The sequence below is a fragment of the Perna viridis genome, chromosome 4 (genome assembly GCF_037379345.1).
Source record: "Perna viridis isolate PV_CMFRI_1.1 ecotype Kerala chromosome 4, ASM3737934v1, whole genome shotgun sequence".
Classification (NCBI taxonomy): domain Eukaryota; kingdom Metazoa; phylum Mollusca; class Bivalvia; order Mytilida; family Mytilidae; genus Perna; species Perna viridis.
In genome coordinates this window covers 2,058,836-2,174,079 of record NC_142448.1, presented here as the reverse complement: position 1 = coordinate 2,174,079, position 115,244 = coordinate 2,058,836, and the positions used below count along the sequence as shown (strand labels likewise).

At 32.8% G+C, this 115,244-nt stretch overlaps 4 protein-coding genes and 1 pseudogene across 15 annotated transcripts in view; 2 read left to right on the top strand and 3 right to left on the bottom strand.

Annotated features, from left to right (window-relative positions):
* Window positions 1-10,150: 10,150 nt before the first annotated feature.
* Window positions 10,151-14,832, bottom strand: LOC148618425 (protein chibby homolog 1-like). Its single transcript, XM_088577339.1, has 4 exons — window positions 14,732-14,832; window positions 11,962-12,151; window positions 11,485-11,606; window positions 10,151-11,170 (listed from the first exon to the last, which is right to left on the bottom strand). The coding sequence occupies exons 2-4, from the start codon at window positions 12,146-12,148 to the stop codon at window positions 11,090-11,092; spliced, it is 390 nt and encodes a 129-aa protein (XP_088433465.1). The 5' UTR covers window positions 12,149-12,151; window positions 14,732-14,832; the 3' UTR covers window positions 10,151-11,089.
* An 891-nt stretch (window positions 14,833-15,723) lies between these two features.
* On the top strand, window positions 15,724-49,367 carry LOC148618423 (transmembrane channel-like protein 5). 5 transcript variants are annotated; one of them, XM_088577337.1, is made up of 20 exons: window positions 15,724-15,864; window positions 26,147-26,251; window positions 26,509-26,706; window positions 28,125-28,350; window positions 33,923-34,022; window positions 35,667-35,942; window positions 36,656-36,810; window positions 37,269-37,419; window positions 38,183-38,341; window positions 39,103-39,245; window positions 39,991-40,072; window positions 40,612-40,709; window positions 41,441-41,539; window positions 41,770-41,845; window positions 42,981-43,111; window positions 43,634-43,798; window positions 44,161-44,239; window positions 44,571-44,706; window positions 45,021-45,047; window positions 49,110-49,367. In XM_088577337.1, the coding sequence occupies exons 2-19, from the start codon at window positions 26,185-26,187 to the stop codon at window positions 45,023-45,025; spliced, it is 2,346 nt and encodes a 781-aa protein (XP_088433463.1). In that variant the 5' UTR covers window positions 15,724-15,864; window positions 26,147-26,184; the 3' UTR covers window positions 45,026-45,047; window positions 49,110-49,367. The 5 variants fall into 5 exon arrangements, with proteins under 5 accessions (XP_088433463.1, XP_088433462.1, XP_088433459.1 ...); XM_088577336.1 differs by lacking the exon at window positions 45,021-45,047 and adding an exon at window positions 46,552-46,581 and having other exon boundaries at window positions 49,110-49,247; XM_088577333.1 differs by lacking the exon at window positions 45,021-45,047 and having other exon boundaries at window positions 49,110-49,350.
* On the bottom strand, window positions 18,231-20,675 carry LOC148618424 (zinc finger protein 862-like; annotated as a pseudogene).
* Window positions 49,368-53,645: 4,278 nt separating the features above from the next.
* On the bottom strand, window positions 53,646-87,314 carry LOC148618422 (uncharacterized). Of its 8 annotated transcripts, XR_015921371.1 has the most exons (24): window positions 87,161-87,314; window positions 85,237-85,327; window positions 80,064-80,159; window positions 77,294-77,365; window positions 74,680-74,736; window positions 72,951-73,057; window positions 69,529-69,637; window positions 69,121-69,189; window positions 68,272-68,319; window positions 66,096-66,164; window positions 64,750-64,823; window positions 64,206-64,443; window positions 63,339-63,521; window positions 62,961-63,039; window positions 62,477-62,629; window positions 61,505-61,947; window positions 60,978-61,138; window positions 60,491-60,659; window positions 60,050-60,126; window positions 59,485-59,679; window positions 58,474-58,528; window positions 57,214-57,282; window positions 55,576-55,863; window positions 53,646-55,537 (listed from the first exon to the last, which is right to left on the bottom strand). XR_015921371.1 is itself a non-coding variant. In XM_088577324.1 (23 exons), the coding sequence occupies exons 1-23, from the start codon at window positions 87,196-87,198 to the stop codon at window positions 55,765-55,767; spliced, it is 2,718 nt and encodes a 905-aa protein (XP_088433450.1). In that variant the 5' UTR covers window positions 87,199-87,314; the 3' UTR covers window positions 53,646-55,764. The 8 variants fall into 8 exon arrangements, 7 of the variants coding, with proteins under 7 accessions (XP_088433450.1, XP_088433449.1, XP_088433454.1 ...); XM_088577324.1 differs by lacking the exon at window positions 58,474-58,528 and adding an exon at window positions 59,310-59,331 and having other exon boundaries at window positions 53,646-55,863; XM_088577323.1 differs by having other exon boundaries at window positions 53,646-55,863.
* Window positions 87,315-112,240: 24,926 nt separating this feature from the next.
* Window positions 112,241-115,244, top strand: part of LOC148618421 (ubiquitin-conjugating enzyme E2-17 kDa-like) — a 6,659-nt gene continuing 3,655 nt past the window's right edge. The window contains exons 1-3 of the mRNA XM_088577322.1: window positions 112,241-112,340; window positions 113,713-113,776; window positions 115,080-115,111. Of these exons, the coding sequence (XP_088433448.1) occupies window positions 112,317-112,340; window positions 113,713-113,776; window positions 115,080-115,111 (120 nt within the window). The 5' untranslated portion in view covers window positions 112,241-112,316. The remainder of the gene's footprint in view (window positions 112,341-113,712; window positions 113,777-115,079; window positions 115,112-115,244) is intronic.

Below are 115,244 nucleotides of genomic sequence, written 5' to 3'. Positions count from 1 at the left end.
GCTCCCTCTTACCAAATATATGCAGCCCGGTTAATATATAAACACTTAGTGTTTGCATACTAGCAGAGCCGTCAATCCGTGCGAGATCCGACAGGGTAGTCAAGGACGTAAAAAACCCTTGAAGTAGCATACTAGCAGTCGGGCTGCATATTTGAAAGCGGGATCAAGCCCCGAGGGTCAGGTGAACTAAAAAGGGAAATTCTCAGAATTTTATATTCTCCTATTTCTCACGTTATTTTTTTTTAAATAAAATGAGTGCTACGTTCATACGTATTTTCAGTGCGCATATATGCTCATTTAAATTTGCTTAATGCGTTCCCACGCACATTTTAACTTTAAAAAAAAACTTTAAATTCGCAATTGGATTGGTTTTTAGTTTAAACATATTTTACTTTCAAATAAACAATTTTGGATTAGACACGAGTTATTCCAACTCACATGGTCTTCTCCATACATAGAATATAACACACAATAAATAGCCGGCTTCAATTCGATATTGATTTTTCGTACGTTTTGGTCAATTGAAATGATCAGATTACATCCTGATATGGTAAATAGTTCGGCTTCAACCATTTAAAAATGATTTGAAGGAAATTTGATCCAATGAGAACAATGTTAGGAATTGTGAAAACACATTTCGTGATGCGCTAAAAAAATGTAAAACACCCTCACTAAAACAGAAAGCTTACAAACCTACAACCCCCCCCCCCCGAAATCATATTGTGAAAGCGTATAAAGTGAATCTTTCCTATTTGGTTTTATATCTCTAATGTATATGTATGTTGATATTTCCGACTACATGTATGTTGATATTTCCGACTACATGTACTCGTTTCGTGATTCTATAAGGTCTGTTGTTAAACGTTTAGAGAAAACAAAAACCTTGACAAATCTCCCTCTGAGAAAATTGGAGTGTGAAATCTCCCGTTTTTATTATACGACGAAAAAAAAGCTTGCGGTCGTATAATGTTACGTCCGCGTCGTCGTTGTGGTTGACGAATTGTTCTGAAATGTTGATATGATATTACCAACAACTAAGAAGATTCCTATTTAATTTTGCTGCCCTGCCGCTTTAATAAAAGCGACCAAAAAGGGTAAAAATACGTATTTTATTAAAACCCATCTACATTGTTTTTTTTTCAATTTTAAATATTCTATTTTTAATGTGTTCTTTATTTAGTTCGGCTAAGTAAATGTACAGCAGCTTTTATGTGTTTTGGACCTTTTCAAGTTATAGGGGGACAAAGTTGGACAACGCCTAAAACATTTCCATAACTTTTTTTTTTGGTCCGATTTTGAATTTTTTTTTATATTTCATTGGATTCTTCATTGGATTCCTCATTAATAATCCTGCCTGCATTTTTCAATCAGATTTCGGATATCTCTTATTGTTTTCGAGTTATTACGGGTCAAAAAGGCCACACCAGAATAAATCATTTTTTGCTTTGTTTTTTCGTCCGATTTAAAAAAAAAATAAAAAAAAAATAGTTTTGGAATATTTGTACAGCTTATTATATCTTAAGACGAAAATAATTGTCAAGAGGTAACTAAACGATCACGAATATGTTGATTTTACAATATTTCACTAGCGAATGTGCAAGCGTGTATCTACATATTTCAACTTTGATGCAGGCATGCTGATCCCGATTTCACCAAGACATCATTGCATATGAACAGACAGGTGTGCGCGCAAAAGGGGTGGGGGTGGGGTGGGGCTTTCTTTTCCTGTTTTCTTTTCAACATTTCTTTCATTATTTTATCAGATTAGCTAAAATCGTAATTTTTTTATTCATTACGTCCACAGTCGTAAAAAATTAATGTAGTATCGTAAATTTTCAATACTTTTTATTGTTTTTAAAATTGACATTAAAAGAGTTTTTACGTCGCAAAACATAACGTTACTTCGGAAACGTCAAAAATGCGCTTTGTGACATTTTTGTTAGACACAGTTTTACATATATATGTAACCTATTTGTTAAGCCAAAGAAAAAAATTGAAATCATAAAACCATAGAGGAGGATGAATACATTTTTAAGTATATGAAGAAATCGACTCAACACCATTTGCCTTTTTGAACAATTCGTTCGAATTCCGCATGGTGTACGCGTGAATAAATAAAATATACAAATTTTAAATATTGTGACATTTTGGTTAGACACAGACAAAATGCTACGCTTAGATACTTGTTCAAACAAGTACCATTATTTTTAGAATATACTATATGCAGCATATATACATGTAAAATTCAAAATTTCAGTTATTGGTTCACTCAAAGCTAACGAAAACGCTTTTGATAAAGACTGGGTAGAACGCAACGTGAAGAAAACGTCGGAAAAAAAAAGACAACGTGACATCACAACATACTTGCGTATTTTTCAACTATTAGACAATAAAACTCATTATTTTTTGGGGGGAATAAAAATGATATTCTGTATATTTATACAATCCTTTATGTGCGAATAAACGTTGGTAAAAATATTATTTGTTATTATATTTTACAACGGTAAGCAAGAAAGTAGCCAATGGCCAACGTAGAAAAAATTAAGATTTGTGACATAATTGAAATACGGACAAAAAGGCTTTTAACGAAAAGACTGATTGAACATTTTATACATATTTTCATTGGGGTTTTGTAATAAATTGTCAATATAGTTAATAAAAGTCCCGATTAAAAAAAACCTGTCCGCATAACTTAAAAAAAGTCTAAAATTTTGTCTTCAAATCGGTTTCAAAATTAACGGGATCTTTCAAAGATTTATGATTGTAATTCTAAAACAGCAAACATTTTCGCACATTTTAATATCTATATTGCCTTTGATAACTCCACATTATAATAGTAATATTTCGGTTTTCGTAACCAGCCCCGGTTCAATCGAATGTGACACTAACAACGTACGCAACGTCTGGTGTACCGGGCGTACGCCCCCTCTAATTCGTAAGAAAAAAAAATTTCACCGCGAGTTTCACCCAATATTATGTTTTGCCTTGCTATGCACGGCATTTAATCCAATCAACGCCCCCCTTCCCCTAAACTCAAATCCTGGATCCGTCCCCTGTATAGTGTACAGAAATTGATAATTTAACTTTTTACAACAGTAGGTCCAAGTCACAAAAGGGTGAAATATTGGATTGGTAATGCATTTGCTTTAATTATTTGCTTTCGACAAAATCGCCCGTTCATGCGGCATTTTGATGTGAATTCTTGAATCCGCGTTATCTGAAACGTATCCAGAAGCTAATTCAATAATGCGCATTATTTCAATTCGCAATAATACGAATTGGAAATTCGTTGTACGTGAAAACGTGAGATTGGATTAGAATTCACATTGAGTGTGAATTGAATGCGCATTACCTGACCATGTGAACGTATCATTATTCAAACAAACTTATTTATGAAATGATATAGCTACATTGCATAGTACAAGCTTTTAAAGGAGCCCAAGTATAACAAATATTTGATTTATTTCATTTTATGTGAAATATTGCCCTCTTCCCCGCAAAAGTTTTACTTAATATGAACGAAAATGCTAATTTCTAGGATATTGATACTAAAGATAAACATTTAGACATTTTAAATAAATAATGATGTTTCCAACATATTATCTCTTATTCAAGTGCATAGTTCTCAGAGTCGTACTGGCAGTTATGACCTTCTAAAAGGAGAAATTTTCAGAATTTCAGCTTTTCTTCCATTTCACCCGAACCTAGCATTTTAATAACCACCTAATAATAAATATTTGAATTATTTCAAATTATGTGAAATATTACCACCGTTTTATTTGAATATGAACGAAAATGTTAATTTGTTGTATACTGACACTATATTCCTACAATGTCAGCGGTTGGAATTCCATTCCTCCATGATGGCCCTAAGTTAGACAATAGCTTGCAAGACAACCTGTGGTGCTGCTGGATTAATTGGCACTATAGAGTGTTGAATATATAACGATGTTTTTAACATATTATCTCGAATTCGGGTGCATGATTTTCAGAATGTGCTAAAAAAATCTTCTCCTAAAAGATAAGGGAAATTTTTAAGAATTTAAGATTTTCTTCCATTTCACCTGATCTTTTATCTCGAAATGCTCATACATGATCCATAGCTCTTCCAGAAAATATATAGCCTTCAATAAAATCTCCATTTTAATGCACATCTACATAGGATATGCAAAATTCCTATAACAATTTCATCAAATCTCGTGAGCGGTTCATGAGGGGTTGCGCTTTCATTCCGTATTATCAACTTTCCTTTCATTTGTGGCAACATCTCTTCAGCACCTGTATATGGAGTTTTCATATCACAATTCATACGTTATGCCAGAGCTTGTCGTAACTACGCAGACTTTTTGTATCGCGCTAGACTTCTTACAATTAGGCTTCTGGAATAGGGTTATATTGCTACAAGATTGAAGTCATCATGCATTATAGAAGTTTTATGGTCGTCATCATGAACCCGTGGATCGTTACAGTGTATCAATTTGCACAGTGAAAACTGATTTTTTTCAACGTGTCACAGTTTCCTTTCCTCTTTCGTCTACCCTGGACTTGATTTTTATGAGCAACTCGATGAGTATTTCTAGAAAAGCTGAGGACGCTTACCCTACCGGTGCAACTGGTCCATGCTCCCAGTTTTAGTGGAGTCCAAGTTGCTCATTTACTTTTGTTACTTTGTACTTCTTATTTTGGTTACTTTGTGTTCTTTGTTTTGTATGTCTGTTTTCCATGTCTGGCCTTAGTCCCTGGATTACATTCGTTTGATTTCCGCTAGAATCTTGGTTCCCTTGATTACTTTTTGACATGATTTCGTGTGCTATTATTGATTTTGATAGTCTATATATTTTAAGCCAGCGAGCTACTCAGTAGCTTACATAGATATGTATTGAAATTGGAACAAGTCATTTTCAACTTGCTGTAAACAATCACAACGTTGCCTAAAAGAAATTTTATTTTGAGCTTTTTCATAGTTTTTGTTTTATTTACTCAAAAGCAATCAAAAGTATAATATAAATTGTGAATGAAAAACAAAACCAAACAAAAATAAAAAAGCAATATCTACATCATGAACCTTTCAGAATCAAATGATATTGCCCAAGTGTGCAGAACCGCTTTGACCAATTTATGATCCGATGGCAGCGTGTCGGAAAGCTGTATTATTGTAGCTAGGGTCTCTTCGGTCGATGGCAGCGTGTCGGTGAGCTGTAGTATTGTAGCTAGGGTCTCGTCGGTCGATGGCAGCGTGTCGGGGAGCCCTTTAACCAGGTACAATAAAATCCTTACAATAAGGAATGATCCGTATGAACTTGTAACCAAAGCGAGAACAAATGTTTGTGAATGAAGTCATGATTTTGTCGTTTTGATTAAATTTGACAAATTTACTTTGAACACTTGACTAATTTTCGTGGGGATAGTTATGAGTTCTTGGGTATAAATCTAGCTCATATTTAAATTTGAAGTTTTCTTTTGTTATTTCAATAAACAAGATGCTTCTTCGTTTTGCACTTGGTAGACTGAATAAAACTAATAAAACTAGAGTATAAGTGAATGGACTTGTACGAATTTGTATTGTGATGCATTTTATCACAGAGGACAAGGTCTAATGAATTATAAAGATTCTGCTATTCAGAGGGCATATGGATTGGCAAATTGAAGTCTTGTAAAGATAAGATTGCAGGTATTAAATGGACTGACGAACCGGTGAGAGTATTAGAAATATATTTTGGTCGTATAAATCCGAATGTGAAAAACTTAATTAGGAGGCAAAACTTGAAAAAAAAGTAGAAAAAAATAACACACTCTTGGAAAAAGAGAAAACTTACAATGTAAGGTAAAATATTGATTGTCAAAACGTTAGTTCTACCAACTTTACATTTGTTGGTACCTGTTGTGTATTCCGCCCAGAAAAATATCGCGGAGAACTTGAAAAATCAAAGTGCTGTCCGCACTGGAGGTTTATGATTCTTGTGGAAACTGTACAATGAACAAAATTTCGAAAATTAAATGATGAAAAATAAAATTGTGATCACACATAAATTTGCATCTTTGATATTTAATATCAAGAACTGTTATTTTTCCTAATACAAAAATGTGCGTATAAACTGAATGTCAAACCATACTTTTGATCCAAGAGTAATCAAGGGAACCAAGGTTATAGTGGTAATCAAAAGAATGTAATCCAGGGACAAAGACCAGACATGGAAAACAGACATACACAACAAAGAACATAAAGTAACTAAAATCATACATACAAAGTAACAAAAGCAAATGAGCAACTCGGACTCCACTAAAAACTGGAAGCATGGACCAGGTGCACCAGTAGGGTAAGCGTCCTCTGCTTTTCTAGAAACACCCGCCGAGTTGCTCATAAAAAGTCAAGTCCGGGGTAGACAAACGAGGAAAGGAAAACTATGACCCGTTGAATAAATCAGTTTTCACTGTGCAGATGGATACACCATAACGATCCACGAGTTCAAGATGACGACCATAAAACTTCTGTAGTGATGACTTCAATCTTGTATCAACATAACCCTGTTCCAGCAGCCTATTTGTTTGAGTTCTAGCGCGATACAAAAAGTCTGCGTAGTTTCGGCAAGCTCTGGCATAACGTACGAGTTGTGATATGAACACTCCATACGCAGGAGCCGAAGGGATGTTGCCACAGATGAAAGGAAAGTTGACAATTCTGAATGAAAAGTCATCACGTTTGTCGTAAAGTTTGGTCAATAGTTTTCCTTTACCATCGATTTCTAAGTGTAGGTCAAGATATGAGGCTGACTTCCCAGTGTCTGTAGTATCCCTTATCTCAAGTTTTGTTGGGTAGATGCGATGTATCAAATCCCCGAAATTAGGATTGTTTAAAGATAATAAGTCATCTATATAGCGGAAACTTTGATTGAAAAATCTAGCCATACGATATTCTTTCTTTCAAACTTCACACACAAATATACATTTCACCTTTTTCCTATTTTTTTTAAACTGCCCAAAAGTAAGTTTGCGTGAACATTAAAAAACTATAGCAACAGATAATTTATAATACTCAAATAAAATCAATTTCAGCTTAAGAAAATAATTTTTCTAAGATTGCTAAAAACTTGACACTTCTTTCAATTTGAATTTTCCCGCCAATTTTACTTGGTTACAATCACTGCTCTTCACTCCCTGTTTATCAAAGGTTAACTTTTAATGAAAGGATGGAGAATATGACTAATGAGTATGTTAAATTGAACATGCTTAACACATTTGATGCTTCTTGACACATTACTGCAAGAACTAAATTTCCTAAATGCAAATGTATTACTAAATATCCTTCAAGGCCAAAAAGGAGTCCCTCAAATCAAGGCGTTAAATCCAGCCTCAAATCTTCGGTTGATATGAAGTCTACATCTCAATTCTATTAGTAGAAATAATAGAATATTATTGACCTGAATAATTGCAAGAAACATATCTAATGGTTATAAAAGAGGTATTGAATGATATAAAAGGAATTACATTTGGACTATATTTTTGTGTAGTGTTTTGAAATAGAAGTTCCAGTGATAGATCGGCGACATAAGGTATTTTGATCTTAAAGGATCAAAACCCCCAAAATGTTTAAATTTCATATGAGATGGAAAACGAAATCTTATTATCGGAAACTGTTAACAAGGGGATTAGAAATGATGGACGTCAAAGGTTACTTTGATGCTCTCAAAGCTAGTTGTGTGATTAGATTAAAAAATGACTCGGACGCCAACTGGAAACTGATTCCCAGAGAACATTTTAATGCATTAGGTAAAAATTGCTTGATATTTGAAACAGTGAAGAAAACAAAATTAACAATCAATTAAGTAATATACCGGAATTTTGCAATGAAATCGTAAAATGTTGAAACTTAATCGGCGGGGGACAATGTAAAAGACCAGCAACTTTTAGAGAAGTTCGAAAACAAATAATTTGGAACAATAAGTTCATACAATATAACGCGAAAATTTTAATATTTAACAACTGGTTTGAAAGTGGGCTTGTTTACATTAATGACATTATCGATGAGAATGGTATTTTTTTACAATATAGAATTATAGATAAATTAAAAACCAAAAGAAATTGGATGTGTGAATGTACGATTTTGAAAAAAAAAAGCGATATCCAAAGAATGGTTAAAATTGCTTCGTTCTGAAGAGTCAAAGAAAAGTGTGGTAAATGTTTGTAAATGATTGAAGTTCCTGTACTGTCAAACAAAAAGCTATACAATATATAAACACAAAATAAGTTTAAATAATCCATTGGAATAATGAAATGGATGAGATTGTTGACATGTCATAATTAGACAAAAATAACTTTTTTGAATTCATATTTTACTTTTTTAAAGAGATTAAATTAAAATCTTTTAGGTGGAAGTTACTGCAATATATTCTTCCAAGAAAACCTCTCAATCAATGGCGAATGGTCGAACTTTTGTGGACAAGAAGAAGACTATTTGCATTATTTCATTGTCCATATTTACACTGGTTTTTGTGATATCTAAAATACTCTAACTTGTCAAATTTGATATTCAAATTAGCCTTACTCATTTAGTTTTTGGGTAGAAAATTTTCGATAAAAACTTAACTGTTTCACTACTTCGGTTGGATACTCCATTTATAAAGCATATTGTATATCTGAACACAAAACAGAAGAAGTTAATGCAGTATTTAATATCTTCAAAAACAGTTTACGACTACCAAAATAATAATAGATCAGCATAAAATAGAGAACTCATTACTAGTATCCTATGATACTATAAAACTTGAAAGTGTTATCCACATATCAGATTGTAAAACTAAAGTCTTTGTAAAATTAACATAAAGATACATGTTTAATGCTTTTAAGTTTCCCTATAACTTAAAGGCACTAGTAACTATAAGGCTTATAGAGAGAATACTGTATCTCCAAGAAGATCGTTAACATCACTAATAACTATAGGGCTCACAGAGAGAATGCTGTACCTCTATGGTTATTGCTAACATCACTGATAACTATAGGGCTCATAGAGAGAATGCCGTACTTCTATGAAGATCGGTAACAGCACTAATAACTATAGGGCTCACAGAAAGAATGCTGTACCTCTATGATGATTGCTAACATCACTGATAACTATAGGGCTCACAGACAGAATGCTGTATCTCTGTGGTTATTGTTAACATCACTGATAACTATAGGGCTCATAGAGAGAATGCTGTATCTCTGTGGTTATTGTTAACATCACTGATAACTATAGGGCTCATAGAGAGAATGCTGTACCTCTATGGTTATTGTTAACATCACTGATAACTATAGGGCTCACAGACAGAATGCTGTATCTCTGTGGTTATTGTTAACATCACTGATAACTATAGGGCTCATAGAGAGAATGCTGTACCTCTATGGTTATTGTTAACATCACTGATAACTATAGGGCTCATAGAGAGAATGCTGTACCTCTATGATTGCTAACATCACTGATAACTATAGGGCTCACAGACAGAATGCTGTATCTCTATGGTTATTGTTAACATCACTGATAACTATAAGGACTCATAGAGAATGCTGTACCTCTATGGTTATTGTTAACAGCAAACTTTGAATGAAGTTTTATGTTGACTTGTTAAAAAAATCTATTATTTATCATTTAACAATCATGAATGGTCAACATCAGTTTTTTTTTTTTATTTTTATGATTGTTACTCCAAGGATTATAGATAAGGGACCAAAAGGGAAAAAAGTTTTTTATGGTATAACAAGAATAGGTATTGTGTAAATGTGAGTGACAACAACCCCACAGGAATGAAAATGTCAGCCCAAGGCCATTGTTTATTTCTTGGCCAATGTACATAGGGTTCCTTTTAATACTGGTTAATATGTTTCCTGTATTTATCCTGGAATATGCCACGAAAGGAACAGAAAATCCAATTATCTTTACTAAAGTTAAACATGATTTTTAGCAGCATTCTTCAATAATATACATTTTTGTGGAGATTTATACATACAATAACACCTGCAGTATCAACCTCCAGTAATAATAACACCTGCAGTATCAACCTCCAGTAACAATAACACCTGCAGTATCAACCTCCAGTAACAATTACACCACCAGTATCAACCTCCAGTAACAATAACACCTCCCGTATCAACCTCCAGTAACAATAATACCTCCAGCTTGATGTCTTCATTTTTTTAATTAAATAAGCACTACATTTATTTTATACAAAATTTACAGCTGTCAACTTCGTACATTACTAAATTACTACAACTACTTAACAATACTAACAAACAGAACAGGACGGATCAAAAATAATTACAAGTAAAAATAAATACTATGTATCAGTAAATGTTTGCAATTTATGGTATGAAAATTTCTTTATAGAGTGGTTAATTTCAAACGAAGTCAAACCACTTACACACCCTAAAACCTCACTAGAATGAAAATTATATTTACATAGACTGGGCTATCTTTAGGGTCAACTTAAGAAAGTAGAATTTAAGGTAAGGGATACAACTCTTACAAATCATTGGAACATTTTGTATTCAGCATTTTACATAAATCTCATGTAAGTACCAAAGTAACTAGGATTGATTTCAAATGAAATGAAAGCTTGAAAGGTGCTGGTGAAATTGAATATGATACAAACATCACTGATTTCACGAGTTATGTCCCTTACACTAGGTCTATCTCCTTAAACAAACAACTAAATAGTTAAGAAAAGAACATAGGCAAGTCTATCATTCCAGTTCAGGTGGTTACTGTCAGGAAACAATCCATGAAATATGATAGATTTTAAAAATTCACATGATGTTATCAAATATTTTTACATGAACAAAATATATTTAATACTTGCAACATAAGTGTTAATCACTTAAATAATGTGAATGAGGTACTAAGTATTAAAAATTATTTGTAACACTCTACCAATAAGTAACTCTCAGAAACATTTTTCTGTTAAAAAAGTTGGTACAATATCCCATACAAACTTAGAATCATACCAAACATACTGGTATTATAGCTGTTCTATAATTCAACTAAAACTGAAGTTAAATTATATTGTAATGTCATCAATAAATAGTTACATTATAATTAAGTAATCATGTTATCCTATCATCACCTCTTCTTTCCAACTTGCGCTCTCAGTTGTTTTAATTCTGTTTCATGATAATGTGATACTGCTGAAGCTTCTGCAAGCTAAAAAAATGATATTTAGTTCACTCTTCATGGTATTAAATATTTACTTTCCACTGTTAAATAATTTTTTTCTGTTTGCAGTCATTAATATTGTCAAATTCAATCTATATTGAATTCCATGTCGATAACCTAAACTGCATACAATAATCCCTTTCAACAACCTGAAAAAGGTTTTTTAACATCACAGAACAGCCACTTGAGTGTTTAATTTTATTTTTCCCAATAAGTGGCTTCAGAAAGTGTGAAAATTCACTGAATTAATCACTGAACAAAGTAATTAGTCCTTCAGACCTTACAGCATTTAGGATACATACCATATCTAAAAGGATGTCAACTTTCAGTTTGAGTAGGTTGTTTTCCTCTGTAATCAGCTGATTTTCTTTCCTTAGTTTCATTACTTCTTTATGACTTGCTCCACCACCTCCACCACCACTCTCTAAAATGGAGGTGAAAAAAGCTTATTAAATGACTACAGTTTATAAACTAGTTTTACCTTTACACTAGTTTTATCTCATGGTTTGATACCTGTAATAAAAAGCTCCAAAAATGCAGCTTGGTAAGAGAGTGTGTCATTTGGAATGAAATGAATTAAATAAAAAGAATTAAGATAATTATCAAAAATATAGGAGGTTAGTTCCTCCCCTTTTGTAAATCAGCTTTGGTAAATTGTTCCATCAACAACTAATTGAAGTACATGTAGCATTCTACTTTGAAATTCAAAACTTCATTTTGATCCATACATCAACAGAATTTATTCTTATCTTAAACTCAGATCTTTGGGTAAGGCTTACCTTGTACCCACATTCCATTCTCAAAGTGTACTTCACTTCCACCTAGTCTTAATTTGACTGGTCCAACATTTGGTCCAAACTCTTCCCTAGCTTGATCTGCATCTAAACTGATGTTTGAAAGAGACTGTGCTCTTCTTGGTGGAGTTTTCTTGGGGGAAAACTTGTTCCCAAACAAATTCAGAGGCATTTTCTGAAGAGGTGAAGAAAAAAATAGAGAAAGATCTGGTTAAATTTAAAATTACCATACAAATTATATCACTACAATGTTAATTATATTGAAAAATTCAACAAAGTATACATTCCAGTGGTATAATTTGTGTTCAAATAGCTTTAAAATAATTTCCCCTTCAATTCAATTAATTTAATACACAAAGAATACTAGTATGCTTAAATACAAGTTTGTGTGTTAGTGTGTCAGTTTTAGGTAAAAGGCATGATTATATTTTGTCTGATTTCTATAATAAAAGATGGAGTTCTCATAATAGCTGTCTTTACTAATTTTAGTATGTCTGAAAAACACCAAAACTACATGTAATATATATTTGAAACAAATCTTGCAACTTTTTTTAACCAAAATTTATACTTGACAATTTTTATTTGGACACCACCATGAAATGTACAGGTACATGTACTAGCCATAAAAAGTTTTTTTATTATTATTAATATTTCTAATTCCTAATTTTATGGGTAAGAAGGTCAAACAAGAAGAGGCTCCCAGGAGCCTGAATTGCTCACCTGGTTATTTTTGCCTTTCAAGGGCAATTAATTTAACAAGTTGTCCAAAAGTTTTGACTTAAGAAGACATTGGTAGAACTCATCATAAGGATCATTTCAGCATTAAAAGTTTCTTCTATATAATATAATTTTCAAGATATTGGCTGAAAACTAAAAAATAAACCTATCATTTTTCATCTTTCACCAGTGAATTTAAACATTAACGATATGAGTGAACTAAAAAAAAAAAGATAAACAATAAGAGTGAGTTTAAAACTATACACATTGGTGGATGTTTAATGACTGTAGGTGTAAGTTGAAATGGCTGTTTTGAATGACTCGACTGAGCCACTCATAACAATGTTCATTGGTATGCTGTTCGATAATTTGATGGTTCTTGGGAAGAAAGATTGTTGTCTGATTTGTAACTGACACTGAGGAATTTGGAAGGATAATGGGGAGTGTATGTTTTGAGAATGTCTGAGAGGTGGAATTAACCGGTCTGTCTTTGTGATGGCAACTAGGGAATAATTGATTTTGTATAACATTATTAATCTAGTGTCTGATCTTCTATGAGCTAGACTTCTCCAATTTAAATGTTGTATCATGTTGGAGACACTAGATTTATTGTGATACCTGTTTGTCAAAAACCTAGCTGCACGCCTTTGAATCATTTCTATGTTATTTATGTCATGTTATTATCCCAAATAGAGCAGGCATATTCCAGTGATGGTCTGACGCGATTTCTATGCCTGCTCCTTTACCTTGGTGGAACTGATGTTTAGATTTCTTTTTAGGAAGCTTAATGTATTGGTGGCTTTATTGCATATGTTCTTTAAGTGACTGTGCCATTTAAGGTCAGATTGGATTGTGATACCAAGGTATTTAGCTTTATCAACATGTTCTAGTGTATGGCCATGTAATGTGTAGGTATATTTTACAGCGTTTTTGTTACTGGAGATCAAGAGAACATTATATTTGTCGGGGTGGAATACCATGAGCCATTTTTGTTCACATTCTCCTAGTTTTCCTACATCATTTTGTAATGATTTACAATCACCGTTAGATTTAACTGCTAGATAGGCTATGGTGTCATCATTGTATAGACGTATTGTGGAATTTAGGCCTACTGGCACATAATTGATATAAAATTAAAACAGACTGGGTCCCAGTACTGAACATCAACATAGCCAGATGTTACACCTTCAAGGACGACTGCTTGAGTACGATTTGATAGGAAGCTATGTATCCATTTATTAATTTTGCCTTGTATACCAGTTTTTAAGTTTGAGAGTGAGTAAATTGTGACTGACTTTATCAAAACGCCTTACTGAAATCCATGATTAATACATCTGTCTGGAAAGAGTTTTAAAATTTTTAGTTACATCATCAATAAATTCTAAAAGTTGTGTTTCACAAGATCTTTGTCAGCGAAAGCCATGTTGAAGTAGATATAAAATATTGTTTTCATCTGCATGGTTCATGATGACACTAACTGCAAAATGCTCTAAAATTTTGCAGCAAATGCATGTCAAGTATATTGGTCTATAATTTTCAGGATTATATTTAGACCCTTTCTAGTAAATTGGAGAGACATAAGCTGTTTTCCAGTCAGAGGGTACTTCACCTGTATTTAATGATTTTTGATATACAAGACAGAGAATTGGTGATATATCAATGGCTAGTTCTTTGAGAACACGAGGTTTGATTTGATCAGGTCCGCAGGCTTTTGATGGGTTTAGATTCTGTAATAGCTTAGTTATGCCTGGGACTGTAATTTTAATATCATTCATAACAGGATATGTTTTTCCATCAATCATGTAATTTTGATTGCTGAATTCAGATTCTGAAATATTACTAGTTTGTTCATATCTACATGTATGGTACTTCATTTTACACGGAAAATGTGAAAATCCGATTAATTGACCAAAAAAATATTTTATATCTCCCCAACCTCTTCGTTGCTTTTTCAAGTTATATATACTTTCATATTGATTGCAAAAACATCTACAGTGAATACTTTTGACCAAAAATCTGATCTATATTTGAACCTTACCGTTGCTTTTCCTATAATACTTGTCTATTTTCTGCTGTCGATACACTGGTTATGACATGTTTTGAATGAATGCCTCACTTGCGGTCTCACTAATTATCGACAAGAGGCGTCAAGGAGCGACAAGAAATTGATTTAGCGACAAGAATCGACAAGAAGTTTGAATTAGCGACAAGAAACTAAAAATACCGACAAGAGGAGAGAGATTATATTTATTTGCTGTTTGAATTATAAATACATGATATTAATTACCTAAAAGAAGCCACTCACCCTTTGATCTCACAATCAATAGTTTTGGTAGCTAGAATTGTTGTAACCTTCAGAAGCAAACACACTGATTCTTTTGATGTAAAAATTAAAAATAATACTGGCCGTAATAAGTTTTTTAGCATCATAGTTTATGAAGCCATAGACCAGAAAACTAAGTGAAGTAAAAACACTGTTGATGATTCTAAGCGTGGTTGTTTTGTTAGTCATTACCATTCAAAGGGTTATTAGTACAGAACTTGTTTTTCTACCAAGCTGACTGAAGCCAAAACATAACTCATCTTATACATGCATTCAATACACCCAAGCTGAAGAAGCCACACTTTTTACTCATCTTTAACATAAATACCGGACCCAAAGCAGTCACTCTGGTTCTTGCAAAAGTACTACTCTGTGCGTTTATAAGAATCGTTGCTACGTATGTATTTGCATACGGTTTCGCTTTGTTACGCTGACATTAATACCACCGGTGTTAATAAATAGATACCCTCAGGAGCAGGTCTGTACGAACTGTTGTCCCACAAATGGCACCTTTAATTACGACCTCTCTCTAACGCGCAAGCGATGTGCTGTGGCGGAAAGGGTGTTAAGACATCAAGCAATTATATAACATCTACAGCAAATAAATATAGTCTATCTCCTCTTGTCGGTATTTTTTTTTAGTTTCTCGTCGCTAATTCAAGCTTCTTGTCGCTAAATAAATTTCTTGTCACTTCTTGACACCTCTTGTCGGCAATTAGTGAGACCCCCTCACTTGGGTTTATCCCCTTTTGCCCTGAATAACCGGAAGTTAGTTTGTTGACATTTTTCAACATTTTAGCATCCTGCTTACCTGAAAATCAAACGGCCACTGAAAAAGTCTATCTGAGGTGATTTTTTTTCTGATTTATATGATGGAGAGCAGAAAAAATAACATTTTCTATTTGTTAAGTTAAATATGTAACGGGAGAGGATGATTTGACTCACAAAATTATACTCCGCCACCAAGCCAAGGATCAAACCCTAGACCGCTCGATGACAAGCCAGCGACAAACCGATTCGGCTAAAGAATTAATCCTTTAGCCAAGTCAATTTAATAGGCTATTGAAATCTCACTACCTACTATTACGCAAGAAGGCCATCCTGCCACATTTCCCCTACCTTAAGTCAAGAGTCTTTGTAGCACAAACGACAATAACATTAGCATGTAACTTGTAAGCTAATCAAAACTGTGAGTTTTTAAGTTTGGTGCCAAATGTAACGGGAGCATGATTTGATTCACAAAATTATACTCCGCCACCAAGGATAGAACCCTAGACTGCTTGGGGACAAGCCAGGGACAAACTGATTCGACTAAAGAATTAATCATTTTGCCAAGTCAATAAACTGGCTATTCAAAATCTCACTACCTACTATAATGCAGGTAGGCTGTCCTGCCACAGTACAAACTAAGGACTACTAGCGGTCCTACTTAAATACACCTGTCGGTTAAAAATATGCCTGTAAAAGAAATGTATATGCTTGTCAGTTTGAATAGTTGAATTTAGAAATAAAATCAATAAATAGGAATAAATACATGTGGAATAAATACATTTATTTTCTTTTTGTGTAGTTACAGCTTTTCAGGGGATCAGAAATGTACTGGGGTCCTGGGTTGGAGTCTCTGTTCTATCTACCGAAACATTGGTTAATTAAAATATGGTTGAATCTGTCAAATTGGAAATTATTTTCTTGAGGTTTTTGCCACCAAATTCCAGTCTCCCAATAGTTTTAGATACACCCCCTTCCGTAATTGATAGTGTTGCAGCCTCGAGTTTGGGTAACAATTCAGATTTTTGGCCTGTCGAGACAACAGCAGATAGTTATTGCCTTCTTAATGCCACATCCCTGGGAATTTCAAATTCAGAAAAATTTGCATCAGAAATTGGGTATAGAACATGCATTGAAATGAATTTGAATAGGTCTTTTTATTTGGACGACCACAGACATGACAGTTTGACACTTGTTAGTTCTAAGTTTGATAAGTTAGTTCAGGCCAGTTCCATTCACATCCTCATCTGTTTTTGTAATTCATGCTTTAGCTACAGTCATTGGCAAACCTATTTGATCACTTTGCCCTGCAATTAATAGTATCTTTGATAATTCTATTAGAATTCTAAACCGTACGTGGAAATTCAAAGATGGTTTCAGCCATTGCCAGTAATGACCATAAGCCACCCACTACCATTTACTATATGGGCAAACAAATTTGGGACATGCGAAGTTGCATGACAAGCGACAGTGTATTGGAATGGTCGTTATCCCACTTATTGTGAATTTTTGGCTTAGATTCCTTCAGCTATTGGGTTTAAAGTTCCCGTCGATAAATTTGTTTTTGGCATTGATGAGAAATTTGCTTTGGTTAATCCAAGAAAAACAGTCTTTCCAAACTCCCAACTCATTTTATGCACTTGGCATTTAAAAGAAAACTGTCCGCAAAATCTTTTAGAACAGAATGTCCCAGAGGAAATTAGATAGCAAATCATTTCTTCAATATTTGGAAAAACCAGGCTTCTAACTTCTGAGATTGCATTTCTTATTTAGAGCGGGAATAAGAAATTATGAAAAAAAATTGGGATTGTTGTGGCCAATATCTTGCAGATAAAATGCGTTTATTTTCATCTTTCTTACTTCGGTAATGATGGTTCTCTCATGTTCAAATATGCATGCACAATCACGATTGTGGAACACCTGCCAGGTCGTTATCTACATCAGCTAGTTTTACTTCCCATCAACAGATAACTTCCTGAAAGTATTATTTATTTGTACAAAATACTTTTTACTAAGGTAATATAATATTATTTTCACAGAAAACACAATATTCTTGCAACAGGCGTATTTTAACCTGGCTTGGGTGTGCAGGCATATTTAAGTATGACCCACTACAAGCAGTTCAATGACATGTCAGCTCAAGACCCAGGGTTCTCACTCCTCCTAAAAAAAAGCAAGTCCCAGGACTCCCTTGCCACAAAAATGACGTCCTGTAAGGAATTCAGAGGGTACCAAGAAAGGTGAAGGGTCCTATGTTTTATGTGCATATGTTTTTGTTTTGATTGTTTGTGACACATGCACATGTGCAATAGTTTATTTGTAACATGGTTTATTGGAACAAATGTATCTAATTATTATAACTAAAAGCAATTATAAATATATTTAATACCAGCAATTAAATTTTCACAACCAAAATACAAAGTACACATTTTATATATTAACAATTTTATTTCAGCCTAGGCTTGGCCTGAATAAACTTGCACACTGCAGGAACAGGGTCAAAATCTGCACATGATGGGCCTTCTTCCATCATGCGGATAAACTTATTTACTGTCTCATGTTTCAAGTTACTCCTATTTTTGTACTTCAGCCGGTTTTGGGATGAAAATCCCCTTTCATAAGAAAAAGAACTAATTGGAGATGTCAGCATAATTTCAGAAATGACTCTGAAATCAGGAAAGACATCAGCATATTCCCTGACTATAGCTGTACAAACATACTGAAGTGTTTTACCCTTTAGTGTCTTCAACACTATTTTAAATTGGTCATAATCATCTTTCATACGTGAGCTGTCAATAATAGGATCAAACTTTTTTTCACCAACAAATGTCTCTGATCCATATAGTACAACTCATTTAAAGGTTCCTCTCCATAAAAAAGCATAGAGGATTTGTCTTCTGGAAGCAGTTAGGATTCAAGATTTCATTGATTTATCTTCAAAATGATCTTGAAGGTTGTCAACTAACTTTTCCAAATACTCAACTGCATTGTTCTGAAATTGCATGCGTAATGTTTACTTATCAAGCAATTTTACCTGCCAAAAAGTTCCACTTTCTGATATCAAATTGTACATCGATTCAAGTTCTATGCCATTCTTACACTTCAGTTGATTCAGTTTTTCTGTAGTAGATGTAACCATGGCATTGACAACAGATACATCTGTTGTGTCACGTTGAAAAACTTCAGACAGTTTTGTTACAACTGCTAACACATCCCTTAAAAAGGCTGATGTTAATAAGAATGACACAGACTTAACCCTGTTAAAAAGTCCCTTGGCCTCTGTGTTATTCTTGTTTGTAGCATCATGTTCTAAAGCTTTAACTAAAGCTGGATAAACATCCAACACTGCAGTGACTGCTGCATCAAGAGATAACCATCTAAAGCTAGCAGGCTCTTTCAAAGTCAGGTTTCTCATATTGTCATCCTCCATAATCATCTCAATTGATCTTAGTTCATTATATCTCACAGCAGAGTTGTTGTAAAATCGGTACAACAATTTACAATATCACAATATCACTGCACGCTTGTCCTGCAGCTAAGGCAATTCTTTGAGCTACACAATGAATTTGCATTAGTCTTGGGTTGCACTCTCGTCACAATATTGCACAAACTCCATTATTTCTTCCTACCATAACTGCAGCTCCGTCACTGGCCAAGCTTGTACATTTGGCTAGGTCACTGTCAAGGTCTGACCAGTTTAAACATACAAAAAGTTATGTCCCAAATCTCAATCCTATGTAAAATCAATCCCAATTCTTCCCATGCTGAGTTGAGAATCACAGTACATCATAAGTCTTACAATAAGGCCACAAACCATGTCCAGGGCTCGAACTACTTGACATGATTTCATGCCAAAAATGGCTTTAAAATATAGCATTTTAATTTATATGTAAAGACCCATTGGGCGAAGCAATGTAAATACCAGAAAACAACCATACAAATCGCATGGTTTAGATGGTAAATTACATGTATGGATACAAATCGCCTGATTTAGATGTTAAATTACATGTATGGATACTAATCTCCTGATTTAGATGGTGAATTACATGTATACAAACAAATCACATGGTTTAGATGGTAAATTACATGTATGGATACAAATCGCCTGATTTAGATGGTAAATTACATGTATGGATACTAATCTCCTGATTTAGATGGTAAATTACATGTATGCATACAAATCGCCTGATTTAGATGGTGAATTACATGTATACATACAAATCGCATGGTTTAGATGGTAAATTACATGTATGCATACAAATCACCTGATTTAGATGGTGAATTACATGTATACATACAAATCGCATGGTTTAGATGTTAATTGTTTTGAAGGTTTCTGGATGAAATTTTCTAATTTTTTGCTAATCATTACAATTGGTCACCAAATGATATGTATTACTTCACTTAGGGGTTAAGCTTCAGAGTATGTTTGAATATATTTTTTCTACATTCTACATTTTCTATATTTGAAAAAAGGAAAGGGAGACTATGTTAGAAATGCTTGCACAATTAAAGGAACATCATGATCGCTTGCTTTATAAAGAATTACAATGTACAAATGGCGCTTGTGAATTATATTATTCTTATTCTAATACTAAACTTACGTTTTAATTACTATGTGTATTTTAAGTGTCTTTTACTCAAAACCCAAGTTTCTATGATGAGTGCAGTTAGGCCAAAAAAATGATATGTCTGTTTCCTGCTACCCTATCTACCCTATTTTTGCGCCTACTTTAAGCATTTTAGAGCCATTTTGGCTCAAGCACTGTTAAAGTCTAGATTGTTCCCCTATTAACTCAATGTAAAATGTTTTTGAAAAATTACATAATTTCCCAACCACCTACCCTATTATTAGTTCACCTGGCCAAAAGGCCATGTCAGCTATTGCCATCTCTATGTGTCCGTCGTCCGTCGTCGTCCTTAATACATCTTCTCCTGTAAAACTACTCAATAGATTGTAACAAAACTTTGCATGAATGTTCCTTAGGGTATTTTTAACAATCCTTGTGTGGATATTTTTGATCTGGGGAAAAATATGGCAGCTGTTACTAAAAAAATAGACCATAGGGATCAAATTGTAGAATTATGCAAATACATGTGTAACTCAAAAACAGGTGGGTTTAGCTAAAATATGGAAGGGGTAAAATTGTTCAGTATGATGGGCTGGACCTATGCCAAAATTTTCAGAAAGATCCGTTGACAAATGATTGAGTTATGGGTCCTGAAATGGATTTTTTTTCTTGAATTTTACATTTCCAACTTTGAAAATCTTCTCCTCTAAAACTACTGGATGGATTGAAACAAAACTTTGCATGAATGTTATGTAGAACATGTTTAACAATCTACATGTGGGGATTTCTGGTTTTGCAAAAAATATGGCCACCGTTCATAAAAATAGACCATAGGGGTCAAATTTCAGAATTATGCAAATAATCCAAAAACAGTTTGGTTTAGCTGAAATCTGGTAGTGGATAAAATTGTTAAGATTGATGGGATGGACCTATGCCGAAATTTTCAGAATGATCCATTGACAAATGAATTTGTCACGGGTCCTGAAATGGATTTTTTTTTAAAATCTCCTCTTAGACAACTTGTAGGATGGATTGTAACCAAACATTGGATGAATGTTTGTTAGGATATCCTTTACAATTTTTTATCTGTTGAAAACATGGCCACCACTAATAAAAATTGATGACTTGTTGAAATAACTTAAAAACCAAAGGGTTTAGTCTAATTTTCTAGGGGGAAATTGATCAATATGGTGAGACTGACCTATGCTGAAATTTTCATAAAGATCTGTTGCTCAGTGTTGGAGTTATTGCCCTTGAAGAAAAAAATGACAATTAGAGATTTATTTTATAATATGAAAATCGGGTGGATAACTAAGATGCTCTGTATTGATTAAATTATTCTTGTGACAATAGTATGGTAAGGCCAAGAATCCAGCTTTAGAAGGCTATATAGACTATTTTTTTATTAGGTGAGTGATTCAGGCTCTCTAGAGCCTCTAGTTTTCTTGCTTGTAGCAGGAAACAAGACTATTTTTTTTGCCATAGTTACATCTCTTTAAAGTAAGTAGCTTTTTAAAAATATCTATTTACTTTTGACAATTTCTGTTTTCTTCAATGTTTTGTTTTTTGTTAATGTTTAATTTTATCAAGGATTTTTTTTGAACTGTTGATCTTGTACAATTTTGTTAATTATGTAATTGCTGCATCCTGTACATGTTTGTTTTAGTATACGATGTATATAGGCCTCACCTGAAGTACAATCGTTTTGATTTACAATAAAATGCTTGAAATGAAATAGTACCATAAATATACTGGTTTTAAAATGCTTATTTTCATAGTTTTGTAATTATATGCACCTCTGAGAAATAATTTGTCCTTAACAGTGAAAATTTTAAAATACTTATTTTGACATGTAGAGTAGCTTGCTTGAATGATTTCTAATTCAGCACAATGTTTGCTCCAACAGTGTAGTATATTTCATTTTTCTTCAAAATTAGAATACATTATTCACTAGTTTACTTCTGTTAGGCAGTTATCACAAAAAAATTTGTGACTGCTAGTGGAGAGCAATTTTATGTAGATATGAGGGTCTTTTATACTTTTATATAGAAATTTTTATCATAATTGATTTAATTCATGACATGTAGCTGTGGACCATGGTCTTCCCAAAAATGATCTTAAGAGCTACTGTTTGGCAGTTACATCACATGCTGGTGTTTTCTAACTTGAATTAAATCAAGGATTTTTATCATGTTTTGTAGGTTTACACTTATAGTGCATTCTTATCATTAAATAGATAATAAAAGATTAACTGCAATAAAGTCATGATAATTATCTGGAAGTTTAAAAAAAAATAGGTGGCTGAATTGTGTCATGCTTTTAATCATTTCAGTCACTGAGTGATAAAATTATGCACAAATTACCCAAGATAGATATACGTGTACTTACAAAAAGTGGCATCTTCAATTACAGTTATGATACTCTTATTTCAATATGCTGTGTTACTGTCTGTTTTGTGCATTACCAAAAAGGCAAAATAATATCAGAAAAAGCACTCCAATCTTTTCATGCTTTTAGCAAGTACACTTTTACACAGGAAATGGAAGTATTTTTATTTCACCCACCTTTTAGTTGATCTGGCTACAACTAATCAGATCTGAACTTGTTGACATGATTGATTACAAACAAATGGTCATGATTAAATCATATAATTAAATCTGAACTTTGATTTGATTAAATTTGATTGGTTTTAATTGTATGTGTGAATATTATTTCATATAATTAACCATACATGTATTTTATAGCATATGTTTTCCCAGTTTTGTGAACTTTTAAAGACCAGATTCTCAAATTGATTTAGGTGTGATTTTCTGGCTTTTCCCTAAACTTTAAAAACTGTATGAAAAATAGACAAAGTATTCTTATATACATGTTAAACTACTGAAAGTGATTAGCTGTTAAATACTTTTGCTACTAAGACTTACACAAGTCCACAAGGATCCATGATAAACCCAATGAAAGATTATACTGAGATTTATTTTTGACATGGGTGATGAAGGTCTTATAAATGACTATATAATATGTTTTATTCTGTTAAACCAAAGAAGAAGCAATGGAATACAGACAGTACAATAAAACAATTACATACAATAAGTTTGGTAAATCAGTTGTGTGCTGACAAAATAAAAAAAAAAAACAAAGAAAAATTTTAAAGTCCTGATAAATATACTATTTTTTTTTCATTCAGACTTATTTTTAATACATGTACATTCATAAGAGCATTGAAATTTAATGTGTTACAATTAATAATGTACTGGTATTTACTATCAATACACTCTCTCCTATCTATTTTGAAACTTTTACATTTGAGTAAGTAATAATACTCATCACCAATTATATTTTTACTGCAGTATTGTTAAAACATTGTTCTCCAAAACTGTAAGGAAGAAGCTTGCAGTGAAGTATTAGTTTTGTGAACTGTAAGGAAGAGGCTTGCTGTGTAGTATTAGTTTTGTGAACTGTAAGAGAGAGGCTTGCTGTGTAGTATTAGTTTTGTGAACTGTAAGGGAGAGGCTTGCTGTGTAGTATTAGTTTTGTGAACTGTAAGGGAGAGGCTTGCTGTGTAGTATTAGCTTTGTGAACTGTAAGAGAGAGGCTTGCTGTGTAATATTAGCTTTGTGAACTGTAAGAGAGAGGCTTGCTGTGTAGTATTAGTTTTGTGAACTGTAAGAGAGAGGCTTGCTGTGTAGTATTAGTTTTGTGAACTGTAAGGGAGAGGCTTGCTGTGTAGTATTAGTTTTGTGAACTGTAAGGGAGAGGCTTGCTGTGTAGTATTAGTTTTGTGAACTGTAAGGGAGAGGCTTGCTGTGTAATATTAGTTTTGTGAACTGTAAGAGAGAGGCTTGCTGTGTAGTATTAGCTTTGTGAACTGTAAGGGAGAGGCTTGCTGTGTAGTATTAGTTTTGTGAACTGTAAGAGAGAGGCTTGCTGTGTAGTATTAGTTTTGTGAACTGTAAGAGAGAGGCTTGCTGTGTAGTATTAGTTTTGTGAACTGTAAGAGAGAGGCTTGCTGTGTAGTATTAGTTTTGTGAACTGTAAGAGAGAGGCTTGCTGTGTAGTATTAGCTTTGTGAACTGTAAGAGAGAGGCTTGCTGTGTAGTATTAGCTTTGTGAACTGTAAGAGAGAGGCTTGCTGTGTAGTATAAGTTTTGTGAACTGTAAGGGAGAGGCTTGTTATACCCCTACTCAAAGAGTGGCATATTGGAATAAACTTTTACAACCACCCATCATTCTGTCTGTCATTCCATCCAAATTTCTTTGCAATTATCTCAATAGTGGATGGATTTATATTTTATATGGGCCATATATTGTACATTTTGTAACTAATTTTGGTGAATGTCTGATATCAAATTTGTTTTGTGGGACTTTGCAATTTTTCACTGTGTGAATGTTAAGGAAAAATCTCAGCTTCCATTGGACGGATTGATTTTAAATTTTGATATTGATGGGGCAAATTTTGTATTCAATTTGATGGCTATCCAATATCTTTATGGGTTGGATTGCCATACTAGTGGGGTATACCTAGCATGGCAATATATGCTACTTTATGTTTAGTATTATACAAACCCTGTGGAAAGTTATATAATTTCATGGTATTTATAGCATCTGAATTTAAGTACACCAACATTTTCCCCAATTTTTTTCTTCAGTTCACTTTTTACATGTGTATTGATTAGGAGATAATTTTTTTTTAAATTTTGTAAAATAATTTTGTTTAATATTACAAAGACCAATAGTTGGTATAAAGTTATCCTTTTAACCTGTCATTATGGTTTCCAATAACAGTATGTACTAAGATTTATTGATATTTATCAAATAAAAACCGGTGTTCTATTAAGGAAGTAAAGGCCTACATTCTAATGTATGATGTCTTTAACCAGTCCATTTAAACTATTTACAATGATTTGGGATATTTTCCCTGGTACAGGTAAGAATAGGGTGTGTAACAGAATCGTGATGTACTGGTCAATCCAACATTTAAATTCTTAGAGTATTTATAGAACTGTATGTAAACATTATACTTGTTGAGAAAAGGTTTCTATATGAGGACATATTTTACTGAGAGTGTAAGTACAGGAAATCTGTTTTACTGAGAATACAAGTACAGGGAATCTGTTTTACTGAGAGTGTTAGTGCAGAGGATCAGTTTTACCGAGAGTGTTAGTGCAGGGAATCTGTTTTACTGAGAGTGTTAGTACAGGGAATCAGTTTTACTGAGAGTGTTAGTACAGGGAATCTGTTTTACCGAGAGTGTTAGTACAGGGAATCAGTTTTACTGAGAGTGTTAGTACAGGGAATCTGTTTTACCGAGAGTGTTAGTACAGGGAATCAGTTTTACTGAGAGTGTTAGTGCAGGGAATCTGTTTTACTGAGAGTGTTAGTACAGGGAATCAGTTTTACCGAGAGTGTTAGTGCAGGGAATCTGTTTTACTGAGAGTGTTAGTACAGGGAATCAGTTTTACCGAGAATACAAGTACAGGGAATCTATTTTACTGAGTGTGTAAGTACAGGAAATCAGTTTTACTGAGAGTGTAAGTGCAGGGAATTTGTTTTACTGAGAGTGTTAGTAGAGGGAGAGAGGGATGTCAAGAATATTCTGTAGGGAAAGCCGGTGGTTATCAAGTTTTAATTAGTTCTTCTGCTAATAAAGTAGGCTGGCTAAAAACTACAGGCATTTTACATTATGTATTGGTTATTGCCATTTCAAAACTAACGTCATTCAAATTATGAAATCTATTTATTCGACTTTTGTAAGATAACTGTGATCAAATAGTTCTTTATTTCATTATAGGTTAGCCATGTGACTATGATACAATATAATATAATATAATGTCAAGGAATCCTCAACGTGGTCGTTCCTGGGATGATGGGAATGAAGTTGTAGAGCTCTCTCAGGGTAAATTGTTGTTTCACACACATTATATATGTTTTTACAATAGGAGGTGACACTGTTTTAGAAGGAATTGTAAAGAAAAACAATTCTTTTATTAGACATAAGAATCCTACAGTAAAATTGAATATAAATTTTCTTCCATTGTTAGTGAACATACATGTACTTCCATTATGTGCTATAATTGTAGAAACCAAAGTTACTGTCTTTATTGTATAACATGACATTAAGGGAACATTTTAACAGTGATATCTACATTGTAGTTAATCCAGGATATTTGGATGAGAGTATTGGTAGAGATGGAAGTCATCCCTTTGTTGTTGACATGGGGCACAGAATTCCAATGGAGAGGCGACATTCTGCAGACGAAGCTGCCACTGGCAGTTCACATAGCTGGGCAAGATATGGATCAGGAAGGGATGCTGCAGAATTAATCAGTGAATTACCCAGCAGGCAACTTGGTACTAAATTTTTAGTTTAGCTCACCTGGCCTAAAGGCTGTATGAGCTATTGTCATCACTTTGCATCCATCATTGTCTGTCGTCGTTAGCTTTTTTCAAACATCCTCTTTTCAGAAACTGCTTGACCAGTTGGAATGAAACTTGACATGGTTGTTCCTTAGGGTATCCATAACAAACTGATTGTATAAAATTTTAGAAACTTAAAAAGATATGGCTGCTGTTCCTAAAAATAGAACGTAGGGGTCAAAATACAGTTTTTTGCAAATAACTTCAAAACCGTTGAAGTTTGGTGGATGTGAAATTGTTCATCATCAGGAGATGGACCTATGCCAAGATTTTCAAAATGATTCATTTCTTGTTGTAGGAGTTATTTCCCTTGAAACAGATTTTTTTTGTAGTTTTTCACCCTCATAACTTTGAAAATCTTCTTTGAATCCGTGTGACGAAATTTAATGAAAAATGGCATAATTGCTCCTTAGGGTATCCTGCACAAACTGATTGTAAACATGGCTGTTTTAGTTTTTTGCAAATTACTCGAAAGCCCTTGATTTAAGCAAAATTCTGACAGAGGTTATTATTGTTCACTATCCCATGCCGAAATATTCAAAATGATTCATCACCCTATGTAGGAGTTAGGCCCTTGAAACAGATTTTTTTTCTTGTTTTTCATGTGTACAACTTTGAATATCTTCTTAGAAACAGTGCAACAAAATTTAATGAAAGTTGACATAATTGTTCCATAGAATATCCTGCACAAACTGATTGTTTAAAATTTTTCATCAGTTGACAAACATGGTCCTCATTACTAAAAATAGAACATAGGGGTTTAAATGCCTTTTTTGCTAATTTTTTCTCAACTATTGAAGTATAATGAAGATGAAAGTTTCTCGTAAGATAAACATGATATTCTGAGTTGACTGGCTGCATGAAAATTTTTAAGGTGGCTATTTTCACCAGTTGCTTGGATTTCAATGATTTCTAATTTCTCTAGGAAACATGGGATTCTAAGTTGTATGGTGATGAGGAAAATTTGTTCTCAACGGCCATATTCAAGCATTTCTAAAGACACTTTGAAGGCATTTCCAACATTTTTCAGTGCCTTAGGTACCAAGTTGAACTTACAGCATTAATTGGTATATGCTCTTTTTCAGCAATTTTCTGGTCAAACATGGTAACAAAGCATGGTACCTTTATTTACCGAGTAAATATGGCATGGTTTGCCTGGTTCAGGATCTTTGAGAGCCTTTTGAAATAGATACAGTTATACAAATGATTACAGTTATTGCTTTACAGTACTTCACTGTAGTACCTGTTAATATGGTTATTGTGGCTTTCTCATAAAAAAAAGATGGAACATTTATTTATTACTAAAGCATTAAAAGTATTGTAGGTTTATTGTTTTTTTTTATTCATTTCAGATCGTTTGGTAAGTGATACTGGTAAATCCATTAGACATAGAAAGAAAAGTCAAAGGAAAACATTACATGGGTCTTTACGAGGTAATCATCACAGAATGCCAGATGAGCTCACAGCAACCATGACCCGAAACGAAGATTTAATGGATGAATTAGACGGAGAAGAGAGAACAAATGAAGTTCTCCGTGGGATGTCTTCCCATCATCTAACTGACAAAAAGCATATTAAGTAAGTCTATCTGCACTAATTGACCCACATGACTCTGACCTTCCAGTAGTTCATTTTTTGCATAACTCAAATAGAAAAGAAATTTCAATAATACAATAAAAATCTTTATAAAAGGTCCATACAATCGTTTCTGATATGTCTGTCTTCATAGACTGGACATATTATTTGTTTAGCCTTGCTGTTCCTCCATTCATACAATCGTTTCTGATATTCCTGTCTTTAAAGACTGGACATATTATTTGTTTAGCCTTGCCTGTTCCTCCATTCATACAATCGTTTCTGATATGTCTGTCTTTAATGACTGGACGTATTATTTGTTTAGCCTCGCTGTTCCTCCATTCATACAATATTTTCTGATATCTCTGTCTTCATAGACTGGACATATTATTTGTTTAGCCTCGCTGTTCCTCCATTCATACAATCGTTTCTGATATGTCTGTCTTCATAGACTGGACATATTATTTGTTTAGCCTTGCTGTTCCTCCATTCATACAATATTTTCTGATATCTCTGTCTTCATAGACTGGACATATTATTTGTTTAGCCTTGCTGTTCCTCCATTCATACAATCGTTTCTGATATGTCTGTCTTTAAAGACTGGACATATTATTTGTTTAGCCTTGCTGTTCCTCCATTCATACAATATTTTCTGATATCTCTGTCTTCATAGACTGGACATATTATTTGTTTAGCCTTGCTGTTCCTCCATTCATACAGTAGTTTCTGATATCTCTGTCTTTAAAGACTGGACATATTATTTGTTTAGCCTTGCTGTTCCTCCATTCATACAATATTTTCTGATATGTCTGTCTTCATAGACTGGACATATTATTTGTTTAGCCTTGCCTGTTCCTCCATTCATACAATCATTTCTGATATGCCTGTCTTTAAAGACTGGACATATTATTTGTTTAGCCTTGCTGTTCCTCCATTCATACAATATTTTCTGATATGTCTGTCTTCATAGACTGGACATATTATTTGTTTAGCCTTGCTGTTCCTCCATTCATACAATCATTTCTGATATGCCTGTCTTTAAAGACTGGACATATTATTTGTTTAGCCTCGCTGTTCCTCCATTCATACAGTAGTTTCTTATATGTCTGTCTTCATAGACTGGACATATTATTTGTTTAGCCTTGCCTGTTCCTCCATTCATACAATCATTTCTGATATGCCTGTCTTTAAAAGGTCCATACAATCGTTTCTGATATGTCTGTCTTCATAGACTGGACATATTATTTGTTTAGCCTTGCTGTTCCTCCATTCATACAATCGTTTCTGATATTCCTGTCTTTAAAGACTGGACATATTATTTGTTTAGCCTTGCCTGTTCCTCCATTCATACAATCGTTTCTGATATGTCTGTCTTTAATGACTGGACGTATTATTTGTTTAGCCTTGCTGTTCCTCCATTCATACAATATTTTCTGATATCTCTGTCTTCATAGACTGGACATATTATTTGTTTAGCCTCGCTGTTCCTCCATTCATACAATCGTTTCTGATATGTCTGTCTTCATAGACTGGACGTATTATTTGTTTAGCCTTGCTGTTCCTCCATTCATACAATATTTTCTGATATCTCTGTCTTCATAGACTGGACATATTATTTGTTTAGCCTTGCTGTTCCTCCATTCATACAATCGTTTCTGATATGTCTGTCTTTAAAGACTGGACATATTATTTGTTTAGCCTTGCTGTTCCTCCATTCATACAATATTTTCTGATATCTCTGTCTTCATAGACTGGACATATTATTTGTTTAGCCTTGCTGTTCCTCCATTCATACAGTAGTTTCTGATATCTCTGTCTTTAAAGACTGGACATATTATTTGTTTAGCCTTGCTGTTCCTCCATTCATACAATATTTTCTGATATGTCTGTCTTCATAGACTGGACATATTATTTGTTTAGCCTTGCCTGTTCCTCCATTCATACAATCATTTCTGATATGCCTGTCTTTAAAGACTGGACATATTATTTGTTTAGCCTTGCTGTTCCTCCATTCATACAATATTTTCTGATATCTCTGTCTTTAAAGACTGGACATATTATTTGTTTAGCCTTGCTGTTCCTCCATTCATACAGTAGTTTCTGATTGTCTGTCTTCATAGACTGGACATATTATTTGTTTAGCCTTGCTGTTCCTCCATTCATACACTAGTTTCTGATATCTCTGTCTTTAAAGACTGGACATATTATTTGTTTAGCCTTGCCTGTTCCTCCATTCATACAATATTTTCTTATATGTCTGTCTTCATAGACTGGACATATTATTTGTTTAGCCTTGCCTGTTCCTCCATTCATACAATCATTTCTGATATGCCTGTCTTTAAAGACTGGACGTATTATTTGTTTAGCCTTGCTGTTCCTCCATTCATACAATCGTTTCTGATATGTCTGTCTTCATAGACTGGACATATTATTTGTTTAGCCTTGCTGTTCCTCCATTCATACAGTAGTTTCTGATGTGTCTGTCTTTAAAGACTGGACATATTATTTGTTTAGCCTTGCTGTTCCTCCATTCATACAATCGTTTCTGATATGTCTGTCTTTAAAGACTGGACATATTATTTGTTTAGCCTTGCTGTTCCTCCATTCATACAATCGTTTCTGATATGCCTGTCTTTAAAGACTGGACATATTATTTGTTTAGCCTTGCTGTTCCTCCATTCATACAATAGTTTCTGATATGCCTGTCTTTAAAGACTGGACATATTATTTGTTTAGCCTTGCTGTTCCTCCATTCATACAATCATTTCTGATATGTCTGTCTTCATAGACTGGACATATTATTTGTTTAGCCTTGCCTGTTCCTCCATTCATACAATCGTTTCTGATATGTCTGTCTTTAAAGACTGGACATATTATTTGTTTAGCCTTGCTGTTCCTCCATTCATACAATATTTTCTGATATCTCTGTCTTCATAGACTGGACATATTATTTGTTTAGCCTTGCTGTTCCTCCATTCATACAATCGTTTCTGATGTGTCTGTCTTTAAAGACTGGACATATTATTTGTTTAGCCTTGCTGTTCCTCCATTCATACAATCATTTCTGATATGTCTGTCTTCATAGACTGGACATATTATTTGTTTAGCCTTGCTGTTCCTCCATTCATACAATATTTTCTGATATCTCTGTCTTTAAAGACTGGACATATTATTTGTTTAGCCTTGCTGTTCCTCCATTCATACAATCGTTTCTGATATGCCTGTCTTTAAAGACTTGACATATTATTTGTTTAGCCTCGCTGTTCCTCCATTCATACAATCGTTTCTGATATGCCTGTTTTCATAGACTGGACATATTATTTGTTTAGCCTTGCTGTTCCTCCATTCATACAGTAGTTTCTGATGTGTCTGTCTTTAAAGACTGGACATATTATTTGTTTAGCCTTGCTGTTCCTCCATTCATACAATCATTTCTGATATGTCTGTCTTCATAGACTGGACATATTATTTGTTTAGCCTCGCTGTTCCTCCATTCATACAGTAGTTTCTGATGTGTCTGTCTTTAAAGACTGGACATATTATTTGTTTAGCCTTGCTGTTCCTCCATTCATACAATCATTTCTGATATGTCTGTCTTCATAGACTGGACATATTATTTGTTTAGCCTCGCTGTTCCTCCATTCATACAGTAGTTTCTGATGTGTCTGTCTTTAAAGACTGGACATATTATTTGTTTAGCCTCGCTGTTCCTCCATTCATACAATCGTTTCTGATATGTCTGTCTTTAAAGACTGGACATATTATTTGTTTAGCCTTGCTGTTCCTCCATTCATACAATCATTTCTGATATGTCTGTCTTCATAGACTGGACATATTATTTGTTTAGCCTCGCTGTTCCTCCATTCATACAGTAGTTTCTGATGTGTCTGTCTTTAAAGACTGGACATATTATTTGTTTAGCCTCGCTGTTCCTCCATTCATACAGTAGTTTCTGATGTGTCTGTCTTTAAAGACTGGACATATTATTTGTTTAGCCTTGCCTGTTCCTCCATTCATACAATCGTTTCTGATATGTCTGTCTTTAAAGACTGGACATATTATTTGTTTAGCCTCGCTGTTCCTCCATTCATACAATCATTTCTGATATGTCTGTCTTCATAGACTGGACATATTATTTGTTTAGCCTTGCTTTCCTCCATTCATACAATCGTTTCTGATATGTCTGTCTTCATAGACTGGACATATTATTTGTTTAGCCTTGTCTGTTCCTCCATTCATACAATCATTTCTGATATGCCTGTCTTCATAGACTGGACATATTATTTGTTTAGCCTTGTCTGTTCCTCCATTCACACATCCATCCATCACACTTCACACAATATCTCAAAAAGACTTTATGTCTTTGTACTTTTATTCATGGGGATGGTCTGATTGAGCTGTTCTCTCTGTGGTCATAAATATTTATTTAAGTTTTAGGTGTTTTAGGATAACCATGCACTGACTGCTCTTTATTTGATATTTAGTTCTCACTATTGGTCAGTTGAATCAATATCTCAATTCGTTACCACTTTTGATTATTTTTCACTTATTGAAAATACATCTTCTTTATAAATTATATACAGTGAAAACTGTGTAAACTGAACCCTGAGAAAACCAAATTTCACTCTAAACAGAACTAATTTTAAAGTCCTGTAGGTTTTTCTCTTCAAATGGTAGTAATGTTACCTGTCTAAACCGAATCCTGTCAATTCTGAATTCCAAACCCTTACTGTATTTCTTCAGTCAATTGATAAGTATTTTTGTACCTGTATAAACAGACCCCTGTCAAAAGTTAATGAATTTGTTAAATGATCCTTGACATCTCTGAAGCCAAATTATAACTTGGGGTGATTGATCACTGGCCTGTAATTAATGAACTGCTAACTGGTAAGTATATTGTGGGTGAATGAATTGATTAAAACATTGATTTAAATTTAAATCCTTTGTAAAATTAATTTTGATTCATGTAAACTGTCTTAAAGAGTATCATGTTTTTTTTTCAATCTTGGACATGTGCGGTTGATTGATTACACTTGAGTAGTTCAGTTGTATCTCTCTACCTTATAATATGGTTAAAATATCATTTCAATCTTTTCATTTCGTCTTCTTAAATGTCTTCTCTGTCATGTATAGCCAATTCAGTTTACAATCATAACAAAGTGACTGGAAAATCTATTTACTTTTCTACCGTAATACCTGTCCATCGTGATATTGTATTAAAATCTTTTGTAAATTTCCGGTTAAAGTACGGACCAATTTTCATCACAAATTGTCATTAAAATCATTATAAAGACATCTTCAAGTGAACAGTCTGACTTTGTCATAACATTATAAACAAAACAGATGAATCTTGGTCTGTTTGCAATATGAAATTTCTGCTTGTTAACAGTTTGAGACCTTTAAGAAAACCAAAATTGTCTGGTTGTAAAAGAAACTGAGAAAACCAAACACCTGTCTAAACCAAACAAAACCTGAAGTACCCTTGCTGATTGACAGGTTTCACTGTATATATGATGACATTGTTTATATTATATATGTCTGTTGATTCTTATTCCTTGTAATATTTTATAACTAGGCAGAAAGTGTCAGAAACAAGGAAACAGAGAACTTTAAGTAGAAAAAAAAGTCATACAAAGATAAGCACATGGAAACGTATGAAGTACAGTGTTGGAATAGTAAGTTTATTTACACATATGAAATAAGGTGTTGGATGGTAAATTTATGAAATTATGGAATTATGGTATAATTAGCTACTCCTTTTGATAAACCATTCAAGGGCATATATATATGGCATGATGGCACATTACATTAACATATAAGCATTGGCAGCTTTTGTTATATTCCCCACGTGTAAAGTGTAATGTATATAGTGATAGGGGTACCTATCTTTTGTCCTGTCCATCAATTTGGTAACTTGGTATCCATCTTCTATCCATAACTCCTCCTTGAATGGAATTTAATGAAACTTTCATAGAATCTTTATTACATATTCCCATTGTGCATCTCTTATTTTTTAGATTTATCCAAATCAACTAGGGGGTTCCACATAAGCAAAACATGGACTTACTGGGTAGTCATTTATGAATATTGGGATCAATCTTTTCTGTAACTACATCTAATTAAATGAAACTTTCACAGAACTTTTATTCCCATGGGTTGTCTCCCATTTAAGATTTTGATCCAAATCAATTTGGAGGTGGAAACATGTATGTTATGGAGTGGGGGAATGGGGGGAAACCTGCATGTTATGGAGTGGGGGAATGGGGGAAACATGCATGTTATGGAGTGGGGGAATGGGGGAAACCTGCATGTTATGGAGTGGGGGAATGGGAGAAACATGCATGTTATGGAGTGAGGGAATGGGGGAAACATGCATGTTATGGAGTGGGGGAATGGGGGAAACATGCATGTTATGGAGTAGGGGAGTGGGGGAAACATGTATGTTATGGAGTGGGGGAGCAGGGGTTATCCATTTAGTGAGCATTGCTTGCAGTTTTTATACAACCACAAAAAAATTTCCAGTTGTATATTGGTATGGCCCGGTTGTCACCCATTTCGTTTCCCCCTGTAGACACTTGGTTTTCCTGAGTTATGGTTGACCAGTTGTTATGAAATTTTGATATGATTTTTACTAACCACTAAAGGAAGGAGTTTGTGTCCCCCACTTTTTTAGAATAAGGGGCCAAAAAGGTTAAAATAGGTGTTTTATTAAAATCCTTGTAGAATGTTTGTTTTTCTTCCTATTTTGATAATTCCTTTTTTATTTGTTCATTATTTAATTCTGGTTAACAAATGTATCAGCAAATTTGATCTGTTTTGCACTGTTTTCAATTTATAAGGGGTCAAAGCGGCCACACCTAAAAAAATTCCACTTTTTTATTTTTGGTCCAATTAAAAAAAAAAATTTCTTGTGTTCTTTATAAAAATCCCTGCCTGCATTTTCAATCAGATTTCAGATATGTCTTATGGTTTTTCATGTTATAAAGGGTCAAAGGGGCTACCTCCCAAAAAAAATTGACGTTTTTGAAAATTTTTATTTGAATTTCAAATTTTGTGCAATAAGGTGTCCTAACCAGTTGTTGTCTCCATGATGAATTGTATTTCCTATGTTTTTAGTGTGTCAAAAACTTAAATTGTGTCCACACCTTTCCCCAACTGTTCAGGATTTGATCATTGTGGTCATATGCTGCGCTCTGCAAATATTTTTATTCTTGTTAAGTAGGTAAAAATTCAGACATTCAAAATATTTAGTAAATAGATATATTTTGTGATACTTTTGTTTCTTTCTTATTTGACTTATTTAAAATTTGCTCTTGTAGACTTGGATGCATTTTAAGAACAACATTAAAGAGTTTGCATATTCACTGGAATTATGGAGAAGTTTAATGAAGAAGGTTGAGGGACATTTTGGAACTGGAGTCACTTCATACTTCTTGTTTTTAAAGTGGATTTTCTTACTGAACATTCCTGTGTTCATATTAACTTTTGGGTTTGTGGTGTTTCCACAGATCTTATTTACATACAATCTGCCAAATGGTACTTCACCAACAGCGAATAGAACATCTTTCTCTGGAGCTGAACTACTCACTGGAGCTGTAAGTACTCAGATACTTGACAATGGGAATATCAGAATGAAGTTTGGCCAGTATGATAATCGTGTTTTATTCATGCTTGTAGAAAAAATGTGTAAATTTGATTTAGATTGAACTAATATAACATAAAACTGAGATCTAGGTTTTCTCATGCTTTCTTTTCATCATAACAAATCTTTGTCAATTATGACAGTTCCATCTGAATTTAGTTCAGATTTTAAATTTGTTCACTACATTCTTTTCCAGGATTTCAATATATCATAGGTATGTTAAGAATACAGATGTGTTTTAAGTGTAAGTGTTTGTTAGAATCAGGCAAAATAGGAAAAATCAGAAACATGCATGTCAATACCCCAACAATCTGACAATAAAGTATTACTCAATGATGCTTTCTCCATTTGAAACGACCATTATTTGATCTCTGCATCATTGGATTTACTCATACATTTTTCAATAGAATCTTAGAAAAATGAGGTTTTTGAGGGAGTTATCTGCCCTTGAAATGTTCATTTTCAGTGCATTTCAATGAAATTATAACTCAATGGTCCAGCATGATATGGAAAATCCTGTCTATTTTCCTTGATTCTGATGGAGCAAATAGTCAAATTACACTATCAAAGTGATAGTTTTTTTTTATACCATGTTTCACATACTACCTGATTCTTACAGGTATTGACACTTAATGACAGTGTCATCTTTGTGTTTTGTTATTTCAGGGATACTTTGATAAAACAGTATTGTATTATGGATTCTACACAAACCAGACAATAGCATTGCCATATTCCAACAATGTTAAATATGATATGAAGTATGCTTACCTCTTTACATGTGGAGGTTACTATATACTGTGTCTGTTTATACTGGCATTCAGGTAAAAAAATCATCAACATAAAGAAATAATTGCTTCATTATATTCTACAGAGTTGTGTCAGATTATTTTCTGTGTTTTTACCTGTGAGTCAGTTGTGAATCTTCTAAATTTTTTGAAAGTTGTTTCTCTTCATATTTCAAAAACAAACTATGTAAGATGATGATGTGTCAATAATTACTAGATTCCAAAAAAACAAACTAATTATTTATGTGACCACACAACAAGGTGGTGATATATGCCAGTAGTTCTGCCTATCTTTCTGTCGCACTGTTGTTTTTTCTGAGTAATGTTTTCAAAATGAGCAATGAAAATGTTCAAAACAATTTGCTTGCTATAAAATATGTATATAAGACTTTATAGTACATATGTACTTTCAAACTTAATGATGACCAGGCAAGGAGTGGTGATCTCAGTTATTATACATCCAATCAACAGAATAATTTTTTTTCTTTTTCCAGTATATCTAAGTCCTATAAGAAGAATTATGTGGAGGGTAGTAGTACAACAGGGTTCTATAATGTCAGTCGGGTATTCTGTGGTTGGGATTACAATATTACTTCACAAGAGGCCTGTCAACTAAAACATAAGAGCTTTTTCAATGAAATGAAGGTAGGATTTGTGCTATGTTGTGTCCATAATGAACTGTAGTTCCCTATATTTAAGTGTGTCAAAAATTAATAATGTGTCCATACTTTCCCCAACTTTTGTTGGTGAACAAATTCAAAATGCTACAGCTGTATCGTGCTGCACTTTGCAAAGCTCTTTACTTGCTAATATTAGCATTTTTAACTAAAGTTTTCAATTTTTAAAGTGTTTTTTCCTGACATAAGGCAAAGAAATGAGATCCAGGTGATGATTTATAGCCTCTTGGGCCTTTAATTTCATGTATGTTAAAAATATATTAACCAGTAACAAAGTTTTAGAGTGTCACTGCATATATTGTTCCTGAAAAAGTTTTGACTTGTTAAACCACTGCTTTGAAAAGTGGTGACCATTTAAGCATTAAAGAGCAAGAAAATTCATGAAAAATAGGGAAACAACTGTAGTTTTGATACTAGGTTAAAATTAGGTATCCACGTGGGCTTTCAGTAGGCCATATTAAAAAATGAAAAATGGGAGTAATTCCAAGATTGCTGCCAGACGAAAACTTTATGAATTATAAATAAAAATTTGAAAAAAATACAGCCGTAGAACACTGACTTTGGGAGTCTTTGTGACAATGGAAAACATTGGGAACATCTGTGTTGGTGTCTAACACAATTAATATTAGATCATATTGGTATTCATGTACAAAAGACAGGAGATATCATTAAAGAAGCTTTCCTTGTAGTATTTTTGGTTGTTAATGAATTAGTGCATTTTACTTGATTAGGAATATTTAGCTGGTACAAAGAAGAAGGTGAAAGAGAAGGAATTGTCAGATCATTGTAAATGGTTCTTCATCAGAACTCTCACAAATCTTATTGTGTTAGGAATGATAGGTGGATCTGGATATCTCATCTACTACATGATGAAAATGAATCTCTCAAGGGTAGGTATTAAATAAATAAATAAAATTAATAAATAAATAGGAAACAATTTAAAGAACTCTCATAGGTAGGTATTAAAGAAACGGGTGTTAAAGGGACTCTCACAGGTAACAGGGACAATTTCACAGGTAGGTGTTAAACTGACTCACTTTGTCTAATATCCTCAAGTTCTGTTACAATGACTTCCTTCTCCTTTAATTCCACATTTAATGCTGAATTTACTCAGAATACTGGCTTTCCAATATGGTATCTGAGAAGGGGTATCACCAAGTCAGCTTTGCTCCCAGATTTTCTAGTTTAAAGTCTGTATTTTTAACTAGTTTACAGGCTTTCTTATTATTCCAGAAAATCGTACGCTGCTTTGGCAATACAGTGCACAATATAATGAGAATAGATATGGCGAATATGTCAGAGACAACAACCCACAGTGATGAAGTATACAAGCATACTTTGCCATCTTCATTTTTTGTTCACTTTCTTAGTGATTACAGTCAACTCTTTTATGTTTCCTGCTTGATGAGACCATTTCTTTGTCAACATATTCATTTCATACAATCATTTCTACCTTTCTGGTGATGTGCTTACTGTGGATCATTTTAAAAGGCTGTTTTGGAGGATTATACTTTTCTTATGTTAAAGCCACAGAGTAAAAAGATTAATAAGATATATCGTCCGTCTTTTTATCTAAAATACTAAACAAGGGAAGATATTCAAATAATAAGTATGTCTACCTAAACTGTTCTGTTTTTTTTTTCCATTTTAGACTGATGTACCTATTTTAGGAGAATTAGCTATGCCATTGGTAATATCTGCAATACATCTTGTCTTCCCATTCATATTCACTAGGATAGGTTCCCTGGAGAAATATGAGAAACCCAGGACTGAGTTGTACTTTGGTATGTTCAGGTAAGTTTCTTAGTTATCTTTGATCATTGTTGAAAAAATAAGATTACTACAACAACACTACACAAGACAAAATTGTAACAGTAGTGGGTTAATGACAATACTGAGGTTGGCCATGTCTGCTAGAGTTCATCAGATAAAGGAATATTTCCATCATTTTACTTAAAACTTATCACTTACTGAAACATACAAGAAGTCCTTGCTGATTTACCCTAATGAAGCATGTATTGATGAATTATGACGTTTACCCTTACGAGAGGTGTTGACTAACTATGACATTTACCCTTATGAGGGTTGTGTTGACTAATTATGACATGTTTACCCTTATGAAGCATGTATTGACTAATTATCACATGTTTACCCTTATGAGGCGTGTGTTGACTAATTAGGACTTATTTACCCTTATGAGGTGTGTGTTGACTAATTAGGACTTGTTTACCCCTATGAGGTGTGTGTTGACTAATTAGGACATGTTTACTCTTATGAGAGGTGTTTGACTAATTGGGACATGTTTACCCCTATTATGCGTGTGTTGACTAAGTAAGACATGTAGAATGTATAAATTCTCCATTCTTCCATTTTGGAATAACATATACGTATGATTATGACAACTCTCTTTATTATTTTTGCCACAATATAATTTAATGACCTTGAATTGCACAATACTGGTAGAGAATTTTTTGGCAGGTTTTTTTTTCAAAATGTCTTGGAATAAATAATTGAATTTTGATTATCTCATTCCTTTCAGGACAATGCTGTTGAAGGGAGCATTACTTGGTATACTTGTATCCTTCTGGTTCAGACAACTTCCTAATGAACAAACAGTAGATGTAAGTTTTGTGTTGTTGGTTGTTAATCAGTTGTTTGGAAATTAAATCAACAATGTCATACAAGTATGACTGCTTGTACTTGTTTGACAATGTTATATGTAACTAATAAATATTAAAAGTTAATTTGCTAATGGTTTTTATAAGGATAAAGCTTGCAGGTTATGGTGGCACATTCTATGCTGTAAACCAACAAATCCTTATTTTTGTGATTGCCTGATGTTTATGGTGTTATGCAATTTAATGCAATTACTTTTGGAATTGACAGCTAGGAAAAATTTGTATGAATACATAAAGAAAACCATGCAATATCATAACCATAAAAAATGATTTTTTGAATTTCAATCTGCCAAATTTCAGGATATTGATTAGTGGTGCTCATAACCATGGACATGTTTTCTCTTACCATTGACAGTTTCTTTACATGTATTTGCAACATACAAAGAAGGTTGAGCTTCAGTGTATATTGCCAGATTGTGTCTTTATAGCATATTTTCTTCTCCATATAAGATATCATACACATTCTACCTGTATGTTTTCAGTGTTGGGAGACCAGAGTTGGTAATGAGCTTTACAGACTGGTTCTTGTTGATTTCTTCTTTATACTTGGTGCTACATTTTTCCTGGAATTTATTCACAGGTATTTAGTGTTTTAATTTAAATTACCATATTCTTCTGTGTAATTCCCACTCTTTTTTCAACTTTTCTTTGTACCAACAAGGGGTTTTCAGTGTGCAGTGTACAACAAAACAGTAAGTTTCTAGATTTTTTTTCTGGAGACATTTCCTTTTTCAGGAACCAGAACCTAAGTTGTCAACAAAAGACAACAAAATGATATGCATTTCAGGGAATTTCCTGGGATCCTTTCATCTACATGTGGTCTTCTGCTGATTTTTCCTCACTTCCCAATGCATGTTTAGTACACAAACTAACTTTTTTCGTAGATCTTCCAGGAAGGGGGTACATTACATATAGAGATTTCATCTGAATTTGTTGATCTGGGCCTTTAAAGAAAATAATGTACCAAGAATTATTGGATGCTTTCATAATTGTGATTTGTATTATTATACCATATTTAAATTGTCAAGATTTGTTTGCAATATTCAGGCGAACTCTGCTACATTCTTGTTAGGAAAAAAACAACAAATTTTTAATTTTTGCTTTTATATTTTTCACAAGAAAATAAATATTGCCACTTCCAAATCCATAGTATGATATTTACTCATTCAGGAAAAGGGTCTTGTAGAGAAGTGACCGTTTTGTTTAGAAACTGTTGTAAAATACAAGAATTCAAATGCCTTTCTGTTACTTTTCTTAGCATTTCTATAAGATATAAGTATATCATACTTAAACATTAATGGTTCTTTGTAGAATCATGGCTAAGTACTGCTGTTCTGAGAAGTTAAAGGAACCAGAATTTGACATTGGAAGAAACACCTTAGATCTTATATACTCTCAGGCATTATGTTGGTAAGTGTTCACTGGTGTTATCTTCAATAATTATGCAAGTTTGAAAACTATTTTAACTTTTTGATAATTTTGAATGATTATGAAAATCATTAACAGTTTTGAATCTAAGTAAATTTAATATTTACATATTGTTTCTTGTTATTCAACTTATTTTTTATGTTTATTTATTTTTTTGTTTAGTTTTATACCACTACTTTGTAATCTGTGGATAATCTGTCTTTATTTTTCAGGATGGGTACATTTTATTCTCCACTTCTCTCAGTAATGATGATTGTTAAATTATTTATACTGTTTTATGTCAAAGTGGTAAGTAATGAAAGGTTGCTATAGTAACTGTATACTATTAATATTGTGTTATAATAAATATAAGATATGAGACCGTGCCAACCTGTGAGACTCATTGATTTGAATTTTTTTTTTCATAAAATTCAACTTAACTGGTACTCTGTGAAACCTCTTATAACTGGTACTCTGTGAAACCTCTTATAACTGGTACTCTGTCAAACCTCTTATAACTGGTACTCTGTGAAACCTCTTATAACTGGTACTCTGTGAAACCTCTTATAACTGGTACTCTGTGAAACCTCTTATAACTGGTACTCTGTCAAACCTCTTATAACTGGTACTCTGTCAAACCTCTTATAACTGGTACTCTGTCAAACCTCTTATTTTCATTGTATTTCTTCACATGAAGAATCAATGATACATTTCCTGCTGTGGATTTTTTCAATCAATGATACATTTCCTGCTGTGGATTTTTTCGTATGTTTTATTCAAGTGGTTTTCTTTTTCTGTCAATGTCAAAAAAAAAGCATGATTTTCTTCATACTTTTATTTTAAACTTCAAATCCCCCAATATTTTTTGTCCAAATGATTAATTTCCTATATTATAGTGGTATTCCATTTTTTACTCATCCAATACCTTCTTTCTGTTTGAAGATATGTTGTCAAATTTTAATATAAGATGGGTAATATGTGAGGCACTCTTGTCTGACTTGTGTCAAGCTGCCTTGTGGTGTTATTTGAAATAAAAGGATGCAACATCCAATGCTAGTATACCATTTAAACTTTGCACTATGTTTATAAACATATTGAAGAAGTTTACTTCCTATTATGGAGAAATTTGATTAAGTTTTCCTATATTTTTAGCAAGTTGAGGTTAGCAATTTTTTTTCAGCAGTATATTATCTGGACATAATTTAGGAAATATGTAACCCACAATGTTGTTTTTTTCAAATCCAAATTAAAGGTTTTACATTTGAGTCTGTTTGAAGCTGGGTATTCTCTGTGTTAGTTTGTTCACATTATTTCTAATTTTTACTTGCTCAGTGTTTATATAAATATTGAAGATACTTATTTGCAGACAAATATATGATGGTGACACAGGTCCATACATGTATGGGTCTTGTTCTTTAGTAAAAATTGTTATATTGATTTTCAGCTCAGTGTCCTACAGAACTGTCGACCATCATCTAAGGCATGGAGGGCTACCAGAACACATACAATCTTCCTTGGTTTCTTATTTTTCTTTTTTTTGTTGACAACTGTTGCTGTTGCAGTGGGTATAATAACGTGAGTAAAACTGATATCTCTAGACAACTAAATACTAGTAATACCATGTTCATATATACCCAACTCAGTCACTTGGCTTCCCGTCACATATTTGTGTGTCAGATTTCTCAGCTTCAGTTTGAGGCATTGCTTAGATTTTTGATATATTGCTCTTTTATGAATTATTTAAGTTTGCTATACTTAGTAAAAGTAATAAAGGGAACCAAGATTTGAGCAGAAATCAAAAGAAAATAATCCAAGGTTTAAAACTAGACAGTGAAAACACATACACAACAAAGAACTTGAAAGAAACAAAATGAAAAGTTAAAATAAAAAAAAACAAAAGCAAATGAGCAACTCAAACTCTACCAAAAACTAGGTGCTTGGACCAGGTCCACCGGTAGGGAAAGGGTCCTTTGCTTTTCTAGAAACATACGCTGAGTTGCTTATAAAATGTCAAGTTTGGTTAGACAGGAGATGAGGTATATTTGTTTTATATGTATTAGTTCTAGAATTTGATACATAATTACCCTATATTTTCAGAATCAAACCAAGTTCACATTGTGGGCCATTTAGTAGCCAGGACAAAGCCTATGGTATAGTGACTGATCTTGTTGATAGTTGGAAGGCGGAGTATTACGGTCTACATCAATTTATAAGAATTATATCATCACCAGGGGTAATATTTGGAGTCCTTGTATTCTTGTGGTAAGATTGTACCTTAGTCTTCTGGTTTTGGATTTTTTTCCCCAAATTAATGGTTGCACTAGGATACCATGGGTTTGAAATTTTGTGGTCCCTGTAATTTTTGTCCCATTAATTTATCATTTGGTATCTTTCTTTTGTTAGAAAAATATTTCTTAATTTTGCTGTAACTAGATTTCTTCCAAGGAAAATAATCAACAATTTTAACAAATGAATGGTTTTTATTACACTCTAATTCGTTAACTGTGTGCACAATTCACTGAAGAAATTTGATGTCTCTGCTTTACTTGATTTATTATTGACTTCTCAAATTTTCTTTATATTCACTTTATAAAACTGATATAAGATGTTATTTATATTTCCAGTGTTGGTACTTATTACATGAGAATAGTTATGATAGGACATAAAGAAATGGTTAAACTACTCCGACACCAGCTGACAATGGTTTGTATATATTGTATCATTTGATTGTTAAAGATAATCTATCACTATCAAAGCTTTGGTTATACTGTTGTGTTTAATGAAAAGGTTTGGTTTGTTTAATTCATTAAGACACAGGTCATTTGGAAGATTTTGAATTGGTTTCTTTTTTTTGAATTTTTATTCATCAAAGCTTCCTTTGAAGTTCTATGCAAATTATATTTTTTAATAAATGTTTTATGAAAGTGACTGAAAGAGTCATAAAAGTATATAAATTATTGGCCATTACCTGAAAAAAAAATCAATCAATTTAATATTTCATTAAAAAATAAGAATACTTATCTCATATTTGTAGGAAGGAAAAGATAAAGCATACTTGTTAAAGAAATTACAGAAAGTCAGACAAAAAAAGAAAGAAAAGCAAACAGCCATGTCCCAAGCTGATAATCGTCTTAATACAAGAAGTGGAGCAAATGTTACTCCTAAAGAAGGTAATCTCTCTAGTAATCACTCTTCAATTATAAAGATGTGTTATTATAAGAAGTATAAGTGTGTTTAGATGCAAATTTATGGAACAAATTGATTTTACAGCTTGCAAACTCTCTCAATAATCCTGTCAGAAAACTTAACCTTTATAGTTCTATGTCACAGTTCTGATAATAGTAGAACATAAATCTGATCAGAAATTTAAAAGTAGAATATATTGTTATTAACAATTTTTATAACAACTCATGAAATTCATATCATTTATTACTAATTTATAAATAAATTTTAAGATAGAATTACATTATTTTACTTTATTAAGATTAAGACAAAGGAGAATTATCACAAGGTATTGTAATACTGTGGCAAGCTATTTCTGGCTTTAGATGAACAAAGTGTTGTTTAGCATGTTGGTTGTAGCACATTGTAGCAGGCAAAAATTAAGAAATAAGAACTCTATAAGTCAGTTGGGTGTCTGATTTCTGTCAGACTGGGTACACAGTCTCAGAAATCTGAACATTACTGTCAGGCTGGGCACACAGTCTCAGAAGTCTGAAGATTACTGTCAGGCTGGGTACACAGTCTCAGAAATCTGAACATTACTGTCAGGCTGGGCACACAGTCTCAGAAGTCTGAAGATTACTGTCAGGCTGGGTACACAGTCTCAGAAATCTGAACATTACTGTCAGGCTGGGCACACAGTCTCAGAAATCTGAACATTACTGTCAGGCTGGGCACATAGTCTCATAAGTCTGAAGATTACTGTCAGGCTGGGTACACAGTCTCAGAAATCTGAAGGTGACAGTATTTTGCTTTTTGAAGTTAAGTTATGTATTGGTCCATCAATTAAAAGTCTTATTCAAGGTTTTGATTGATTGTTATCATCATTCCAGAAAATTATACAGTGATTTAATATTAGATAATTTATAAGATATTTTGATTAAATTTACTTAGTAAGAAGTTAGTTATAGGCCAAATTTTGTGTAGAATGATTATGAATTCTGACTTTTGTAAAGGGAGGAAACCTTTTCCAAAAGGAATTAATTATAGCAGATAAAAACTTGCATGATGTAGAAGTGTACTACTAGGTCATGAATTAAGGAGGATTATATTTACACATTGAAGCCATTTCAGTCTTTTTTAAGATGGCTACTGGAAGATAAATTATTCATATTTACCGCATACTTTCATTCTCAAATGTCTTTTCAAAAGTTTTGAACTTTCTAAATTACCAGCAGAATTCTATCTTTAACCATTGCCCTCCATAAAACTTATTTTAAATCCGCCATGAACCATACAATGTTTATGTATTATAAGATTTATGATACATTGAGTGCTATAAATCTTCCATCAGACAGTGAGCCAGCAATGTCTGGAGATTATAATAAAATTATAACAAAAACATAGACAAATGTTCTTTCTGCTGTACTAGTCATGCTTTCCTGTTGTATGGCTAAATAAATCAAAATTCCTAACTGACAAAAAGAGAACTAAATCATTCCAGACAAGTTATTAGTAAATGCTCGCTGAGCTCTAGTGTATGTGTAGTTAAATGCTTGCTAGCTGTGAAGGATTTATTGCTTTTGGTTTTATAAACAGCATGTATGGACTATAAATGTAATATGTATGCATAGACCACATCCTTATAGAAGGATTTATAAAAATCAAGTTTAACATAGTGACTGTTTGATGATATAGATGGAATGATCTCTGGTCAAATTTAACATCTTTAAGTTTGTTAGTATAGAATATTTTATTTCCTATCTCTTTAACTTTAGTTATTTTACTTACTCTTTATGATAAGTTTTTATTTTACTTACCATTTATGATAAGTTTATAAAAATAAATTTCAGTTATTGTAGAAGAAGACTAATTTTTCAGTGGTATGTTCACTAGCTTTGTTCAGCATGTTGTTATAAATGTTATTCCTGTCTTATTGACATTGTGTGTTATCTATATTGACATTATTGTCTTCTAAAGTGACTCAGTTAAACATTTTTTTATCTATTGGTATCCCTGCAGTATGGTAGTGTGTCTCATCTGAGATCTCCACAGTCTGACATTCTGTCTTCTGAACTTTCCGTTGTATGATATTATTTCTTCTCTGGGACCTCCACAGTATGACATTCTGTCTTGTATGAAATTGTTTCTGAGCTGAAATCTCTACAGTATGACATTTTTCTCATCTGAGTTTTCCACATTCCTCAGTATGACATTGTATCTCTTCTGAGATCTCTACAGTATGACATTTTCTCATCTGAGCAGTATGATATTGTATTTCTTTGGTGATATCTGAAATGTGACATTATGTCTCCTCTGAGATCTCAACAGTATGACATTGTATTTCTTCTAAAATCTCCACAGAATAGCATTGTACATCCTCATAGTTCTCCACAGTATGATATTGTATCTTTCTTAGATATCCTTATTGTGACATAGTATCTCACCTAAGACCTCCACAGTATGATATTTTATCTCATCTGAGATCTCCAGAGTAGGACATTGTATCTCTACTAAGATATCCACAGTATGACATTGTATTTATACTAAGATATCCATATTTGATGTTGTTTCTTTTATAAAATCTCTACAGTAAGACATTGTATCTCACCTGAGATCTCCACAGTATGACATTGTATCTCTTCTATGATATCCAAGGTATGACATTGTTTCTCTTCTAAGATCTCTACAGTAAGACATTGTATCTCACCTGAGATCTCCACAATATGACATTGTATCTCTTCTTAGATATCCACAGTATGACATTGTTTCTCTTCTAAGATCTCTACAGTAAGACTTTGTATCTCACCTGAGATCTCCACAGTATGACATTGTATCTCTTCTAAGGTTTTCATTAAGACTTTGTATCTCACCTGAGACCTCCACAGTATGACATTGTATCTCTTATAAGATATTCACAGTATGACATCATATCTTTTGTTAGGGCTAAACAAGGACAATATCTTCTGACAGGTTGAATGTACTTTTCTGAACCTCTTAACTGTATATGACTTTTTTTATCTTCAGATTTCCACAAGCTGGAAATGCATTTCTTTTTATGTCTCTATTGTATGAGTTCTCCAAAGTGTGACATTGTATCTTAGTTCTCTACACTCTGACATCATATCTATTTAGGTCTAAACAATGACAATATCTTGTGAGTTCTGTATAAAATAACATCATTTTTTTTTTTCAGAATGAATTACTGTTTATGACATTGTTACTGTATTGAGATTTCCTCAACTTGGAAACATATTTCTTTAGATGTACTGTATCTACAGTATGACATTGTAACTCTAATTGTGTATTGGTATTCAGACCTCACATTTCAATACAAAATTGTGTATTTGTATTCTGACCTCACATTTTAATACTCTGAGTGTCAAAAGAATAGGCCTGCAGCAGCGCTGAGCTTGTTGTAAAAGGCGACTAAATAGTGCTCAGAACCCTAGCCATGGGCTAGGGCGCTCTGCCCACAGAACAACTGGGATGTGTGCCCCAGGTGGTGGAATGGGGTACCCCAGGCATGTTACATGCTGGAGTTGTCAGGCTATAATACGGAAAACCTGACAGCAAACCATAGTGGTGCACCGTGTTGGGAAAGATGCCACGTTCCTCGCACTTTAAAGAACCCTACTGTGGTATTCTCCCGGAGTAGGAACCATAGGGCTCCGCCACAGGAGGCTAAATTGCCCGACCCTACCCACCTCTCCCTATTTCCAGTGGCAATCAAAATTTGTCGACCCCATTGTCCTTGTGTCCCATTCCATTTTTCATTTCATTATCATTGTATGTTCATTTTATCATCCATTTCATGTTCATCGTCTGAATATAGCTAAAATATTGCTGCTCGGACGTTAAACCCCAACAATCAATCAATCAATCAATCACATTTTAATACAAAATTGTACCTGACTGGTTTAAGGGTATTAAGATTGTATAGAATAGTAAGCAATTGTCTACTGTCTATAATTAACACTATTGTTTATTCTTTGTTTTTATTCATTAGTTACTACTCTATGTTTATTGCATTGGTTTATTTTTCATCCTCACAGGAGGAACTTTTGATAAACATTTTATTTCAAGCAATTGTAGTCTATTTATAAATCAAATGTTTTTTAATGACTTCTAAACTGCTTAACTAATTTGTAATTTGCAGCAGATCTTTTTCCACACATTCACTTTCTCAGAGTTCTCAAAGTTTATTCTGCATACATTAAGTACAGAAATTATTCTGATGTCTTTTATTGCAAAAATTACAAATGCATTGTTATTGCAGTGGTTAAAATTCACATAATGGAATATTTTTTTCAATATTGCAAACTTTGAATAACATTTTTGCCAAAAGTGTCAAAACTGCAATTATTTGTGAACAAACAGTTATTTTGAATTATCTTTTTACTATTTACAGGTAAAAAAATTTTTACCAGGGCACTTGCTGAATCAGCATCCGTAGAAAACTTGACACAAAACACAAGGAATAGACGTCATCAAAAGAAATAGAACAATTTTATTTAGGAACTACTATTTTTATCTTCTTCTTGTTTAGGAACTACTATTTTTTCTTCTTCCTGTATGTTTTTTTTATGATAGTTCACTGACTCTTAAAAAAAATCATTGTTTGGCTGTTACTGTGTGTCTAAATTATTGTACAATCGTAAATTTAAAATGAAATCAACTTTGGAGAAATAAATAGGTTCCCTGTAACTGTAGTTGCATTTTATATATTTGATAATTTTTACATTAAAGAGAAATACCCCGTAAGCTAATTTGAGATAAATACTGTAATCTGATTGGTTAAAATAATTTTGTTATATCTCAATGGATAAAAAAAAATATTGACAAATTCAATTAAATTCAGAGCTACTTTTCTGATGTTTAAAGATAAAAATATGGTTTAAAATTAATTTATAAGAATTGGCTATGATAATAATTTTGACTATTGAAAAATTTCATAAATTTTCCATGTGCATATTGTTTATTGCATGAAGTTTATTGCACGATTTTTCAATAGACAAAATATTTATTTTTGCCAATTCTTAAGTGAAAGAAAATTATAAATGAATCATGTTACATAAATAGCTGGGCAGTTTCTTGTAAAATTATGTTGTTTTTTTTATCAGCTTGTCTATTGTAAACCTGAGGAGAGTACAAAAAATGTAAGCAGTTCGACTGTTAGTTGTCTGTACTACAATAAATAACTAAGTCCCATCTGTGAAGTGTCTCCACTATTGTTCAGGTTTATTTAGTTTCTACATTCCATTTTATATATTTATTTTTGTTTTTATGTTCATTCTTGGAATATTTTTGATCTCTGTATGAATGTTATCTATTGGAAGTGGTTTCAGACAATGGTTATCACTGAACTGAAATACAAGGAATGAAGAGATCAAAACGTCTGGATGGAATCATTGTATTAGTTATATTAGGCTACAGATTTTGAAATTCAATAGTAATTAACATTGGAAGTTAATTTTTTTATTATTATTAATGCATATCTTTATGTTTTCAGTCATTTTTATTTAGTATTAACAACAGTATATAATTATGTATATATAGTCACTTAATTTTTTGCCTTGTCTGCATTTTTAAAATCATGGGCAGTGGAACAAACATGTCCAGGAAAATGTAACAATTACATTGGGTTGACATTCCTTCACCATACTTCATGTTCCCTCACCATACTGTGACTAGCTCATGTTTAATATCAAATTACTGAAAATAGAATCTGAAGTTTTTAATTAAGATACTACAACATTTACTGAAGTGAAGATTGGATTTTCATAATGTTTTGGATTTGATGACATTCTATATTCAAGATTTTAATGAAAATAATCAATATATTTTATCAAAGTACCTGGAGTATAAAAATCAAATTTCTGTTTTAAATCAAATGAATAGCTTTCAAGGTCGTTATGAATATTTTTATGGCCATAGAAAGTAAAATTTATAGTTCTCATCCAAATTTATCAACTATAATAGGAATAGACAGGAGACTATTCTTTTAAGGTAGATCATACGTATAATTATTTTAGACCTTGCCTATGAGCCTCATGTTAACATGTTAAACCAGTTAACTCAAGTAGAAATACATGTACATAGATTTTGCAAACATTGCTGTCAAAAACACATTTCATTTTACTTGTTGTAATATTTAAAGAAATAATTTATGAAAGCTAAACTTGATTGGTTTTTCACTACACAAACAAAACTGTTGATGATACATTGTAATTGTGGTTGATGTCTCAACCAGTGGGGACGTGTGAGACTTCTGCTTTGTGTCTGCAGATCAAATAATTACTTTAGAATTACTATCTTTCAATGGAGCATTTTTTTAGTACCTTGCTTTGTACCAACATATGTATTTTTAATGGAGTTGTTTATATTTCTTTATTAATGTCAAAATAACTAGCCTATATTAATAAAAAGTTCTTTTCAGAAAGGAAATAATTAGTAAGAAAATGTTCTACAGAAATATGATGGGAATTTTAGTATTAAAAATTCATTGACTCGACATTTTCTGTTTAAAATGTTAGATAACTACATAGGTGAGTAGAAAAATCTATAAGCCATTCTTTGTAATTGTTGGAGAAATATTAAATTCTACTTATAACCTAGTTGTATGTAGAATCTTATTAAAAAATGCTCCAATTCAGGCTCAATTATTTCAAAATTTAACTCGGTGATCTGTGTTTTTACATTGAAAATCCAACATCAATCCTCAGAAAATTTAGGCAAATCTTTAGACAGTCAACACTAATAACATGTCTGGGTCAGTGTCACCCAATCAAATCTTTCTCTAATAGGAGGTGTACATCTTTTTCAACATGTGTTTAAAACTCTGCACAGTTTGATTACTTTTTGAGTTACAGATAACATGACAAAAGGATTGACTTGAGTGGCAACTATACCTGTTTCACTGTTGCTGTAAAAATATATATGATGTGTTCTACCTTAATAACAAATATAGTAATAAATGAGCTGTTTACATTTTACATAGAGAAAGGAAGTCATGAGGATGAGTTTTAAATGAAGCTGAGAACCAGAGAATTAATTTGATGTGACCTTAATTAGTACTTTTATAGTATTTGTCAAGTATTTATTCCCAATATTACTACTATGCATAATGTATTGTTTTATTATATTTGTTAAATAAAGATTTTTTGTCATATTTTATTCAGCTATGTGGTAGTACAGAGAGTTTAAACTGATACATAATTTAGTACAATATATTTTCAAGTATATATGCACAAATTATGCACTTACAATGCATAGATCTAGGTTCAGTGTGTTTTAAGTACTACATTGGGGGTTGGGGTGGTATCTGACGTGAAGTGTTAAGTGAGACCTTATTAAAACCGTGAAAATGAGTTATCTCCCTTGAAATAATGTAATAGTAATTTTTCTTTAAATCACCGCTTCAACATTTTTGGATATTAAAATATGGTCAAGTGTATGATTACTCATTGTTTAAAGTGTCAAATTTTCATGTAAGCAATAATATTTCATATGATGTGGGAACTGTAATACACTTTCTGTACTTTGACCCTTTCGGTTACTTTTTTGTTCCTTGTGCTATTGCCATCATTTGGCGTCTCATGGTCATCGTCATTAACAATTTTTCAAAACTCTTCTCCTATGACACTACTTGACCACTTGGAACCTGTATGAATGTTCCTTGTTGTATCCTGCATGGAACTGAGGTTGGGATTTTTGATCTGTTGAAAAAACATGTTTACCATTACTAAAAATAGAACATAAGGGTCAGAAAGTAGTTTTTCATATATATCTCAAAAACTGTTAGGTTTAGCTAAATTCTGAAATATGGTAATAGTGTCCAGCAGGATGAGATCTATCTGTGGTCAAATTTTCGTTTTAATCAGTTCAGCCATATTGGAGTTTTTGCCCTTTTTCTACGTTTTTTTTTGCTATTTTAAATGTTATTTTCTTTAAAAATCTTCTCTGACACTACCAGACCAATTAGAACCAAACTTTGTATGAATGTTCCTAGGGGTATCCTGCATGGAACTGAGGTGGAGATTTATGATCTGTGAAAAAAACATGGTTGTCGTGAGTGATTCAGTCTCCTTGGAACATTTGTATACTCTTGTCTTCAGAGACGGTATGTATTATTGCTTCTGTCTGTTATACCTTTTAAGTGTAAAGTGTACCTTTCCTTTACATTGATGCTCTAATCAAAGCAGCAAGGTCAGCAAGGTCAGACACATTGATGCTCTAATCAAAGCAGCAAGGTCAGCAAGGTCAGACACATTAAATGACATGCACCTCTGTTAACTAATGGTGTATATATAGTACAGTCTAACTGGAGATAGATTCAGACAGACATACAGTCTATACCTGTACTTGTTGGGTCTAAGTCCCGGGTAGATTCTGACAGACATACAGTCTATACCTGTACTTGTTGGGTCTAAGTCCCGGGGTAGATTCAGACAGATATATAGTCTATATCTGTACTTGTTGGGTCAAAGTCCAAGGGTAGATTCTGACAGACATACAGTCTATACCTGTACTTGTTGGGTCTAAGTCCCAGGGTAGATTCAGACAGACATACAGTCTATATCTGTACTTGTTGGGTCTAAGTCCCAGGGTAGATTCAGACAGACATACAGTCTATACCTGTACTTGTTGGGTCCAAGTCCCGAGGTAGATTCAGACAGACATACAGTCTATATCTGTACTTGTTGGGTCTAAGTCCCGGGGTAGATTCAGACAGACATACAGTCTATATCTGTACTTTTTGGGTCTAAGTCCCAGGGTAGATTCAGACAGACATACAGTCTATATCTGTACTTGTTGGGTCTAAGTCCCAGAGTAGATTCAGACAGACATACAGTCTATATCTGTACTTGTTGGGTCTAAGTCCAAGGGTATGAATACTGGCTTTTGAGGCGATTCTTATTATTATAACATTAATGGAGACAGATAAGACTTTTAACTGTTTATTTCCAGATCATTCAATGAACAGTATATCTAAAATGTATATCACAGCTGACAAAAAAAAACAAGCAACTACATGTATCAACAAAACAATTAACATTATAAATATTTCCTGCTACTTGTATCGATATTGTTCACAGATGAAGGTTTAGAAAAAATTGTGGTCAAGTATCAGAATATTGATGGAAAGTATTATTGCATCTGAATTGAAACAGGGTTAAGAAAAACAAAATATGATAATCATTAAAAAAAACTATTTCCAAGAACTTTCAACCTGACCTAAGGTATTATGCTATTTCTTAATCTACCAGATATTATATTGAAAAGAGGAGGAGAAAAAGTTACAAATCTATTTGAATGGATAATCTTCCACAACAACACCTGTAAAGAGACACACCTTCATTACATATAACTAATATAAATCATATTTGTGTGAGCATTCAAGTTAATTTAAAAACTAAAAAATTACTCACATTTTTCACATGTTAAAAATCTCTATTCAATTTTGTTTCTTAAAAAATATATGTGCCTTCCAAATCACAAGTTCAATTTGACATGTTCAAGCTATTGATTTTTTGTTGTTGAATTAGATTGATAATAAACTAAGCAGTATTCCAGTGGATTAATCTTTCAGAAAGGCTTGACTCTCTTCAAGGTGTTAAATAATGCTTACAATCATTTGAATTATAATAAAAAGAAAATATGGCTACATATTTCTGAAGCTCTAAACAAAGCAAACTAAAATTACATTGTATTTATCACAGATTTGCTTTTAAGGCCTCATAACAACAATTAAAATTTATTCACACGAATTTTCAACTATAGTCCTATGAAATATAGGACAGTAAAAAATCCCAAGTATTTTCTATAGAATATCATCATTGAACTATTTATTGTTCTCAAAGATTTATTTTGCACAAAAACCAAATAACTTTATTTCATTTTTTCTTGTAGATATTGTTGTAATTAGTATATATATTGCCAGGGTATACAACAGACTTGGGTCCTATTTTTATGTGATTTTCTGTCCTTTCCATTATAAGTATACATCACCACCATCTATTCCTACTTTTTGCTCCAGAACACTGAGCATGATAATAACAAATATAATCATGTTTTGTATAACCAACAAACTAGACTGATATGTATAGAAATAGAAGAGATATTACTGTTAATTGTGTATATATGGTCAAACATCAATCCTCACATTGTACATACAATCTATAAAACATTAAACAACTGAATAACCAGTTGACAAAAACAAAGAAAACAAAAGTAATGCAATCAGTATTTCTATTTTTTTTTAAAACAAGAAAATTAGTTCATATAAAATGTTTTGGCTCAGTTAGAGTGCTGTCTACATCTGATTTGATATCTAATGTCAACTAATGTGATGTTTCTAAATAATTTTCAAAAAGCTAAAATATTAACATAAAAACATCTAAAATCCATTAAGAGAAAGTGTATAAATTTTTCTCTCAAGTTAGAAACTTGCATAATCAGATACTTATTACTACAGGAATTTTCAGTGATAAACAAACCTCACTAAACAAGAGAAATCACCAATGACCTACAATGTCACTAGAAACAAATCACCAATGACCTCTATTGCCAACTCTTATCATACCAGACACTACAGAAATCCCCAATGACCTCTACTGTAACCAGAAACCAGTCATTATGGCAATGATTTCTACCGTCACCAGAAACATAACAAGTCACCAATGGCCTCATATGTCATTAGAAACATAACAAATCACCAATGACCTATAAAGTAACCAGAAACAAGTTGCCATGACAAAAACCTCTAATGTAACCAGAAACATAACAAGTCACAAATGACCTGTGAAATAACCAGAAACATAACAAGTCACCAATGACCTGTGAAATAACCAGAAACATAACAAGTCACCAATGACCTGTGAAATAACCAGAAACATTGGCAGTAGCAGCTAATATCTATGTAACAAATTATAAACATGGAAAAATAATTCTAACAAAGTTATATAACAACGGTTTATCATCTGTCTATTCCTAGCCTTTGGCAAGTTGTCTTAAAGTCAAATATAACAACTGTAAAAACTAGCCTGCACCTATAGATAACAGTTTCATGGTTCTGGACTAAGTTCATGTCTTATATTATCTAAAAATGATTCTCCTTTTTTCTCCATCTGCTTTTGTTGTTCTTCATATATTTTCTTCTTTTCCTAGAAAATAAAGAAAACATACACATATATATAGGTAGTAAAGCAGGATTGATTATACACATTACAAATTTTTCAAGGAAATTAATGATTATCACAAAATTTTGCCTGAATGAGAATGACTTGCTTCTGTGTTTATTTTCAGTAAATGAACATTGAAAATATTGAATTTGTGTAAATTAATGCATTTTATCATTAAAAGTTTGCAAATCAATGTGACTATATTCTACATACAGAATGTAACCATGCAACATAAAATATTTGTGTAAATGTCGTTAAACAAAATGCAGTCTAACTTGCTCAAAATAAAGGTCATCTTTCATTTTTCATATAGAATAAACTTCTTTATAATTTAAATCCTGTTTCCATAGCTATATTCTCCTCAAAGGAAGCATATTTAACTGGACTTCGATAAAAGCCAACTTGTAACAAAAGAAGATGGTACGAAGAGCCTGAATCACTCTCCTGGGTTTATTGTTACACTAACCAATCAAATTCCTAAAGGTCATAATGGGACTACTCCTAAAAAAACTGAAACAATTGTAGCACTGTAATGATTTTGCAGTTTACCTGCTTACCCCTTTCTGTCCAATAGCAGGCAAACATTGTCAAATTCAAACCCAAAAAAATCAACAAAACTCCTAAAGAAAGTTGTCATACATAAAAGATGTTGAATTAATCGTAGCTATCATAATTCTAAACATTTACATGTTTACAATTATTCCCTATCCATATTTTTTTTAAATATGAGTCAAAACGAGCAAAAATTGTAATTGTGACAGGACAGTTACTCCTACAGGCCTTGGTTTTTCAACTTTCATCAAATGCCCCCTCTCCAAAATGTAGAACTTTTAATTTAGCACATGGAGCATCTTTTAAATTTTCTCTATCTATTATTCATTATTTGTAAGTTTTAGTGATATAAGACTGAAGTTGTCTTTATAAGTTTGTGGTCACTATGTTTTGATAGCAAAAAATACACATTTTGTTTTGAAACTACAAATTTCAAAGATCATTGTTTAAAAAAAAAAGTAACTTTTTGTAAAATGTTAATGGAAGACTATGAACATCAGACAAGAACAGACACCAAGTGATAGCTAAAACTAACAAAGAGAGGAACAGACACCAAGTGATAGCTAAAACTAACAAAGAGAAGAACAGACACCAAGTGATAGCTAAAACTAACAAAGATTTATGGATCAGTAGAGAAAATATCATCATGTACATACAAATAGGCAAAGGGATCGAAAATAGATTCTAAAAAAACGATGCAAGTTGGTGTAGGACAAAACTGAGCATGTGCTGTGAGGTACAAGTGAGGATCTGTGCGAAATTTTTTGGAGGGTTTCAGACCTCTAATTCTTTCTGACTAGAGTTTGTTTTCTCATCTGCTGATTCTTCGCTCTCTGAAGTTGCCAGCTTCTGAAAATCAATTATATAAGCATGAAAATATAAGCAGAGAGAGCTAGCTTCTACAAGACAAGAAGATATGTACTATTACAAGTATTATGGTAACACTTTATAATTTGGGAATGTATTTATTGCTGGAATTTCTATATATGATGCAAACATTTAACTTGTTATTTTTTGAAAAACATTGCAAATTTAGATTTAAAAAACATAAGCAAAATACATTAGATTAACAACACTCATTTTTTGTATTCAAGCTGAGATAAATCTTAAATTCAGATTATGGTTTTTATTTAAGATGATAATGCACCACTCTTTTCAATTTAATGTTAATAATCCTCAATCCTCCATCTTAAGGCCTGAGGGCATTAATGGTCATGTTTACTAATATGAACAGTAAAAAAATATACAAATAACTGAACTAAATATATCACAACACTTTTCAGTTAAATGTATAGACCCTTTCATGCTAAGTCTATGAGCATGGTCAATATATGTAAACACTTCTGCAAGGTAGGACTTGGGTAGAACAAAAGAATCTTCCTTGTGGAAGTGTATACTGAGTATGCTCCACACATTCTTATCTACTATCTCGTAGTTAACACTGAAAGGTCAATATGAAATTAGCTTCCTCTTTAAACACAATTTATTTGTCTTTAAAATTGCATGGCAGTACTAGAATAATATGGACATATTTGAAGAAATCATGGAGGTTGTTATTAACAGAATACTAGAATACAAAATTCCAAGAGAAATATATTACCAGTATACAATATATATATATAAATTTAACAAAATTGAACTACCATCTGTACAGAACATACCATATATAGCGATATTTGTTTGTTTGCCTTTATTTCAGAGTTGATAACTCATCGGCATACACTCAAATGATATAATTTCAGGGATATGACATCCTAGTTATCTACCAAACTATTCCATGTAGTCTTGGCATGCAAGAATCATGAATAAATATTGGTTCAGTGGAATGTATAAATAAAGTAATAACATGTCCATTTTGGTATGTTTAGTGCAAACAGTAGATACAACATAAATAACTACATGAATTTCTATGTATTTATTTATGTTTTTAACTCCCTTTCACTTTGTTTCATGCAGCTAGGTACAATGTAGTAGTTACAAAATTAAAGGAAGATAACTCTTGTTAGCAGGAGTAGATAACTTCCTTATATTTTTGACTACCTGATCATCTTTCCACATATCTTTAAATCCTTTTGGACTGGAACTCCCATTAACACTAAAATAACAAACAGTTAATGTGTCATATAAACAAGTAACTCTGTGCAAGGTTGATTTATATATATTCTTCCCAGTGTTTGTGCAAAGTGTTTCATACCCTATTATGAGGGGCCTGATGGGGAGGTCTCATCACAATTCACGAGTTGATTTTTTTGTCAATCATGATTCACAGAAAATAAATTTCCATGATCACGGATCATGAAAATATAAAAAGAGTATCCCCAATCAATCTCGATAACAGAGATTCAGAAGCTGGTTGTTTGTGTTGTCGATTGGTTCAAAAAAGCTACAATCAAATACATTACTAGCTCATTACATGTTTACGTGTCGAATTCTCCCAGGTTCTAAATTAAATCGCACCGCTTCAACTTTTTAAGCCAAGAAAGACAACTCAATGGAACTCTTTATTTCCGTAATGAAAAGAAAAAATCACGAGAACGAAATATATGTCTCAATCACGTAGAACGAACATAAAACTCCAATGAAAAGATTCAGGTACAATGCTTTCATCACGAATCAGGAAAAATAAATCTGTAGGAAAACGAATCGTAATAGCGAAAATGTGGCGATCATGAAGAACGAAAATAATCCATCAGGCCCCTCTATTATCCAAAATAACAACTATTAAAAAAGAAAGGTTTAGCAAAGGACACACTAGATTGTTAGCTGGTTGGGTTCATGCAAGCCTCAATTGGAAGTAAAAAATGGCTTTGGAACTATGTGACTAGCAGAATAATTCCATGTCAAGTATGATCACAAAAAATTGCAAATTTACTAACCACTTTTGTCTTCATTTTATATCTGTAAAAATATATCTCATTATTGAGTATATAGTTTATTTTTCTTTATAATAATACATTTAAAATACTCAGTATAGGTAGAACCATTAAATCCTGTGGAAAAGCAGTGGATACCACAATAAAAATAGATACAGTTCAATTAATATTTTCTTACTTGTCTTCATTTTTTCTCATTTGAGCAAATCCACTATTAGGGTCATTCATTTCCTCCTCACATACTTTAAGGAACTCTGCCACTGAACGGTTTTGGTATTGTTCAGCTATCTGCCTTGGTGTACGGCCTTGATCATCCTTTACGTCCAGTCTAGCTCTATTGGCAATCAACCATTTCACACATTCTAAATGTCCCCTACACATATAGAAAATCAGTTAGAAAGTATCAACTTTTCAAACAGAATAAAAAAAATAATTCTAATTGATCTTAAGTAGTGACAAGAATATAAACTAAGTGACAATTGAGTTCAGGGGTTCAAATTCAGTGTGGTCCGAAATCTAAGACTTTCAACTTCTGACAAAAAAAAACATTTGAAATTTGATTTACCTGGGTCCTGGACCATTTAAATGGACACTTTATTCTGGACTTATGATTTCCCTCAACTGGTCCATTTATTTGAAACTTGGAAAAGTCCTGGACCTTCCAATCTAGAAAGTAAGTTTGACCCTGGCAATTTAATGATATTTCCTATCGCATAATTACACTAATGAATAACAGTACTTACTCCATAGCAGCTAGATATAAAGGTGTTTTCTTATCAGCAGATCTACAAGTGATAGCTGCACCTAAAGCTGCTAAAACCTGAAATAGATATTGATAAAAAATCTAATTATTTCTGCTACATCTGAATATAATCTCCGTCTTTACTTACTGTTCATTGTATCAAATACAATGAAGTTTATTTCAAGAAAAAAATAGAAAGGTCATATTGCAGAAGAAGAACTTATCAGGTATACACTATTTCATAAAAATATGTGTTTCAAAGTCATGCTATTAAATTAACATGATGTGATATTTCTGCAAGAAATTCTGTATCATCTCACTGATTAAGTTCACTGTAGAACTCACCAAATCTCATATAATTCCCTACCATTAAACAGTTAACATGGCCAGACATTGCTGCCAGATATATTGGTGTGTATCCCCTAATGTCCCAAACACCTACCATTAAACAGTTAACATGGCCAGACATTGCTGCCAGATGTATTGGTGTGTATCCTGTTGGTGTCTCTTCGTTCAGACTAGATCCATTGACAGCAAGCCATTTAACTACCTCCATCTGTCCATTCTTTGTTGCCACATGTAATGGAGTCATACCTTTTTCATCCCTGGACCTGAAAATATAAGGAATGACACCCTACTGTGAAGTATAGAACTATCAATATCAGAACAAAAAAATGGGGCAAAAGTTTAAAACCGCATTGGATCTCTAATCTATAGTACTCAACAATTGTGCAAAGTTTGAAAAAAAAATCTGTTCTCATAATATCATCTGGTAATCCTTTTTTGATGGACATAAACCTTCAAATTATTAAAGTAGGTATTATAAAAAGGAATACAAAAACTCAAACAGGAAGAACTACACCACAACTTTAAAATTACTTTTCTGAAAGACTGTTTTACCATGTGCTTAAAAGTGAAAAATTACTTACGAAACCATTTCTGGGAAATATTGCAGTAGTTCTTGAACCCGCTTAACACTGCCTATCTTGGCAGCACTGTGTATAGTTGGTCCTCTCAATACTTTCTTTCTCTCTTCATTCTGTTGATCTTTTTTCTGCCTTTCTTCTTCTTGCACTGCCTCTAATCCCATCTACATACATTTCATAATATTATCATTTATTTTTGCTCACCAAAATAAGATTCAAAATGCCATACTATGATACTATGCTTGTGAAATCATTTTACACACATACATAACCTGACATCTGGTGGTATTGATGTCTCTTTGACATATTCATCATATTTCCTCTTATTAAATAAATCTTAAATATCTATCAGTACATGTATCATTAGTTCTAGCTGCCTTTTTCATGTTGTGCATCAATTTTGTTTATTTTCATATATGCTTCTTTTAAAAGTAATGAATTTAACACACAAATATCAAAAAATCTGAAAACCAAAGAAGCCATCCTTATTTGGAATACATGTATATTGTTCACATGTTACAGGCTTTTACCTTATAGCCATGCATAAACTCTTGTTCAGGTTTAGTAGAGCTACTCTCAGTTTCCGAAGTAGAATCCATAGCCACCTGTTTAGGAGCAGAGCTTGTATCAGTTTCTGATTCTTCTCGTTTTCTTTCTCTAAATGTAAATGTCGTTGGTCCATGTCCACGACTGTCAAAAAAATCATCTTTCTCCACAATTTTCTCAGGAGAGAGTGGCCTTCCCTCACTTTTGTCCTTAGTTACTGTTGACCTAGAGGATGAGCTAGATTTACTTGATGATGATGAGTCAGATCCATCATCTCGTTTACGGCCTGTGCCTGTTCGTACTACAACACTAACTTTTCCACTCTTAGGTCTCTTATCTTCATTGTCAGACTCACTTGATGATGAATATGATGAAGATGAAGATGATGTTGATTGAGCAGTATCCCTGTCACTGTCCTCCTCAAATTCTGTTTATAGAATAACAAAATACTTAATGAATGAAAAGCTCATTTAAAATAATTACACCTATTCTCAACTAAAACATTCTTATCTTTATATATCTAGCTTTCAAAACATTACAACATATTGTCAAAAGTCTAATAGGTATAACCATGGGGAACCAGCATGAGGAACCAGCATGGGGAATCAGCATGCCTAAAGTTAAATGTCAATTACTGCTACACTAAAGGATTAATGTCTGGTATCTTACTTATTATGAACACCCAATCATTAATCACCTGTAGGAATGTCTTTCAATAAGGGCCTTATCTTTAGTCTTTCTTTCAATAAAGGCAGTGTATGCAAGATTGGTTTAGAGATTACCAGATCGAATCTCGTATTTTCTCCGATTTGTGCAACTAAAAAAAACAATATTTTTTACAGGACCGAATTCATTTTTAGCAGCCATGTCTGTCTGTCCTGAGGTATTTCGTTTTTATTATAAAGGCCCTATCATTATAGTCTTATTTTCAATAAAGGCCTTAACATTAGGCTTACTTTCAATAAAGGCCCTATCATTAGTGACTGGTAGAACTCTGTATGTCTTTTTATCTTCTTCTTGTCCTGATAACCATTTGTTACATGGGAAATCATATACTCTCTTATCTTTCATGTCATAAATTGTTACACTTTCTAAAAACCAGGCATTATCTATAATAAACAGAACAACATCAAGTCGATTATGGTATACAAGGGAGACAATTGTTCATAGATAATATTTCACATACTCATGAAGCATGGTAACAGAAAATGATGTAAGTACTACTACAGACAAATAAGTACAATATTGAGCTCACAGCTAACAAAATAACAGTGTACATACTGTACATGTATTGACCCTGAAGATTTCAAACTAAACAACTTCATCACAATCAATAAGAATATTACTGTTTAATTAATACAAGTGTTGAAGCAATCCTTCTAATACTGAAATAAAAAAAAATGTTAAAAGATTTAAAAGAAGGTGAAACAATTAACATACTTAATTCTGGTCTATCATGTCCTATTCTGATTTTCCTTAGTTTACCAACATGTGGGAAAGCTTTCATAAACAAGTCCTCCTGTAAATAAAGTTTGAATAGATTAGCAAGCTGCTGTTCCTGTCAGAACCATATATGATGATGTGACTTGGCCTATCTTCATAGAACAAACAACAAAAACTTAAATTATTAATTAATTAATTAATTAAATTAAAAAGCTTATATAGTGTTGGTTAGTCATAAAACTTAACCAAGTAACTGTCCAAAGAAACAATCCATGATAAAACATTACATTGACTGACCTTGCCTTTCTGATAGAACATGATAGAACATTACATTGACTGACAGTGCCTTTCTGATAGAACATTACATTGACTGACCTTGCCTTTCTGGAATGTTATTTTATGACGTTTTGATCGATCAAGGTAAAACTCTTTAGATCTTCCCTTTTCTCCATACACTGTTAGTTTAATATCAGCTTTTGTACTAGCACCAGTTACATCCCCTGTTTTAACATAAATCTGATATTCCCCAAAGTCACCCTGTCTAACTTCTTGCTCATCCTGTAATAAACACATTCAATGATTAGATTTTTCTCATAGGAAGACAGATGATTTAGCTTTTAAACAATGTTTATTGCAATAGACAAATATATTAAGATAAACAATATCACCAGAAATTATTAATCATGATTAACTCTAAAGGAGAAGGGGCAATAAGGGGTCGTTTTGGCCCAAAATTCAACTGAAAATTAATCATAAACTGTTGAATAGTGATATTGTGAATTTGGAGACTTAAATCCATCATCAAAAATGAGAAAACATAAAGACTTCTGATAATTCTTGTATTGTAAGGAGAGAAAAATTATTTGAAGTTTACCAATATTAAGATATTGTCAAATTTTATACTTTTTGGTCACTTTCTGGTCATATTTTTGGCAAGGAAATGGATTCAACACCAATATAAAGTTGTTTCTTTGGTGTGGACACAGTTTTCTGGATGTAAATATGTCCGAAAAAAAAACAATGAAATGTGCAATTTTCAGCAGTCTTTGCTAAATGACATAAAATCATGGCACCATTATGATGTCATTACAATGAACTAATGCCACTAATTATTTTTCTTACTTATATATTTTACTACGTAATGAACAGCTTTTATGTCATTACAACAAAGTTGATATTTTTAGTCAATATTCATAGCTTAATGCCCCTACACCTTTGTATTCATGACTTGACTCACTCTACCTCATCATACTCCTCCAAAAGTCTCTTCTCTGTTTGTATACCAACATTATCCTGAGTCTGAGTCCCTGTATTACGTAGTACATCATCATCAATTTGTTCATCACGATTAATGATATGGATACGTCTCCTCTGTGGGGGCTTTGGCTGTTGGGGAGGTGAAACAAAAATTTCTTCTATTTCTTCAGGCTCTTCTCTTGGTGGTGACCTCTCTCGTAACTTTGCTGATCCAGGTTTTTTTCTATATTAAAGAAAAATACACGTTCTACAGATAAGGAGTTTGCATTAATTAAAAGTATTAATATAGGCATTATTTTGTCATGTTTGTTTATGAGAATAAAATAAAATTTGTAAAATTGGGAGGACAATTTTTGCAACTAAACTGTAAATGAAATAGACATTTTGAAGTGTAAATGATTTGGCAGTAACAGTTCTTTGTAATGTGTAATAAAACTAAATTTGTTTTAAAAAATGAGTTTTACATTAAGAGACAACTGTAAAAGACAACCACATGTGTTAAGACTTAACTTTTATTGATCATCCATACCTTTGATAATTAGATGATGCTGAACTGGTTCTAGTTGTGTAGGCACTATCAGCACTATCATCACGACCTTTACCCTGAAACAGAAATCACATCTGTCATCATGACCTTAACCTTGAAAAACAGATACAGCTGTCGATATGACCTAAACATTGAAACAGAAAGTCAAATGGTTACACTATAGAGCTGTTGTCATGACAGAAAGAAGTCAAATTGTTACACTATACAGCTGTCATCATGACACAAAGAGGTCAAATTGTTACACTATACACCTGTCGTCATGACAGAAAGAAGTCAAATGGTTACACTATACAGCTGTTGTCATGACACAAAGAAGTCAAATGGTTACACTATACAGCTGTCCTCATGACAGAAAGAAGTCAAATGGTTACACTATACAGCTGTCGTCATGACACAAAGAAGTCAAATGTTTACACTATACAGAAAGAAGTCAAATGGTTATACTATACAGCTGTTGTCATGACAGAAAGAAGTGAAATGGTTACACTATACAGCTGTCGTCATGACACAAAGAAGTCACATGGTTAAACTATACAGCTGTCGTCATGACACAAAGAAGTCACATGGTTACACTATATAGCTGTCATCATGACACAAAGAAGTCAAATGGTTACACTATACAGCTGTCATCATGACACAAAGAAGTCAAATGGTTACACTATACAGCTGTCATCATGACACAAAGAAGTCAAATGGTTACACTATACAGCTGTTGTCATGACATAAAGAAGTCAAATGGTTACACTATACAGCTGTTGTCATGACATAAAGAAGTCAAATGGTTACACTATACAGCTGTCATCATGACACAAAGAAGTCAAATGGTTACACTATACAGCTGTTGTCATGACATAAAGTCAAATTGTTACACTATACAGCTGTCGTCATGACATAAAGTCAAATTGTTACACTGCCACTAATAATAATCACTGAACTTAGACCTGAATATGACAAAAATAACTACATTTTTGTACTGTATATTGTGATGAACGACTAGTTGTAGTGGAGACTAAGAAATTATTCTTAATTCATGAAAAATTGAAAAATATATTTTTTTTAAATTGTAACAAATTGAGAAGAGGCATACAGATAAAATTCAATTTACTCATTATTAATGAGCTTAGGATGGAAATTATTTATCTATCAACTTTATGTTAACATATACATTAGATAAAATAAAACTTTCTGTGTCCATTCATAGAAGTAGAAATGTTTATTTGTGGCATTTTATTCAGTTTATAGTGAAAATGGAGCATTCAGTTATATCACTCTGATGACTGCTGAATGTTACTTGAATAATCAGTTATGTTAACCATCAAATTATCTACCTTGACTCTAACATTTCTGTGTCTTCGACCATGGATGTCCCAAGTGTACTTTCCAGGTGTTGGACGAAGCTGGAAAAGTTCAAAATCATGAACTAATTATCAAGTATTTTATACTTGTACCTGACCCATTATTTTTTTCTCACTTTTTTTTATGTCAGCCTCTGTGATGGATTTTAAATATTGTTTAACTGAGTTAATTCTGTGATCATTGTATCGTGATTATATTTATCTACTACAGTAAGTCATAAATTATACTTTATTATCTTTAAGTAAAGAATATAGTTATTCATCATTGCACTTCTATGGTAAATCCAGCACCAGTATTTAAAAAAAAAAATCATGCAAAATCAGGTCTTACAGCAACATCTACCCAATCATGGATTAAGTATTTGTGAGAGTATTTCAACTAACTTTTTCTTGAATGATGAAAATTTGCATATGAAACATGTACTAAGAAAACTTGCTAAACAAGTACAAGTGTCACATCAGCCTTAGATCCTAGCTATTTCATCAGCCTTAGATCCTAGCTATTTCATCAGCCTTAGATCCTAGCTATTTCATCATTTATTATCTATAACTTTTAACAAATACTAGAACTAAGCATAAAATAAATAAAAGTAGAAAAAAAATTAATAAAGATACTACAAATATATATTTTTATATTTGTTTCATTTTATCAAACACATCTTCAAGTTCTATTGCAAATCTGCACACTGACATTGTAAATAAAACAAAAGTCCACTCTAAAAACTGAATATAAGAAAGGAATCATCACTGTTTAGAAAGCATACCAAAAGAAAATACTAGAACCAGACATCTTTTTTCTGTGAACAATTAATGAAGTATTACCAACCCATCTACACATAGATTTGTGAAAATGATCTAAGAAAAAAGAAAAAGAAAAAACAAATTGTGCTTGACAAAAAGTTTCAGGGACTATTGAAAATGTGTATAGTAGATTGTGTCTTTTATAGTAATCTGAAAGCAAAGCTGTAAAGCAATACAGTGCAAAAAAACCAATGAAATCACAAAAAATTCAATGAAGCTCATTCATACTAACAGGTTTTTACATGTATGACTAGTACCCTGTATCTTACATCGAGTTAAAGCCCTTACATGGTATATTACAATGAGTAAAGACCATTATATTTCATCAAATATTTATTATTCAGTTTGGTCAATCATGTACATGTACCATTCTAACAAACTTTATTTAATATCAGAAATACAAAAACAGTATTAAAACAACACCCTAACATAAAAAAATTTAAATTCACAATGAACAAATAAAGTCAAGCCTTAATGACTCAAGCTAATTCAAGCAAAAGGACGTAGGCCATTTTCCCCAGGATTTTGACCACAAATAGAGCCAATTTAAGAAAAAATACTCAAATATCCTAAATTTTCATTAGAATCTGCATAAAAAACCTGACTGATCCCAAAAATGCAAATATGACGTAGATCAGATAAAAGTTGTTGAAAATGCTCTTAATCGAACACTTTGAGTCAGAAATTTTTTAAGAAGTATCTTTGCAAGCATTACAATGTATCATTTTTTGCATTCTTTGATTTAAGACATTGTGGTGACCTCTGTAAGTTTACAAAGGTTATACGATGGTTGCATTTCACCATATCTGTTGTCTAAAAGCATCTGATGGTTTGTAAGGCCTAAGTCATTTAAGCAATGATCTTTTCTTTTTTCTCTGATATGTCAATTTTTAGCAAATATTATGCATGTGGCACTCAAAACCTGACAGCCCTCCAGTACAGTACATGTATTTCAAAAAGTGATATTTTGAAGTTTAAAGTCTGAATGAGGATTTCTTTACACAAGACTTAAAAACATCTGAGATCAACCAAAAAGATACATGTAATTAAAGAATATATCTAAAACATTATCACTTTCTGAATAAAAGCTGATGGTACGTGCGATATTCCTCCAAATTCTAATAATGTCAAAAAGATGCTTTCACAAAAATCTTTCCATGCATCACAGTGACAAGGAAGAAGTTAAGCATTCCTTTTAACTATGACATGCACTTATGTTTTAAATATAGGGAAAATCATAAAAACCAGCATGCAAGTTTTAAAGGCACAATAAAGCTTGGTATTAAGGGTTATTATTGGGGGGATATGAATGAGCAACACTACACGCTATATACTTGATACATTGTACCTTCTTTTTGTCATGTTGTTGGTCCGTGTGTGGTAGTGATTTATTGGTCTACAATATTGCCAATGGTGCATTAACAATAACATGCACAAAAGGAATACAAAGCAAACATATAAACAGTACACAGCACATGCAAGATGTAGAAAAATATATATATACATTGGTGTCAGATGAATTTTAAGTTGTTTAGCATGAGCAATAAAAGTGTAAAATTCATGTAAGAAAAATTTCTTTTTTGATACAATCAAAATTCAATGCACACTTTCACTTATTTTTTTTACATTATGCCTAGCATCTTCTGAGATTGAATTAATATCCATTCAGTTGTTTTGAAGAATAGCAAAGTAGTGTCATCACCCAAACCATGAAAACCGCAAGCCCTCACAAAAATACTGTCACAGAAATAAATTCAATTAATTTGTACTTAATTTTAATAATTGCCATCCAGACAGAGGATTGACTACATAAATTGACAATTACCAATAATTCTAATTCTATTTAAATACACCATGCAGTAACATGCATCCATGCACCAGTGCTGGCAATAGCAGCAAGGCTAGTTCAGTAATGTACTGCAGCAGTGCACTGACAATGTATACACTGATACCAAAGTGCAAGTTTAGAATGAAGAATTGCAGCAACAAGCAGATTAAATTATTTTTTTGTACCCAATTCATTACTAATCCCTTGTCACTGCATACTAGAATTTTCAAAACTTTATTACACATTTGATACATATATCATGGTAATATCTTCTTTACTTTCACCTAAAATTCAGAACAGTTAAGACAAGCCTGATAGTACAGTAAAGGCTTGACAGTACAATCACTGATAAAAGAACATAAATCTCACCTCAAAAGGGCTAGGTGCAGACTGAGGTCGTTTGGTTGATTTGTGGGGCTTTACACCATCTACAGCCTCCTAGAGAAAAAATCAGAAGGCAAATAATGAAACACTTGAAAAGATAGCTTTATAGATAAACTTTCCAGTCAACATTAAATGTTTGAATTGCTTTGTAAATAACAGTAACAATATAAATATTTCTTTCTTTCAGATACTTTAAGTATATGGATAACCTTAGCATAGAAGTTTTATATATGTATAGAATAACTTTCTTATGCAAACATTTGAATACTAGAAGATATTTTATTCAAATTGTAATATGATAGAAATGGGACATTTTTATGAAAAGTTCTGCTGTTGGCTGAAATAATAATCTTTACAATATTGTTACAGTGTGTAATTGTCAACCTCACTCACCGTTGCTATAAGAATTTTGGTTGCAGCATTGACTAATCTGTGGGCCTCCCCTTTTGACATATTTTTTGAAGGAACACTTCTCAAAACAGGCCATCCTCCCTTCAATGGTCTGAAATAATGACAGAAAAAATATACTTGACATTGCCAGTTTGAGGGACACTAAATGACATTGTCAGTTTTAGGGACACTAAATGACATTGCCAGTTATAGGGACACTAAATGACATTGCCAGTTTTAGGGACACTAAATGACATTGTCAGTTTTAGGGACACTAAATGACATTGCCAGTTGACACTAAATGACTTACTAATATGAATAATTTTATTTGGATGTTGACATTTTTATTGCTTTGATTACCAAGTAGGTGTTCAATAACACAAACAATTCACATTTATAGCAACTAATTATTTTTCCCATTTTTGTCCACATCAAATAAGAAAAAAATAGTTGCTATAGACTTTATAGTATGAATTATGTAGTAAACATATTAATTTTGGCAGAATTGCTCAAAAAGCAAGTGTCAATTTACAGCAGAATGTGTTTGTTATATATAGTAATATTTTCCTCACTACATAAACAGTAAGACCAAGTCATGTGTTGTAGAAACTAATAATTTAAACAGGAACAAATGGAATCCAATAGAATCGTGACTCTCAGCATATTGTGTTATATGAAGTATCAATTCAACAGAACATTGTTTTTCCAACAGACCTTGGGATTCACATGGTTTGACTGGAGAGACAACATAGACCAATTATCTACAACACCTTCAACTATTCCACTTTTCATCTTAAATACAGGTGTTACTAAGGTCATTAACTTCAGTTATTTCAACTCTATGAACTTTATTCTACAACTGATATTACTGTGTAGATAATAATCAGATGCAAGCAACACCTAAAATATTCCTTAAGAAGTTGCCACTCAATTTTGTTTGTGTTGGGGATTAATATTTGATGTAATTCTTAACTACAAAATTATTATGTATTCATTACATAAATCAATGTTTTTATACTTTATTCATGTCTTTCCTTTATATCTTTTCTATGATGATTTTGTATACATAATTGATAGGATCATATTATGTATCCTATCCTACAAGAAAACAGATTCCAATCAATGTCAAGTTATACAAAAATATACTGTCTGAACTAATGGACTGCTGCAGTACATGTGATGAATCAGTCATATACAGGTAATACATTAGTGGTACTGTAGGAATTTTACCCTTGGTCTAGTCAAAGATTTTCAGAACTTGGTTTTACAGAATGTTTTATCAAACACATCCAACGTTTTAATATCCAAGTTACTAAGTTCACAAACAATCCCACAAAAATGAATTGCTGAACAGAAAAAAATGGCTTGTCTCCCTTGGATACAATAGAAAAAATCTATATCAATCAAGTGTTTAAATCTTTGAGTTCTGATTTCACATGAAGCAATTAAAATGTTATTTTAGAATGAGTAATGGCTTACTACCCAATTAATTCATCAGACTTGATTGTTTGTTTAATAAAGTTATGGTGACAGTTTAGTGGCTGTATTTAATACACACTGATAAGCTAACTAATGGAGAAATCAAACATTAACATGAGAGAAATCGGTGATGATTGTAGGTTTTATACAATGTATAGTCAGGACTATGAACATTAACAGTTGTAAAATTATGCATGGAAGTCTGTTGACTTAAGAATCATGTACCATTTAAAGATTAAAGGACAAAATATCTAATGCACATTCAAAACAGAATATAAAATGATTCTTATTTACTGAAATGTACATGTATAATAATGAATAAAAATCTTGGTTCTACAAATGCAGATGTTTTACCTGATAAGTTGATGAAGTATAAAACACAAAATAAAAATGTAAAAAATCACCTTTAATTGTAAATGGTTCATAAATTTAAACCACCAAAAAGTGTATGTTTGTTTGTTTGTTTGTTTGTTGGGGTTTAACGTCCGAGCAGCAATATTTCAGCTATATTCAGACAATTAACATAAAATTGATGATAAAATGAACATGAAATGATGATGAAATGAAAAAGGGATGGGACACAAGGACAATGGGGTAGACAAATTTTGATTGCCATTGGAAATAGGGAGAGTTGGGTAGGGTCGGGCAATTTAGCCTCCTGTGGCGGAGCCCTATGGTTCCTACTCTGGGAGAATACCACAGTAGGGTTCTTTAACATGCGAGGAACATGGCATCTTTCCCAACACAGTGCACCACTATGGTTTGCGGTCAGGTTTTCTGTATTATAGCCTGACAACCCCAGCATGTAACACGCAAGGGGTACCTCATTCCACCACCTGGGGCACACATCCCAGTTGCTCTGTAGGCAGAGCGCCCTAGTCCCCAGCTAGGGTTCTGAGCACTGATTAGTCGCCTTTTACGACAAGCTTAGCGCTGCTGCAGGCCTATTCTTTTAACACCCGGACCTGCACGGGGTCCAAAAAGTGTATGAAAACCATTATATTAATTTTGGTAATTTCTATGACTTTAGCATGGTGAAAGGTCTGTTTACATTTTTATTATTCTTTATTCATGAGTGCATTTCATATTGATAGAAATAACTTAGCCAAAAAATATCATTTAATATATTGAGCAAATTTTTAATATCTTTTACAACACAGATTTTAAATTTCCCAAGAGTGAATAATACAGCACAGTTAAAAAGTATTGACATTTACAGCCATAGATAACTGAGTCCCAACCCATTAATATTTCTGATACCATATTTATATCACAGCTTCTGTAGGAAGGTATTAATTTTCACAGCTAAGAAAATAAACTGAGAATGTGCTGACCTCTTAGTTACAACTAGTAAATGATCTGCACAGGGAAAAAATGTTGACATAATCTTTGTTCCATAATTTACCTGGTATAAGTTGTACTAATGGCTCAATACATCACACTTTACTTGGATGTGGGTAACAAGGTATGGCATGGATATTGATGCATTTTCATCATAACTTTAATAAGTTTCTTTAGTCGTAAAAACTTCATACAGTTAAAAATAAGCTTTTTCTACTTTTCTATGATTTTCTTTGATATGCTACGTATTTTGTCTGTCTTTTATGCATAAAATTCAAAATTCCTTGCAACCATCACTTATTTTTGTTCTACATGTAAGTGATCACCATATGTCATTATGGGATATAAATAAAGATCCCTTGTTTCTGGTCAGATGTCATTTTTTCTTTAGGAGCAGCAAAAAGTTTAGTTTATAGTAAATAAATAGGTCCTTGAAGTTTTCTGCTGAAGTCAGGAAACTTTTCCAATCACTGGCTGATAGATTAAACATAATCCACCTAAAGAGCTGCCAAAAAATTGAATATGTAAATTATGATACTCTTAAAATTTAATACTAATTCTAATTTGCACAAGGCACAAAAACTGAAACCATCCACAAAACTTACTTGTTCCTCTGTGTTGACCTATACCAGTTTTGGAATTCTATCATTTCTCTCTTCAATCTCCTTCCCTCCCTGGTGTCAACATAACAGTATTCTGGCAGAGTCGAAGGCTATAAAATATCATGGACAAAATATAAACTCCTTAAAAACATTCCCATATTCTCTAATAGTGTCGTTTATAAGTCATACATGTATTAGTAAATACAATGCTAAAAGCTTCATTTATTCTTCATTCTATTCATGCATTTGAGTCCAAACATTTATTATACAAATACAACAGAGCAATCACACTCAAAAATGTAAAAAAAAAAACAATAGTAAATACTGGTACTGAGAAAATTCAACAGAAAAAGAAGAAAACAACATGGTGAAACAAATGTAAATACAGGTAATACTAGACAGCTGTTGATACAGGTAATACTAGACAGCTGTTAATACAGGTAATATTAGACAGCTGCAAATACAGGTAATAATAGACAGCTAAATCCAGTTAACAACAGATGATAACAGAACTGACTGAACAGTCAAAAACATTCCACCACAACTTTGTTGCATGGGAAATAGAAAATAATGCTGGAACTAATTAGCACAATTGTCTTCCATAGTCCATTACAGGCCAGGCCTTAAACATACAAGATCTAACCATTCAATATGTAAGGAATATAGTTATGATATTGTTGTCAAATTGTTAAACATAGCATTTTTTGGTTTTAACATTAACTCTCTCATAGGATTTTTACATAGAAACTAACACATATATTTAAAAGCAGTTTTCCGCATGACATAGGATGTGTCCTTATTGTATGACTTATGATGTACCATGGTTCTTAACCCAACATGGAAAGAATTGGGATTGATATTACATACAATGAGGAAATAACTTTGTAGGTTTAAACTGGTCTGGAGCTGGTATGTCAGTTAACTGCTAGTGGTCCTTTGTTTATTCATTTATATAACATATAATCAGTTCATTTCTGTTTTAGTGAGTGACTCAGACCATTCTGAACTAATTTTTAGCTATGTTTTATTGCGTAATATTTTTTCCATTTGGCCTGATTTTAAAAGGAAAGGGTCGTGATCACGCCAAAGTACTTAAATCCTGCCACATTTTTTGTGCATGTCCCAAGACAATAATTTCTGGCCACTGTATGTATTGTTTCATTTTCACTTTCAGTCTACCTTTATGTTGCTTGAGTATATAGGGGCAACTATTTTGCTGTACCTGAGTATAATGATGTATGGGGGCCAGCTACAGCTTGCCCTGTGGTGTGAGAGTTTCCTTGTCGTTCATTAAAGACCCATGGATGGCCTTCTGCTGACATTTTTCATCCTGGTTGTTTTCTCTTTAAGATTTTCACCATATCCATTTTCGTTATAAAATCAACACCAAAAGTAAAATCATCACATGGAAACCTCCCAAAACCTGCATAATCATTGAACAATTTTTGTATTCAATATCAAAATGTAACAATGGAGAAATATTTGTCTATTACAGAAAAAAAAGATTTATATGAAATGTTAAAAATAAAAGAAAAATACATTTTGATATTGAATACAAAAATAGAGAATAATTTGGCAGGTCAATAAGAGTGACTTTCATCACAGTGTTTACAGATGAACAAACAACAACAAACAGCACAATATTAGTCAGCATGTGAATTACAATAACAGTTTTATGGTGATTTAAAGCATACACATCAGATGAATACATGTACCACAATGAGATAGTTACCCTTGCCGATTTAACCCGTTTTTTACAAGGAAAAACTTCCTCATCTGGTGCTGTAGGCTAAATGTAGAGAATATATTCAGCAATGGTTTCAGAGAATTTCTAAATTTGAGTTTCCTATTATTGCAGTGCATTTTTACATTGCATTATATAAACCTTGGTATCCATAGCAACATGTAGACAAAGAAAATTAAGAGCATATGAATCAAGACTATAAAAATTCAATTTGTCTACTCTTTTTCGTATCAAAATAGTAAGTGAGTCAGGATATCACTCACTTTTATTAACTGAATTTTTAAAATGCCTTAAACACATGTAGACTACAATTGGAACTTGGATTACAGGGAAAAAAATTACTTCTCTTTTTCAAGGTAGTTTTCTAAGAGTATTCTTTATTATCTATGATCTAATTATTTATTCAAAAATTCTATTATATAGCCTTATAAACTTTGATAAAATACCAAGTAGAAATTCTACAAAGCAAGTGTACAAAGAGGATACCCTCACTTTAAATGACATTAAATGTCAAGTGTAAAAACCTAAAATTGGATTTTCTCCCTTTACAGGCCTCCAACAATAATTATATTCCCTATTGAACATCTACATATGATGCATAACCTCCCTATACAATTTCATCAAAATCTGTTTAGTGGTTTAGGAAGACTTGTGCTAACCAGAATTGTGGACAGAAAACAGACAGACAGATATGATATCTTTATACCCCAATTTTATTTCCAGAGTATAATAAAAACATGTTTTGGTATGCCATCCTAAAATTTTATGAAGTGTTATTCATGGCTTTTATCTTTTTATGAACAAAGTGAAGCATGAAATGGAAATTTAAAACTGTATGAATTCAAAATTTAGGGGAGAAAATCCATGGATCATCTAAAAATATTTCTAATATGGGATTCAAGCCAAAAGTAAAAAAAATCACTTTGACATTCACAAAAAGTTTCTCACTGTGTGTCAACATCTATGTGTGTCATTAATGCTTAAATTCAGAAAACATATTCAAAACTTACATCTTAAAGTGAAATATTTTAATAGAAAGACAACTATCAAACATACATGGTACATGTAGTAGTCAAGTCCTGGGATTAAGTTTTCTACTTTTATATCGATTGTTATGGTCATTACATTCACCTTAATGTACAAACTTCTGAAACTTTTTCTACTACTGGCAAATAATTGAATAATTCCTTTATTTATAGATAAAGTATTGAAAAAAAAATAATTACATATAGATTTGCTTGTTGTCAAGCAAGTACAGTTCAATTATATACACTGGTTGTCATCTTAGGAAAGCTCTCTTCTTTGGAGATAATGACCATAGATTAATGGATTCTAAGTGATAATAAAATTGATTATGTATTAAGACGGAGTGTTAATGACATGTAGACCAAAGCCATTCATATGGTACAAATTGATTGATATGTCATGTTCCTGTTACAGTTTGATCACAAATTTTTGTGTACACCATCCAAAATAAAGACCATGAACTTAAGAAATGTAAGAGGCACTAAAATAAAAGAAAAATCATGGTTTAATTTCATAATAATTATAATTTTTTAATCCTAGCAGAGTATTTGCTTCATAATGAAAGTTGACTTCTGATCACAGTTCTGCAATCCAAACTTCCTAACTGTAAAAAAGGGACAGCATATCTACTGAATGATACATTCAATATTCACCATAATCAAACATGACAACAAGTAATGCAATGGCATCACCATCTACCTATGTAATTTGGCTACCCTGCTCTACTCAGACTATAGTCAAAATGGGCACCAAATAAATGAAAAAAGTTGATTTTAATATTACTATCATCATGTTATTTCTTTGAACAATGAGTTAGATATATAGATTGTAACATAGCATTTTTCATATCATATTCTTTATCAGCCAGAGGTTATGTTATCGGCCCCAAAAGCATTCAGGCTCAAGGGATAATAATATGAACAAGGGCTGATTAAGTATAGGATGTGATAAACATTAAGTAACAATCTGTTTATCATATTCTCCAAACTGAGTCAAATATCTTTGAAAACATGAAGCTTCCTCCATAATGTCCATGTGTGTAAACAATTTAGCATTTGCCGGAAATGACTGGAAAAGGTGTGATAAAGCTTCTGAACTGTCAATGACCCAAAGGCATGTGATAAATTCCAGAACTATACCTTTATTGGCCCACTGTGGCTATTCATCAGAAAAACCATTTTCATTTTAAGATTTATCAAGGGGAAAAATTTTGCCTAAATTTATAATAAGTATATTTTAAATAAATATTTGTTCATACCGGTATCTTATGCTTTAAAAGTTTCTTTTAACTTTTTGTTGGAGTCATATATACCGGTATGGGATGTTGAAGAAAAAAATATTTACATGAAATACAATTGGAATTTCAATTCCATATTTAACGAAATAATACATTTCATACTAATTGATGCAACAAAAAATGCATCATTCTAAAGGAGAATGTAAAAGTACTAACATATACAATGTAGCATGAGGTAAAACTCCATCTTGGAAAGAAAATGAACCTCCTGAAAACCAGAATTCTACAAGTACACATCTATAAATGTGGACGTGGCATGTGTTTCATACATGTACTTACCAGAAAATTATATTTACACATGGACTTTTTTAACTTTCTTTTAACCATATCTTCCCTGGAGAATTCATCTCCCTGAAGATAAAAACAATACTACGTGTATTATCACACCTTCTACTTATATTGTTACAAATCTACAAAAAGGACTCCCTGACATGATCATAACTTATCATTTCTTTTTCTCATTTTCTAACATTAATAAATTTAATATGATATCTTGTATTTGACAAGTACACAATAATATACCCTGTGAATTAGTCAATTAAAAACAGCAAAATAATCAGAAAACAAAATGAAAAACAAGTACACTAAAAATATTTATCACATCTGAATACATTAAACTATAAATTGTGGGAATCAAATGAACCTATCCAGGTTTGGCCTCAATGTTCTTTGAAAATAAATGTCCCTTTCACTGTATAACAAGCATGTAAATTTTTGTAATCAATAAACAGAATAAATACATTGGTTGAACAGGAAAGTTTAAATCATGTTCTTTAAGGCACTGTAGGAACTTATACAAAGAATGAACAAGGTATTATGACTTTTTATAGACCTATATTTAACTAAAGGCAACTCATCTCTTACATATCTGTAATGTGAAACTTGTTCTACAACTCAGTGAATAGTTCCAAATTAGGTCTATTGTTTAGACAGTAGGCTAATTAAAGATAAAGTATTCCATGTATATCTGTTATTTACCTATGTTATGGTTTCTAAAGGTATTTGACTGATATCATTATAATTATATTTCATAAAATGGAATCATTCTGAAGTAAACTATTGAAATATAATATTTCTGTCATTTTCACCCATGTTTTTGCCTTGGTAAATGCGTTGTTATCTTTTTACATATCCTTCTAATGAATTAGTCATTTATTTTCCACTTAAATTGACAGAATATAATGGCAAATGTCTTTTCTTCCATTACTTTAGTAGTTTATAATAAACAGAACTAAATCAAGGTCAACTATATATGTAATGTTATATTTAATTCACTTAATTATTTATACAAACATTTAAAATCTAATTTAAATTCTGCTTCAATAACTGTTGGGATTTAATTTTATTTAATACATCATGTACCATTAAAACACATCACTATATTAGCTTCTTAAGAATTTAATATATTAGTTAAAGTTTGCTACAAAACATCAAAATCTCTAAGCTATTCTGTTTTATACAGTCATGAAGTAAATTGTGCTTTATCGGTGTATTCAGTTCTAAAGCTTAATATAATAAAACCAAGAAGTACACACACACACTGAAGTCTCTTATTATAATTATGGGATATTTTAATTAGCATTTAAAAAACTCCATTACATATTTCATGACTAAACATGTAAAGACAGAAAAGAAAGTAAAGAGAGCAAACAGGGTTTTGTTAATAACTTTTATAGTTTTACTTAATATCTACATGTATTATAAAATGTATAAAGGATGTTCTTCACTGAACTCAGTACAAAAACTTGGGTTTTTTTAAGCTACAGTAATAACATTACTAACTTCAGGTAGTTACAGAAAGCAAAGAATTATTCCCCCTACTTTCATGCTTTTTTAAAAATTTTCAAAAGAAAACAGCAAACTTTCCAATAAGAGAGCATAAACGGTAAATGCACTGGGTATAATTATTTCAATAAAGACTAAGTCATGTATAGAACAGAAAGACATTTACTTTACATGTAAACTACATTTAAATGCTTATCAGGTATCATTGAGAACACATGTAGTAGGAATCTTTGTCTTGTTTCAATCAATATATTACTGATTTGATCTTTTTAACAGTCAAATATCAACTATGTTTTGATAGAAGTAAGACTGAAGCATTTGTGACAACTTTGGGGAGATGTACCAATTCATTCACATTACTGCAGAATTTAGTAAGGATTCAGAGTAGCATTATTGTAATGAAAAGCTTCGCTGAGCGCAGCATGGTACAACCACAGAAGTAGAACTCTGAACAGTTCTGGCAAGTGTGGACACAATATAAATTTTTGACACACTTAACCATAAGGACTACAATTTATTATGGACACATCAAATAGTTTGGATACTATATTATACAAAATTTTAAATTAAATTCAAAATTTTCAAAATCAGACCAAAAATAAAACAGGGGATGTGGCCCCTTAGACCCCTTAAAACTTGAAAACCGTAAGAGATATCTGAAATCTGCTTAATAATTGCAAAGCAGGGATTTTTATGAGGAATCCAATAAAAAAGAATTTTTGAAATCAGACCAAAAATAAAAAAGTAGTATTTTTTGGGTGCTGCCCAACTTTGACCCCCTGTAACAGTCCAAAACACATTAAATCTACTGGGTACAGAATTAAATAAGGAACACAATAAAAAAAAACAACCAAAATTGGAAACAAAAAATATATATTCTACATGGGTTATAATAAAACACTTATTTTTACCCTTTTTGGCCCCTTTTTCTAAAATGGTACAGACCACTAAGTCCAAATTACATAGGAACTTTCCTTTAGTGGTAAGTAAAATAATTTCAAAATTTCAAAACAATTGGTCGACCACAACTAAATTTATCACACAGAAATGAAGTGTCAAAGACGACGATGACAACTGCACCATAATATTATACAACCACAATTTTTTTGTGGTATTATAACATAAATGACAGAAAAAGAACAACATGGTTACTTGTCCAACTCCTTTAAATAGAATGATATACAGTAGGAACAAATAATCAGCAGCAGTCCTATAATCAGCAATGACTGACTTAAAGCTGAGATGGTAAGACAGTGTTACTTACCAGGTCCATTTTAGTAAGCCTGACTCTAACTTCTGGTAGGCTGAAGTAATGTTTGAGCGCTCTGTCATGTAATCCATCATACTGCAGTGTTGGACGCTTTGAAAGCAAAAAAAAACTTGTCAACCCTCACAGAATATATATTTTACACAGACCTCAAAAATACACATACACTAGTTGTAATATCAGAAAATCTTAAAGACATAACAAAAGCTATAAATTTCTCATTCAAATTTAAAAATTTATCATTTATTTCTGATCAGTCAATTAAATCTTGTTTAAACAAAACCAACTGAATTTTTAGTCTCACATGCCACTAGTCAGAACTGATCAACAGTAAAATGTAACTATTAACTTATGGCATAACTAAATACCATACTTAAAATTTATGTAAAGAATATTTTCTTCACAAAGTTTAAGAGCTGATATTCAACATATCTGAGATGGGAACAACTACTTCCAACAGTAATAAATTATCAATCGATTACATGAATTGTTTTTATCTAATCAATTAATAATCAATTACACTTAGTTAACCATGTGTAACCCATTTCAATTAATTACTTTTAAGGATGTAATCAATGATTACTTTTGATTACTTTCAATTATATTTCCCAGAAAACAACCAAAAATTGCATAATGCTTAACATATTTATACAGAGAAAAAAGACTTGTAGACATTATGATGTAACTCTGAAACTTAAGTTTTGTCAATGATTATATGTGAATTACACTTTGATCTGGCATTTTAAAGTATGGATTCTCTTTGAGGGAAAATGGTAAAAATGTTCCAGCTATCATGTGCACTAATGTGTCATTAATATTCTTTTGTTTTTGTTTATTTTTTCCATGTTAATTTATTAGGCATTCACTCTGGGAGATTATTCTGGTTGTTCTTTGTCATATTTATCTGTCAAAATAGTAAAGTCTTACACAAAATGTATATACAGGTAAGCTTTCAGGAGTAAACAGCAGTATATCAATAAGAAATCAATGAAAATTACTCTACAAAACATACACACATTGAAACTAAAGGAAAATGAATCATGCAAAACATGGTATCTCGATGCACAGTAACTTCAACAGTAATACAATCATGACCTTGAGAATTTCCCTCAGAACCAACTACCAAGTTTGGTATTGATACTTGATTGTTCACAAGGGACAAACAAAAGGAATAAAGGATGGAGAGTACTCAAAGTCTTCATTGGCTACAAAAAAATAGTCGGTCTTCATTGGCTACAAAAAAAACTAGAACACAAGCTGTAATATCTTTAGTTATTATAGTATTGATTCTATAACAAATGTACTTTAATGCATTACATGGAGATAAATCAGTTTTTCATTTCTTATTTAAATCCCCACAGACATGTTCAATGATAGATTATAAATCCATATATGCCTACATGTAAGTATAGTTACCAAAGGTTACAATGTATATCAAACAGGCTACTTTAAATTTAACTCAAATATAACATTAACGAATAGTCAAAATAGCCAAAATTTTCAGCTTCTTTCTCAAAAATCAGGAATGATGCTTTTCATCACAATGTGATATAACCATACTTTGACTGGTTTACTGGTAGTTATTTATAAATATACAGTAAAAGGTGGGTGCCTGGAAATTCCAAGTATTTTCTATTCACTTCATGTTTCAAACTTCCATGTACAGAATGATGATAGCTACAGCTTACTTGGAATGATATTGTCGGTTTTCTTCAACATTGCCCCGTTTAGTTTGAATGTGTGTCATTTTCTTTGAAATTGGGAAATTAGGAGTATCATTATACAGCCTTGGATTTATACTTAATTTATCAATCTTAAAAAGGGATGATATTCAAGAATAAAGTTCTGATCATTTAATTAGTGCAATTTTGATGAGAAATACAATTTCCTACCTTTTGACTACCAATTGAGAAAATCAAATATTTCATCCTATTGGAATAATTTTTTAGCCATTTTACCAGTTTTTAGTGGAGTCCGGGTTGCTTATTTACTTGTGTTACTTTGTATGTATTATTTTAGTTACTTTATGTTTTTCATTGTGTTATTGTTTTCCATGTCTGGTCTTTGTCCCTGGATTACATTCTTTTGATTTCCACTAGAATCTTGGTTCCTTTGATAACTCTTAAGACAAAATGGGAGACTTTCATGTGGGGGAAACAATTTTATTTCAGAGATAATTGAAGGCAAACAATATCACTGACTTGAAAATTCTTTAAATACATAAAGTGTGGTACATGTAATAAACCTTCTTTTAAGCAAGTTGTGTCAATGGTTTGCAATCTAAATAAAACAAGAGGCTCCCAGGAGCCTGAATCACTCACCTGGTTAAATTTTGTCTTTCAAGGGGAATAAATTTAATAAAGAGCTGTCCCAAAATTTTCACTCAAGAAGACTTTGGTGGGACTTATCATAAGGATCATTTCAGCACCTGAGAGTTTCTTTCTATCTATTATAGCTTTCAAGATATTGGCTGAAACTGTTAATAAAAACTGTCATTTTTCATCTTTCAAGGGCAACAATTCTGACAACTTTGATTCCTGGATACTTTTGTAAGCCTCATAATAAGGATCATTCAACACCTGAAAGAATTTGACTAAACCTAACGGTTTTGGAGATATACATGTAATAAGCAAAAAACTACTTCTGACCCCTATATTCTATTATTAGTATCAGCACTCAGCAGCCATGTTTTTTGACAGATCAAAAATCCCCACATCAGTTCTATGCAAGATACCCAAGGAAAATTCATATCAACAATGGTTCCAAATGGTCATGTAGCTTCAGAGGAGAAGATTTTTGAAAGAATTTGAAAGAAACATTAAATATAGCAAAAAAACATCAAAAAAGGGCAACACCTCCACAGATTAAAATTAAATATCAAAATGAAATTTTGACAACAGATAGATCTCATCATGCTGAACATTTTTCTCAATGTCAGAATTTGGCTAAATCTAACAGTTTTGGAGATATATGCGAAAAACTATTGTCTGACCTCTATGTTCTATTTTTAGTAATGGCGGCTATGTTTTTCAACGGATCAAAAATCCCCATATCAGTTCTATGCAGGATACCCCAAACGACTATTATACCTTGTTTGCTTTCAATTGGTCAAGTAGTTTCAGAGTAGAAGATTTTTGAAAGAAGTAACATTAAAAATAGAAAAAAAAACTCGAAAAAAGGCAATAACTCCAACATGGTTTCACAGATAAAAATGAAATTTTGACCACAGATAGATCTCATCATGCTAAACATTTATCTCTCTTGTCAGAATTTGGCTAAACCTAACGGTTTTGGAGATATATGCAAAAAACTACTGTCTGACCCCTATGTTCTACTTTAGTAACAGCAGCAATGTTTTTCAACAGATCAAATATCACCAAATCACTTCAATGTAGTTACCACAAGGAACATTCATACTAAGCTTGGTTCCAATTAGTCGAGTAGTGTCAAGAGGATAAGAGTTTTGAAAGAAAACTCCAACATGGCTTAACAGATTAAAATGAAAATTTGAAAATAGATAGATCTCATCATATTGAACACTTTTATCAAATTTCCGAATTGAACAGTTTTAGAGATATCTCAAAACTGCTGTCTGACCCCTATGTTCTTTTTTTAGTTACGGTAGCCATGTTTTTGGACAGATTCAAAATCCCCACACCAGTTCTATGCAGGATACCCCAAGGAACATTCAAACCAGGTTTGGTTTCAATTGGTCAAGTAGTGTCAGAGACTCTGAGGAGAAGAGTTTTGAACATGAGGCTCCAAGGAGCCCAAATCGCTCACCTCGCTCAATTTTGCCTTTCAAAGACAATAAATTTAACAACAAGTTGTCCAACTATTTTAATTCAAGAAGACTTTGGAAGGACTTATCATAAGGATCATTTCAGCAACTGAAAGTTTCTTTGTATCTATCATAGTTTTCAAGATATTGGCTGAAAACTGTAAACAAAATTAAAAACAAAAAACAAAAAAAAAAAAACGTCATTTTTCCACTTCCAAGAGCAATAACTCTTACAAGGAGTTGTCTGACAACTTTTATCCCTGAAGACTTTTGTAGCCCTAATAATAAGGATCATTTCAGCTAATGAAAGAATTTGGCAAACCTAATGGTTTTGGAGGTATATGCGAAAAACTACTGTCTGACCCCTATGTTCTATGTTTAGTAACGGCGGCCATGTTTTTCGCCAGATCAAAAATCCCCACATCAGTTCTATGCAGTATACCCAAGGAACATTCATACTAAGTTTGCTTTCAATTAGTCAAGTATTGTCAGAGGAGAAGATTTTAAAAAAGAAATAACATTAAAAATAGCAAAAAACGTTAAAGAAGGGCAATAGCTCCAACATGACTTAAAGGATTAAAATGAAAATTTGACCACAGACAGATCTCAATATGCTGAACATTTTTATCTGTGTCAGAATTTAGCTAAAACTAATGGTTTTGGAGATATATGCAAAAAACTACTGTCTGACCCCTATGTTCTATTTTTAGTAACAACTGTCATGTTTCTTGACGGATCAAAAATCCTCACATCAGTTCTATGCAGGATACCCAAGGAACATTCATACCAACTTTGGTTTCAATAGATCAAATAGTGTCAGAAGATAAGATTTTAAAAAGAAATAACACAAAAAATAGCAAAAAAATGTTGAAAAAGGGCAATAACTCCAACATGGGTTAACAGAATAGAACGAAAATTTGACAACAGATAGTTCTCATCATGCTAAACATTTTATGTCGTGTTACCTAAACCTTACGATTTTGGAAATATATGCAAAAAACTACTGTCTGACCCCTATGTTCTATTTTTAGTAACAGCGACCATGTTTTTTGACTGATCAAGAGTCCCCAAATCAGTGCTATGCAGGATACCTCAAGAAACATTCATACCAAGTTTGGTTCTAATTGGTCCAGTAGTGTCAGAGGAGAAGAGTTTTGAACAAAGACGACAGACACCAAGTGATGGCAATAGCTCACATGGCCTTCAGCAAGGTGAGCTAAAAATTGCTAACAATGACAACGGACGACGACAACGGACGACGACAACGGACGCCAAGTGATGGCAATAGCTAACATGGCCTTTGGTCAAGTGAGCTAAAAAACTATGTACACATTCATGTATTTTTCACTACTGCATATATGCAAATAGTCATTATTTATTAAATCTTACAGATTTTAGAGGTGGGTGATCAAGCTGGGGACTGTGAACACCTGACAAGTCAAATCCATCTTCTAATCTCTTAACATCAAAATAATATTTCCTGAAATGTTAATGTGGAAATAAATATGAATTTATTCATAAATTTTAAATATCAAATTCTATATAAGAAAGCAATAAAAACATCACTAGATATATGTTAAGATGAACTAAGCACAACTTGCTATGATAATGTGTATTTGGTTCTAATGATGCTGATGAGAGGTTTACTCTTGAAACACATGTGTGCAGCATAACTAAATTTGCAATATTTATGTCAATAATGATTGGTATTTTGAATTAGAACAATAATTAGTAAATACAATTACCTTGGAAAAATAAAATAAGATAAGCATAATACTGACATTATGATTTTTTGTCATTTTCATTGTATTTCGTGTTTTATATATTCTTTTTTTTTTTCATTAAAAGCTACATGTATATTTTTATTATCAATTCATGTTAAGAATGAAAGCACAATCAGAATGAAGTACTCAGCCTTTCCCCTTTACACATAAAAACACATTGTATGAACTTGATGGAGGTCTTTGTCCAAATTCATTTCTGATCTAATAGTACAATAGTAATTTTTTTTAACTGGGTTGGTTAAATATTTTCCTTGTATTAGCAGAAATATTTATTTCTGAATTTCCATTGATACATGTATTTCCAACTGAATCGTGTAGAAGCAGGTGGGTAGAGGAACCACCTTTTTAACAATACACACTGTAATAAGAATTTCTTCCTTTTCCATACCAGTTAATATTTCTAGCGCAACAAAAATAGCTGAGCAGTTCCAATAAAAAAATGCAATAAAGATGGAATGCACATTCTAAAGAAATGTTCTCTTTTTTTGCCAATCTAACATTTTGACAAAATACATTCTTACATGTACTTAAAAAGACCAACACATACACATTGTAGATGTAGCTAGACAGTATACATTGTTACAGTAAAAGTGTATAATTAGGAATTATACTACATGTTTATAATTACTGAACAATTCAGTAAATATGTATAATCACTGGCATGTTTAGAAATTATATATAATTACTGAAATTTTCAGGAATTATGTATAATTACTGAAATATTAAGCAGGAATTATGTATAATAACTGAAGTGTATTATTAAATCATTTCAGCAACTCAGCTGACAGTCGAGGAACAGGATTTTAAAAACAAATCCAAACAACCTCCCCTATTGGCTGAAAATTTGAGCTGTAAAAAGTTTCTTTCAACAAAGTCACAAGAGAAAAATGGATAGACCCCACACTGACTTCCATTAAAATTTGTTATTTCTAAACTTAACAAACCATTCATTAATTTATTACCTTTAGAGATAAATAAACAGTTAAATCTGTTAGTTGTCAAAAAGAAGTTTAAGTGAAATATATAATAATTTATCAGGTTGAGCCAATTCATTAAACATTTGGCACCTAGTATTTCATAATTTTCTACACATATACTGAAATTAAATAAGTAAATTTGTAGAAAAACTTTGGAAAATATCAGTACTGGTCAGAATTAGGAATCCAACATGCATATATTTCCTTAGAGGTTTAGTACTGTGTAATTAAAAACAAAATTTGATCATTTAACCAAGAGAGATGGGCTGGCTTAACATTTAGTCACAGGCATACTGGTGTGGATATAATGTACATTTATATATAAAATTTCTAAGAAAATAAGCAAGTTAAATAAGTTTTCATATTTTTTTTGTTGGGTCTTTTTTAATAAAACATGACCTTTTTCATATACAACTGAGTCTTGTGTGCATATGATAAGACCAATTTATTAAATGTGAGGTAACATGTTAACGTTGACCATGAATGGCATGATCATGTGCACAGATTTATGGTAAAACTGAAGACAACATTCCGAAAGACCTTACAACTTACAATTTCTTTCCAACTGTTTTTACAACTGCGTCAGACATTTCGTTAGTAATCCGATATATAAGTTAATCCACTACATTATCTCGAAAAAGTGCATTTCCCCATTGCTGTTGTTTAGGACGATTTACTCAGTCGATGTACACAACAATGAATATTACGCGAGCACCTGCCAAAATATAGTTCTAATTAGAAAGGTAAAAAAAGCTCAACGATTTGATTATTAGCAAGAATTTATTACAAAAATAGTCATCTTGAACATATATTTTGTCGTTATTTATCTCGAATGAAATAATTCAATGACATCTTTCAGAATAAACATTATGTTTGGTTACTAGGAAATATCTTTACGCCACCGGAAATAGATTTTTCAAGGGAGGTCACAATGATAAAAAGTCCTAAGGTAGGAATCCTTAGATTTACCTCCCATTTCATAAATAAGAAAAGGAAGTTTTATGGCAGTCAATCCAGAATAATTAAAGTCCAGATTTTATTAGATTTAAATCAAGGCCTCGCTCAGGACACAATAACAATACAAACATATGATTCACTAACAATACCGTATTTGACAAAAAATATAATTGTGTACATGGGTAATTATATGAAGTAAAATAAATTATGCTATAGATAATATGAAAGTTGGGATTCGCTATGGGATATATAGCCTACTACAGTAATTAAAGTATGATTTTTTCCTATTAATTAAACCTACCCGTGCCTTATGCAAATAAACAGGCAAACCAAGGAGAACAAATATAAACATTTTGAAATATTAGAAAATACATTTTTAATATTACAAAACCATTCTTTTAATATTAAAAAAAGTATTAGAAATTCATTTTGTAATATTAAAAATTCATTTCCGAAAATTCCTGATTTAGAAATATTATAAAATATTACATCTTGTAATATTTCAAATTGAATTTGTACTATTAGCAAATGAATTTCTATTATTAAAAAATCACTTTGCCATATTCCAAAATCATACACATTTTTTAATATTACAAAATGATTTTCTAATATTTAAATATGGTAATTGAATGCAACAAAATCAATTTGTAATATTAGAAAATTGTTTTTAATATTAGAAATTCAATTAAAAATTTAATATTAAAAAAAAGATTTTTTTTAATATTAAAAAAGGGTTTTGTGATTTTAGAAATCAAATTTAAACAATTAAAGAATGAATTTGTAATATTACAAAATATTTCCTAATAGTATAATACTCCTATTTTGTAAAGCAATATTAGAAAGCATATTTCTTTTATATTACAAAATAATTTTTTAATATCAGAAAATATCTTTTTTAATATTAGAAATTCATTTTGTAATATTAATAGTTAATTTTCTAATATTAATAGTTAATTTTCTAATATTACTCATTCCCGATTTAGTAATATTAGAAATATCACACATTTTGCAATGTTAGAAAATGAATTTCTAATATTAAAAATCATTTTGCAATATTGCAAAATCAGTCATATTTTTTTAATATTACAAAATGATTTTCTAATATTTAAATATGGTAATTGAATGCAACAAAATCAATTTGTAATATTAGAAAATTGTTTTTAATATTAGAAATTCAATTAAAAATTTAATATTAAAAAAAAGATTTTTTTTAATATTAAAAAAGGGTTTTGTGATTTTAGAAATCAAATTTAAACAATTAAACAATGAATTTGTAATATTACAAAATATTTCCTAATAGTATAATACTCCTATTTTGTAAAGCAATATTAGAAAGCATATTTCTTTTATATTACAAAATAATTTTTTAATATCAGAAAATATCTTTTTTAATATTAGAAATTCATTTTGTAATATTAATAGTTAATTTTCTAATATTACTCATTCCCGATTTAGTAATATTAGAAATATCACACATTTTGCAATGTTAGAAAATGAATTTCTAATATTAAAAATCATTTTGCAATATTGCAAAATCAGTCATATTTTTTTAATATTACAAAATGATTTTCTAATATTAAAAAATCGTAATTGAAAACATATAAGAAAATCAATATCTAATATTTAAGAATTTTTTTAATATTAGAAATTCAATTGAATTTTTGACATTAAAAAATTATTTTTGTTATTAAAAAAAGGGGTTTTGTAATATTAGAAATCATTGTTTAATATTAGAAAACACCAATTCTTGTCCACTTTGGCTTGTTATAAACATATAAATTATTCCCAATCACAAAAATACTTATTTCTAAATGTTTTAATCACAAAAAAAATATAACTTTTATAAGGAAATTTTCCACGGGTAAATTTTAATGGTTTCGAAATGATTGTCTTACCATAGTGCTAGGGTACTAAAAATACCAGGAAGGGGACAAATATGGATCATGAAAACTTCTTATGACGGCATCTAGTGTTATGAATTTAAAATAATAAAAAAAAACACGGCAGGACTGACAGGTATATATTGGCTCCGTTCGCCCGCGGTCGTGATTTGCACCAGCTGAAGACATCTTAGAATACCAAGAAGTGGAAAGAGAATGTCCGCTTTGTAATTTTAATACTAAACTGAGATACATTTTCTATCAAGTTGTAGAATTGTAGAATTTACAGAACAGTATTCAATGGAACCAAGATTCGAGTGGAAATGAAAAGAACACACCGTTAACCAGACAGGGAAAACAGACATATACACAAAAAAAAACACGCATAAAGAAACAAAGTAGATGAACAACCCAGACTCCGCTAAAAACTGGGAATATGAACCAGGTGCACCGTCCTCTACTTTTCCAAATAAAAAAACGCCCGTCGAGTTGCACATAGCAATAAAGAGAACTGGAAAGCTATAACAAATTCGCTCTCATGGTGCAGAAAAAACAGCGTAACGATCCACTACTCCTACAACGTAAGGGGTTGGAAGAGTAATCAAGGGAACCAAAGCTATAGCGGTAATCAAAAAAATGTTATCCAGGGACAAAGACCAGACATGGAAAACAGACATATACAACAAAGAACATAAAGTAACTAAAATCATACATACGAAGTAACAAAAGCAAATGAGCAACTCGGACTCCACTAAAAACTGGAAGCATGGACCAGGTGCACCGGTAGGGTAAGCGTCCTCTGATTTTCTAGAAACACCCGCCGAGTTGCTCATAAAAAGTCAAGTCCGGGTAGAACAACGAGGAAAGGAAAACTATGACCCGTTGAATAAATCAGTTTTCACGGTGCAGATAGCTACACCATAACGATCCATGAGTTGATGATGACGACCATAAAATTTCTGTAGTGATAACTTCAATCTTGTAGCAACATAACCCTGTTCGGCATTCCAATGGGAACAAATTGTGCTCCTTTATTTGCTGATCTTTTCCTTCACTCTTATGAGGCTGACTTTATAGCTGATCTGCTCCGAAAGAAAGAATATCGTTTAGCTGATCCTTTAATCTCAGTTTCCGCTATATAGATGACGTATTATCTTTAAACAATCCTAATTTTGGGGATTTGATACATCGCATCTACCCCAAAGAACTTGAGATAAAGGATACTACAGACACTGTGAAGTTGGCCTCATATATTGACCTACACTTAGAAATCGATGGTAAAGGAAAAGTATTGACCAAACTTTACGACAAACTTGATGACTTTTCATTCAAAATTGTCAAGTTTCCTTTCATATGTAGCAACATCCCTTCAGTACCTGCGTATGGAGTGTTCATATCACAACTCATACGTTATGCCAGAGCTTGCCGAAACTACGCAGACTTTTTGTATCGCGCTAGAATTCTAACAAATATGCTTCTGGAGCAGGATTATGTTGCTACAAAATTAAAGTCATCACTATAAAAGTTTTATGACCGTCATCATGAACTCATGGATCGTTATGGTGTATCCATCTGCGCTATGAAAACGGATCTGTTCAATGTGTCATAGTTTTCCTTTCCTCTTTCGTCTACCCCGGACTTGACTTTTTGTGAGTAACTCGGCGGGTGTTTCTAGAAAAGCAGAGGACGCTTACCCTACCGATGCACCTGGTCCATGCTCCCAGTTTTTAGTGGAGTCCGAGTTGCTCCTTTGCTTTTGTTACTTTGTATGTATGATTTTAGTCACTTTATGTTCTTTGTTGTATATGTCTGTTTTCCATGTCTGGTCTTTGTCCCTGGATTACATTCTTTTGATTACCGCTATAACCTTGGTTCCCTTGATTACTCTTAAAAAATAAACATCGGGAGCCTATCTTGCAGGTTGCACGCCAAGCGACTTCCGAGTTTCAGCACCTTCGGTGCTTTGATTTCTTAGCTCCTCGCTTTGCGCCAAAATTCTTGCAAGAGTTGTTGTTCTTTATTTCTAGTGCTACCCAACTTAAATTTTTAGCGCCACTTGGTGGGTAGAACTACTTTGATTTGCGTATGACTACAATTCAGGCACTTTTTTAAAGAAGAAATTCTCCTTTCTGCATCGGAGGTTATTTTTTAGTGTAGCAGAAATGGCCGAGTAGTTCCGATTGACAAAAATGACTTTTGTGACACAAAAGTGAATTTGTGTTAAATTGCATGCAAAAGTGATTTTGTTATGACAGAATTCAATTTTGTAAACACAAAATTGAATTTTGTGAGTGAATTTAATTTTGTCATAATATTTCTCAGTTTTGTATGCAATTAGTTCACAGAATCCAAGCTAAACTAATTTGCATACAAACATGAGTTTTGTTACCCAATATTCAAATAAGGTAACAAAAGTAAAGTCTGTGATACAAAAATGAATTTTGTCGTGATAAAAGTAACTTTTGTCTCCTGAAAGATTACTTTGTATGACAAAATTTAAATTTGTAGCTTGTTATAAATTTTGCTAATCTAAACTTACTTTTGTTGAACAAAACTCACTTTTGTCTGTACAAAATTGAATTTTGAGTACAAAACTACAAGAGTCCCATTCGGAGCCCCGTACCAAAAGCATTACCTAAGTTTATTCACCATTGAAAAACTTTAAAACTTTGATACAAAACTATGATAACACTTGCAAATTTTTAATTAAAGGATATTCTTTCAAATAAAATCCGATGGATTTATCAACTGATATTTTTATTTATTTATTTTTGTAAAGGCATCAGATCTCTTTAATTATAGGTCTCTGGTAAAGATACGATGTTCAAATTATTGTCTATTCTTTGAAACTTGTTTTCACACACAGAGATATTCGACCCTTGATTGCAGCAACCTAGTCATTTTTAGCTCGCCAAAGGCCAGGTGAGCTATTGCCATCACTTGGCATCCGTCATCGTCGTAGTCGTCCGCCGTCGTTAACAATTTTCAAAACTCTTCTCCACTGACACTGCACAAACTGATTTATTTTTTTTTAACTTAAAAAAACATGGCCGCTGTTACTTAAAATATAACATAGGTTCAAAATACAGTTTGTTTTTTTGTTTTTCCAAATAACTCAAAACCTGTTGAATTTAGCAAATTCTAACGGAGGTTTATAAAATTTACTATCAGAAGACCGACATATGCCGAAATTTTCAAAATAATTGGTCACTCCATGTAGGAGTTATGCACGGTGGCAGAATGCGGTCATGAAAAAAAAATATTATGTTGTTCCCTCAAGAAAGTATGTAGTTCACACAAGATAAATTTCTCGTTCCCTCAAGAAAATATGTCGTCCCCTCAAGATACTACTTCGTTCCCACAAGATACATATATCGTTCCCTCAAGATAATATGTGGTTTCCACAAGATAATATGTCGTTCCCACAAGATAACTATATCGTACCAACAAGATAATATATGTCGTTCCCACAAGGTAAATATCTCGTTCCCACAAGATATTATGTCGTTCCCACAACATAATCAATATTATGTTGTTCCCTCAAGAAAGTATGTAGTTTCCACAAGATAAGTTTTTCGTTCCCTGAAAGAAATATGTCGTTCCCACTAGATAACTCTTGTTCGCACAAGATAATATGTGGTTCCCACAAGATAAATATCTCGTCCCCACAACATAATTATAATTTCGTACAGACAACTCTCATTCTGTATTTGGAGACTAAAGAGTCAAATAGGGTTAAACAATGTACAATGTTTTATTTTACTGTTGGAAGAGGCTTTCAAGAGTAGATCTTGTGGTCTGCTGTTTGAAGATCTCTGAGGTTGTGCAGTGTACAATAGTTGCCGGTAAGATGTTCCACTGTGTTATTGGATAAAAGGAGTATTTGTACGTGTCTTTCTGTGTTTGGATATGTCTGAGGGAGAAATTGTGTGTATGTTGTCTGATATTGACGTCTAATGGAGTGAGCAGGTTTGTAGGACAAATATCTACTAAGTGATGAATTACTTTGTAAAAGATGATGAGACGTATTCTTGTTCGTCGTATTTGTTAAGTTAGCTAATTTAGTTGTTCCAGCATGTCAGTTACGGAGCTAGTGTTGTGGTATTTGCTGGTGGTGTTATGTTATCTATGTGTTTGTGCCATTTGATGTTGTCCAAGATATTGTATCGCGATTTCTTCTTGTAGTACATGTTGAAGGGTGTGTACATGTAGTTATACTGTATTGGATTTTTCTTCGTTGTTGCATGGAGAACTGATCACTTTTCAGGATGGAAGGACATGAGCCAGTCCTCCTCCCATTCAGCTGCAGCTGATAGATCTTCTTGGAGTTGTTCAGCCTCTGTGTATTTTTGATAGTTTTAGATATGATGCTGTCATCTGCAAAAAGCCGTAAGATATTATGTTTGATGTAGTCATTAAAGTCATTGGTGTATACAAGGAATAGTATAGGACCCGGTACTTTCCATGTGATACACCGGATGTGGCATGAATTGTTTCTGAACTCTCATCAACAAAGACTGTCTGTGTTCTTAGTGAAAGGAAATCGTCAATCCACTTTAAGCTGTAATAATCTATGCCATAGTGACTGAGGTTATAAAGGAGTCTTTTGTGCGGGACCTTGTCAAAGGCTTTGGCAAAGTCCACCACAATTACATCCGTCTGAATGTTGCTATAGTTATTTTGAGCAAGTACTTGAATAAATGAAACTAACTGGGTTTTGCAGGATCTTGAATGGTGAAATTCATGCAAAAGGCCGTGTAAGATGTTACACTCAAGGTGTTTCATTACGCTACTTGCAATGATACGCTCCTTGACTTTGCAGAGAATGCATTCGAGTGATATTGGTCTATGTGTGGACTTATTTGTTTTAAGAGTTTAATTGCACTTTATTTTGTGATGTTGATTTGATTTTTCCATTAGTTGATGAGCTGATTTGCCTTTATATGGTAGTGGTTTATCATTAGTTTCAGTTTGGAATGCTTTTTCGAATTGGCAGTTGAGGATGTTTGCTTTTTCAGATGGATTTCCACTGAGTGTGCCATTATTTCGTAGTGTTGCTATGCCGTTGTTGTCGTTTTTCATACCTTTGATGTAAGTAAAGAGATTTTTTGGATGTTTTTTCCTGTTTTCATCATGCTGGCATGCTAGCAAGTCAAATATAAAGTTTTGGATGTAGCACCAGTAGGCTTTTCTCATATCTTGTGATGATTATTTTATGATGTTTATACTTCTTTGTATATTCAGCACTCTTGTTTTTTTTTTCATAAAGAAGTTTTGATTTGTTAATTTTTTAGTCTGAGTTTGTTGTCAATCCAAGTAGTTTCTTTCTGCTTGTTTTGTGGGATGCTGTCATCAATAGGCTGAGAGACAAACTGCAAAACGAGGTGAGCTTCGTAATCGATAGATTACCTATGTTTTAAATGACTGACTGTTATTATCAAGTTTTCGATAACTTTTCATAATTCATCAATATTGTAGAGGAATGCTTTTTATTTTGGGAATAAATCTTGGCACTTAAACTGTCCTTACCATAAGTAGATCACCTTAATCGACATATTTTATTGGCTTTGAACAAGCTTTCAGTTAAGTTCAATATCTCAGAAACTACCCGTAGTTAAGGGTTGATATTTGGTCACTGGATACATCTTGGATAGTCACTTATACATATGTCATGATTACGAGAATTAGATCACCCTGAAGTTTTTATGATAGCATGATTGATTTTCCATACCTTAGCAACCACAGTGGTGGAAGTACATGTATACTTGGTCAGTCAGAGAGAGGATAAAACTTGCTGGATAATAACTAACATCCGCACCAGGATAAAGTCGCCTTGACGTGTATTTTCTGCATGATTGATTTTAAGTTTTTGGTCATTGTCATCTCAGCAACAAGTTGCAGACAGGTTGACATTTCCAATTAGTCAGTGGGTACATCTTACATATAGGTAGTAACCTTACAAGAAAAAAGTTATCTTGAAATACATCTTCCGCAGAATTGATTTGATCAAGTTTCTGTTAATAGCTATATCTATGTTCGTGTTGGACGGATGCTTAACATTTTGCACATAACACTTGGTTAACGAGCCTTAAAACATCATCCCTGATCAAATCCACCGACCATCCAATCTCTTATAGATGTTGAGATATTTCATGTCAAGTTGAACATGTTACTTAAACAACTCATTTGTGTGGCTTTTTATATTTTTTTTTTGTTTCTTGAAGAAATCCCTTCTTTTACCTTTGTGCTTTTAGCTAGAGATCTCTAAGCATACACCTAGATGGAATGTGTGACGGGTGGGGAGCAGGAGAGCAACCTTGATGTTTTCCAGAACTTGGAATATGTATTTCATGAGTGGTCACACGTACTTTTCAATCGGTATTCCTCCATTTTCTATTGTTTTGATATTTAGGAAACAATACCACAACATGGGAGCCTGAGCAATGAGAAGTGTGTGTAGCTATTATATTTCGACGGGGAATTATCACAGGGAAGATGTTTGTAAAAATATATTAGCTACGCACGTTCATGGACAAGGACTTCTTTTTGACCGCTACAACCTATACATCTACATCGTTTTTGCGTCCAAAATAACTGTTGTATTTTATTGCGCTATTTTAAATTTTTTTGGGGGTTGAAACTTTTATATTTAATTGATAATTTATAATTGCATTCTAAAATTGTCGAGGATATTACAGAAAGGAAATTTTGCATCTTTTCCATACTCGTCTGCAAATGTTTTTTTTTTACCTGAATATCTACGTACCGTTCAATCATAGATACAACATATGCTTACATTTTCCATGGAGTGAATATAGAAACAAGAAAATGAGTCTCTAAGACACGGATGTTCCACTCGGCACTTATTTGTGGAAACCCCCTAACCTTTATGCAGTTCATTTGTTATTGTCATGATGAATAAGTGTACAAATTTTCATCAAGATCAGACTTACAGCTCCAGAGAAATCAACTGAAATGCAAAGCTTAACATAGGTGTGACGGTCGGACAAACGAACAAACATACCGAAAAATATATATATCCTACAACAAAGCTAGGGGAGATAAATAAACAAACGAACCAACCAATAAAATAAAATAAAATAAGACAAATAACGCCAATTAGAAGTGATTTTTTGGTTGAAATTCTTATTAACAAGGGCAGTCATACCAATTTTATTTTCTCTCGTTTCAAAAAATGCCTCCTTTATATAATCAATGTAATACATGAGATATATAATTTTGTAAGGTGATATATAAATCAACATTGGAATAAGGACCATCGTTTCTTATCCATCCTATCTCCTCTAATATATTGTTACAAAAATCATATATGTCAACGTCGCATACACGATCATTGTTAAAAGAACATTCATTCAAACAAACGTCGACTTCGTCTTCATTTACTTTATGGATATAATCTTCAGCATCAAGCAACGCTGGCATTCTGTGTAATAGGTATGGCCTCCATGAAGGTGCGGCTGTTGATGAGTTGTGCCTTATTTTGTGCTGATTCCAATCCGATACAAAAGCTTTTATATCTTTCAAGAAAAAATAAGCAAATATTATCAATAATCAGATTACTAATTTCCTAATCCGCTGGGGGTAGCTATAAAATGCGAAACGAATCGAAACGAAATCTATAAATTGCGAAACGAAGCGGAGAAAAAAAAAATATTATTTTGTCACGTAAGAGTTGAAACGTGTTTCGTATAATTTATCGCTAATGCTCATGGTAAAATTTTATGCATAAATTGACTACCCATAGTAAAATCCCCAGAAATTTACCTTTCCACGAATAGACCCTTTTTTGCTAACAATAGGTTAGTCGATGAGCATGCGTAGAGCATGCCTATACACTTCCGCCAGGAAATTATTTTGTTCTACCAAAGCCCTACCTCGCGGAAGTGTACATTGAGCATTCTCATCAACTTACCACAAAATGGTTTATTATGTGTTAAATAAACTATGAAGTAGACGTTATATTGTGCACGGGAGGTAGACAAATCATTTACAATCATGACCAGCATCTACCCCCATAAAACATAGAAAATGTATCTAGGATAATCTAGAAATGGGATTTCTCTTGCACTCGTGAAAACTTTTAGAACTTGTAAGAACTAAGATTTATACATACCTGAATAAGCTCCATAAAACAGAATTGAATTACGTTGACGTCCAAGATTGATCCGTTGAACAGATTATAATGTTTCAACAGTTTGAACAGATTTATCCAAAACTCCGCACACTGTTTGCGGAACATTGCCCACAGTGATTCAATTCTCTGATTGTGTGTACTTGAGCCGTACATATAGCACTTAACTGAATGGATACTATTTCGGTTGAAGAATCGCTGCATATGTTCAACAAACTTATTTTCTGTTCCAAAGTCACTTCTGACCGATTTCGGGCAACCTCCCAGTCCTACAACAGCTTCGATATAGTATCCTGCTATAACTTTTGGGTCATTGTTCGTTATTCCAGCCTTCAACCATATAAGTTTTCTAGAAAAACCATCTATACATCCGTGAATGGTTATGCCGAAAGGTTTGAGTTTATCGTACCCGCCTATATGCCAAATGCTGTTGGGTCCACAAGATATGTACGCTCTGCGTTTTAACTTGCGTCTTTTCCGAAATTCAACACCTTGCCTATCCAAAGCTTTCAGAATAACACGAACGTTCTCCATGCTAATCACTAAGCTGTTCTTTATACACTGTTGATGAACAAAGCAATATCCATCTGATCCATTTGTCTTTGTCAGAAACGATTGAATAAAATCATAGCATCTTTCTATACTTGATTGTTTGCGTTTATAAAGCCCAATAGAATTTGTAATTACGTAAATGCCGTGTACTAATACAGATATCATGTTTATCCTGAAGTAAAAGCTTCATTTCTGAGTAAGAATATCCGTATTGGAAATAGGAATACAGAGATGGAAGCCACCATTTTTCCATATTCTAAGAAAAATCTGAAAAAGAAATATTAATATGTTTACATCGGCGCTGGACTATTTGGGTACAGTAAAGCAAAATATACAATATTTTTTTATTGGTAGCAATTAAAACATCTTGAACATATCTTAAAAAATCGAAAAGATTAATTAATTTGATTAACAGAACTACTGATAAATTAAATTTGCACATGCATGTGCACTACAGCATGGAATGCAACCGCCACACATATGCACACTCTGACTGTCTAGAGAGAGAACATAGCAACTTTCACCTGCGATAAGTTAAAATGTGCATTTTGATATACATGTTTGATTTTATGTTACATGTACCAATAGCAGAATTTGGACCTTTCACAACTTAGTATTTCGATTGAAAGAGCTTTCTATCTATCAGAAAATCGGGCTTTCATCAACACCCATCAGATAGCCGCTCATTGATTTATTTTTTCACTTGCTCATTTGCGTTTTCCAAAATAAAAAATATTCATGACTCCCTTTTCTGCATTCATTTGATCTATTAGCATTCTGCTTTTCTGTACTTTTTTAACGTTCTGTCAGCCCTATTTTGCGTTTCAGTCATTCTACTACGATCGAATTCCAGTAAACTATATAACAATTTATTCTATTCTTTTTCAATAAAAAAAAAACAAAATAATATATAATTGAATTAAAATAAAATTAATCACCTGATATGGAGTTCCACAATGCAATATATTTATACACATAATCTCTCATTTTATTTATTTATTTTTACTACTATTATTTTTTTTTACTTTTGTGAATCATGTGCACATGCTTAAACTCCCAAATAATTTTTTTTTTTTTTATTTTCCTTATTTTACTACTTTGGCTTATCAATACATTTTTTATTTGCTTCTATGGCAAAACTTTTGGCCATTCTTAGGTCCACGTGTAAATTTTGGATTTACATTTTACACTTGTTAAATTCTAAAAGTTGACCAATCTAACCAATGATAATCAATCCAGTTTTCAAACTTATAAAAAAAATTGGTCAACCCATTCACCAGAAGCATGAGCTTGAACGGTCTTGTGTGGCGTTAGTAAAACTGCGTACTAACGTCGTGTGCTAGCACGGTAAAATCTGGGAAATACGCCCGGCTAGACAAGACAGTCTAAATTTACATACACTTTTTGACTCGGCATAAATTTTTCGGCATTCTAAAAAAGCATACACCTTTGGTAACTGAAACTCCAACATTATCAATTATTAAATTTGCACTTCACCTTTGGATATTCACTAAACCACACCCATTTGACTCTAAAACGCATACACTTTTTTGGCAATCTAAATCACACAGGTCTCCCCGGCCTTCTGGGTCCGACTGGTTATCCTTGGCTTTTCTCCATCCAACTTGCCATTTTCCTCCTTTTCATGGTCCATTTTCAAATTTTATTTTTACTATTTACTATTTAATATCTAACATTTCAGCTATTCATAATTTATATTACCTTTTTCCTATACTTTTTAAACAACTTTTTTTTGGTTAAAAATACAATTTAAATAAATAGCAAAATTATTTAAAGCCCACCAAATTGGGTCGTCCGTGCGAGACCCGACAGGGTAGTCAAGGACGTTAAAAACCCCCTTTGTTTTATTCTTTTTTTGGTTTATTCTTACGTTTGTTATTAACACAAAATACAGATACTCTTGGTCTTTTTATATCCCTTTGATTTCGATTTTTTGTCTCTTTCAGTTGCATGTTGTAATTGCAGAGATGCGTATAAGTGTCTAGTTCTTGTTATCTTAAGCGGAAATTCATGATTTCGTTTTATTTCTACATTACCCGATCGACGGAAAATGTTCCAAACGTTCAAAAAGTGAAAGTTCGACAAATCGCTAGACATTTGTTTTGGTCGAATTTTATCCGTTTTAAATGGTTTAAACCATAATAAATGAAATGTGTGTATTCCTAAGTATATGTACAATTACAAAGTATCATTATTTCATAGAAGAAATTGCCAATGGATCGTAGAATTCGTTGGAGCATGACATTTTCTCAACGAATTACCAGGAAAATATTGACATCCGACATTTCGCTAGACGTTTTCAAAAAAGATGTAACTTTTTTTTTGTACTGGAAATTTTATCAAATGCCGACGTAGAATTGCTGAAAGTATGTACATTTTTAGGAAATATTAATCGGAAAAGAATATTGTGTAAAATACTTCTTACATTAATAACAGAATATGATTACTGAACGCTCTTAGAAATCTGACCATTTACCAACACTTTCATTTTTGCATTGAATATTTTTTTTTGCCTAAAATTAACGCAATTTTGATAACTATCTCAAAAAGAACATATGAAATTATTCTTCCATGCAAAATTTGGCAAATTTGATACCCTCTGCAATACGCAATTCACTATTTTAGCTTTTTTGAATCTACTCTGTGTTACACCTGACATAAGGAATTTTGACTTTTTTTTACGGGTTTTTGGAAAGTTTAATTGATTATAAAGAATAAGAAGTACCATTTGTGACAAATATTCAGAACTTATTACTAGTTCAGATTCCAACAGTATATAACTTTCACATAATCACAGTTTTGATTGTTTACAATGGTCATTTATAGTTGAGATAGGTGTGTTTTTAAACCTCATATACTAAAGGTTCTAGAGAGCTGAATCGCTCACCTGGTTAAACACATGCATAAACTACAGATGGTCAAATACTTATGCAAATTTGCATGAAGAATAGATCTTATTTGATTAAGCTTTTAATTATTTTTTTCCTATTTACATTCAATTAACCTGCTATTATTTCCGAAATAATCAGCAAAATGACACTTTTATGAGCTATTACTCTAAAAAGGATCAACAAATTTTTCTGAAATTTTAACAAATGATATACCTTATTATTTCAACCATTTTTTCTCAATTACATTAATTATCAGTCTGTCATTGTTTTCTTAATAATCTGCTATAAATGGAAAAAAATTACCAAGAATTACTCTTTCAATGATCGTAACTCCAAGAACGATCAACACATATTTCTGAAAAATGCACCAGGAATAGATCTTACAATGCTCAACAATTTTCAAATGTTATTTGAACACCAATCTGCTTCCATTTACTAAATAATAAGGAAAAACTGGAAAAATTCACACACAAAAAATGACACTTTCAAGGATCCTATCTCCAATAAGAGTTACATTTTTTGTCTGAAATTTGAACCAACGATAGATTTTAATGTTTGGGGGTTAGGGAATAGTGAGCTAGTGTGCGTTAAGAGGCGCTTTACCTTTTCGGGATCAATCTCTTTAAGTCACTGTGACCATCACGTCTTGACTCCGTAGTCCCCTTGTGCAGAATGAGAGTTGTCTGTACGGAATTATAAATATGTTGTGGGAACGACATATTATCTTGAGGGAACAACGTAATATTGATTATGTTGTGGAAACGAGATATCTATCTTGTGGGAACGAGATATTTACCTTGTGGAAATGACATCTATTATCTTGTGGGTACGATATAGTTATCTTGTGGGAACGACATAATATCTTGAGGGAACGATATATGTATCTTGTGGGAACGAAATAGTATCTTGAGGGGACGACATAATTTCTTGAGGCAACGAGAAACTTATCTTGTGTGAACTACATACTTTCTTGAGGGAACAATATATTATTTTTTTTTCATGGCCGCATTCTGCCACCGTATTAGTCCCCAAATACAGAATGAGAGTTGTCTGTACGGAATTATAATTATGTTGTTGGGACGAGATATTTATCTTGTGGGAACCACATATTATCTTGTGCGAACGAGAGAGTTATCTAGTGGGAACGACATATTTTCTTGAGTGAACAATATATGTATCTTGTGGGAACGACATATTTCCTTCCGGGAACGAGAAACTTATCTTGTGGAAACTATATACTTTCTTGATGGAACAACATAATATTGATTATGTTGTGGGAACGACATAATATCTTGTGGGTACGAGATATTTACCTTGTGGGAACGACATATATTATCTTGTGGGTACGATATAGTTATCTTGTGGGAACGACATATTATCTTGTGGGAACCACATATTATCTTGAGGGAACGATATATGTATCTTGTGGGAACGAAGTAGTATCTTGAGGGGACGACATATTTTCTTGAGGGAACGAGAAACTTATCTTGTATGAACTACATACTTTCTTGAGGGAACAACATTTTTTTTTTCATGGCCGCATTCTGCCACCGTAGTAGCCACCGTATATCTTGCACAAATTTAAAATTAAGAATTAAAATTTTTCATCGTTTGAAAAACATCCATGGCTGCCATTACTGAAAATAGAACATATGGGTCAAAATGCCTCTTTGCTAATTTTCCTCAACTAATGAAGTACGTTGAAGATGAAAGCTTGTTAAAAGATAAACATGAAATTCTGAATTTACCGACAGTATTGAAATTTTTTAAGGCGGCCAGGTGATTTTTTTTTACTTCTCTAGGGAACATGGTTTTCTAAGTTGAATGTTGATAACGAAAATATGTTCTGGACGGCTTTTTTTTCTAAATGACTGCCATTTTCCCTCTAATTTTTATACTTGCTTTGATTTCAGCGATATTTGGTTTATATAGTATAATCTCCTGAGATGAATGGTGATGAAAATGTTGTATTCCTACGATATAACTTGATTTTCTTAGTAAATATATAGCGGGCTAATGCACCCCCACTCGGTGGGATAATAGGGGATAGGGTTTCTAGTGGTTATAAAAACACTTTGAAGGCATTTCCAACATTTTACAGTGCCTTAGGTACTCAGTTTAACTTACAGCATTCAACGATATGTGCTCTTTTTTCAGCATTTTTTTGGGTCAAACATGGTAACAAAGCATGGTACCTTTACTTACTGAGTTGATAGGGCATGGTTTGTCAGGTGAGCTATTCAGGCTCTTCGAAAGCCTTTTTTTTTCAGTATTGCACTACATTAATCTTGACTATTTAGTATTTGACGTTACTTCTTTAAATCCAGTTTACTGAAATTGTGTTGACCGATTATTTCTAACGCTGGTAGTTTTTATGGTATTTGTTCTGAGCTAGCTTTCAGTAACTGCGAGCGTTCTTCAAGTTGCTATCTCATTTTGTCTTTATGGTGTATGTTGAGATATTTGATGTATTATTAAGTGAATTTTACGGTGTATTTGTTGTTTCTGTTCATTTTTTTTTACCTTATATAAAAGGCGGTTGGTTAAGATGGTTGAGGCCTTATGAAACTAGTTTAACCCCACATATGTGCTTTCAAGTCCGTCCACTGTCAGGAGATGTTGGTCATTAATGTGTGTTGCATCGTTTTACTTTTTAAGATTCTGTTTATTTTGAGGAAATGTGCCGGCGTAGCTCCCTATACACAAACACGCACTTAATTGCTTGCATACATTTCGAAAAATCAGCAAAAAATAAAAAAGAACGGTGGAACGTGGGCTGACATAACCCCCGTGCACCCCCACTCATCAACCGAAGAATGATTTTCAGGTACCCTTATACCTCTCATTTACGATTTTTTTGTCGCCAAAAACTAAACTGAAGCATTTTTGTATTTTTTTGGCTACTTTTTATACCTCGTTGAGACAAAAATCATTTTTAAAATTTTTTTTTCTACGAACTTCTTTCTAAAGAATGAAGTAAACAGACATATGTATATATCATCATACAACCCAATGTCTTAGTTTTATAATAAGTTGCAGTAACACTTAGGGTTTTACGGCAAAATGAAAAAAAAAATGTACCCCTACCCCGCCGAAAAATCGCTTAAATTGACATATTTTTCAATGTCAAAACGCCTAGAGTATTTATGTTTCAGTAAAAAATGACTTATTTTGGTGTTTTCTGATGAATTTGGCGATTTTTGTAGTCAGAATTTATCCCCCAAAAAAGCGAAAAATTGGATATTCGATTTTTCGGCCAAAAGTCAAATGAATTCGACTCTACAAGCAATTACTCAACTAAAACGTCTCAAAGTTGACATCATTCGAAAGATAACTTAATTTTCTACACAAATGAACCACGGAAAACTAATTTTCAAGAAAGGATTTTCAAAAAATGTTTAAAACATTACCCCTACCCCTAGAAAACTGGTCTCAGTATCAAACAGAATTCTCATTCACACCATAATGAAATTGTATAACTCATATTTTAGGCATTCATTTATTGCATCCAACATATCTGATCAATTCAGGCGCTTAGATTTTCCTTTTAGGGTGACAATTACTATAAATCGAAAAAAAAATCAAAATTCAATATTGTCCTTTTTCAGAATATCGTAGTTTAAACATGCTTTTGTGTGGTACATTAAAAAATTCAAAATAACCTAAATTTGCTTAGTTTTATCACACATGCTATCCCAGAAAGGCTTAAACGCTCAAACAAATGAGTCACTAAAATCTTAGCTTTTTGACCCAGTAGGGTATAAATATAGGTTTATACTGAAAAAGAATTCGAGAATATTCGTTGGCGACAAATTGATTCGGTAATAGGAGGCATAAAGGTGCCCAAAAGTCACCGTGAATTTGATGAGGTGGGGTGCACGGTGGACTCTCCCAGTCCATGGACTATGTCTTTTGCAGTAAAATACAAGTCTGAGGTGGTACCTTTTGATTTTAAATTCATCTAGGTTGGGTTGTTTTTTCTCTGACATATTGATATGTTCTATGCCAATAATTTCCATCCATGTTATATCACAAAAACTTTCATGTAATGTCATCCAATCATAAAGCCGGAATTATGAATTTCAATCCGCGGACGTTTCTTGCTTTGCTTTCCATAAGTTTCTATTCCACAAAGTTCAAAATGGCGCATTAGGAAAGTATATATTTAAGTCTGAATTTCTGAGTGACGGTGAAAAGTACAGCGTAATAACAGAGAAACGGGAAATAGTTCACCGTTATAATTTTCCTGCATGTATGGACCTAATAAAAATGTAATGTATATCCCCATTCCATATATTAATCGCAGGCAAGTAGTCTAGGACGTACATATAGATCACCTTAATTACCTTCTCTATTGGGTTTTCTACTGTGAATGTGCACTCGAGTGGAAGATCTGTGAGGACTAATGGTCTAGTCATACATGACTATCAATACTAGACCAATAGTCATCACATTGCACAACCAAGTGTCCGCTGTGTTGAAAACGGCTCCTCACAGATCTTCCGCTCGAGTGCACATTTACAATAGAAAACCCAATAGGTCATTAAAGTGGTCTATATGTACGCCCTAGACTACCCAGGCATTTGTTTCATATGAACAAAAAATTACGGTCACCTCCTCTTCCTAGGTAAGGAAGAGGAGGTGACCACCACTGTTGATGAAACAAATGCCTGTGATTATAATTCATGAGACGAAGAAATGCAACGATTGCATCATTGCCCAATACAAATATATATATATATAAGGGTCTGAAAAATTCCCAACGATGTTAGAACTGTCAAATTTGCGATGCAAATGTTTGGTCGTTCCCTCCGCGGGACTCGAACTCGTACCGCTGTGGCATCTATGGCAACACCACCTGCACTAAATCCAGCACCCTAGACCACTCGGCCAGCTAAACTATATGAAATATAGCTTTCGCTGGCCGGGTCATTCCTCCTCGTAGGATTAATCTAGGGCTGTAACTTAGTACACGATGTATGGTAGTACGAGACAGTTCATCTAGGTGTTATTATGTAGGATAGAGGATCAAATTAATGATGCATGTCACAACAAATCAATATTATACAACGTCTGAGAATGTTCTCTCTACGTTACAGCCCTAGATTAATCCTACGAGGAGGAATGACCCGGCCAGCGAAAGCTATATTGTATATAGCCTAGCTGGCCGAGTGGTCTAGGGCGCTGGATTAAGTGCGGGTGGTGTTGCTATAGATGTCACAGCGGTACGAGTTCGAGTTCCGCGGAGGGAACGACCAAAAATTTGCATCGCAAATTTGACAGTTCTAAGGTCGTTGGGAATTTTTCACACCCTTCTATAAGTTTACGTTATCTTCCCTGTATCAATTTGATCCGATGGAGCAATGTAGCGAATAGAGTCGTTATATTCTGAGACGCTGTATATATATATATATATATTAAATGAGATGTATACTGATTATTACATGTCAAAATCTGTATCACATGCTGTATCAACCCTCGACCTATATCACCCCGCGGGCCGATGGCCCTTGGGTTGATATAGAAGTCTTGGGTTGATTCATTTTATCATATATTATAACTATACTTAAAGTATGGTTTGTGAAGGGGTGTGATTTAGGGAGTGCAATATAGGGTAAACGATATAGGGTTTAAACAAAGACTTATAATGTATATACAGAAATGTATATTTCTATTCAAATATATGATATAGATTTTGACATGTCATGTTCATTTCATCGTATATTTTAACTATATACTAAGTATGGTTTGTGAATGGGTGCGATATAGGGTATGCGATGTAGGTCTAGGGGTGTGATACAGGATAATTTGTGCGATGTAGGTCTAGATGTGTGATATAGGGTATGCGATATAGGGTACACTATATTGGATTTAAACAAACACTAATAATGCATATTAAAAAGTTATATTTTAATCAAAATATATGATATAAATATTTATTAAATGAAAAATATATGCTTCTTTCGTAGAACCTTCGAATCACGTTTTTGGTTTCGCCAGCGTATGTCCGTCTGCCTGTTGTTCGACCCTCTGTCCAGACGATTAAATTTTCCTTACTTTTGTAATACAGAGCCCTCCTTTCCGTCGTACGCGTATATTATAATGGGTATGGAAATCGTAAAGGAGCAAAATTGTTGTTAATAATCATGACACAGACATACACAGCCAGCCGCAAGTTCAAGGTCTTCCATTCATGTGCACCACGTGTTTCAACATTTCATATTATTGACTAACTTTCGAATATTATCCTAAATATGATCAAAACTGCCAATACAATACAAAAAAGTGCGCAAATACTGGATTTAGTCGTCCAATACAGCTTTTACACGTCCAGTACGCCTTTACCCGACCAATGCGTCATATTGACCTGGTAAAGATCAATATTGGCCTAGGCCAATATGACGTATTGGACTAATTGGTCAATAAAGATATAGTTGTGTAAGGTTTTCTATATTGGCTGAGTTATTTGGTCATCTGCTAGTCTTATTGGGTTTCGGCTACGTCTCAGTCCAATATGGCTAGCTTTGGACCAAAAACTAATCCAATATGGAAAACCTTATGCAATAATACTTTTAGTCTATAGATGATAAGTATAGTTAAGAAGATTCTTTCCAGAATTTTACAAAGTAAATAAAGTAGGTTTATAGTACGCCGAATAAAAATTAACTATTTATATGACAAGATGTATATGTGAGAAATCAACATTTAAAGAGTCGATGCTAGTATTGCTGTCCTGGTTTCAAATACCTCTAGTTCACAAAGGATTTTTTTCTTTTTAGAATGATTTCAAAATGCAATCGGAAGGTAAAAGCAAACTGGTTCACAGAAAATAAATGGTTGCGATATTCTGAATCCGAAGATAGCACTTATTGTGTACCATGCAAGTTTTTTGGGTCAAAAGATTCCAAAGAGAAAACATTTGGTGTATCTCCGGTGAAGGATTGGAGAAGAGCAGCGAAACTTATTCTCCATATTTCACGACGCGTGTCTAAAATCAGTTGACAATTTCTTAAGTATACAGGAAGGGAAATCTAAATCAGTTTCACGATAAATTTCAAGTCAGTACAATAAAGTTGTGGAAAAAAAAAACTGAGGTACAGAAGTAACGATAACGAGATACTGAGAGACAATCTTGAGTCGTCATGATGAGACTGCGATCTGTATGTTGCACTGGAAGAGTCAAGAGGGGTACAAGCAAGAATACGTGAGATAATACCAGGTGCCGTATACATACAATGCAAGGCTCACAAACTGTCTATTGTTCACGCATGTAAGGAGTCTTTTGTAAGAAACCTTATGAACACTCTGCAAGAAATTGCGTTCACTTTTGATTATTCCGGAAAGAAACTTGGAATTTTCAAGGAACATTTATGTGAGGATGAAATCGCCAAATCTAACATGGAAGGTCCGCAAAAATTAAAAACGCTGTGTGAAACACAATGGGCAGAAATCCCGATCAGATGCATTGTACACATTTAAGGCAGCATTTTCCACTGTCCATGCCGCTTTCAAAGAGCTTACAACAGGGTACCGTGATGCAAAGGCCGGTCCATATAAGGTAGCAATAGAGCAGTTAAGTTTCATCATTACACTTATTACCACTGAGCATATTTTGTCAAGTTTGATACCGTTGTCAAATCTTCTACAGAAAAAACTGCGATCTGTATGTTGCTCTGGAAGAATCAAGAACCGTAATACGTCTTCTAAACGACGAGAGGAATGACATCGAAGTATGAAATACTCTGTAGGAGGTTGCGTCAGATCTTGTTGAAACTGTCGCTGTTGAACCAACTATGCCAAGAAACTGCGGTGGACAAAGGAATTGACTTAACCTACGCACCCGCCAATGAACCGTCAGAATATTGGAGGTTGAATATGTACCTTCCATTCATGGATCACTTGCTTGCGGAACTTGATATCCGATTAATATCAGCCGAACCTCGATTTTGTGCAAAACAACTTTTACCCACCAAGGCTTCTCAGCTTGATGAAGCAACTGGGGATACTATAAAGATGTCTAAAGATGAATTTTGGTTGGAGTTGAGAAGAGAATATGGAAATCGAAAATGGGCTAATGGACAAGGTAACATTCCAAAAGACTTACAAGAAACACTTAAAATTACTAACAAGGACTTTTATCTTTGGATTTATATTATATTATGCATCTTTGCATGCATGCCTGTTTCAACAGCTACGACAGAGCACTCTTTCAGTACAATGCGTAGTGTAAAAACATATCTACGAAAAAGCATGTCAACAAAGCGCTTAAGTGGCTTACTTAACTAAGGGTAAACCACCTGACTGTTTTTGCAAAAACTCTCCATTCAAATATGGTCCTCCGGTCACGTCGTTACGGGAGATTTGTCCATCATCGAAAACGAATCTGTGTAATATCCTTTCTAAAGGCCTCAAGTACCGTGAACCACGCTCCATGAATTGGAATTATAACTTTAAAGTTCTTATGGATGCCGTGGAGGCCTACGCAGGAAAATGGATAAAACGAGAACAAGAAGACATTGATTCTCTGTCGAGTGGTTAAAGTCCGTGAGGACCTTAATTCTGAAACGAATGAAAGTTCAATTGTTACCAATGCTACATCAGTTTTCAAGGACCCTGATGTAGCAAAAACATTGTTTAACATACATGACAAATATGTTGTCGTACCAGCAGACAAAGCCTGAAACAACATTGTTTTTGTCTGCAAAACGTTTTACATTCAATGTTTATTATCAGAGGTAAGATCTATACTGCTACCACACTCTCCAAAGAAAAATTGTGGAAAACCATACATTTTGGTTTCTCTACCAAGGACGATGATTGTGATTTACCGTCTATGTACTGGATTCCTAAACTCCACAAGAATCCATACAAAAAAAAAGTGACTTAGCTGGATCTGCAAAATGTACCACCAAACCTCTTTCAAAACTTTTGACTTCTACACTCACAGCTGTCAAAGAGGGTCTGCAGTCCTACCACAATACTTGTTACTCCCGTAGTGGTATTAATTCAATGTGGATCCTAAAAAAATCGAAAGATCCTTTGGAGACAATCAGTTCAAGACTATTATCAGAATATAATAGCATTAAAACCTATGATTTTTCAACACTGTAGACTTCTATTCCCCGTACGCAGTTAAAATCCCGACTTATTATACATAACTGTTTTTTCCAAAAAAGATGGTACACCTAGATACAAATATATAGTTATTGGTAGAGATTCCTCATACTTTGTAAGGAATAATTGCAAGTCATCTGCAAAATATACAGAAGATGTTCACAAAATGCTGAAATTTTTAATCGACAACATATTTGTCCTGTGTGGTGGACCCGTTTTTCGACAAACCGTCGGCATTCCAATGGGGACAAATTGTGCTCCTCTACTTGCTGACCTTTTCATTCACTCTTATGAGGCTGACTTTATAGCTAATCTGATCCGAAAGAAAGAATATCGTTTAGCTAGATCCTTTAATCTCAATTTCCGCAATATAGATGACGTATTATCTTCAAACAATCCTAATTTCGGGGATTTGATACTTCGCATCTACCCCAAAGAACTTGAGATAAAGGATACTACAGACACTGTGAAGTCAGACTCATTTGCTTTTGTTACTTTTTATGTATGATTTTAGTTACTTTATGTTCTTTGTTGTGTACTTCCGTCTTTGTCCCTGGATTACATTCTTTTGATTACTGCTATAACATTGGTTCCCTTGATTACTCTTTAACGTTTACAGGGAAAAGGAAATCCGTACTAATCACGTATTGGACATATTCAGTAGAAAGAAGGACAGAAAGTGGGCACTTCTTTTCCAGTGATACAATACAGACCTCAAATATTTTGACTTCATACAGTAAATACGTGTAGCAATTTATTGCCATAATTCATCTATCATACTAGCTAGCTGCAAACTTACTTTTTTACGCCTGTCCCAAGTCAGAATTGTTTGGTCTCTCTCTGTTAGTCTTTTTTTTGTTTTACTTCAGTCTTCTTTCGTGTTGTTAATGTAGTCAGAAATGCACTAGTATTTCACTGAGCCTGCGCGCAGTATTATCCTTTGTCGTGAGGCTACCCTTGGTGGAGCCGTCGTTCATGTTTGTTGCCGTGGATTAATATTTTTCATCCTGGTTGTTCGCAGCTACAGGCGACACATGGGTGAAAACGGGGATCGGTGAAAAATTCAAAAAGCTCATTGGAGCCTCATGATGAAGTTAGGCAAAGTCATTGGATTTGTAGTCACGACAACATTTAGTTCAGCCTTTATATACTCATATCAGTTAAAATTCAAAATGAGTCTCATAAAATATGTTTTTTTTTTTCTCTGATATCTTTTGAAGTGCCAGAAAATGGTAATAATATGGGATTTTATATTTTTTATCATAGCTTCTTGGGGTCTTCAGCGGCCCCAGACCCCCTGTCGTAAAGCCACATCTCCGAGATGGGCAGGGTCGTCAGACGATTTACTTTGAGTATACATCATTTATATTACCATGAATTTTATCACTTTTATTATAGGGGCTTTTCATGCCTTACTTAAAGGTGTGTTTATACTTGTTGAAAGAACAATCAAGGAAATCAAGATTCTAAAAGAATCAAAAGAATGTAATCCAGGGACAAAGACCAGACATGGAAAACAGATACACACAACAAAGAACATGCAATAACCAATATAACACGTACAAAGTAACAAAAGTAAATGAGCAACTAGGACTCCACTTATAAGTGGGACCATGGACCAGGTGCATCGGAAGGGTAAGCGTCTACTTTTCTAGAAACACCTCCCGAGTTGCTCATTTTTCAAAAAGTCGAGTCTAGGATAGACGAAAGAGGAAAGGAAAACTACGACACGTTGAACAAGTCAGTTTTCATGGTGCAGATGGATACACCGTAACGATCCATGAGTTAATGATGACCATAAAACTTATGTAGTGATGACTACATGACTTTATGAAGACTTTTTTGGTGATCTCTGTATTTACTATTTTGTATTTAGGTTATTAGCTGGTACATATGGTCAAGTTCCCTTTCTCTCTTCGAGCATTTATTATTTTGATTATTAGTCAAGTAGTCGCAATAAAAGGGTAAGAGAATTCTCTTCGAACAGTCATACAAAAATAAATTTCAAAAGGTATCTGTACGGAAAATTTTCATATTCATAGCCGCATTAGTACGGATATTAGTTACTAGCAAAAAATCGACAAAGGATCACTGAGAACAAAGTCAAAACAAACATATTTTGACAGTACATTACGACACAGATGGCGATGAAACGATTAAATAAGGTATTTACTAGAAAATAACATGCGTAAAAATTGTAAAAGAGGTCTCTGTTTCTTCCAGAAGTGAACACCACTTCAGAATCGTATATCTAATTCTAAAACAGAATATAGGATCATTCTAGATTCTAATCCCGGTCACGGTTACGTCATTTTATGATTAAGGAAGTTAATTAAACGATCATTCATTTCTTTGTATTTCGTTAAATCCATAATCATCAAAAGGAATGTATACGATTCATACATGTTCAATATGCCCAACGATATAGCCATCAAGCTTGTTCACTCTGACAGCTGTATACAAAGTGAAGCCCGTTAAATTTCTTGGTTGATGTATAAGTTGCTAGACAATGACAATATACTAAAAAAAATAGTAGCATGTGCTTTAACACAAAACCCTATAAGTGTAGATACCTTTGGTTAACATATGTACATATAGAACCTCAAAAGCTATTTCATTATCTGTATCAGCTATCATCATACCTGTCAAATTATACGATTTAAGCATGTAATATATGATTTTGACCTCTTGTCCTGCTGACATGATTTTTCCGGTCATATTTACCCCAAACTCCAATTTTGTAAAAATGATCAAGAAAAACCTGATACCAAACCTCAAAAATCGTGTTTTAATACATGTATCATTTCTTTGATTAGATGAGCCGTAAATCTGACAAAAGGTGTTAATTGCTGTCTAAACAGGTCTTTTAAAGGGGCTTATGAACAGATAATTCAGATTATTTTAAATATTAATTTCTATATTCATCAATGATATTTTCGATTGAAAAATAAGGGCTTTTCCATCTCGGCAGATGGACTTGGAAGTCCTGAACAGCGCTCTGTCAATTTAAATTCCTTCAATTGACCAATATAATTCAAGTGTGACATCACACTGAAAATTAGAATATAAAAAGCAACTTAATTTCTCTACATGCTAGAATTACAATGTACAATTTTCTTAATAGATACATTGCAACATATGTTTGTATAAATATGCATATATTCGGATTTCACTTTATCATTTAAAATGTGAACTTAACTTTTTTTGTCTATATATAGTGGGATCCTCTTGTTTTATCTATATATAGTGATTAGTAATGTTTATTAGAAATGCTCTTTATAGAAATTGTATAATTAATAAATCACCAAGTACCTACATGTACCAAACACCTGACACCATATTCTTGTTAAACTGCACAGTAAACTCAAAAGTTTTCAATAACATGCCTTGAAACAAAAATCTTTAATCTTGCTGTAAAAAGTGGTAACTTATAGAGATGAAATACAAAATGCATTTTAATGATAATACATTGTAATGGGACAACACATCCACAGTATTGATGTAATCATGTTTACCATTCAGTCTTTTTATTTGTAGGAATTACAAGATATTACCAATGATCCACCACCAGGTTGCTCAGCTGGTCCTGTTGGGGATGATTGTAAGAACAAGTGAACTTCACTGTATAAAAACCAATTTTCACCTAACCAAAAACAAACAAAAATGTCTGTTCAGCAGCTGGTTGGCCTAATTAGATATTGACTAATTCTAAAGAAATCAGGGACTGACATTGTATTTATATGTACATTGTTAGTAAATAAATGATACACAAATTGATAAAAATCACAGAAAGACCATGTGATAGGTTCTTGATCTTGTGCAGGAGACATGACTTTGGAATTAGGGAACCTGTTGATCGATTCTTAGTAATGTTTTGTGAAAACAGCTTCTTTTCAAATCTGGGCTTAAATATCAAATTCTTTTCATTCCAAGAGTTATTGTTGATACATTCATATTCTTATTACATGAACATACATGTACATTGGCTTAGGAAGGTCATTTGTCAGTTCTTTGTAGTTCTAGGAATGAAAAAGTCAGTTCAGATTATACCACTTGCAGATACAAACTAACTGACTTCTACTTTTTAAACAGCTGCAAAAATGTGCGAACATATAATTGTCTATAGATGCTTGTTTTTTTGTGCAATAATTTGATTATTAGTTCATTCTTTACAGATAAAATTTGACATAAAGTTTGCAAACCACAAAAGAAAGTTTGGTTCACACTCAAATGTGCCATACATGAGAATCATATGATATCATATAAATCAAGCACTATATGATAATCATGTGTTTAAGTTGATATGTGATATGCGTATGATAATCATATGACAATGATACGTTTTTCACAAAGATGAGACTTGTTGATTTTTGGGTTAAGACTTGATCCATTTTGGAATGTGGCCAGAAACAAGCATCTTCCTGATGTCCTGACAAAAACTTGACTATAAGTAATGGATCTCTCTGAACTTATACCACAAGGTCCCACACTTACAAAAAGGGTTTGAATTGATTTTGGAAAATATAACTGAATGATTCTGCTCAAATTCTTATCCTGTGTCAAATGTCTTATCACAAATAAATTTGAATGGTGTGCCCATACTTGCCCTAACTGTTCAGGGTTGGACCTCTGAGCTCATATCAAGATGAGCCCTGCATAGCATTGTATGGTAATTTGTCAAAATCCATTATAACAGTATCTCAAGGCAGGAGTATGTACAATGTACTCAGAAAATTAACACATCAGTATCACAAATTAGTAAGAGTTGTACTTCTATATTCATAACCTAATCCTGAGTGCTTGAGTATTATTTTTCTATGGTGATATTTTTTTATAATACATGTAGAGATACAAGTAATACCAATATGTGAGAAATGTCTTTAATTGTTTATATTGTATTGTAGTATTCAGATGGGAAGCATCATTAACAGGACCTGTAAGTAAATTCAGTGTATTTGGTTATTGCCAGGGAGTGTACATTGTTAGTACAGTGAAAACTGTATAAACTGAACACTTTTGGACTTGAAATGATCAATTTAGACGGGTGTTTGGTTTACCAAGCTTCTATA

Coding starts and splice junctions, on each gene's coding strand:
- LOC148618425 (XM_088577339.1), bottom strand. CDS start 12,148: ATGCCTCTGAATTTGTTTGGGAACAAGTTTTCCCCCAAGAAAACTCCA. Junction 11,607..11,961: donor GAATGGAATGTGGGTACAAG/GTAAGCCTTACC, acceptor CCTCCATTTTAG/AGAGTGGTGGTGGAGGTGGT. Junction 11,171..11,484: donor TTGACATCCTTTTAGATATG/GTATGTATCCTA, acceptor TCATTTTTTTAG/CTTGCAGAAGCTTCAGCAGT.
- LOC148618423 (XM_088577333.1), top strand. CDS start 26,185: ATGTCAAGGAATCCTCAACGTGGTCGTTCCTGGGATGATGGGAATGAA. Junction 36,811..37,268: donor CTGTTTATACTGGCATTCAG/GTAAAAAAATCA, acceptor TTCTTTTTCCAG/TATATCTAAGTCCTATAAGA. Junction 43,112..43,633: donor GTTGCAGTGGGTATAATAAC/GTGAGTAAAACT, acceptor CTATATTTTCAG/AATCAAACCAAGTTCACATT.
- LOC148618422 (XM_088577323.1), bottom strand. CDS start 87,198: ATGTCTGACGCAGTTGTAAAAACAGTTGGAAAGAAATT. Junction 68,320..69,120: donor CTGCACCTAGCCCTTTTGAG/GTGAGATTTATG, acceptor GCAATATTGTAG/ACCAATAAATCACTACCACA. Junction 63,522..64,205: donor TTTTGGAGGAGTATGATGAG/GTAGAGTGAGTC, acceptor TGTTTATTACAG/GATGAGCAAGAAGTTAGACA.